The following is a 135,559-nucleotide window of genomic DNA, read 5'->3' as shown; positions in this document are numbered from 1 at the left end:
TTTCCCTATTGTTTTTATTTGTTTGGGTCGTCAGACCAAACAAATAATGGTAGCGAAATTTCAGACTCTAATGCTGTTAATTGCAATTTCAATTCAATTATTTTATTAGCATATAAACATACATGTTCATCGCCATACATTCAATTGGGGCGGTTACATACAACATGAGAAGAGCATGAGTATTAATACATCTATATCATGTGTATATTAGTAGTATTATTATATCAACATATATTAACATTAATATATCAATATCATGTGTATTTATAGTAGGTATCATTATATCGGACATATATTCCCTACACAATGTTATATATAAAACATAAACAGTAACGAAAAAAAAACACAAGACCAAAAAAAGACCAAAAAAATAACATGAAAATTGATTTGATACACTGACCTAAATTAGTCGTTGTTGATTGTTCGAATGGGTGGATACTTTACTGTCATATGCATGATATACGTTACATGTTAGTTGTGATTTTATGCACGTGAATTCAGTGCCTATGAACTGTTGTCATTTTTTTTCTTGTTGATAAAAAGGCCAAATGTATGAGATTCAATTAGTTTTCACCGTGGCTAACATTGTAAAAAGTACAAATACCATGATCATTGAAATATGTAACTAACACATATTTTTCTAAATAAAGTATACCATCCAGTACGTTTATATCTTATTTGCCTATATAAATTGAAATTTTGCAAGTTTACACAGAAGTACTTGTTTTGATTTGAAGCTCACAAATCCTTTAAATTTTTGTAAAGATTGCCAATTACAATAATATTTTGGAAGTGCATTCTTTTTCTTTCATCTCTTATAAAACGGACAGACCCAATACAAAGTGAATATTCATCTTCTACTTACACTTCATATTACAATACACACATTTTCTATTAAAACGTTCTATATTTTCGAAATCTTACCTTCCATCAATAGCTAATTTATGTGCTGAAACAGCGTAATCTTGATAGAGCAATACGATGATTATTATTAACAACACAAGATAAATACTTTCCCTGACATATTTTTGTTTTTAATTTTCTTATATGTACTTGTTTAGGCATATTATCTTAACTTACTATAAAAAATTGATTAATATTGATCATATTAATCTCTCAACAACTTTATCTATTTTGAACTCTAGTGACAGACATATCATTCCATAAATAACTAAAACCTAGCTTCGTCAAGCAGATTTTTCACACCCGAAAGCCCAAGATTCCCAATGTATTAGTATTACATTGATTGATGAACATTTATATATCAATGCTATTTGGAGTTCAAAAATTCTATACCAATATTTCAATATTCTCCCTTTACGAACAACATCTATTGGAACTCTTTTACCCAGTTCACCAAGAACAGCTTATTGTAGTTTTTGGACCTTACACATAATAATTGTTTACAAAATTTAATATTTATACCCTCTTCAATATTTCAAGCGGCCTTATGAAATCCCCGTATTTCGCATCTATTTAAATATGAGTAAAATCATTGAAATCAAATAGTTTAATCTTTCTACGTTTAACACCAAGTGGTACAACATCAAATAAGGAGCTTCAATGTAAAATATTGGCACGAAGTGGCTCTGTTCTGATAAAGCTTTCTGGAGCATTAATAAATTTACCATTTCCTGTCAAAACTTACACCTAAATAAACAAAAATTTTGCTAACAACATTTTAACCTTATATCATCATAATATAAATCAACTTTGCTCAAACTATTTCCTAATTTAAAATCATAGCAACATGTTTTTGTAGTATTTACAGTGACATTCCACTTTAAACAATATGACTTTTTAATTTATTCAATAATATTTGCAAGCCATTAGACGAATACTGAAAAACAACACGAGTATCATCTGGCGAACATTGAGCATAAATATATTTGCAATTCTTCTAAAGTTATTGTATCAGCATATTAATCAGCAAGTATTCCTTTCCATGTCATTCTATAAACAGGTTTATAAAAACAAGGGAGACCAATGTTTCGCCTTGCTTAACGCCCATAATAACTATTCAAAATAATCAGTAACATTACTCGCACCCTTTACACAAGATTTTCACCAGAGTATAATAGACTTTAACATAGTTATAAATTTAGGAAGAAAATTATATCTGCCAATTAGTTATATACCAAATACCATTCCTATTATACCATATCAAAAGCTTTTTTAAAGTCTACAAAGGGCACAGTACAATTTTTACGTTCCTGGTGGATATCTTTTATCAATTAATGTCTCAATACAAAAATACAATACAATTGTGCTTCGTTTTGTCTAAAACCAAATTGACAATCTGTGAATATGTTATTTTCTTCGGCAAATTCGCGGCTCTATTATCTAACAAATATGAAAATATTTTTGAAAAGATTGCTTGTTAACATTATTCCCCTTATAATTTGTCAACATTGCTAGATTCACCTTTCTTTGGAACAGTACTTAAATATTCCCTTTGTCCATTGATCGGGATAAACACCCTTTACTATTAATAAAAGTTAAAAAAGTTTCACTAATATTGCGTGCAATATATGTTTTGCATCAATAAATATTTCATGTAGTAACCAAATCCTCAACCTTGCACTTTTATTCCGTTTTAAATTTTCTAAGATTCATTATATATCTCAGCAATACTAAATTCACAATTCTAGTTTCATTTACAGCAATATTTAAAAGTCAATGGTTAACAATTTGGTTCGGTATCTGGGTTCAGAATAAATGATATCATTTTGAAAAGCCAAACTCTTAAAATGTTCGTAAAAATCATTGCAGTCAGATTTGAATCTTTCTTTACATTTTTTTTTCTGTATTTACGAATCAGTCAAAACCTTTTAGGATTTGCTTCGCAGCATTATGTAACTGCAGACTTTTCTGTTTTAATTCATATGGCGCGTTTAGCAGTTCGTTTAATCTTCTGTTAATACGCCTTTTATTTATACCCAAACAATATTTACTTGTGTTCTAATGTTTCCGCATTACCTTTGTTTGCATGATTTTAATTCAGACTTAGCGCGTTCTACAATCGCACGAAACACGGATTAGAACCTTTTTTTCCCGTGTACTTACAAAATTTGTTTTACACCAAAAATTTTAAATGCACTGTTATACAGTACGTTTCCAAAAGTGTTGATACCATCAAATCAAGCTGTGATATTTGACAGATATTTATATTTGTTCCAATGTTCATTCAATATACCTGTTTCTTTTATTTAAAGAATTTTTTCTTTTTTTTATATTTGGGTTTTCAAAAAACCATGATCATTATTCCCATTTCAAATAGCAATGTGCTATTTAACTTATTTAAAAACTTACTTTAATTTCTATGAGCTGCAATATTGATTTTGAATAGGTAATGTGTAGAAAAATGAAACTATATTCATGTACAATAAGTCACTTATTATAGGAATAAATTCGTAAATGCAATACCCCATAAGTCATATAACACTTTTCCCATTGAATTTGATAAAAAAGTTACTTCGTCCGATATTTTTTTATCGTCGCCCATTACGGACCATTTAATATACTTTAAATCTGAACTTTGCAAAATGTTCTAGAAGTTTTATCCAGAAGTTACATACTGTATCCTCCGCTTCACCCCTTTGTTCATTTTAATATACACTCCTCTTGTTTCAGCATCAATAGTAGATATATTTATCTAAATAAGTCAACTGGGTTCGATAAAATCATCTCTGTACCCGTCTTGCAATTTAGATCTCCCATAAGACAAACTTTTTTGCCAAGTTGAGAATATTTTCTAATACCTATTTCTAACTGTTCATAAAAATCCTATATTTCATGTGACTTAAGTACACCGATTCATTTGGGCGAATATAAGTAAAAACATAGACAAATATTCAAATTCAAGTTTTTAATATTCTTTTCAAGCTTTATCAATAAAACCATTTTGGTCAGTATTCAAAGGATATGTATACCATCTCATAAGTTTCTTTTATAAACAACCACATCACCGTGGCCTCTATAAGATTTTCTACTTGACCGAAACGCTTCAAGTCTAGAACACAGGACCACTTTTGTAACCATTTAGTTGAAATCGTCCGATTATTAACTTGCTGTCTCCTTACAGAAAAATTAATCGAAATTTCTTTGACAAAATTAACAAAATCAGCGTTCCGTTTAAACAATGTTTCAAGCCCTCAACGTTCCAAGCAATTATGGAGTATCACCCTCTCTCGCCAGTCCTAGTTTGAGTTCTGGGGAGTACAAAACATTATTTATGTATAGCTTGTCTCTTACTAAATAAGCTCGGAGACCTTTTGTCCGTGCGTCATGCATGACAGGTTAAGTTCTTTGCGTCGATCTTGTACTTTGGCGCGGAATTGGTCAAAAAACGGGCAACAGATTTAGCTTTAAGATTTACGCTTTTCGATGCATTTTAACAAGCAGTTTTGCGAATTAGTATCTTTAACGTTGACAAACCTGGATTCTTGTTTTACCAGATAATAGACGATTTGGCATTTCGCATGAGCACGGGTCTTTAATAAAATACTTTTTTGATTTTGCATCGAGATACCCAAATTTTACTCAATGAAATGGGGTTACACCCTTGTACCAACACAATCCTTCAGCGTAGCTTGCATTTAGCATATGTACCATGATTTACACTTTGAAGAGAACAGATTCTGCTTTCATTCTGTGATGAAGCTGACGAGTGCAAAATAGCTGTATCATAGGGATCGCCATCAGTGGTAGATAGTGACGCCCGAAGATGTTGTATTCTCAACAATGTATATGGACATAGTAGGAATCCATCATGACCGCAGGTGCTGGTCTTTAGTTGAATTAGTTATGATCTTGGGTGCTCGGAGATGTCCGAGAATTACCACACTTGTCTCTCATTATGAACGACAATTGTAAATCAACAACATCATTATGCAAGTTCCTTGTTTTGCTTGTCAAGCGATTTGTTAACCTGAGATAAAACTTTAACCTCACCTGTAGTTTTTTTGATTATATCACTATTTTTGTTAGAAGAGATTTTTTATTGTGTCAGTTAATTATCACTCTAAGTTGTTGACCTTGTTTCAATCTTAGTTTAATTTTTATGTTAGCATTGCCAATTAAATGAGTGTTTGAGAAATTTGTGTTCAATGGAACTCAAGCCTGGATGATATCTTTTCTTTGTGATTCCTCTTTTTTGTCAAGTTTTGATACCTTGTTGATATTATATATTCAATTTTACGTACACATTTCATTCTGTGGATTACTGTGGTGGATCTATGTACGTGGGGAGTTAGGCTAGCTGGCATTCTGCATAGGATTTATTTTCTGTGGACGCTAAAGCCTGAAATGGAATAGCAGTTGTGGAAATGTATACGACGAACGCTCTTGAGTCACAATAAGAGTATTCAGGAACTATGTCTGAGGCCGAAGTTGACGATTTCGTTGAAGAAGTAAGTGTGTTCATGTTTTCATTTTCACATTGTGTTATATTTAGACTTTTACATTGTTTACCTCGGCGCTGCGCCGGCCAATATTTGTTCTTTGTTCATCAGGTTCACTTGACTTGACCCTTTTGTGCTCTTCCTATGACGCTTTTTCTTGTTACCGTCAGGCATTAGTACTTTGCAACAATTTCACAGATTCATTTACATTCTAAAAAAATTACCCAATATTTGTCTTCCAAAATCACCAAAAAAATATGATTTTTCTTCGTATGTGTTTTAAACGATTACTGTAAACCGCCATGGTCGTGGACGTCTGTTAATTGCAATTGCGAAAGTAGTCCGCATGTTTTGTAGCGGCTTATTTCCCTTTATATGTACACTAGTGCCGAAAAATTCAGGAGAGATTCACTGCGTACAGCTGCGTCAATGACAGCGCCATTAATTTCAAGCAAATAATCCCGAATGCGCGAAGATTTTATATTGTTTTATTCATTTATAGAATATACATGTTATTAGTAAGTCATGATTATTTACATCGTGTTTAAACAAACGTTAGCGTCCGGTATTATCAAAACCTTAATTTAGAGCAATATGGTTTCTTCAGGCCGATTATAAAGATATAATTCACCGTGGCGAGGGTTTTTGCGCGACTCGCTTAGAAGCGAGAGAGTCTGGAGTTCAAATCCAAGTTAAGGCAACTCATTTTTTTTCAACTGTTTAAGTCAAATAAACATTGGATTGAATATCCAGTGGTGAAAAGTAGTCCTTATAGCCATCTACTTATTTAAAACGCGCATGAAAAGCATTGGTGGCACTATACAAAAACAAATTGGTTTATAAGCTCACAACCTGCCCCTTTCTTACATTCTGAGACCCAAACAAATTCAGCGCCTTCTGTGCTTTGATTTTACTTCTAACGAGTTTTATTGGAGTCCAGAATTATGATCTAGATGCGACAGATATACTGTAGCACAAAGAGAGCGAAAATTCACTGTACCGAAACCTAAATAGAATACACATGACTGTATAGATAAAATGGGATTTCATGACAACTACTGAGAATTATTTTTAATTGGCATGCTAGTAGCCTTGGTACATGGAAATTAACATTGAGAAGGAATAATAACTAATTTAGGAATTAAACAAAATAAAATTTTGGAATATGCTCAAAATGTTTTAAAGTCACCTCCCTTGATTTATTGTCGTCTGCATTTATTCAGATCTTCAGAAAGGGAAAAGAAATGGAGACAGTGATATATTCATAAAATAAAAATATCATTATATTTAAGTTAAGCATTTACTGTATCTTTAAATATCTAAATCAAATTTAAATTTCATTCAAACTTGATATGTTTTAATATGTTTGTAGATATAGCTGCTACTTTAATTGCAATTTTTCTCAAGATTGATATATACGGATATAAATGAGCAGCAGAAAAGGAAGGAGCAAAGGTGGAAAATGTTTTTTTGGACAGGGTGTTTGAAAAAGCATTATTGTGGACAGCTTCTTTCGATAGAATAAGGGAGATTCGTAGACATTGATTCCGAACAAGTCACCGTATTGCTTTAACACCAACAACCATCTCATGTATGATATAATATACTATATATTTATGTTCATCATCTTGTACTTGAAGCGAGCATTGTGAATAATTTAAAGAAAAAATATTTTTCTCATTGTTGATGCTATGGTCATTTTGATGCAGAAGAAAATCAGTTACCACATTGCCTAGTGCATTTATTGCAATAGTTTTATTACACTTTACTTGTTATTTTGAAGGAGTTTTATAACTTTTTTTTCAGATATGTGGCCTGTGACGTTGTTGTTATTTTGTCTGTAGTTCAGCTTCTTTCTGCTTACATTGTCCTTTTATTTGTTTTATATTTGACCCCTCTCGTTTCGACCGGCAAATCCTGTCATCATCAGACATTCTGCCATGAATGTGACGGGGCCCATCCTTGCTTTTTATCTCATTTTTTATTTGGAAAACCAAAGCAACATTATTGAGGAACACTACAATACAGAAGTGCCTGCCTCGTCAAGCTGTCCTTATTGTATTCCTCCGTGTACAGGTCTGTTCTTCTAGTAATATGGTTCATTCGCTCCAATTTGGTACGCCTTTCCTGTTCTGTTTTTCTTAAATTGCAGAGTTCTTTGGTAGATTTGATGAAATTGCAGTCTTTTTGAAGCTGATTTCGGATATCTGCAGGCTTTGGTGAAAAAAGTATGACCTGATAGATTGTTGGATTTTTCTATATAAAACCTGTAATGAATTATTTATCTAGAGTGTTTTTAGGTAAGACTGCCTGCAAAGTTTCTTGCCAATTTTATTTCTTTATGCAAGGTAGATAACATTTCTCTGTTGAATCCTGTTTATTTTTTGTTTAGAATATTTCTTGTCATTTGCAGATAAATACCGTGCGTTGATTGATAGGAAAAGTTATACCGAAGGTCGCAGCTTTCCTATGCCGGGGAACTAGCGAGTCATGTGGACAGAACGCACAGCTTTTCACGTAACAGTCTAATGTGTCTGTACAGATTGCGATATCCTTTTAAGATTCCCTTGGAGACTATCTTGTGTTAATCGCAGCTTTTTTATGATAGCAATGCATCTAGATTTGATATCCATTGCCAAAAGCGCCAAAACTTGCTGTCCTGAAATTGTATTTCTAGATAGATTCCCATCTTGAAACAATATTGGGCTCTAATTTCAAGCACCAACCCTTCTTACTTGGCGACCGGACAGGTAAGGGAGAGCTTGACAGGCATCCTTCCGTGCACTTTCTATATTGATGTAGAAATCATATAAGGGACCAAGGCGAAACCATTTGTGTTCCCCAATGATGTTGTCAACGGTATGACCGATATGTTCTCCTTTGCGCGGGGCAAGTGGTCAATATATTATCCATCGGCCCTTATTAGAAGAGAAACGCATGAAAAGGCATTTGTTGCCCTATACAGGTCGAAAGCGGCCTCGGCAGCTGACTTCAAATCCCTTCAAAGCTTATTTTTCACTGCAAGTCCAACAACATGTATATAGCTAAAAACATCATAAGCATGCTAAACAGCTTGTCCAGGCTTGTATGATGAAACTATTCTGCTAGCATTGTAGCGGCCATCAAAGGACAGAGAAGTTCAGATGGTTCGGATGGGGTTTTGATTATTCTCATTATGTTCGATTAAAAGTTTCCTTTGCTCCTCCATATTTTTATTGTAGAGCTGCACAGTATTTAAACTCCTGCTAGGGACTGGTTTATCCATTGTTGTAAATAAGTTTCCTTCATGTTTAAACCAAGTAGCATGTTAAAGGTATATTATGCTCAACTGTGATGTTGGGAAAAAAACACTGATAAATGTTATACAGTCCCTCTTTAGATGTAAAATAATTATTGTTTGAATTCTTTGAGAACGCAACACACTATAGGCAAACACAGTATCAATTCAAAATGTCATAAAAACTGACAGTTTTAAGAAAGAACCACACGAACTTAACCAGTGTTAGTAAATACAGCTTCCAAAAAATAATGTGTGCATTCTCTTATTCAACTTAGAAACACAAAAGAAGAAGAAGAAGACACATAGTTGAGCATAGTGAGACAATACTGTCACAATACAAAGATTTACTTTGTAACTCAAATGTAACACAATCAGACACGTTACTTTTAGAGACTCGTCATTTTATATTTCATAATATAACAAAAAAGATGTTTCAACCACGATTTATCTAATCGGCATCATACGCAATAAAGATTAAACTGTAACACAACAGACAGATGATAACCTTTATAATTAAAACTTCTATTTTCAAGCCAGTGGGTGTTTTAACTGAAGAAAGCAGGAAATTGTCCCTAATAATAGCAAAATAAAAAACAATCGATTCCATCTTGTTTAATTTGGTTTAAACTGTGTGGCTGTCTGTGCAGGAGGCACTATTTTGTATCATCACGGCGCTCTTCATCTTATATGACTACAATTTTGCCTTCCTTTGAAAACCATTTTGATATTAAATGGCCTTTTTTAAACACTTTATTTGACATTGCGGTTGCATTCTTGCTTTGTCAATTCTAATTGGATAGACATATTCTAATAAATCACGAAATCATCCAGGAAATAGAAAATTATTGCTTTACGGTATTATTGCAAAAATTCATATAGTTGGTGACAAATTAGACAAGACATAGAAATACAAGAAAATATCTGACAGAATAATTGTAATCGTAGTTTTCATGTTGGTAACATTTTACGGGTTACTTAACTAAGGACAATTTTTGTTATTGTATGTATTGAATATTAAGCGTTTTTCTTTGTAAATTTAAAAATACTTCTTCATAATTTCTTGTAATGTAGGCGTCAAAGTTGGCGTTTGAAAAGGTATCATTTTAAAGTTATGTCACGAAAACAATCCATATCTACTTGCATTAAATGACAAGAATTTATTAATAAGTAAATATGTTATAATATGCGATTAAAAGTGAGAGATCTTTGTGACCACTTGAGTATTTGACTTCTTTTTATCATGCTCTTTATAAAGTAATTTGTCCGATTCATGTACTGCATTGAAGCAAAAGTAAATTGATCAATTAAGTATGAAAACGCTCGCTGTCTTAAGTCATTTATAGATTAATTCCATGATCTTTATTGACATATTTGTCATTATAAAATATATTATCATCATTAATTTGGAATGTTTGTAATATCTAGTTCCTCTTCTTCACATGTTTAAGTTTCACAAGCCCTACACTTCAAATACCTTAACTAAGGGAACTAAAATATCCTCTCCCCCACCTCCTCTCCCCCACCCTCTTTCCTCGGTATATTGTTTTATATGCTAACCAATAAATTTTAGCATGGGTACTGTCATAAACTCAATAATCCCGATCACGTGAAATTGATAAACAATTGAATGGCTGCTGAACATAGGCCACAAAATTCTGATGGTTGAGAATTTAGTACCAAAGGAATACGGTATGAGAGAATATGAAAAATAACAACATTGTCAGATAATTCAATCTGATTTTAGGAGAATGCTTAAATATAATTCACACATTTCAGTCATTAAGAAAAGGTTTAAGTTTTAAGTTTTTAAGAAAAAGAGATTCAAAGTTCAAGTAATAATTTACATATGTGCATTTAATGACTCATTTTGCAGTATTTATCACCATATTTCTACTGTGTGACAAATGTGTAAAATACTTTCTCTTTTCACTTCAGAATACTTTAATTGTCAATACATTTAGAAATGTTCATGAAAATTAGCATGAATCGGGAGGTATGATGCTTAACGGAGGCAGAGATGTCAGTAAAATATGAGCCGCCTCATGACAAAACCAACATAATGGGTTTGCGACCAGCATGGATCCAGACCAGCCTGCGCATCCGCGCAGTCTGATCAGGATCCATGCTGTTCGCTATCAGTTTCTCTACTTGTTATAGGGTCTGTAAGCGAACCGCATGGATCCTGATTAGACTGCGCGGATGCGCAGGCTGGTCCTGATCCATGCTGGTCGCAAACCCATTATGTTGGTTTTGTCATGGCGCGGCTCATATTACTGTTTCATTACAGCAAAATGTGAACAAAGTATTATTTTGACTTTCAAGCAAAATACTGATTTACTATATCATACAAATTGCCAAAACGCAACAGAAGCAAAAGATGGCTCAACATAATATGGCCGATTACTACCTATTTGATACTGTAACTGGACCAAAAAATAACAGATAAAAAACTTTAAGAAAATAAAGAAAATATAATTTTTTAGATATGTTGTGGTCTTTAGGATTCCGTTTATTTTATTTTCAATCTGTTTGATAAACTAATTGACAAAAGACCGATTCAATAATACAATATTTTATTTTGATTGATAGAAAAAACCCCAGATATATACAGATAGAGTGGTTGTTACTAAACAGCGAAAAAAATAGTTGAATATGAAAGGCGACTTCTGATGCAAAATCTGTTCACTACATCGCAACTTTGATAGTTTTCAACTGATTTTACGAATTGCAATAAAAATCCAATAAAGTCAATTAATTAAATTTCTAAATTAAGTTTTGGGATAGGCCAATTTATATACCTAAGTGCAAACATGCGTTTATGTGTTATAGTTGCATTTTATCAATTAAACAGGTAACGGGAACTTATTAATGATTTCCCGGAAATCATAAATGCAACACTACATATACCATTCTCGTTGTATAGTACTTTTATTTGTATGTTTTTCATTACTTAAACATATATTTCTCAGATATTTTACAGGAACATCATCATTGATCAGTCCTCAATCATCAGTGATTAACAATGTTAACAAAGCAAAAAGACTCTTGTAAATTTTTCTTGCTCGCAAATAATAATAATAATAATTATAATAAAGGTCAGTAAATAGACAAATATTTAAATATATAGAGCTAAATGAAATTAAAAAAAAAGTTAAAAAATATATTATGAGATTTGGTTATAATTTAGGAATTTACGCAATTAAATTTAGATTGAAACATTGAACTTATTTTTTGCAGGAGGAATAAAAAAATATTTGCACATTTATTTTCATTCAATAGTTAAAAGTCACACCTCAGTAATTTCAACATCATGTGCACAATATTTGCTAAATGTATTACCTTTTGTGGTCAATTTTAATGTACCAGAAACCTCAAATCGGTGTTAATACAGCGGCAGAAACGTTATTTTTTCTAAAAATTCAAATAACATTCACATATTTTACAGTTTTATATCTTTGCTCGTACAGTATATTCAAGGGAGATGAACAAAAATATCACGTGACCCTAAATGGGAACAATCAAAGTGACAGCGATTTTATAGGAATGCAATAATCTTAAGCGCTCCGTACACCTCCGTACACGGAACATAACATATCAAAACAATAATTCTATTCATGACTTGTACAATGAGTACATCATGTATATATATATATATATATATGCTCTGTAGGAGCACATTTGTCTCGTAGCACATTTGTCTCACGAAGTGTGACCGATGTGTTCGTAAACATTCATATTTGCGACAAATTGGAAATGAGACAGATGTGTTCGACACACAATAGAAAGGACACTCGAAGCACATTTGTCTCACATATTTCCATAAAATTCTTAAAAGGTAATAATTATGCCCATCTGTATACAAGCTACCAGCCATTGTTCTGTGTTTTGTGTATTTATAATACAGTTTTAGGTCACTTCCGGTCAGTCAAAAACGTCTTGCCTCTGCATAGGAGTCATATATTAAAATTAAGAATATCCCTGTTCTGTATGTTACAATGAAAATTTCTACAAGTGCAGCATCCAGAACCTAAACACATATGCAGCAAGTCTATTCTGATCGTTATATATTGTGATGCGTTTATTTTCAATGCTTAAAGTCTCATAAATGATTTATGGCACTAGAATTTTTTTTAGCAAAAACAAGGTAGTATCTACGATGGCATAAATGGGACATAGAATTTTCTTATTGATTACGTGCGCAAACGATAGCTTTAACGTGGCCACACACGATACTATTACGTGCGCACGCGATAGCTATTACGTGCGCACGCGGATATGTATTCCGCATTTGGACCCTGACCGGGATTCTCGCATGAATAGTTCGATGCCCCGTGTATGTGTCGAACCTACAGCGGTTAGTGGCAAGTGGTTTTTTGAAATAACTCGGCCACGAAGGCCCTTAAATGATCTATGGAAGAAAATAAGAAGACCATTACACACGTATTTTGTTTTCATCAGAAATATAATTATGTATAAAAATTGTCATTTTCCAAGAATTGCGGCAATCAGATCCGCCATTGAAAAAGCACTTACAACATGCATGAGTTCCTAAAATAATCCGGGTAATGCCATAATTATGGAATATCGGGCCACTCAAAATCGGGCGAGACGCAACATTCCGATGAGACACGAAGCGAGGCACGGTATTGTAACACGAGATCTCGCAATGTCGAAGCATCCCGTACCACGAGATTTTGGAAATGAATAAATTTTTACTTCCATAGATAGGGCAAGTATGAATTTATTAATATTCAAATAATGATTTCTGAGGAAGTAGCTTGTAACCCAAAGAAAGTCGCGATACATGTGAAATAATGCGTCATAAAAGTAGCAAAATGTAAACAAATTAGTATTTAGACTTCAATACAAAATTCTAAATCACTTCAACTATAAACTGCAAAAAAGCAGCAGATGAAAAAATGCTTCAGGTAATTAGCCAATGAGTAACTTTTTGGAGTTTTAAAAGTATACCAAAAATAAAAAGTTTTTGAGGAATACAAATAAAAGCACTTCTCAGGCATAATGGGCCTTTAAGTGATTGTATGTAGACTATCAAGGTAATACTATTTAGCGGTATATGACCTGGAATCAATTTCTTGTCTCGCGTCGACGAACGAGATGCGAAGCGAGACGCGAGATTTCGGCGAGATGCGAAACGAGTCACGATATTGTATCATTCAATATCAACCGTTTACGGTGCTCCGTTTGAAATAAGTAACATTTTTGTCTCCCTGAACAGCTATACACAATGGTACAAAGGTGAAATTGAGATGGTACGATGGTGAAATCACAATGATGCGTTGACACGATAGATAAAATAATATCGCGTTTTCATCATCATGCCATTGCAGTTTCACCATATCGTACCATCGTATTTTCACCATAGTACCATCACGTTTTCATAATCGAGCCTTCGTTGTTTCACCATCGTACAAATCGTTGTTTCACCATCGCACAATCGTTGTTTCACGTTCGTACCATTGTGTTTTCGCCATCGCACCATCGCGTTTTCATCAACGTACCATCGTGCCATCGCGCTGTCGCCATTGTACCATCGTGAACGGGATTTAGTATGTTTCAGTGTACGCCTTCAGGTTAAGCCAATCAATTTCTTGAAGAAGAGATATTATGATTAACAGTTCACTTTAGGTTTTCATAAAGAAAGCATAAACAAACCTACTGATGATAACACTTGACATGAGGTAAAACGGCGAACCTCGATTATAAAAAAGAGTTTCTGCCGTGGGGAAATATGTGACAAATAATTCATGAAAAATGACATGAGACAAATGTGCTTTCTTGTCCCTTAAAAACACATGAGACAAATGTGCTTTCTTGTCCCTTAAAAAACTTGATCGGAGCACATTTGTCACACAAATGAGTTTTTTGGGGCAGACATTTGAGATCCCATTTGTCTCATGTGGGACAAATGCGACCGCATCTGTCTTACGTAAGACAAATGTGCTCCGAGACAAATGTGCTCCTACAATGCTCTGCTATATGTCGCAGGGTCATATTGATGTGTTAATGTTATACACCGTAGATTATGTTATGTACATGTGCATGTCATGTCTGTTGTATTTGTTACTGTATATATCTTGTGAAGTCCTATATTTGTGTCCCTTTTCCTATATTCCATCCATTCATCCTTGTATTCATTTACTCATTCATTCATTTCTTCATTCATTTATTAACAAAAATGTACGAACCACTGGTACGGGCCTCAATCCTAAATATTATATTTCCGCACTAAGTACCTTCACGCATGCGCACTCGTACTGAAGATTTTCATGGCGCGAGCCAGACTTCATAATGTTTGATAATAAATATTTTCTGGGGCGTATTTCTGTATTGTTACAGGTAAATATGAATGTCTGTATTGATCCCATACTTGTTATTCTACATTTTGCCATTCATGATTTTGTGTCATTTGTTCTTACTTTGCTTTTGCACTCGTACTGAAGATTTACATGGTGCGAGCCAGACTTCATATTGTTTGATAATAAATATTTTCTGAGAGCGCGTCTCTGTATTTTTACAGTAAACCTCAAGCCCAGAACCCTTAGCAGCACCCTTCCCTTATACTTAGAGTGGACTGCGACATACAATTCACAATGTCAGAAATAATGTCGCACTAATTCATCTTTGAGAGGATGAAAGCCTATTATAGATAAATTTAGTCCTAAGAATTCCATATAAAAAGTTTTTTTCAAAACTAATTTGTTGAATTTGAAATATGTAAAAGCATAGCATTAACAGATAAAATAAAATGATACTCGTCTTCTAAATCATACAAGTTACACTAGATACAATAACGTTTATAGTTCTGACAGTGTGATTAACTAATGTATGAGAGACGTTGTACAAATAAAATCTCTTAAGTTCACAGTTCACATATGAAATTGTTTTTAACATTTGTATAAAAATCTAAAACATTATTATTTTCTTGATCATCATGCCAGGTCTGAATAAAGTTTGAACGAAAGTGCCTATTATCTTCTGCTTAAACAAAGGTATTGATGATTTCACAGTTAACAGATTCTGGAATTTAAAACATGTTTTTAGATATTTTGTTGTTTTCAAGAACATACAAACAAAAATTTGCGGAACTTGGCAACAGTGGAAAATAAATAGTTCTTTAAACGTTTACAATATATTCTGCAAAATTTGAAACTATGTTTATGTAAGATATTCAAGAATACATGTTTAATTAATATGTTTAACGAAAAGAAATAAAAAGATGTTTTTAAGCGAACGAGAACGCTAAGAATAGAAGCGACCGCGAACGTGCACACTTCTCTCTAATCTGTACCACCTACTGTTTAACGTTATATTTGATTGATTAAGTATGCAAAAATACAGTAGACATATGAAATCATCCCTTTGTTTGTTAGTTATAACATACACCACTCTTATAATAATTGAAATTAATTTTTTAGCGTTGGAGGTTACTAGTATAATGCCTTGCAACAACCTACTCATTGGCTGTTAAAAATCAAATTTATAGTCCTAATTTCGGCGTACCTTTTACCTTTTTTTGTAAAGTAATGATATATGAACCGGGAAATATCCCATAAAGAACAAAAAGCAACAATAAACTTTTATGAAAATTTACAAAATCATACAAAGTTATACCCACGCCAAGATGAAGTTCGGCAAAGCTATATCACTCAAGGTTCTCTCAGACTGTGAGTGATCTAGCTGTGAATTTTATTTCACAGATAAAACCAAATATTTCACTTGTAAACATGAAACAGAACCAAGTATTTTACTTATTTTACATCTATGCATAAATGTTCGATTGCTTTATATATTTGATAAATCTCAGAGTGAGCGTACTAGTATATTCTGGTCCTTCAGGACCACTGATTCCACTTGTTGTTATTGTATTAAGACTGAATGCCTTTGGTGCCGATGCTATGGGATGTTAGGGTTGCTATACTTACTACTTACCATTTTCTCTCATGAGCAGACAATAAAATTGTGACCTTCAAATTCATTTGATGCCGTGGCTGAACTGCTCTAGTAAATCCATTGTGGCTTACTGTCGTGACTCGGAGTGAGCGCTACCACCACCACCAACACCACATTTGTTTGTTGTTATTATTTTGCTCCTATTCACAGAAGGTCTTGGCGTTTCAGAATTTTATCCTCATAATTTAAACTCATGGTATGCTGGCCAGATGTAATCATTGCATCAGATCACAGATTTTGACTTAAAGTCAGTTAATGTATTTACTTAAAAGTCCGTATATTACGAAATAATCTTTTCTTTAAAACTGCATTAAATAATTATATAAAAGCCAGTCACAGATTTAAATGTATAAATATATGTTTTATGTTGTGACGTCCTGCTGTGATGGATTGTAGTGTAAGATAACTGTATCATTATTAGCATTCCAGATAATCATTGTGAAGCATTTCATGTTTTATCAGCTTTTTTTCATCGAAATTATAATAAAACATAGATATAATTATAATAAAACATAGATTTAATTATAATATTACTTTGGGGGGCAGTTGAACGTTGTTGAAAATCCCTGGTTACATGTAGGGTGCCATATTTCAAGGTATTTAGCATGAATTATTATGCAATAAAAACAGAATGAGTTGAAAATAACTAAAGACTGATGTTTGATTGTAGAGATATTGTCAATCTGTGGCGGACGTTTAAACTGTAAAAAAAACTTTTTCTAAGGTTGTCAATGTAAATGCAGTCTTATATTAAAATGAAAAGATATATAACATCATTTTGATACAGTTGCTGATTTTATCTTTTTGATAAACTAATTGCAAACATGAATATATACGTTTTTATCATTATAGATGTATCTTTTAGCCGTATTTCAGGACAAAAGCATAATGTTAATCCTGTTTCCATGTTAGAATCTTATTTTTCTTATGGTAATTTGATGTAAAGGGAGAAACTACTTATTTGTTTATCTTTTAAGGGGAGATAGAGAATGGTTTCGCTGGTATAAATACCCTCAGTGATAAGATTTTCTGTGAAACTGAATAGTAGGCAAAGCAAATTGACCCATGCCCCCTGTGCGGTTACCATACGAAGAATAGGTCTGCACTGTATTTATAGACCAGAATGATGATTTCAAAACCAACTATATTTTCAATTAAAAATAAGCGTATGCTGACACGGATGATGTTAAGTGTCGGGAAGGTTGCCTTTGTAACGACAGACTAGACAAATTAGCCGTGTCACGTCAAAACCAACATAATGGGTTTGCGACCAGCATGGATCCAGACCACCCTGCGCATCCGCGCAGTCTGATCAGGATCTATACTGTTCGCTTTTAAACATTTTTACAAGTAGAGAAACTGATAGCGAACAGAATGGATCCTGATCAGACTGCGCGGATGCGCAGGCTGGTCTGGATCCATGCTGGTCGCAAACGCACTATGTTGGTTTTGTCGTGACGCGGCTCAAATATTGTCTTAACGTTATAGCTTTGCGATCTGACGACCACCAACCTAATTTTCTTATGTACATGTATTCTAATGCTTATAATGATACGCGTAAACAGTACATAAAGAAATATTATCATAATAGACATAGTGTTAATGGAAAGGTTATGTCATGCTATATATATTTTTCCATTAGTTCAATTTCTCTGCTTTTTTTCTCTCCTTCTAGTCGTTGTTTGTCTATATATACATGTATTGCTTTGCTGATGATATTGTCTAAAAATGTGTCATGTTGACTAATTACATTGTATATTTGTTTTTATATATTTATCTAACAAGAAACATCATGTTTACGTTAACCCCCTCCCCCCACACAAAAATAGATAAATAAAAAAGTATTTTGAATCTTGAAAAATAATGGTGAGAAAAGATGTTCTTCCTTAACTGTTGAAATTTTTATAATTTGAATTATAGGTGAATTCATAAAGTATCTTTATTCGTGTCTGAAATGAATGACTCCGCATTTATTTCAATTATCACAATTATACCGTGAAATATTATTTAATGGTTGAAATGTGGCGCCATCTAAGCTTTATGCTAGCAATATTCACAAAATGGAAAAGAATATTTATGATCATATACCGAAATGGGAAAATACTTTACTTTCAATCTATAATGTCTCTTGAAAAAAATATTATATTAAATTTTGATACACTTAGCATATGCTAACAAAGCTTTTTATATCAAGGTTGCTAAACTTTAACAAATATTTTCATTGCGAATAAGGAAAGATATAGTGGAATCTCCATTTTTCTAAACTGTACACTGAAAAAAGTGATCTAGGGTGCATCATGCTTATTGAACATGTTTTTGTGTTTTTGTTGATGTTATGTTCCATTGTGCTTGTTAAAATTGCTTTAAACGATACTAGCGTTCATAATGTCTATTAAAACTGCTTACTTACCGGTGCTAGAGTATATCTTGCTTACTTTACTTCCATTGCATCACATTATAAGACAAACTAAATCTGTGATATTTGGACATTTACCTCAATTTTCTTGCTCTCCATGCACTCAAAAGAGATATTTTGGTCTTTGGTGTTATAAACCACCATATATCAAAATAGAGGCAATGTTTCAGGCCACAACGGTAAGCTACATTGGCAAGTTATTTACCTCAATACTGATAATAAATTTAAGTGTCCAGAAATATACAATATATTCTTATATTTCAGATATACAACATTCCGTTTTATTTTCAAAGGTAATTCAGCTTTAAGAAATATGTTTGTATTAAATACTTTAATTGATCTGTTACCTTAAAGCAAGAAAAGAATAAACTTTTCTGTACATTTGTTGATTGGAACAAGTGCTTTTCATCCTGTCTGAGGACCAGGGCTTTGAGGTAAAATGTACATATGTATAATAAATGATCGTTTTTAAAAGAAGTGAAAAGTATTTCTGCTCACGTAGAAGTAATGTATAAAAGTTATTGTTCTCTTGCTCATTTAGTGTTTGTCAAAGCGAAAATTTGTCGCCTCTGCTCTTTAAGCAAAAGTTATTGCATTAGATTTTTAAACGATTGGCTCACAACTGTAAATAATTTTAATTCAAGCAAAGGCTAAGTATATAAATTGTTTAAAAGCGAATACAAGTTTGAAGTTTATCTAATAAAAACACCATCAAAGTTGTTAAACTTCATGATCAATTTTAGAACCAAGAACCACAATATGTCAATTCAAACTCTATGCTGGAATGCAGTCTTTTTCATCAGTTATTCTTTGTTTCAATAAATTCAAATGTGGATTATTTTCGACTAAAGAAGCACCCATGTCTGTCTGTCTAAAACAGCAACATCTGTCAAGATTGTGGCACAAGTGATACCGATGTCAGATGTACCTGTAGGCAAATAGTTAGTTTCGCAGGCACCGTTAGGAGCAGCTAGCGTGATTTGAAAATGAGAAAGAACTGTGCCAGATAAATATCCCATTTGCTGACTGAAGAGCAGAAAGAGGCTTGCGTGCAAAGAGCAAAGTTGTAAACAGGATCCAAATTATAATACACAGCCATTTGCAAATGTTGTCACTAGTGACGAAACATGGGTTCATTTTTATGAGCCAAAACGAACACACTAAAACATGAATTGGGCTATAAGGTCTGGCAAAAGACAATGCATTGCAAAAAGGACCATCAGTATGAAGAAGGTACCGTATGCCATTTTCTCATTTTATTTACAACACAGGGTCCCGCCTTTCAGCTTGCTGTTTCCAAAGGCAAATCTGTTAATACGGAATTTTACAAAACAAAAGTTCTTCAAAAACTAAACAAATACTCTTGAAATACAAGTCCCGCAACAGGTATTGGCAAATAACAGATTTCTGTATGACAGTCTTCGTACAAGGCGTATATAGTGCAAGTCTTTCTGAAACAGAAAAAGTAGTTATGCTCCCCCACCCTTTGTATTCACCTGACCTTGCCACTTGCGTCGTTCTTTTTGTTTCCAAAAACTAGGAAATAGATACTGTTCAGGTAGATAATTTATTCAGTGTGTTCTTGCAATATTCTAGTGTATTCATAGTAAACCTAAAGAGACTATGAAAAGGTTTCAAAGATTTGACCCGGAGTCTGAAACTTTGTATTTCAGTTAGAGAAAACAAAATAAAAATACAAAGTGAACCTATGGAGAATCAAATTTTACGTGATAGATGTATTTATATTCGAGTACTCCTCGTAATCATTTTGTTTGTTTGCCTATTAGTTAAGATACTAGACGTCATTATTTTATGAAAAACGTGATAACAAAATACACTTTTAATTATAGATAATGGTATAATAGTGACATGTCTCTATAAATAAGTATAGTGTTTAAATAACGTAGATAATATATCATATTAAATTTAATAGAACAGACACACATAGTTGATTGAATTGAATATTTTCTAACCTTGTAACCAAACTTTTCAAGAGACGTTTCGCTGATTTGTATCAAAATCAATAGATACTGGATTCCGCAATTTAATTTCTGTGTAAAATGTTAGATGGTTAAATAACGTATAAATGCGAAATTGTCCTTAAAGTATTTCGAAGGCAAACATTTGTTTTTCGTAAACTGTCAGAGTATATAAGTCGACTATTATACCATTACTTCATTTAGAACTTAATAGCCAAGGTAAACAGGGAAAACTCCAAAACTCCCGCAAAAGTTTATAAAGAACTTTGAAGTATTTTCTAAATTTTTTAACGTTTTATTCCTTTCAATGAGCAGATATATACATTATGTTAATCAGCACATATTTCTCTCTACAAAAACTATAATTCAACACTGATAGATGGTATGCTTTTATGAAAACTTGGTATTTTTTTATACCTGCAACATTAAGATATTTCCCTGAAGTATGAAAAGGCCTATGATAATATCAACCTGACTTGGTCAATTTTGTCATATTCCTATTTATATGTTTGTTAGTGGGTTGAAAAAAAAATGTTGCAGTTTGATTGAAGGTAGTGGAAAATGTCTGTCGTCTTACTGAGCACCTTCACACCAGCTTAAGTATTACTCTCTACATTTATATAACAAATTGGAAATTTTGAATAAAGAAACATTCACATATACATTAATACGGCGAGAAGGAACCTTTAATGTGACATTTTTGTGCCTTTCCATAAAAAGCGATGTATTGTTCACAAAAAAAAGACTGCATTGTGTCGATAACTAGTACAAAATACGGTAAATAATGTGTTGCTTTTACTTTTTCATTGTATGTAATTAATAATTCTTACACTATCGGAGATTTCCCTTATGCCGGAAGTGTGATAAATTTCACAGCAGAAACACTTTCTCCCTCCGTATTTGCAAACAGACACACTCGTGATTATATTACTGTGCTTCTGAACTCCACACCGTGCCATATATTATATAACACAGATGTCTCAAAATCAAGATCTATTTCCTAAATAAAGTCATATGAATACAATCATATATATTCATTTATTTATTAATTAATTGATAAATAAGTAAATAAGTAAGTAAATGAGCAATGAAATGTATATCAAACTCCATCAGATGTGACCGAACTACATTGAAAAATACGGAATATTGTTTCACAACTTCTTAACTCTTTAAAAAGAGTAAGAATCATCCATTTTATGCACAGAGTTATCTCATTTAAAAATTAAGACATTAAATACCAGGTAAAGTTGATAATGAATGGTTTGGTAAGGAATTTAACTTTATTAGAGAAATAACCTTATAGTATAATAGTGCAAGTGAGAAAGTACATACATTGACAAACTTAAGGTGTCTTAATTTGAGGAAAAAAGAAAAAAAACCCAGATATATACAGATAGAGTGGTTGTTACTAAACAGCGAAAAAAAGTTGAATATCAAAGGCGACTTCTGATGCAAATCTGTTCACTACATCGCAACTTTGATAGTTTTTTAACTGATTTTACGAATTGCAATAAAAATCCAATAAAGTCAATTAATTAAATTTCTAAATGAAGTTCTGGGATAGGCCAATTTATGTACCTAAGTGCAAACATGCGTTTATGTGTTATAGTTGCATATTATCAATTAAACAGGTAACGGGAACTTATTAATGATTTCCCGGAAATCATAAATGCAACACTACATGTACCATTCTCGTTGTATAGTACTTTTATTTGTATGTTTTTCATTACTTAGACATATATTTCTCAGATATTTTACAGGAACATCATCATTGATCAATCATCAATCACCAGTGATTAACAATGTTAACAAAGCAAAAAGACTCTTGTAAATTTTTCTTGCTCGCAAATAATAATAATAATAATTATAATAAAGGTCAGTAAATAGACAAATATTTAAATATATAGAGCTAAATGAAATTAAAAAAAAAGTTAAAAAATATATTATGAGATTTGGTTATAATTTAGGAATTTACGCAATTAAATTTAGATTGAAACATTGAACTTAATTTTTGCAGGAGGAATAAAAAAATATTTGCACATTTATTTTCATTCAATAGTTAAAAGTCACACCTCAGTAATTTCAACATCATGTGCAAAATATTTGCTAAATGTATAAGCTATTGTGGTCAATTTTAATGTACCAGAAACCTCAAATCGGTGTTAATACAGTGGTAGAAACGTTATTTTTTCTAAAAATTCAAATAACATTCACATATTTTACAGTTTTATATCTTTGCTCGTACAGTATATTCAAGGGAGATGAACAAAAATATCACCTGACCCTAAATGGGAACAATCACAGTGATAGCAATTTTACAGGAAAGAAGTTTTGTATTGCAATAATCTTAAGCGCTCCGTACACCTCCGTACACCTTCGTACACATGCCGAACTATACGGAACATAACATAACAGAACAGAACAATAATTCTATTCATGACTTGTACAATGAGTACATCATGTATATATATATATGCTCTGTTATATGTCGCAGGGTCATAATTATTGATGTGTAAAATGTTATACATCGTAGATTATGTTATTTATTAACAAAATTGTACTAACCACTGGTACGGGCCTAAATCCTAAATATTATATTTCAGCACTAAGTACCTTCACGCATGCGCACTCGACTGAATATTTTCATGGCGCGAGCCAGACTTCATATTGTTTGATAATAAATATTTTCTGAGAGCGCGTCTCTGTATTTTTACAGTAAACCTCAAGCCCAGAACCTTTAGCAGCACCCTTCCCTTATACTTAGAGTGGACTGCGACATACAATTCACAATATCAAAAATAATGTCACACTAATTCATCTTTGAGAGGATGAAATCTTATTATAGATAAATTTAGTCCTAAGAATTCCATTTAAAAAGTTTTTTTTTCAAAACTAATTTGTTTAATTTGAAATATCTAAAAGCAAAGTATTAACAGATAAAATAAAATGATACTCGTCTTCTAAATCAAACAAGTTACAATAGATACAATAATGTTTATAGTTCAATCTGCCAGTGTGATAAACTAATGTATGAGAAGACGTTGTACAAATAAAATCTCTTAAGTTCACAGTTCACATATGAAATTGTTTTTAACATTTGTATAAAAATCTAAAACATTATTATTTTCTTTATCATCATGCCAGGTTTGAACAAAAGTGCCTATTATCTTCTGCTTAAACAAAGGTATTGATGCTTTCACATTTAACAGATTCTGGAATTTAAAACATGTTTTTAGATATTTTGTTGTTTTCAAGAACATACAAATAAAAATTTCGAAGCGGGGAGTGTGCGGAACTTGGCAACAGTGGAAAATAAATAGTTCTTTAAACGTTTACAATATATTCTGCAAAATTTGAAACTATGTATATGTAAGATATTCAAGAATACATGTTTAATTTACATGTTTAACGAAAAGAATGAAAAAGGTGTTTTTAACCGAACGAGAACGCCAAGAATAGAAGCGAACGCGAACGTGCACACTTCTCTCTAATCTGTACCACCTACTGTTTAACGTTATATTTGATTAAGTATGCAAAAATACAGTAGACATATGAAATCATCCCTTTGTTTGTTAGTTATAACATACACCACTCTTATAATCATTAAAATTGATTTTATAGCGTTGGAGGTTACAATGCCTTGCAACAACTATCTCATTGGCTGTTAAAAATCAAATTTATAGTCCTAATTTCGGCGTACCTTTTACCTATTTTTTGTAAAGTAATGATGTATGAACCAGGAAATATCCCATAAAGAACAAAAAGCAACAATAAACTGTTATGAAAATTTACAAAATCATACAAAGTTATACGCACTTCAAGATGAAGTTCGGCAAAGCTATATCACTCAAGGTTTACTCAGACTGTGAGTGATCTAGCTGTGGATTTTATTTCACGGATAAAACCAAATATTTTACTTGTAAACATGAAACAGAACCCAGTATTTTACATGTTAGTATAAAATGAAATACTTATTCTACATCTATGCATAAATGTTCGATTGCTTTATATATTTGATAATTCTCAGAGTGAGCGTATTTTCTGGTCATTCAGGATCACTGATTCCACATTTTGGTGCCGATGCTATGGGATGTTAGGGGTGTTATACTTACTACTTACCATTTTCTCTCATGAGCAGACAATGATTAAAATCGTGACCTTCAAATTCGTTTGATGCCGTGGCTGAACTGCTCTAGTAAATCCATTGTGGCTTACTGTCGTGACTCGGAGTGAGCGCTACCACCACCACCAACACCACATTTGTTTGTTGTTATTATTTTGCTCCTATTCACAAAAGGTCTTGGCGTTTCAGAATTTTATCCTCATAATTTAAACTCATGGTATGCTGGCCAGATGTAATCATTGCATCATATCATCGATTTTGACTTAAAGTCAGTTAATGTATTTACTTAAAAGTCCCTATATTACGAAATAATCTTTTCTTTAAAACTGCAATAAATAATTATATAAAAGCCAGTCACAGATTTAAATGTATAAATATATGTTTTATGTTGTGACGTCCTGCTGTGATGGATTGTAGTGTAAGATAACTGTATCATTATTAGCATTCCAGATAATCATTGTGAAGCATTTCATGTTTTATCAGCTTTTTTTATCGAAATTATAATAAAACATAGATATAATTATAATAAAACATAGATTTAATTATAATATTACTTCGGGGGGCAGTTGAACGTTGTTGAAAATCCCTGGTTACATGTAGGGTGCCATATTTCAAGGTATTTAGCATGAATTATTATGCAATAAAAACAGAATGAGTTGAAAATAACTAAAGACTGATGTTTGATTGTAGAGATATTGTCAATCTGTGGCGGACGTTTAAACTGTAAAAAAAACTTTTTCTAAGGTTGTCAATGTAAATGCAGTCTTATATTAAAATGAAAAGATATATAACATCATTTTGATACAGTTGCTGATTTTATCTTTTTGATAAACTAATTGCAAACATGAATATGTCCGCTTTACCATTATAGATGTATCGTTTAGCCGTATTTCAGGACAAAAGCCTTATGTTAATCCTGTTTTCATGTTAGAAACTTATTTTTCTTATGGTAATTTGATGTAAAGGGAGAAACTACTTATTTGTTTATCTTTTAAGGGGAGATAGAGAATTGTTTCGCTGGTATATATGTCCTCAGTGATAAGATTTTCTGAGAAACTGTAGGCAAAGCAAATTGACCCATGCCCCTGTGCGGTTACCATACGAAGAATAGGTCTGCACAGTATTTATAGACCAGGATGACGATTTCAAAACCAATTATATTTTCAATTATACACACTGTATATCTTTGTCTGGAACTATCAATAAAAGCGTATGCTGACACGGATGATGTTAAGTGTCGGGAAGGTTGCCATTAGACAAATGAGCCGTGTCACGACAAAACCAACATAATGGGTTTGCGACCAGCATGGATCCAGACCACCCTGCGCATCCGCGCAGTCAGATCAGGATCTATACTGTTCGCTTTTAAACATTTTTACAAGTAGAGAAACTGATAGCGAACAGAATGGATCCTGATCAGACTGCGCGGATGCGCAGGCTGGTCTGGATCTATGCTGGTCGCAAACGCACTATGTTGGTTTTGTCGTGACGCGGATCAATTATTGTCTTAACGTTATAGCTTTGCGATCTGACGACCACCAACCTAATTTTCTTATGTACATGTTTTCTAATGATTATAATGATACACGTGAACAGTACATAAAGACATATTATCATAATAGACATAGTGTTAATGGAAAGGTTATGTCATGCAATATTTATTTTTCCATTAGTTTATTTTCTCTGTTTTTTTTTCTCTCCTTCTAGTCGTTGTTTGTCTATATATACATGTATTGCTTTGCTGATGATATTGTCTAAAAATGTGTCATGTTGACTAATTACATTGTATATTTGTTTTTATATATTTATCTAACAAGAAACATCATGTTTACGTTAACCCCCCCCCCACAAAAAATAGATAAATAAAAAAGTATTTTGAATCTTGAAAAATAATGGTGAGAAAAGATGTTCTTCCTTAACTGTTGAAATTGATTTTTATAATTTGATTCATTTTGAATTATCAGTGAATTCATAAAGTATCTTTGTTCGTGTCTGAAATGAATGACTCCGCATTTATTTCAATTATCACAATTATACCGTGAAATATTATTTAATGGTTGAAATGTGGCGCCATCTAAGCTTTATGCTAGCAATATTCACAAAATGGAAAAGAATATTTATGATCATGTACCGAAATGGGAAAATACTTTACTTTCAATCTATAATGTCTCTTGAAAAAAATATTATATTAAATTTTGATACACTTAGTATATGCTAACAAAGCTTTTTATATCAAGGTTGCTGAACTTTAACAAATATTTTCATTGCGAATAAGGAAAGATATAGTGGAATCTCCATTTTTCTAAACTGTACACTGAAAAAAGTGATCAAGGGTGCATTGTGCTTATTGAACATGTTTTTGTGTTTTTGTTGATGTTATGTTCCATTGTGCTTGTTAAAATTGCTTTAAACGATACTAGTGTTCATAATGTCTATTAAAACTGCTTACTTACCGGTGCTAGAGTATATCTTGCTTACTTTACTTCCATTGCATCACATTATAAGACAAACTAAATCTGTGATATTTGGACATTTACCTAAATTTTCTTGCTCTCCATGCACTCAAAAGAGATATTTTGGTCTTTGGTGTTATAAACCACCATATATCAAAATATAGGCAATGTTTCAGGCCACAACGGTAAGCTACATTGGCAAGTTATTTACCTCAATACTGATAATAAATTTAAGTGTTCAGAAATATACAATATATTCTTATATTTCAGATATACAACATTCCGTTTTATTTTCAAAGGTAATTCAATTTAAGAAATATGTTTGTATTAAATACTTTAATTGATCTGTTACCTTAAAGCAAGAAAAGAATAAACTTTTCTGTACATTTGTTGATTGGAACAAGTGCTTTTGATCCTGTCTGAGGAGCAGGGCTTTGAGGTAAAATGTACATATGTATAATAAATGATCGTTTTTAAAAGAAGTGAAAAGTATTTCTGCTCACGTAAAAGTAATGTATAAAAGTTATTGTTCTCTTGCTCATTTAGTGTTTGGCAAAGCAAAAATTTGTCGCCTCTGCTCTTTAAGCAAAAGTTATTGCATTAGATTTTTAAACGATTGGCTCACAATTGTAAATAATTTTAATTCAAGCAAATGCTAAGTATATAAATTGTTTAAAAGCGAATTCAAGTTTGAAGTTTATCTAATAAAAACACCATCAAAGTTGTTAAACTTCATGATCAATTTTAGAACCAAGAACCACAATATGTCAATTCAAACTCTATGCTGGAATGCAGTCTTTTTCATCAGATATTCTTTGTTAAATTCAAATGTGGATTATTTTCGACTAAAGAAGCACCCATGTCTATCTGCCTAAAACAGCAACATCTGTCAAGATTGTAGCACAAGTGATACCGATGTCAGATGTACCTGTAGGCAAATAGTTAGTTTCGCAGGCACCGTTAGGAGCAGCTAGCGTGATTTGAAAATGAGAAAGAACTGTTCCAGATAAATATCCCATTTGCTGACTGAAGAGCAGAAAGAGGCTTGCGTGCAAAGAGCAAAGTTGTTAGGTAAACAGGATTCAAATTATAATACACAGCCATTTGCAAATGTTGTCACTAGTGACGAAACATGGGTTCATTTTTATGAGCCAAAACGAACACACCAAAACATGATTTGGGCTATAAGGTCTGGCAAAAGACAATGCATTGCAAAAAGGACCATCATTATGAAGAAGGTACCGTATGCCATTTTCTCATTTTATTTACAACACAGGGTCCCGCCTTTCAGCTTGCTGTTTCCAAAGGCAAATCTGTTAATACGAAATTTTACAAAACAAAAGTTCTTAAACAACTAAACAAATACTCTTGAAATACAAGTCCCGCAACAGGTATTGGCAAATAACAGATTTCTGTATGACAGTCTTCGTACAAGGCGTATATAGTGCAAGTCTTTCTGAAACAGAAAAAGTAGTTATGCTCCCCCACCCTTTGTATTCACCTGACCTTGCCACTTGCGTCGTTCTTTTTGTTTCCAAAAACTAGGAAATAGATACTGTTCAGGTAGATAATTTGTTCAGTGTGTTCTTGCAATATTCTAGTGTATTAAAGAGACTATGAAAAGGTTTCAAAGAATTGACCCGGAGTCTGAAACTTTGTATTTCAGTTAGAGAAAACAAAATAAAAATACAAAGTGAACCTATGGAGAATCAAATTTTACGTGATAGATGTATTTATATTCGAGCACTCCTCGTAATCATTTTGTTTGTTTGCCTATTAGTTAAGATACTAGACGTCATTATTTTATGAAAAACGTGATAACAAAATACACTTTTAATTATAGATAATGGTATAATAGTGACATGTCTCTATAAATAAGTATAGTGTTTAAATAACGTAGATAATATATCATATTAAATTTAATAGAACAGACACACATAGTTGATTGAATTGAATATTTTCTAACCTTGTAACCAAACTTTTCAAGAGACGTTTCGCTGATTTGTATCAAAATCAATAGATACTGGATTCCGCAATTTAATTTCTGTGTAAAATGTTAGATGGTTAAATAACGTATTTATAAATGCGAAATTGTCCTGAAAGTATTTCGAAGGCAAACATTTGTTTTTCGTAAACTGTCAGATGTATATAAGTCGACTATTATACCATTACTTCCTTTAGAACTTGATAGCCAAGGTAAACAGGGAAAACTCCAAAACTCCCGCAAAAGTTTATAAAGAACTTTGAAGTATTTTCTAAATTTTCAAACGTTTTATTCCGTTCAATGAGCAGATATATACATTATGTTAATCAGCACATATTTCTCTCTACAAAAACTATACTTTAACACTGATAGATGGTATGCTTTTATGAAAATTGGTATTTTTTTATACCTGCAACATTAAGATATGTCCCTGAAGTATGAAAAGGCCTATGATAATATCAACCTGACTTGGTCAATTTTGTCATATTCCTATTTATATGTTTGTTAGTGGGTTGAAAAAAAATGTTGCAGTTTGATTGAAGGTAGTGGAAAATGTCTGTCGTCTTACTGAGCACCTTCCCACCAGCTTAAGTATTACTCTATACATTTATATAACAAATTGGAAATTTTGAATAAAGAAACATTCACATATACATTAATACGGCGAGAAGGAACCTTTAATGTGACATTTTTGTGCCTTTCCATGAAAAGCGATGTATTGTTCACAAAAAAGACTGCATTGTGTCGATAACTAGTACAAAATACGGTAAATAATGTGTTGCTTTTACTTTTTCATTGTATGTAATTAATAATTCTTACACTATCGGAGATTTCCCTTATGCCGGAAGTGTGATACATTTCACAGCAGAAACACTTTCTCCCTCCGTATTTGCAAACAGACACACTCGTGATTATATTACTGTGCTTCTGAACTCCACACCGTGCCATATATTATATAACACAGATGTCTTAAAACCTAAATAAAGTCATATGAATACAATCATATATATTCATTTATTAATTAATTAATTGATAAATAAGTAAATAAGTAAGTAAATGAGCAATGAAATGTATATCAAACTCCATCAGATGTTACCGAACTACATTGAAAAATACGGAATATTGTTTCACAACTTCTTAACTCTTTAAAAAGAGTAAGAATCATCCATTTTATGCACAGAGTAATCTCATTTAAAAATTAAGACATTAAATACCAGGTAAAGTTGATAATGAATTGTTTGGTAAGGAATTTAACTTTATTAGAGAAATTACCTTATAGTATAATAGTGCAAGTGAGAAAGTACATACATTGACAAACTTAAGGTGTCTTAATTTGAGGACAGAAAAAAACTTTACTTATTTTAATATTACTCACACCCTAGATTGTTTTTTCTTTTCTTGTCTTGTACTCAAAAACCCAATGTTTTAAGTAAATTGTTGGACAGGTGTTTGAAACGATGATAACTTAATCAAAGAAAATAGTTGTTTTATTTGTCAGCTTTTTTTCAAAGGTATAAACATCGTAGCTTTATGATAATGCGGTAATTTATTGAAATTTGATTTAGGCATGTTGATATATTCTCTTTCATATACTGTAATAAAACAACCTCTACACATATTTTATACATTCAAATTTTCTTTTATATTTTAGGTCGTTGGCGTTTTTGGTATACATAAGTAAAAATCAACACTGTCCCTATTCAAATGTAAATAGTTTACATTCTTTCCGATAACAAAAAGCATTTGTCGGGGGTTTTGGTCTTTTTTCTTTCTTTAAAAATGAATGAATGAATAAATGAATGAATGAATGAATGAATGAATGAATGAATGAATGAATGAATGAATGAATGAATGAATGAATGAAATAACATATAGAACAAAATGGTAAAAACAGAAAGTGCAATAAAGTACATTTTACTTACATAATTCCAGCATGATGCATTTTAGTAAAAACTTTAATTCAGAATAGGATATTGAACGTTTATGTTCGAAAATAAAACAAGGTAAAAAAGGTCAATGATTTGCTTGTTTTAGTCATGACAAACAAATGATTGTGATAATCTATATGAGCCGTGTCATGACAAAACCAACATAATGGGTTTGCGACCAGCATGGATCCAGACTAGCCTGCGCATCCGCGCAGTCTGATCAGGATCCATGCTGTTCGCTATCAGTTTATCTACTTGTTATACGGTTTGTAAGCGAACAGCATGGATCCTGATCAGACTGCGCGGATGCGCAGGCTGGTCTGGATCCATGCTGGTCGCAAACCCATTATGTTGGTTTTGTCATGACACGGCTCATATTATGTCTTGTGTACTTTTATATTAAATGAGAAAGAACTTTTCTAAATATTAAAGCAGTATCTGCAAATTGTCTATATGAAATGCATTGTTATTTTTTACCGAGCAATTTCGTTTTTCATTTTAATTACAACGTGTATACCAGTGTATATAGTTATCATTGTTAGTCAGTCATTATGAAATGTTATAGTTTCAAGCATTTCATGATGATCATGATTATTTTCTCAGACAAAGTTAATTTCCAGTGATTTATCACCTTGTTATGTCATGTGGGCTATATTTAATAGATGATTTTTTCTATGTCGGAAAAGGAAAGTAATAATTTTTTTCTCTCTTATGTCTAATGTTCTATTATTACAGTTTCTAAAAACATAAATTATGTTGTTGTTTTTGTCGTAAGGCGTGATTTTGAATTTGACTTTTTATTTTGGTTTAGATTAAACAAAATTCCATTAAGAATGAATGAATATCTCTTTAAAATAATGAGAAATCAGGAGTATCTTTATATGTAGGAAGTCTGCTGTAAATAGCATTTAAAACAAAACCTTATCCAATATGTCTTTATAAAATACAATATTTCTCGTTTTTTTTTTAGGAAACGTAAAGCTATATATATATTGCAAACATTATTATCAATTTTTCTTAATTTGCAGAAAAATACTTCTATAATACCTACATGAAATAAATATGTTTGTATATTTCCATTAGAGCTTAAAGCATATGCAAGAAATCATTGCCAAACGGCTTTGTAACACCGCACTTTGGGGTCAAACGCACTTTGGGGTCCAACCCCAAAGTGCGTTACGTACTTTGGGGTCCGACCCCATAGTGCGTTACGCACTTTGGGGTCCAATTTCGACCCCAAAGTGCGTTAAACAGGTACATATGCATTTTTTAACATCAGGCAAACGACCGCACTTTAGGGTCATAGAAAATTAAACTTCATTATGTTTTAAATAATATATTGTAGTCAAAGTCAATGGTAAACAAAAAAATCAAGGCATTAAATAGACACAAACATGTGCCCTGAGTTATAGTAGAATCAATAGGGATTTAAATGATCTTGATTAGTAAGTAAAGAACTTTCACCACATAAATCACCAAATAAAGAATTTGTATCAATTATCAAGCTTAAAATATTTTTTTCTCAAAATTTCTATTTTAAAAGAATGTACACGTTTCATTAACTCCATTGTTTTTAGCTAAATGTATTATTTTCCCGTTTTTTCTTTACACATTTTTAAGAAATATGATAGTCTCAGCATAGACAAATGTATAAATTCTGGGAAATCTAAGTAAGACATTTCAGTAAAAAATGTGCCTGATAATATGTTGAAAGGGCCATTTATTTAGCTAAATGTGACATATAAGAAACTTGACTAGGTGTAGATGCGGCTTTAAGTAGAAGTCAGTACAGGCAGTACTAAAAATATCAACTATTTAAGTAGTCGCACATTAAGAGCGGAGCTTCAGAATAATGTAAAATTCTCTTTGGGGGTATAGAGGGGATTGTGGGGTATTGATCCCACCGAGGGTTAAAAATAACGTTTTAAAGTCACATTATGCTTGTATTTGTTTTTCTAAAAAGCTTTTTATTTTGATGTTCTTCTATATTATCCAAAAAAATACACATTGGCCAATTACCTGAACCATCTTTTTCATCTGTTGCTTTTTGGCAATGATGAGTACAGTTATAGTGAATTAGTATTTTATATGGAAGTCAAATACTACAGTGTTTTGACTTGTTTTATGACGAATAATTTCACATTTATCGTTACTTTATTCAGATAACAAGCATCTAACATTTCTCTGATACCATTATTTTAACATTATAAAATTCATGTTTGCTCTTTCTTAAGAAGTATGTAAGATTTCCCATAAAAAAGCCTCTGGCGAACGGTTGTTACGGAGCTTACAAAAACCCTTAAGTTTGTTGATAAACTTAATAATGTTTTTGTAAAAATCACTATTTATAGTCCGATCGAAAAATTTTCACCAGAACATTGCAATAGAGGATATTTATAGTTCTTTGGAAAAAGGCATTAACTGCATTTTTTTTCATTCCCAACATATTTAAAATGGGGCTCAATATGGCACCAAAAGTAAACAAGTAAATGACCGACAGAACCGGATACTTTTCGCAGCATCCTTTAATTCTAGGAATACACAATTTCTGTACTAGAGTATTTTGAACGGTGGAATAAAAGTGACATTTGTATTTTTTTATACTTTTTTGTTTTTGTTTTTCGTACATATTTTTGTTTGTTTGTCGTAGATATTTTTTTTTACATGTAGTTTTGAATACATATTTTTTTTTAGTTTTGCATACATGTTCTTTTTTAGTTTGCATACATATTTTATTTTAGTTTTGCATACATATTCTTTTTTAGTTTGCATACATATTTTATTTTGTTTTTTTTTGTACATATTTATTTTTGTTTTTTCGTACATATTTTTTACATGACGCCATTTGCAAAGTAGAGGTTTGGATAATTACACCATTTGTTAAACACTAATTTCAGACACTTCGCCATCTGTAAATTACAGTACCCCATTTGCAAATGCCATTTGCAAATACCAACATTTCTATTTTTTAGTATCCGCGGTAACCCAAAGAAATGTTCTGCACATGGTCTCGATGTGATTAACACTTGTCACAAGGTGCCTTAAAATCCTTCCTGGGATTTCGGAGATAAGGAGCGGACACGAAACCCAAGTCTTTATCCTTTGACCTGTAGCTATGACCCCGACCTTGAGCCGGCACACCTGCCATAAAGTTCTGTACATTATCTGGATGTGCTAAGAAATTGACTTAAGTTTCATAATTCTCAATTCTCAGGGGGTGGGGTTGGGTGGTGCCTATTCATGGAATAATAACTGATCACTAATCAACAGCCCTTTCCAAATAGACACTAATAATAAATTATAACAGTATATAATGATAAAAAAAACAATAATTAAATAAAATACATATAATATAAAAAATGGGCCGAAAAGGGTCGGTCGAAACCAGACTTGCCCGGCCGAAAACGACTGGGCCGATTCCAAAAATGGGCCGAAATGTGACCTAACCACTGTGCTAGTTTTATACTCGACGATGGGTTGTTATGAGATTTGAAGGCTGTTTTGATTGGCTAAGATATGTATGGAAAACAAACAAAAAATATGTACGAAAAACAAAAATAAAATATGAATACAAAACTGAAAATAATATATGCATGCAAAACTAAAATAAAATATGTATACAAAACTAAAAACAAAAAATGCAATTGTCTCTTTTATGCCACCGTAATTTTGTTACATGAACACAATTTTTAGATATTATAAGTGGTAAAATTAATGAAACTTTTATCACTTAAGCATCAGAAAGTATTGACCGCCATTTTGAACTCCAACTCAAATATTCCAATGTCGCAGATAGAAAATAAGTCAGTAATCAGTATTTAAGCAGAACTCAGATGACACCTTCAGACCTCTTGAACCCAAAGTGCGTTGATATGTAGCATATTAACGCACTTTGGGGTCAATTTCTCGATTTTAACCCCAAAGTGCGTTTGACCCCAAAGTGTGGTGCGAAGTTTAACGCACTTTGGGGTCGGACCCCAAAGTGCGTTCGACCCCAAAGTGCGGTGTTACACGGCTTAAACCATTCTTGAAAAAGCTGCGTAATACATGTATTTTGTTCCGGAATGTTTTATTCAACTAAGATAGCCATTCTATGTGACAGCTCTTTCGCGAATCTACCATAATATCATGGGGACAACATAATTAAACTGTTTATAAATTTTATAAAAGATATTTCATAAGCTTTAGATTTATACCCGTTAAGAATGCACTTGAAGATCAATATTTTATGTCGCGAAGGGAGGCATATTAAAATCGCATCGTCCGTCTGTCGCCCCATCCGTCTGTCTGAGTTTGATAATATATCGTACAGAAATGTACAAATTTCGAAAGAACCAAGAACCAGGTCTGCAGGAGAAGATTGCAAAGTAAGTTTGATTGGGTATAATCATGAAATGATAGACAATATTATTTGTCAATCCTGCCCCCACCGTCACGATACTAACATTGACTGCTCACAATCACGGGTAACGTAATAATAAACAAAATGGTGAATTTATATACCTAAAATACTTCGAATAAGACAAGAATTTGATATCTTTGATTTCTAATGATACCACACATATAGATATAGATACCTGCTGTTGTTACATTGGGTGTGCGCTTTCTTGGGGCCTCTTATTAAACCTTTCATGCTCAATATCTTTTTATTACTGATCTTGTTTTATAAAGGACCGCAAAATTAATAAAAAAGTCATGTAACTTTCGATTTATGTGCTTATTCGACTTGGGAGGTCTCTGTTAAATCATGAAGCCACAAGTTTAATGGCATTTTATTATAATACTGTCTATGGTTATGGGCCTTAAATAAGCTTAATAGTGACTTAATAGGGACCGCATATCTCTTCATCAGAAGCAATATAACAGAAAATTAAGCATTGGTGTTTTAGGAATTCGGACAACTATTTGATCGACGTAATTTCATTCAAATTATGAGAAAGTAAATACTAGAGTAAATATTCATGCTATCATCTGAGAGATTGAAAGAAGATGTCACAAAAACATCAATATTATATAAAGTAAAAGCATTTATCTAAAATGTTTATCTCACGAAGAAAATCAATTACGCCGCTATATCAAAATTTCACATTTTTGTTCATTTGTTTCTGTTACTTACTATTCATAGATCTCTCTCATGCAAAATAACAACAAAATCTTCCTGTTCCTTTCATGAATCCTTTACGATTACCCAGTCAATCTACCGGATTATTATATTTGTCTGCTCATATCAGAATATATGATTCCAATAGTCTGACTGAAGAATAGATATGTGTGTCAATAACTCACTTAAATAGTCTCACGATTCACTTCTTATGATTGTTTTGATTTCAATGTTTTCTTCAATTTTCTCTCTTTTACGAATGTGCTGTAACTTATTATCAGAAATGGGGAGAATCTTAGTTTTGATTTTGTGTATTCTTTTGTTTTAACAAAATCACACTGTTTTCAAATTTTCTAATAAAAATAGCTTTTCTGATGTACAACATGTCACTGAGCTTTAAGGAATTAAAATTAACGTTTAACTAAAATGATAGTGCCTTGTTTGAATACCATATTCTTTTTTTGATCATCTAATTATATTTACTTAATAAATAACATGTCAATGAGCATTCTTTGATGTGCAGCATTAAGATTTGACTTGTCTGTTATTTAATTGAAGTATGCAAAGATTCAGTAGTCATTTAATACCAAGTAACAACGTAAATGACTTTAAATTTCCAAAATTGTACCGGAAATAAATAACCGTTCAAAGAAAACAAAAATATTGATAAAATTATGAATATATCAAATCATAATATACAACTACTATAACATATTTATTTAGAAAAAAGAAGCTTATTCTATTGTTTCAGACAGCTTAGATGGGGTTAAACGGCACATTGAACTAGCCATACCGCGCCAAACACTATAATTGTTAACATAAGAAAAAAGTTCAACGTTATAGAATGAGTTGTTTGATCCTAGAATGTATGTTTATTTTTTTATTTTTAGTAGTATATCAATGTTTTAGAAGGAATTGAGTCAAAAGTTCTGGAAGTGAATTTTCTCTGTAATATTTATCACGAACCTATGCACGATAGATCATGGCTTTCAAGGAGAAAATGCTTGGCACTGAAATATTCATTGCAACCTATACAAAAAGGAGCATTATCGCCTGTTGAAAGATGTGAATGTGTAACTTTAGCGTGTCGTATTCGACATCTTAGAAGAACCACCTGATCATGATGGTCTACAAGAGATAGAGATGGCGACACTTTTACATCGTGAAGTTTGTTAAATGTGGCTTTGGTGTGTCGTGTGAACTGTTAACGTTACCTTGCCTTGTTGATCTTTATTCTCCTTCTTTTTGTCCCAATTTCCAGTCAGATGATAAAAGTGTATTTAAGGAAGATTTTAAGCTTATATAATTATTTTTGTATCCAATTATAAAATTATAAAAATTTAAAGAAAAAAACACCACGGAATATTCTAGGACATCAAGATTTATTTACATTTAATATATATTATTTAACATAATTGCTCTGTAACGAGGTCACATTGTATTCCAGCTTTTGTTTTAAAAAAGAATAATTACAGCTGTACATCTCGTCTAAGTTAATTTGTTAATGGTTGTTTTCCTTCCAGCTTCGAATCTAGAACTTCCTTTGTCAGTCTAGAAGGGTGAAATATTTAATTACTAAAACCTAATATCGAACGTTTAAAACTTTGGTATCAGGGCTTGGCTGTAATATACAATAATCTGTTCGTCATTGAAAAATTCAGCAAGGTACATTAAAACAAGCTATTACAAATTTTGAGTAAATTACAGTTACAAAAACATAAAAAAAAAAAAAAAAAAAAAAATGGATTGAAAATACAGTTGTCATCAGTAATCGGTAGTTAGTATAGTTTGCATAGTTTTTTTTAATAACATGTTTTATCATTCTATTTCAAAGACTGTTTTATCTTACATGCCATAACATTATAACAAGATGATTCATTTAACATTTATTGGTACATTTATATGTTAACTATTTTCATATGCTCTAGATTATGTATTTGTTATAATGTTATATATGGTCGTTCCATTTATTATACTCTACCAATATTTTTATATAAACATTTACATTATATTATTTTCACATGTTACAGTACTAATAAGTTCTTTCTTCGAAATTGTACAAATGTTTAAATGTTTTGAAGGAATAAAATCTGAAAATATGTTAATGTGTATCACCTTTGAACAGGTAAAGATAACAGGTTCCAAAGCTCTATTCGTTAACAGCTTTTACGGCATTCGGCAGACAGCGTGAAAAAAAGGTTATCGAAATTTGCAATAAAAGCGATAGCGGCATTTAGCCTATATACAAATTTAGAAAAGAATTTAATATAAACTGCTAATGATGCACCTTCATCTAATTAAATGAAGCTAAAACTAGATGTGTTGTTAATTAACTCACTATGTTTTAATAGTCTTGAGCCCTCTTTCTAATGAAATGAAATAGCAGTGATTAAGATTTTGGATTGGAATACAAATCTGGAAGATAAGAAATTACTAAAATACAAAACAATAAACATCTATCTTTAGACAGTATGAATCTGATTTCATTATCAATTTATGAATTCCAGACTTCAATCAGTTAACTCGTTTTGAATATCACATCGTTCACCATAATTCTGCATGTTGTTATCAATTAACGGCCTAAATTATTGTAAGATGCATTGAGAAACTCAATTTAAGTTAACACATTACCTACCTACAAAGAAGAGAATTTATTGACGCACTATTGCACTATTTTCAAATCATAATTTATTCACCTCAAAACTATTCCAATGTCATAACTTGTTTTTTTTTAAATAAATACAATACTGCTGATTTTAACTGGCCTCTTATTTATTTATGTTTGTATTTCTGCAGGCAGCAACCGACTCTACTCTTGCAACCATATAGATTAAGGTCAACCGACACATTCGTGTCATCTTTTCATAGTCTCCACTGTTCTCTATACAGTCACATCATATTTTGAAAATTTCCATAACATTGATTCATAGTTATGTGCAGATTAATAGATGGACAAGTCTATTTTATTTTAAGATATTTAGCGTTTTGTTATTTTTATCTTTGTGTGTGTTTATTTTTGATTATTTGGCTTTACGTCGTACCAACACAGTGCAGGTCATATGGCGACTTTTCAGCTTTTAGTGGTGTTGTAATACCTCAGGAGTCCCTCTCTGCATTATTTTAGACACGGACGGGCAACAGTGTCCTCACTTATAACTTGTTGTTTTACAGTATAGACTTCAATACTACCACAATTTCGTCGAAAATGACGCGTTTTCAAATATACCTTTGAAATAGAATTTAAAAAGGAAATCTTTATATTCAGCATAACATGCATTTATTTTATTCTGTTATTTTTACATTGTTCCCATGTGTACACGTTTAGATAAAAATGATTAGCAATATCAACAATAAATAAAAGTTATTATCATGTTAAATTTGAAATGCCTCAGTTTTGACAAAATCGGTATCAAATACATGCAATATGTGAAATAAAGATAATGACCATTTCAAAATTTAAAGTATTTACAAATATTAGAAGACAAGCAGCATAACCTTTTGAATCCTGATCCAAAAGATACTTGAATTGCAAAAAATACAATAGAAAAAAGAGCAAAGCAAACCATGATTAACTTGCACAATTTTAATTGAAATAACTTTGTCGTAAATACTGTTTTGTTCTATTAAAAAACAACAAATATTTTATTTATAGGAAGTAACCTCTATTACTACGAACATTTCATTATGTTGGATCTCAGTAAATTATGTAACGTTTAGTTTAATTTGATGATGTCTTAAGGTGTATTTCAAAGGAGTGAGTAAATAAGATATTTTACCACAAATACGCCAGCAAAAATGATTTATTGTAAAGTCAAAGCCGTTTTAAGTTCATTTTGAAAAGTCGAATAACCCATTAATTTCATAACTTATAGTGCATTCAACATAATAACTTGCACTTTGTACTTTGGTTACTCAACAAATATGTATTAATAATAAATAAATTATTTCGGTGCATTTTAAATGCACTTTTCTAGCTGACTTTCAAATTACGTTGTTATGCTGATTCTTATCACAGGATAGATGGGGAAAATATTTGAATTATTTATGGCACAATATACTTGTTTCACTGATGTGTATATGATATTTTGAAAATATCAAATTAATCATGTCTAATTGTTGGCATTGCATCATTCTATGTTCTGTCGAGGTTCTTGACAGCTAGTAGTCCGATGAAAGAGCTAATTGTAACAGACACTCTTTTGGTGTCATGATATTGTTATGTTTCTCATAAAAAGTCCCAAAATTAATTCTATGCAAATAACTTTACAATTGACATTTAATTTGAACTTAAACTGCAGTTGTGTCCATAACTGTACACCAAACACCAAATATTTGTTTACATGCGCGTCTTAGTGACGTCACACGACAAGTTACATGGCGGCCTTTCATTTAAAATCCTACATAATTTATTTTTAACATAAGACGGTATTTATGTTATTTTATCATTTATCATAACAACTTTTATAGTTTGCAGTATAAGTATTAACGTAAATAATATTTTTTTCGACTTAATGTTTGTCTTTTACTCTGTCAAAAGCATCTTAAATATAGTCTTGTTCTTATTTGAAGTCTGAAGTGTTTGGACAGTAGTGTGGAAGATTCTTTGAATGTTGTTTTATTTTAGTGCATTAGAGACAATGCTCTCTTTTCATGTTGCCTTATTTGTGTGCCCAACTCTTCTTACAATTTTACAGGAAATCGTATTACATTTATCATATTTTTCTATAACATTTTCTTTATAGCTGTTGTCATTTTCTTTTGTTTATTTAGAAAAACACGATAAACGACAATAGCAAAATTAGCTTTTAAAATTAACAAAATGATTAATAATATACGAAGTATTAAAATATCGCTACGGATATCTATGTTTTTTCTGTATTATTCATCGGTTAATATACCGGTAGGTTACTTAAAATAAACAATAGAAATCTTCATACATACGGAGTACTTATTATGTTTTCAAGACAATACTCATTTGCTCTTTTTACAATACAATATAATACAAAACAATACAATATAATACAAATCACTTTTTTTCAAATGTCAAAGATTGCATAGTACACATTTAACATGGATCCGGCAATAACATGTGAACCAAAAGCAACATAGATATTAAGTGTTGATAACAAAATGATCGTAACTAATCTAATTAATTATATTTTAGAGACTAGTGTTTCTGTATATAATATATTTTGATGTTTTTGAATATTCTTTAAGTGTGTCTATCACAATATTTTCATTGAAATAACTAGATTCTCCAGCCAGATTTGATAGTATCAAAATAAAATCGGATAGCTGTAACAAATGAATACTGTTTAAGCCGGTGCTAGGGGCCTGTGAGATGCTGCACTTTTCAACATCACTCATGGACAATCAAACAGAGTCTATATTTTTGCATTAAATTTTGGTCCCATTGCTGTCGAGTAAGCTCCCCTTTTACAGATTTTTATACTCAAATTTCTAAGAAATTGCCACGTACTTCATTTTAGTGTTGTCATAATATTTGTGGTTATTCAGTGTCATTGATTCCAGCAGGATTGTATACATCTTCAGTTAGAGTTAGGGACGTGAGAAATGTGCGCATTACCCGTGATGAACAACACCATGGATCTTCGCTTTTCCAGATTTTTTTTTATGTAAGAATTAATATGATTGTGATTTATAACATTTACGAAAATCTATCGTTATTACTACTAACACGTAGACTGTAACATTTTGTATGTTCATTAAATTATATAACCAGAATGACTTGTCACATCAAAACCATACAATACATTACTTTCTAGTGATTCATATGATTTATTTAATTATATCTATATATTTAGCAAGAACTTGTTTATTGTTGTATTACATCGGATAGATATAAAATGTTAATTGAAAAAAGGTAACGCAGTGTAAAAAGACATGACTTTAAATATACTAAATATGCCCACCTGTTAACATTAGAATAAAATGCAGATTTGTAATAAAGATTACCGCAATTGAACAGTTTCTGAAAATTTGAAGCTCAATTAAATTACATTAATTCTAGTTTAAGTCATTAATTTTCCTCTTTCATCAACCAAACTACTTTTTTTGCAAAAAAATAAACTGTCAGGTGCACGGAAGTTACTCATGTGACAAGTTGACAATAAATTAACTGAGCTTAAAATTGATAAAAAAATTGAATTATTTTGCTGCATTTTACCTCAAATTGATGTCTGCTATATAAACGGCATTTTTCTACGTTAAAAATCAAGTAAATAGAACATGTTCTGGTCTTACGATTCTGTCTTTTTTAAATGCTACTCTCGTAACAGAGAGTGGCAATATCTATACATGTATTTCCGCTTTATAAATGTCAATTCCAAAGTTGTTTTTTAGCTTTGTTATCTTGTCACAAATCACATATGGAATCACAAATATCAATACTTTTAGTGCCAATTCAATAAAATGGTACTGCTTAAGCAAGTTATTAACCTCTTATGCCACTACTCTGGAAAAAAACAGAATACCTAAAGAAAGCCAAAAAACGGCAAAACTGAAAATGTTGTAGGCTCATTTGAGCCGGTTTGTGGACGGTAGTAGTAATTGCAAGCTATCGTCCCCGCCCCCAGCACCGACATAAGCAAAATTCAACATTGAACATGAACTGGTAAAATTTTGAATTTTGAAACATCCAAAGTTTAGTTTAAAGTAACAAGCTATTTATTTCAATTTCTTTATAACGTTTGACCTGCAAGAACCTGACCGTGATAGATTATTGCCTAATTAACCTGTTCAATCGGTGCAGTCTCGTACTTTACTTAAACCTTAAAATAAAATGTTCTTAATTTAAAACAGGGCAGATTCATTTCACAAATCAAGCAGGTTGATAGTTAATAAATAGCTTTATGAATAGAAGAACAATAGGAAGAAGAGGGAGAAGAAGAAGCAAATAAAAATATAATAAGATTTTACGAAAAGTAAAACTATTCAAGTAATAATTTACATGTCATATACATTTTATGTCTGCTTTTGCTGTATTTATTATCATATTTCTACTGTGTTACTAACGCAGTTAGGGCTATTTTTACATTTTGACCAGTTTTGAGGGTAACTTAGGTGAATTATAGTGCAGTTTGCAATGTGTAAATTTCTTTCTCTGTTCACATCACAATATTTTACTTTAAAAAACCAATTTCAAAGTTTTCGTGAAAATTAGTACGCACGCTGCTTTAATATACGTACATTTTGTTTGTTGTATTAAATAATCTTGCAATTCAAATTGTTCAAATAATTGTAAAGAACTTTTGATTTTGGAGAAAAAAAACTATATATAAATGGCCTGACTGTTAGCATCATACTAGACTGGAAAGAGGTAAATCAACACAAAGTTCATTACAAAGCTCTTATTTCAAGCCTTAAATAGAAACAGCAACATAATCAACATCAGTTATAATTGATATAAAACCATATAACTTCCTTGACATACCTTAACTAACAGACATTATAAAAGCATTGACCTTTGTGTGAAGCCAGAAATGCAATTTCATCATTTTTCTCTACCAGTACTTAATTGATGTCTTGAACTTCCCATTTCACAAGTTTCGTAGCATTCATTTTAAAGGAATCTTGAATATCTAACATTTAAAATATTTAAGGAGCTTTTAGCTCCTTTTATGAAAATTGAGATAGTGTGTTGATAGCCTACACAGATCTTATATTAAATTTAATAAACTATTAAAATCGTCAAACTATTTTTAAAATTTTTCTCTATACTAAATTCAGGTGCTGGTTTAAAATATTTGTTCAAATAGATTCTGAAATTTAGAAAGCAAAGGATTTGACAGTAAACTAATTAGGGCATCAGTATGAATATTTTAGAAAACATGTTTTTCTTGAAAGCGATCGACAGTATCTGTAGAATGTTCACGTGCTTAAACAGTGTGATGAACATTTTAATGCCCCCCCCCCCCAAAAAAAAAAAAAAACAACAAAAAACAACAACAACAAAAAAACAAACAAAAAAAACCCCAAACAAATCTAAACATATAAACCAAAAACATAAAATAAAAAAAAATTAATAAATAAAAACAACAACAACAACATCATCAAGAAACAAATATGCACGTGCGTTTATCTGAAAGATCAAAATGTATACTGTTAAGGAAGGGCAGTCTTATATACAGTATATGACTATACGGTAATAAATGATTTATTGGAGAAATAGTAAAACGGAAATTGTTTACTCATCCACTTTTAGATAAATTCAATTCGTCAAACGTAAGAAAAAAAACGTCATGATAAATCAAATTTGAAATATTCTTGCCATTTCAAACCATTTTTCTTTGAAATAAAACTTCAAACTATATTAATAAAGGAAAGATCCACTACCCTAGCATTGATATAAGCCTAGAACCAACTCCTAACTGCACGAAAAAGCAGGTTGATAACAAAAACCCTGTTTATTGTCCAGGAATTAAATTTTATATGCAAATTGAACCCCATGAGTAACTTCATAAAGTTCTTTTAATTATGATAAATAAGTAAATTAGTTTGATGAGATACTTTCCATTTTTTTTCTACAGGTATAACATTGAAAGATGAAACATACATAAAAAGGTTGTTGTAAGTATGAATGAAACCTGTGCAACAAATTTATTACTCTGGTAAAACAGTATGAGTTCATTGTGAATGAAATAATTTATTTCAGAATTACATACAAATCTTGAAAAAAAGAACAACATTTTTTGCAGGAGCAATGAAAATATTAAGAAATAATTGGAAACTGCAGACTTGATATAGATGAACGTGTTCCTGAGATACAATGAAAATGAATTATCACTCACAACCCAAGCTAGTTTAAAAAGAACAGTTCTAAATCATTAACACTATCACTATGGCAATGCTTTCGGAATTTTTATTTTAATGTATTATCTGTTTGTAAATGCATTTTGAATCGCTTTGTTTAGAATGACGTTTACATATCATGCATGTGTTTATCTTTTAAAAGTGTAAAAGACAAAGAACCCAGTTTAATAACATTATAATTACTAGATATGCAAACACAAAGTAATTTTTTGTGCGCCATGTCGCTACTCCAAATATATGTAAAAAATTCTGGAAAGGGCCAATCTCTCGAGAGAGTAATGAAAATTAAAAGATACAATTAAAAATCGCAGACTTGGTTTAAATTGTCTTTTCATAAGGTCCTTGGCGTTCTCATGAGGGCCTTTGTAGTTTTGTGTTGCGCTATCCTATACTGTTTTAGGCAGATCATCTATGAGATTGTAAATTTGTAAAAGGGTAACTTTTTCCAGATATTCCTACATTTTCGTTTTGTGGTTGGGAGGACATCAAGTACTTTGTTTTGAGTTTTTTGAACCAATATATTTTTTATGTTTTATAGTAGCTATTTTACAAAATATTTTTTACTTTTACAAATTTGCATTATGTTTGTTAAATATCGCTTAATTATATATGTCTTAAAATATATCGTTGTTTTATGAAATTGTATTGAATTGCTGTTGAAATTACTTTAAATGACTGCTTAAAACGAGTATATTTATAAACCTAGGTGTTTAATCAAATAAACAAGTCGCAAGTTTTAAGCGCAACACATCTCACGTCCCTAGCACGGACTTAAAGTGGTATTCAGTCTTCAACCCTAAAAAAAATTTGTATCAATTATTCCAAAAGATAAAGATACATAACTACAGTGAATGTTCGCAACACCTTATTACAGCTGACATACAACACTTTCCGCATGATGATTTGAAAGGGTGTATCACGAAATATGACAAGCAAGATCAACAAAGAAGGGTGGCGTGCAATGAACGCAACTCCCTCACGACCTTGCAGAACAGGACCGCAGTTAAGGAGCCCATCAGGACCACAAATAAAAAAAGACAGTGTACAAGCAAAGCACGGACGGGGTGATTTCTTTGATACATAATAGGAAGTAATATAAACCGACAAGGGAATTAAATTAAAGAGACGATTAATTAATAGGCCAAAAGCCTTTAAACCTTTTGTTTTGCATTTTAGATCTTTGATTTCGTATGTGTGTTTACAGTTATGTTAATACCCCATCTGGTGTAAAGGTGCTGTGTCAAAATCACATGTCATATCTTAAAAGATGCTGTGTATAATCTCATGATAATTTCGCACAAATATACAATCACCTTGGTCTTGGTGAATCATATTGCTCCCACATTTTCTTAGAATTTTTGCTATATTTATAATAAACGTAAGATGTATCAAAATATATCACAATAATGTGAGTATCGAGTGGCATCAAAGTTGAAATACTTAATTTCTCTTTATCAATAACTCTGTTACACTTTCGTATATCACGTTTAAGCAAATGTTTTTTTATCAGATACATAAATAGATCTATATTATGATCCTATATATCAAGGTAAACGATATTCTTTCATTTCGTCAGGGCTACATTTGTAACAACAGACATTAAAATAATCTCTTAAATTAGAATCATATGTGGCTAAAATTAATTTATTTATAGTAAAGGCTAGAAAAGACTAGATAAAAAATAAACGTGTAAAATTTGGTATACAGACAACTATTTATAACTGTGTGATTTATAGACAATGCGAATAGACAAAAATTATTAGCATGAAGTTTCAACTTTGAAGAATTTCTAAATATTTAAGGACATTTGTATGTCTTTGAAAATAATTAAGAACGACATTCTTTCTGTAATCGTAAAAACCCATTTCATAATGTAATTAATCACCTAGGTCAGTTTGACATGTGGACACTGTTTGTTTTCTTTTGAAATATTTGATTTATCTTGCCGTTCCTAATTTGAGGATAGGTTATTAAAACTGTTTTGGCAATGATGTCTTCGCGTTTACCTGTTTAGAGTGTTGCATAATATAGTATATCTACCTTTTTCTGTATAACACTGGACGGATATGTCAGTTGCCCATATAGATTGACAGGTTCCGACTTGAATTCATTAGCCTGGGTGAGGTCATATGGACATCTGTTGAGAGAGTTCCGCTATATTCTGTTTTCTAGGTTCCTCAAAGTTAAAATATGAAAAAGAAAGATGAAGTAGGACACGCGACAGTTAAAAATCGTATCATCCATAACGTCAAGAAACACAGGACCACATACAACGGTCCCAGCAGGGCACCGAAGACAATCAAGCGAGAGAATCAATAGTTAGATGAACTCCTCAGAGAAGAACAGGCAGGATTTAAAGCAGGAAGGTATTAGCAGACTAAATTGAGGTCGGAAAGAAATGAGAACAAAGATCAACGAGGCAAAAAGCAACGCTCACAGGACGACGCAGAACTTTAATAACTTCTTGAAAGCATTCGATATGAACACCATCTAGAAGAGAAGATAATGAGGCAATCTCTGGCATTTTCTTCGAGCTTGTAAATCAACCACTACTATCATATTATCTATGACAGGGACCTTTCTGACCTATTTACAGAGTGCGATGGAGTCAGACATAATAGTTTTCTCTCCCGAATGATCTCAAATTTTATTGACTTTATTATTAAAAACATTGGATAAATTAAGTGGGATACAGTGGACCCGAACGACTATAAGACCTCGATCATTCAGATGACATGGGCATCCTGTGTCATATATACACTCAGATGTAGCTGAAAACCTCTTTGAGATGACAAACGAAATTTAGAAGAATAATTAATTAATTTACCTCATTTGTTAGTCATCATTAATATATTTTATCAAAAGTTTTCACTGTATTAAATTGTTTGGCCATAGCGTAAAGATATTCAACAGCAAAAGGGTAAAACCTCTGAATTCTGGGCATATTTGAAGTGAGAGATTAAATAATAATTTAGCAAAATTCATTTTTATAAAGAACGCTGATGTATTATTTTGTGTAATGATAAGTTTTACTTTCTACGTGTTCATAAAAGTCAGACAAATTTCATGTTTTTCAGCCAATGATTTATTGAAAATGAAATGCATTTATTATGGAAATGTAAACATTTAATACAATACACTTGAAATGATTAAAACATCACATGGCATCATTTTATTCTGTTTTTCATTTCAATTGATAATCCGATATTGAATGCGACATTGTTATAAAGCATACCTTTTTTATTTGTTCTAATCACAATATTTATTTTATCAGAATAAAAAATGTAGCCAACATCATTAGTGAGAACACACCATTTTGTACAAGTCAGTATAGTTAGAAATAATATTTGTTAATATATCTGTGGCTTTCAGTTTGCAAAGATGCGTGGGAAATTCTCAAAAAGGTAATTTTTAACAATAGAAAGTTGTATACCAAAGAATGTGGGTAAACCATATTTTTGTTGAAAACGTAAAGCCGCAACAGTAATGCCGGGTCATGTCCAAGTATGCAAGTCATTAACTTCTTTACATGGACTCTTATTTATCTATAAACAGGTGGGTGTTATAAAATTATATATAGAACTTTTATTTAAGTACAGGTGCAAAAATGCATTGAAAGAAAGATACATTAAAAGTTTATAAAGATATTTTTCTGTTATTGTACATGAGAACAGAATGTTAATTAGTACAAGATGTTTTAATGAAAAAATATACGACAAATGTAGGGACAAGTTCACATACCCATAAAATATATGATACGATTGAAACATTTGATTTGGTATAAAAATAAAATATTTTATTTTACATGAAGTGGAAAACAATCACATGTGAAAGTTCAATATGTGTAATTATACCAAACAACAATGCAGAATTAGCCCCCCTTTTCTTCTTTGCTTATATCAGTCAATCATTAAAAAATAGAGCACACTGCTTCCCTGGCAGCTCTTGTGAATCTACTGTCATATTTTTTAGAAATTCTTTTTCTCTCTTTTTTGCTTATATCCAATATGAAAATACCTATTATATATAAAGGATATTGTTATTTTCATTGTTATTTTACAGTAATAAAAGGAAACACCTTGAACTAGTGAATACATCTTAATTATACAACTGACTTTTGTTCTGTATAGAGAAACATATTTAATTTCTTGAAAGCATTCAGAATAATTATTATCATTGTTTATACCAAATTACTCTTTTATAACATTTCGTAGGCGTCATCTTGGTCAAATGTCACACATTTTAACTATCACGTTATAATAATTGTTACTATAGATGTAGACAATCTCAATAAATCTAAAATAAAAACGCAATATAGCCGACTAATTATCAATGATCGTTAAGTGCAATGTTTTCTTAACGACGGATGTCCTTAACTGTAGAACCAACACTGGAAGTGTCATAATGTGACTTTTCGGAACAAAACATCCCGTTTGCTCCTTCGTGCATTTCAGGCAGGTTATATTTAGGATATTGCCCGTTATTTGAATCAATCTAATTGACATAAAATCCATAAACAATAAGGAAACCCCTCGATATCTAGATTTGAAGACCCATTGTGCCCCTGGAATTCTTCTAATTATATTCCTCAGAATATTTTTTTTATTTTGCGTGTACTTTAATAATTTTCAAAAACTCACTCATTGGCCAATTAACAGAACGTTCGGTTTCTTCTTTTGTTCTTTGGCAATTAGTACAGTTATAGTGACTTAATATTTTTTTTTGTGGAAGTCAAAATACTACTTTGTTTACATTTTGTTACATTTAAGACAATTTATTTCACATTTATGCAATTTCTTCAGGCAACAAGCATCTAAAATGCTTTAAAACCATTTGTTACTTATTATAAAATTTACTAAATAAGTATATTTTTAGGCATAATGTGTCAATTCGTTTCCCGATCTTCTATTTTTAGAAACGAACGTAACTAAAGCGTTATAAACAGCTCTCGGAAGGCTGTTTTGAAGAAGGCTTAATTAACAGTGATGCACTTTTCCAAGATATAATTACTGAAATACTTAGTTTGAAATAACACAGAATTATTTTTCCAAACAGAAAATAAAAGCTGAAGGCCGCTTTAAGAATACATGGCCGGATTATCATTAGCAAAATGATTACATTAATTCTGATGAAAAAAGAAGCGCAATTACATTTTGTGTCATGTCATAGTTTCAGAAATATATATTATTAAAAAGATTTTTATTTAGCTTGATTAAGACAAAGCATACTAAACTGAATAAATAAATAAATACATGTAGCACAAAGTAAAAATAAAATCTTAAAGTATATTGACATCACAGTCTGCGCAGCTTCTGATTCAATCAATCTATCGGTAGGTAAAATGGTTCTATTTTCATTTCCATTTTGTTTTCAATAACAATATATCAATGACATATAATGGACGCGTTATATTTCAGGTTGTCATATTTCCTTTAACAGAATGGAACTGAATGGAACAAAACAAAACAGATCAAAACAGCACTGTTCTTTTCTTTATTTACAAAACTCGTGCTATGTTTATATATATCATATAATAATTATATATATACCATCACAACATTTTACAATGATATCATTGACCTTCATGAATGGTTTGTTGTCATCTATGTCTATAAATATATACCAAAATATCTCAATATCTCACTAAAATAATAAAAATGTAAATTTCTATTTCAAAAGATTTTTGTCGAAAGCACTGGTTGTCAGCCATTTGCTTTTATCTTTTTGGAAAAGGATGCAGTGAAGTATAAAATATTTAATACGTATCGTATCAAATCTGTCTGTGGATACGTCACGCTTATTATTTTTAGGGCGGGAAACTCTTGGTTGCGCGTCTTAGACGATCAGATAAATAGTGGTTTATGAGAAAACAGAAAATATAAAAAGAATTAATAGAAAGTGTTTTACTGTTTTCGCAAGTTTTAGTTCATTATCAAAGCGAAAATATAACATTATAACGACAGAATATATTAGAAACTGATTGCTTTATATGTGTTTTAAATGTATATTTAGCCATAGTTTGTCGTGTCTCAATTTTCTTTATGATTAAAAATGTTTAAACTAACTCTGTAAACGCGTTTTACTCATATACTGTAAAACCTGTTTTGAATAAAGCAACACAACTTAAGAAAACTGTCACTTGAATTCTTATACTGAAACCATGATTCTACAAACTCAGAAACCCCGCCAATTAACAAATTAATTTTCTTATATATCCCCTAGACATTTCATAAACAAGTTTTACAGCGTATTTTTTTTAATATCTTTCATTAGAAATTCTATTTCTGTAAAATTTCATAAAAGCTTATCTACAATTGTCATTATGGCAAATAAACGTATACTTTATTGGTATGTACAGTACACAAAATGGACTCATATAATTATCTTAAAACATGCGTGGGCGTATTCACTTTGTAAATCCTGAGCGCTCTATGGAAAATATTATTTAACTAAAACCAAAAAATCACGCAACACATCTGTTGTTTAATGGTACAAACATCGAGTTAAATAATATCAAACAATGCAAGGAAGGTATGACCATCAATTACAAAAGTGGGGCTCAAAGTTCAGCAGTTTCAAATGTATATATAGTATCAATTTATTTAAAATTGAGTTTATCCAAGTGTCAAAGGGTGAGACAAATGTGCAACTGACCGGGATTCACACCCGGGTTCCTCGGAATATTGTTTCTTAGGGTTACAGAGCAATATGGATTAAACTCTTAGGTATATGCGGTCACGGGTCTACGTTGCCCGCCAAATGCCACAGGGTGACCTGGACTCAGACCCAGGACCCTCGAAATACTATTCCGCGGCTCTGCCAACTGAGCTGGCCGGCCGCTTAAACATTTTTAGGTGGTGTATATAGTCAAGCTTTATAAAATATGATTAACAAGATCAACAAGGAAAGGCGGCGTTCAATGAACGCAACCCCAACACGATCCAGCAAGGTTTAGATGTTCATCACATCGGTTATTGAGAAAGAAAGATATAGACGTGTCGATAAGAACACACAAATAAGTTCTAAATGCAACATGAATCGAATAGAAAATGAATATCATTTTTTATCAGTTTGTCCATTTTATAGTGAACTGAGAGCTCAATGTTTGCCTGGATATTTAAAACGGAATTCAGCTCAGTAAAAAGATTATTTCAAGACATGCCTTGTGGTTTATTATCATCACAGTCAAAATGAAAGAAATTAAAGGTATTCCAAGACAATTTAAAGCATAGTTAGTATGGTTAATTTTTATACCTTCAAACTGTTTTTGGACTTTTGTAATATTGTACAAGAAACTCTATGAAGTATTTATAGAAGTTAAATTTATACCTTGTCCTAATGACTTTGTCGAGGGAACATATTCCTTAGTCTTTCTTTGTCCCTTGAGAACGTGCATGGCTTATTCATTTCTATTTAAACTATTTATGAACCGTTGTTGAATGTAACCTTTTTTCTATAACTATAACTGTCCTGAAATGAAGACACTCATTTTGCAGTAACATAATAACTCACTGAATGCTCTGTCAACTTAAGTTAAAATATTCATTTTAATAGTTTATTGATTTTCGTTTCATCATAAACTTTTGTTTTCCTATCAAATTCAATTTTTTCTATCCTGTATTGAATTATTTATACCTTGCACCCTCCTTGCTTTTGTTTGTTGTCCTGCTCGGCTACTTTCCGGCGGTCCTGCTGGGCTTCTAGCCGGTGGTCCTGCTGTTGTTTTGTTTTGTTTATAGTGTAACAAGAAGGAATTATACATCATTTTGTATCTAGAAATAAAAAATCGTTGCGATTGTAGTGTCACTTTGTATGATCTTTGTGTCCCCACGAAGGGCATTAGTTGTGGTATACATTCTATCAACATTCAGACACAGTGAAAAAGTTTAGTTGAGAGTAAAAAAATTGTAGCAAAAAGTACACGCGTTTTTTACAATAAACTAAGCAATTTTCATTATCTTTAACGCAATATCATATCTAGCTATTGATTTCAAATCGTTTTGTGGTTATGGTAACATCGGCTCTGACCGTTTACTTATTAGAAAATTATTTCAGGTCATTTACTGATAATCTCTCTACCAAATTTAAGAAAGGTAGACCAAAGCATGCTCCAGTAATTGGTGTGGTCAAGGTCACAATGACCATGACATTTAATCAACTGACAAAAAGCGATGCTAGTCATGATAAACTTCCGTGTCAAGTCTGAGCAATCGTGTTTCTACTCTGACTCACAGCACAAAAAGTTTGATAAAGTGTTTATATGCAACCAGGACAGATAATATTATTGTCCATAAGAAAGTTTAATTTGTTCGAGAATCACGAGAAGTTATGTTATTTCTGTAGCCAGTGACAGAGATTGCAAACTTTTCCTGTAAGTTATTCGTTTTTATTATTTATTCATACTATAAGTTTTTATTAATTACCTGTAAAATATTGATCAGACCTTGATTTTATGGCTATACATAATATGTGTAAAATGGTAAAAAATGGAAACCTTTAAAGAACACCTAAACCAGCTCAGTTTAATTGAGTCTGTTCATGAACAGTAGTCGTAAATGCACGCCCCTAGCACACTCTGCATTATGCAGAAAACAGATTTAGACATATTTTGTACTTTATTGCTCACTGGATTACTATACAAGTAATAGAAAGAGCATCGAAACACGAGGCTATCTGATTTGTACGAGGGGGCGTAGCGTTTTGATGATCTTTCTCTTTTGTATCATAGTCAAACATAAAAACACGTTCCCTGTTGTCACAATATGAAACCCCGGCAAAAAGGAACCAATGAACGAACATCTGAATATGATATTTCTGTCGCTTTCCTTTTCTCTGCCGTCACAATATGTAAACCCCAGCAAAAATGAGCCAATCAATGGGCATGCTCTGGAGTACGGGTAACTAATATCTGTACTCCAGTTAACGCACTGTGCATGTATATGTCTACGATTAACTCTGACACATTTTCAACAGAAAGTTCCTCAAACTATGATACAAACCAAACATATTATACTTGAATGTCATATTTTTTTCTGTTTTTATTTCTAACTTTATGAAAATAAGTGTGTATTGTATTTGTTGATTTAAATAACTAAAAGAAAATAGGATAGACTCTTAAATAAGTATAAGAAGCAGGAAACGAAGCTCTTAAAGTTCAGATGGAATTCAGAAAGGATGTTTTACATAAAAAAGTTACATTTCTCTAAAAACAGACAGGATGAAGTAAAACAAAGAATTTGTACTCTTTTGGTCAATAGTAATATCTATTTTAGTTCTAACCAATGCAAGTTTTTTCATACTTTATCACGAATTAAAATATATTGGAAAACATTTTCTTCATAAGGGTACCAAATAGTACGAGACCTTTAAAAGATTCCTTTTCAGTATCAGGTGCTTAGTGTCTAAATAGTGGTTCAATTTAGTGTATGATGAAGACAGTAAATTAAAAAATGTTACTTAATATGGCTTAAGCAAAATGCTTTTTGAAATATCTTACATTTGTATCTTTCACCCATAAAAGGAAGGCAAAAACAACATCAGGTATAATATAAAGAAAGTAATAGGAATTTCAAATTTTCGTAGGCAAATAAAACTAGGAGCATGGTATTATTTATTTTTGTATTTGCCTGACTGGTCCTTATGAAAGATGTGTTACAGACACAATTATTTACCGATCTTGATAGCATTATTTGATATTTTTTTAAATTCAAAGGACGATTAATTAAGAACCTATTATCTGATTTTTCTAACCTTTACTTGCTTTGTGTTTCACTCGTAATATACAAATTAGAGAAGTTAAAATATCTAGGTACATGTTGAAACAAAACCAACTCAAGTACCTTACATTAAAATACATAAAGATTCATCATTCAGAGACCGGTCACAAAGTGAGGACAACGCGTGGTGAATAGGTCTCCTTAGTAAAAATTTAAAGTGATAAATACGAATACGTAATATTGTAATGTTTTATATGGGTTGTATCGCTAGCGTTGAGTTGCAAAATTGTATTGACACGAGTGCACAATAATAGTGATACAATTCCCTTATGTTATTATCATTTCATTGTATACTATGTATTGCATAAAAGCTTTGAACATAACGCAAAAAAGAAAAGATTTTTAAGAATATCTGCAAGTGATAAATGAAAATATACTGGAATCTGATGGACAAGTCACTGAAACCACTTTCCAATAAATGTTAGCATTACTTTACACTTTAGAACTCTCTTGACGTTTGTCTTTTTAACAATACTCATATTGGAAGCTTGGGAATCTTGGTCTGAAGATTGTTCAGCACGACATTATTGTTGTGTGTAAATGTGTGTGGTATCCTAAGTTTCTTCTATTGTTTTTTGGTGGTACCGATATTCCTGCTAGAAAACTGTTGTCTCTTTTTAAATTTATCATTTGACGTTATGTCTGTGATATGCAAGCTTCATAAGTTCTGATTCCTTTTCAAAATTCAATTTTATTTAGTTGCGCTCATTGTTTTCTTGTTTAGGGTACACACATTATTATCTGGGACACTGCTTTTCATGGAATGGCACGAACATGTCACATTGAATATTCCGTGTAAACATCCGAATGAACACAGCTGCGAATGTTAAAAAATTCAAAATTTCACCATTTGTACATTATAGTGTTGGATTTTGCTTAAGGTGGGGACTGTATCTTGCACTTTTATGAACAGGCTCAATCAAACCGAGTCTGCAACATTTTCAATTCGTTAGCCATGAAAAGGACAATATGATATAAAAAATTGCAGACTCAGTTTAAATAAATAGAGAAAACAAAAATCCCTAAAAAACGCTAAATAAAATGGATTTTTAAAAAAGGAGAAGAGTTTATTCAAGGTGATTATACTGTAGTTAAGTAGGAATACTTGCACCACCCAACTAGTCAAAAGCGAGATAGAAAGAGCTAAAAGTACCACAAAAAACGTTATGCTGAACGAGGCTGTTTATTAGAGATAGTGCTAAAACACAACATCTTTCACACCCTCTAAGCAATGGTTGAGACTGTGCAAAGACTATTTTGGTTCATGAATCTTCGTTCAAATCTCTTGTCAAATTCTACTTTAGCCCGTATTCAGGGGCATGATCAGTGCCCCTTGGTAATGGTTTAAGTAGAATTCAACAGTAAAAAGAGAACATGTTGCAATTTATTCCAACAGTGGTCTAACGTCGGTGACGGCTATGTATATATTTATACACATGAATCATTTGGACCTCATCGCCTGTGTTTTGTAAGGGAGCTTTAGTGATACTTTATGCATGAATACACGTATCTTTGTTAGTTACTAGAAGTAATAGCTAAAACTAATATTATGAATGATTATCTTAACCACGTAGTTAGTCTAGTTACCTTTTTTTGAAAATATTTTTGCACTATAGAAATTCCGAATCTGATTTGTTGAAATCTCTTCATACCTAGGCTATTTCGACCATTAAGTAGCTTTGACATACCTGTAATGTATTTCAACATAGTTAACGTTGTTTTTGCATTAGAAACAAACATTTGTACAAAATACCTCGTGGAATACTGTCATATTTCGTCAACAATATTTCTTTAATACTACATAGATTGTCTGCTTCTTTTTCCATCCGACTAGGTCGATTTATCCGTATTCTTTGTTCAAACATTTTCATCGATTTTAAGGGAAAAAAATTCAAACAAAGAATATAACAACCGTTGATAGTAATTCCCATGTAGGATTTTATACATTTATTTCTTAAATATAAATTCAAAGACAACATATCGATTGTGAATTTTGGCATATATATGGCACTCAAGCGAGGTTTTACGCATGCATAAAATGGCTGTGAAGGAATGGTCAACTGTGCACTGCGTACATTGAGACGAGCTGAATAAATACTATTTAAACGAATGTCTGTTTAGATGAAAACTAAATTAAAGTGGAAGCGTTACCACACTGAAATTCAATTACAAATGTACTTCCATACTTGTTCTTGTATTATACTGTCATGTAAGTGAATGCCATAGGGAAAGCTTAACAATAATTGTGGTAGGAATCTGAGATCACGAGTCATACCAATATTTAGACAGTGCTGAAACGCTCTTAATGGTTCATCGTTATGATTTGGGCATAAGTTAATTATATCCCGATTAAACGATATATAAACTCATAATAAGCAAAGGATCAACAATGAAGCATAGCGTTTGAACATAAACATAGTTGATTAGGCATTAAAGGCATCAGACCCGTTACCAAATCTAAACAAAATAAAAAAAGCTTACGTTTGACTTCACTTTACTATATTAAAGGCGCTTTTTAAATTTTGTTTTTGAAACCACAACAAGGTCCGCAAAAAACATTATCCCAATCACCTCAAAAGAAAAATATAAAGCTTTATATATTTTTTTTTTCAAAACAAGCTAAACAAAAGGATAGATTGAAAAATCGGAAACATATTAGAAATTAAAAATCACGGATCGCAGCCCAGACTCAACCCAGCCACTCCAGCACACTAAACCAAAAACGGGAGAGGACCAAAAATTAGCTTCCCCACATGAAACAACACAAAGTTCCAGACGGGATTTTAAACAAAATGTAAGGTTAAAATAACTTCTGTTTTTGTGCATGCGCACAAACAAACATCATTGTCGTGTTCACTTCACTTCAGTGTTTTTTATATTTTTCTGGGCCTTCAGGATTATTGAGTCAAGCACTTGTACATATTGAGAATTGAGTACCATTCAAGCCGGTGTACATACTCAATCAAATCAAGTCTGCAACCTATATGTAATTTTGCTGTTTTCAATACTTCCGAGGGATCACTTTTTTTTCAGATATTTATCCGAGGGATCTGTCATTTTCTTTCTGAAAACAACTTGAAAATCTTGATAAAGTGTGATCCCTAGAAAGCAAAAATTAAAACAAAATTATATGAATATTGCAGACTCGGTTTGATTTATTGATGTATCTCATACATGCATGATACGAGTATATACTCGATTTAATTAAAGTGATACTAGGAAAAAACCTAGATGAACTGTAGTATGCAACATTGATAATCGCCAGTGTCAATAAAGTAAATCTATACTAATGAACCTTTCAAGGGTTACAAATGTTCTATTGAGTTCTTACGTTTTCAACTACTAATTAATCAATTTGCAGCGACGTCTTTATTACACTGCCGGTTCCCCGTTTTTGCCCCATTTCTGTTCGATGCTCTGATGGGTCTCTTCCCAGTGGGATGAGGGTAGGGGCACGTAATGTATTGTGTCCCTCAAGCCATATTGCACCGGCTTAATCAGAACACGTCATATAATAATTATTTGTGATAGTTATTATCAAGGTTTTCAGGTGTTTATAAAATTGAGTGATTTTTATTTTTTAAATGTAATACTATGTTTATTTTGTTTAATTTGATAAAGTATATCATTTTTTCTATTTCTTGATACTTCATTGAATGTCTTAACGAATTAATCGTATACTAAAATGTCACTACAACCTATATTCTTTAAGCGTTAAATTGTTTATGTTTTAACCATTGTTTTCTCAAATTGTCTCAAAATGTTATTGGCGAAGATAGGGAATGTATTTTCCTCGGTCACACGACTAACCGAAATACCGAAACACTACCGAAATACCGGAATACACCGGAATACCCGATACTAGATATAAGAAAGATATAAGAAAGATATAAGAAATATATTGTTTTCCTTATAAAAAAAAAATACGGACTACCTGAAGCAAACCCAAAACGACAAAATTGAAAATATTGCAGGCTCGGATTGATAGAGCCTGTTGATGGACGATACGAAAGTGCAAGCTACCTGTCACGCCCCTAGAACAGTATTAAACAGAATTCAACATTTAAAAACGAAAAATGATGACATTTTGAATTTTGAAACGTCTGCAGATGTGTTCATATGGCGGTTATAAATGGAAACTTCATTGTGACTCTCTCATGCCATTTCATGAAAACCCATATAATAGCAAAATAATTTTGTAATGTCACTTCGAACTTAAATTTCTAGAAATATAACATTGAAGATATTTATGTAAACTTATATAAATTGCCTAGAAAACTGCAGAGGCGGGCTTTAATTTAGACTGAGACAGACTTTTTAAGTAACAATCGTATAAATGTATCTTTATTGCCGTGTTCTTAGTGCATATTATGCTGAATGGGGTAATGAAAAATGTGCTTGCTTTATGTGCATCAAATATTTTAAAGTATATGTTCTGTTTCATTTAACTCCTGTTTTGCGTGTAAATTAATTTTAGTTAACTATTACAGACAATAAATAGTATTAGTCTTACTGTCTTAAATGCATTATTGGTAAATTATATTTCTTTGACATGAAAATAAAAAGTAAAACATGAACATGTATAACACAGATTAAGGAAGAGTTATTTTATTGAAGTCATTGTGAAATGAAAATAAATTTGGTAAGTGCAGATTTTGATTTAGTTATTTTTTTCATGAAAAATAACTCGCTAGCTTCTATACACCTGGTAAAGCATTCTTCAGTCATTAAATATTAAAATAATTTGTCATGGCGTGATAAGTTAATATAATGGACAAACATTTTTTCTATCATATACGACTGATAAGCCAATGTTGTCTTTATATAATTATATTGAAATTACATGATGACAAATGCCGAGAAAATAATGTTGCATTTATGAATTATTGCATAAGGGACACACCTCTGATTAATATGAATTTCTCAATTGTAATAATAACTCTGTCTCATTGTAATTGTTTAAAAATATGAGAAACTTAAATATCATTAAAATAAAGGGCAATCCGTAGAAATTTATTTGATTTCTATTTTAAGTGTTATAATTGTCCTTGATCAACGCAATGTTTATTCATCTTAAGTGTTGATCAAATCTTTATTTGGCGAATATGTTTTAAGGTACATTGTATAATTAAAATCTTAAAACAGCTCTTCTATAAGTTCAACATTAATATGTTATATATCGTCGGATAATGGAAGTTTTAGATAGACTATTTTCTCCTTATTGCTCGTATAAAATAAAGAAAGCGACCATTACAATTTTAATTGTGAATCAGTCATCATACAAAGTAAGACGTATAAAGGGGCATTCATCTCATAATCGCAAGGAAAATGTAGGTGTTTTAATGCGTATGTAATAAAAGGCCCTAAAATGAAATGGATTATGTCGCAAACACTGTTCTATGAAGAAAATTATTAATGTGGTAAAATTTGTTATTATAGTAATTAATTGCTTTGGAAGGTTCAGTTTGGGACAAGGACCGCGTACTTTGACTGGCGATTTCTCATTTGTTTTACTGCTGTCCAGCGGTCCAGCGTTTGTTAGCTGTGACGAGCAATTATTCATTACAGCGTGGTTTAACATTATTTTATCAAAAATATATTTTATTAATGGCAAAGCCTTTTCATGCTGTGAAAAACTCACCGTGAATAATAACTAAGATGAATATATGAAATGCCTAGTGTTCATCCAGTCAGAACGAGCAATCTTTTGGAAAATTATAAACAAATTGTCAACTACATTCATTCAATTAAAATAATGGTATCTTAAGATCCTGTTCTATTCAAAAAGTCTATCTTTGCGATGCAGTAAGTAAATTTATATCGTAGTTTCTGTATACAATGTCATTCGGTATATATAATTGTCCTACAATCATCCAAACAGAGGTCTCACTGTTTCTTCTTGATGAAGCATGTTTACATTCATTTCCCATTTGATAACTGATTTCTTTTTGAAAGGAAAGTCACGATATCTCGTGTATTTGATTATACTTCAATTTTTTAAATATATAAATAAACATTTGTAATATATAAATGTTTATCTATATACATTTGTATGCTAACCGCTGGTTTTTATATTTTCAGATTGTCAACTATAATCTAACTGCATGTATTATAAAAACGGAACATTCATCTTACTATGTGTATCAAATCTGAAATCATGACTAGCGCTAATTCTTAGAGATATCCTGCAAACTTGAAAAATACATAGAAAGGGGTTTCAGTTATTTGTTCCCGGTATGTTTTAATAATTCATTTTTTTCTGAATTCCATAAAGATAATAATGCATATATAGCAGAGAAAACTCTACGTGTGATAGCCAGTATCTTTTGTCTTTAGCTGATTATAGTCTAGTCAGGTGAACCTATTTAGGTTTTATCTGATCGTTGATCATTGGTGTCATGAACTTATACAGATGAAAAACTGTTAAAATCTGCTTCTTAAAGACATGAACATATAAAATAATTTTTTATGTTGTTTTAAGAAAAGACAATTAATTTTCAGCAATAAATTTCCCGTATTCCTTACCATATTTAAATATTGTGATCTGCCAAAGCCGGTGCTGGGGGGGGGGGTACGGTAGCTTGAATATACCACTGTCATCCATTATCAGGAGCAATTTACCCGAGTTCAGCACAATTTTAATTTGGCTGTGTTGGCTATTTGTTTAAGGTACTTCGACTATTTTTCATATTCTGTTGATTAAGTTTTGTCATTCCCCATATTGTATTATGGCAATAGTAATATTTATCGAAATTACAACAGTACCCTGTAAGTATGGTATTTTTCAGATGTGTTGTAACACACAAATCAGGCCATCATTGTCAAGAACTTTAATGCAATCCCAGTTGTCATTTGTCTTAATTCAATCTTCTATGACCATATATATATAAACACTTTATCTTAAATGTGTCGAAAAAATAAGTAGAAATTGAATTATAACCATTAGCGCTAAGCGTGTTTGTTTTTTGTCTTCATTTATTTGTCTTTTAATGGCTGTCTCTTATACCAGAAACTATATCCTTCGATTCGGTTTTTTCCCGGTCCCGTGTACAGGACATGTATTCTATCTGCTAAAGTCATGCCGTCAGTTTTGGCACAACAGGATGGTTCTGCAAACGTGTTGTCACCTCTGAACTTGTTTAAAAATCTTATTGCATGAATTGAATGTTTCTATTTCATCTTTTTTCAGTATTTAGAATCAGCTCAAAGAAATTGTAGATGGTTATATTAACAAACATTGCCAGTCTATTTAAAAAAAAAAAAAAAGAATTTGTTATTATTCGGCCTTAGGACGTTTACTTTCACCCCGGCTTCCGTTGTATTCACAAGCTTTTTGCCATCATTTTTCCGGCATTTGTTAAGTTAAAAGGGTAGGCTTTTCCCCGTGTATTCCTCGCTAAAATGCAATATTTTAAACTTATAGAGTAAATTGGTGAATTTGTAAGTAAATATATAATGTCCATCACCAAATGAGGAACTTGGCAGGTCATATGTGTGATGTCATAGCAAGTTATTGATCATATGTCTTCAATACTAGAACATTTAGAATTTCGTCAGCAACGGCTCAACCATGTTTACCATGGCCGGATATCTTTTAATGACACTATGTTTTCAACGACAACAAGTATTCTATTATAGGTTGCCACATTTACCTCCGAGTATTATATATTTTAAAAGTAAGTCATCGTCGACACAGGAGAAAAAATATTAATTTAGCATGCTAAAAAATTGTTTGAAAATGCAATAGAACAAAAACAATATATTTTCACTCTGTTTTAAATTAACACTAATTTAATTAATCAGATTTGGCAGAAATACAGCACGTGCTGAATTGTAATTTTTAGGCTGGCGTTGGCATAAATTGGAAGTTGTAAACAGGATAGCCATTTTGGAGGCTACTCTACAGGTAATTAAATCGGAATTAAATGACAACATAACTGTAAGTTATAAATATTAAAGTAACAATTTATTTCATTTAGGCGACCAGAGCGCATTTTTCGTGCTTAAATAAGTACACTTTGGGGACAATTAATATATACATCTTAATTCAATAAATATTATCTTTGGCATACAAGATGACAATGTACAATACAATATGTATATACCTTTTGAACTGTTCGATCGAAAAACATATTGTCTAATTACATACATGCAAACAGGCAATGTATTTTTGTTCGAACTTTTAAACAAAAGACGATGAAAAATTGTATGTCGAACTATGTACATATATGAATGGAAAGTTGATGATATTGCAATGTACTGAACAGAAAAAAAACAAGACAAATAAACGAAAATAATAACGTATCAACAATAACAATGTTACATCATCAAAATATAACCCTTTACACTATATGTAGCTGCATATGTTAGTGTAATGTCTGTAAAATGTGTAAATGTAATCATTTAAACTTAAAAGGTAAATAGAACGTTTTCATCGCTGTTTCTATCTCCCGTGAACTGAATAAATAAATATCCATATATCTTTTATACAAAAGAAATTGTAAAAAATCACGAAATAATCTTTGCCATTAAAAGTAAAATAAAATTTCAATTTACGTCATAATTATATCCTTGAGTTTTAGTGATACTAAAAGCCTTCCATTAAATAATGTTAAGTCATACAGTCAAAAGATAGAAATGTATGCTATGGTTATTCTTATGAATATCAAAGCCATTTGTTGCCTAACATTATGAATGAAATAAGAGACTTATATTTTCATAACTTTATAAATCTATCTAATACAAATATCTGACGTTACAGTTTTACTGGTTGTTATTCAAATGATTACAAGACTTACGAGGGATGTGACTACATTTATGTTACACCTTATGATGGAGATGTGTATCGGTGTAAGTTATAAAACTTATAAATTTTGAATTCTTTAGTTGAATGTTTTATAGTGAATATAGTTGAAACATGATCCAATATCTAAACAGTTGCAGTTTGAATGACAGTTTTCTAAAATCTAGGATGTGCATGCACCATGTTATGTTATGAATGGGTGACAGAGTGATTTAATAACAATGTTGCACCAAAACTAACAGAGAATAACAACAGATTGTATACATATAACGTATGAAAATGACCTTGATAAACAGGAAGCAAAGAAACATACAATGGCAATGATAGGAATGCAAGAACAATTTTATTTTGTTTAACTTTGTGAAATAATGTTTTTCCAAGAAAGCAGCTTCCAAAACTTAAAGACTTCTTATACTCTATTGCTTATAACTCAATTATAAATTATTATATAATATATTAATATATGATTTATAATTTAGTTATAAGCAATAGAGTATTAGAAGTCAAAGATCAAGTTTTAGTTTTTGAAGCTGCATTCATATTAATATACATATTATTATATGTAAGGCTGTCTTCTTCCTTTCAAGAAAGGTTTGTTCTCGTAGACTGTGCTGCGACATGTCTCATCTATTGGCTTTGGTAAAGAAAAGTTTGTAAAAGGCTATTTTTTTCTGTTATGGTAGAATATATTACGTATCCTAAAAACTGACATGAAATTTATAAAAAAAAAAATATATGATTGTTAAATGATAGTAAATTAGAACGCAATGAAATGATATGAATTGAGATTCGAAAAAGACATATTTCACTTATCATCACTTATGCTCTACATTTTAATTTCATCAATTAATATTGAAATATAGCCAGAACTTTGAAAGTCATATGGAATTTGTTAATTCGTAGAGCAAAGTAAATGAAATCGCTGTATCTAACCACGTGACAATGTGATCATGGAGAATGTATAATTACTTAAATTGTTCATATATTATTTTCGCCGCAGACTATAATTTAATTTTAAATAAAAGATAATTACCACTGGTATGTCTAGATATGGTTTGATTTTACTTTCTGTTCATGACTATAAAAACGTGTTAGGAGTGTACAAAATTATAAATAAATATTTGATTCACTATTTCTTTAGTAACATATACTATAAACAAAGACATTCAGATGAAGCAGTGGCAAAAACGACAATAGCGTGTCTGTTTATGAGAATGGAGGTTCTGTATATGACATAAAAACACATGAACAATATTCTAATTTTGAAATTATATAAAATGTCATAACGTGATCTGAAACAGAGGCGTGAAGTTGGAGAGATTTCTAAAGATTTATTGAAATTGTGCAAGAAAACAGTTCAGACATTTTCCCGAAGGTTAACGCTATTTCGCCAAGGTTAACGCTTATTTGAAACATAAAATGTATATGAAGATTTACCTTTATGAACGTATTACCAAAGCGAAAAAGAAGATATGTACTTATTTCTAGCCTGGACACTCAAAATAAAAAGACAATGTTGTTATCATCCTAAAACTTATCGTTGATATACTATTTATAGAACATTGTGTGAGACGATGGTAGCAGTCAATTCACAGAATAAGTATATATATGTTCGTTTGGTTGTTTTTTTATTTCATCTAACATTGTTCAACTACGCATTTTAATGAAAAATAAAAATAACCGAAATAAAGTTTCTAGTCAAATTCCAATAGAAGGAAAACGTTTATTTGAAGTGGTTACTTGTATTGAAATTCAGTTACAAGAAGATTAGTTTGAAGACAATTCTGAACCACTGTCTGACTTTGATTCTGCGAAATGAATATATAAATAGATTGTAAAACGTCTATTAGAAGACAATAAAACAAGTAAAGTAATTATAACGAACGAAATGTAATTGGGTATTTCTTAACAAAGAAATTTGGCATCAAAATATCAACCGAAGTAACATAAATTGTGCTGATAAATCCTGTTCAATTTCCGGTTATTATGACTTCAGAATTTATCTAATCCCTCTTCCGTTCAGGAAATATTGATGCATCGCTTTTTAATAAATGATACAGTGTTTTTAAATATTTCACACCTGTTGTTAATCTATGCTATTTAGAAGTCTGGCGGCACCTATAAAATATAGTAACAAAACGTTTCCTTTTTTGTTTGCTATCATATTCAAACAACTGAACTGCTCTGTACCTTAAAATCAGTTCTATAATGAAACTTAACAAAGAAATGACTGTTGTGGAAAAGCTACTGGCCTAATTACAACTTCAAATTTGTAGAAATGTACATATATAATTAAGTATTATAATATATAATAATATATTTATATATGGTGGATGCTTTATAATACATTCATATTAAATTACACACAACATAATACACATAATATCGACTAACAACTCATCGAAAATGCTCTTTATAACATTTAATGTTCAGCACCACTTCAAAACAATCTTTTGTAACAATGACCCATTCTCTGGGATCAGACGTCTGTCGTTTCAAAGGAATTCCGTTAAGACGAAATACTGTTTCTCGTAAGTGAATGTAAATCGCGAGTACCTGATTCCATACATAGTTTATCAGTGTACAAGTACTTACTACCTATGTATTACTGACCAAGAACTGACGTATTGTCTTTGTTGAACACTGCGGTGATAAAATTTGATCACGTGACTTCGAATAAACACTTCGCGTCGAGCTTGCTGACATCATTTAGTGACGTCAACGATGACGTTAACAAATACTTGGCATTCGGTGCTTATACCACCAATAATTCATTAAATTTCCACTACATAATTCACATTATGTTCATCCTTTCCCTCGCCGTTTATGATGTTTATTGTCATGGCGAACTCGGTTATTAGCCGGTGTTTGTGTTTCTGGTTTAATCAAGTCCAAAATATGGTTACCACAGAAATTTACACTCTTCGGTCCATCTCCATTACCAGGAGGACAAATTGTTTCCTCAGAAGTTCGTGTTGGATGCAACTTTTGAAATTTAAAACAATCTTGATTTCTTACATTAAATGAGTTAATGTCTGTACCCTTCAGAGGTTTGCCATTTTTCTTAAAACCTAAATACCAGTCTTTGGTTGCGTCTGCTGTTTTATAATGTGTGTATTTATCATCCGAATATTCCTCTTTAAATTGACACCGCTTTGACTTGCCTTTTGTCTGAAAAATAAAAACATACATGTGATTATCCTTTAGCCTGCTGAATTTCATATATAGACTTGTCCAGCCCATATATCTTAAACTGTTATCTAATTTTAATTTTTTGATATTGAGATGACGACTTAAAATAGGTCAGTCAACAGTATAAAGTGTGCAGGAGTGTGTAGACTAGTCTACACTGGTGGCAAATACTGGTCATCTTTGGGCTTAGTAGGGTAAGGGCTAATGACGTGTAGTTTTTCAAGAGCAGAGCCGAGGTCTTTAACTTTAGTGTATGTGACCTTCGGATTTCAAGGACACACATGAAAATATGTTGTGCAGTGAAATGTAAATAACGCATGCTGATTGGCTAATTTACATAATGACATGGGTTTAAATGTCTTATTTGTAAGTAGATTGTTTACGAAATTCCAATATAGACAAAACACAAGAGTATTTAAACGAAATGAAAACTTTGAAGCGGAAAGCGATGGCTTTTTTGTGCAAAATATTTAGCGACAAAAAGGACGGCGAAACAGAAATATTCCGGATTCATGTCAACAAATATTTTATGCGTATCCTGTTTCATCGCAATGAATTCAAATGTAAATTTTGTCTGCACTTCCCAAATCAGCAACCTCATTCAAAACACACAGAGTGTATGTTTTGCTGAAATATGTTCATGATGCGTGCAATGTAGAGTAACTATATACAACTACAAGTTTCGGGTATAACACGCGGAATGTGTTTGCGTGATATCAACCATTTTCTTTGATACTGAGTATAATTTAGAAGTTGGTAAAGCCTTTTATAAACACATTTTGCATGGTTGAAACTTTTAAATTATTCAACCTTGCTCCTGTCCATAACCAGTGTGTAAAATAACTGTTATTTAACGACCACACGCTTCGAAATTGAAACGCACAAATAAGAAGAAGAAATGAAGAAAGAAATTCCCCCAATAACTGAAAATATAGTATATTATTATATACTAAGGGATAGATTTTCGCAACGTTTGGATACGAGCATATCTTCGTGTCAGGATGTTATAAAAGGGTAGATAATTTATGTCGAAAGAAAAGGGGTTAGTATCATATTTAGAAAATATGTTCCCGCACGAGAATTGATGTAATTGTTTGATTGCAGCCAAGTTATGTCAATAGAAAATAAAATTCTTGAAATAACGTAATAGAAAGAGTTTATATACTTAATATTATCATTGATTTATGTATGTTTATATTATCTTTTCATATATTTCTTATCTTCAATGCTTTTTTTAAATTCTGAATGGGATTTTCTCCATAACTGGGAAATGAAAATCATATAACCAAGCCACACCATCAACAACCTTTAAGCAAAAAAAAAAAAAAAAAAAAAAAAAAAAAAAAGCTAAAACATGAAAGGTAGATGAAAAGCCGTAAATCTTTATTACATGTTTATTGCATTTTTGTACGAAAGGTATATGTTCTAAGATCTTGATAAAATGTTAAAATTTATTCGTTCACAACTTTGTGTATTCATTGATGAAATAAGATCCGACTGGCCAAAGTTTTAATAATACCATAAACGTTTTTGCGACAATTTGTAATCGGACAATCAAATCTGATAAAGGTATTTAAAATGTATTTAACATCTCTGAAAACATGTTACATATTAGTACCAAAGCTATTAAAGGTATGACCATAAAATTTGCTATTTAAGTTGCAGCCAACCTGTTTCAACTTCGTAGATGTGTTTTTTATTTTTTAAAATTATAATTACAAAAAAAAGTACGAAAATTCTAATTCCGAAAATAGAATGTACAAAAGGTGTGTTGAACGTTGTGCATTCACATGATTGTCAATGTTCTTGCTGTTGTTGTTGAAGAATTAAACGCTTGTAAAGAATTATAGTACAGCCAGCTATATTATAACCAGATATATACCCGAGATGAACTGTAAACCTCTTGATATTCACCTTATACACTAAAAACCAACGCAAACTTTGTATGAAACTGTTAAAATCTTTGTGGGAGGGTTTATTATCATTTAACTGACTTTTAACTGTCTTTAAACAAAGGTAGTTTTTACTCTCTTTATTTATTTAATCTTATACTTTTCAAAATCGTTCCGGTTAAATTTCAACTGTAAAAACCTAGGCATAATTCTGTTCAAACAAGAATCTGTCTTTAGATAAGGGACAGATGATAGATATGGGTTTTTTGACAGGTGTTTGTACTGACAAATTAACAAAACACATGTTTTGACGGCACGGTAAATGTTTTCTTTGTAACAGTTAAATGAGGCGACTTCCCTATTTAAAATGAGATAGTCTTTCGCTTCTTTGTTTTATAGAACCAAGACCTGTGTAATATAAAGGTGCACCGTCAAAGATTAATCTGACAGCTCGACTTTTACATTGTGATCAATCAATTAATGGTAAAATGAAGAAAATGTTTGTCAAAGAAAGATATGCCTGGCTTTTATATAAAAGGTTGTTTTTCAGACATGTTTTATATTTCATGGGCTTGTATTAAGTTTAGAAAGTTGTAAATAGCTGTGCATTTAAACATCGTGTGTCTATAAAATAGAACTTTAACAAAGCTGTTTATGAGACAGGGCAGACCAAAGAGAAATATTGACTTACTGAAAGTGAGATTGTTGCACCGAAGTTACACATATAGAAGTTATTGCATAACACAAAAATAAAGTCTGATATATCATTTACTTTCTAATTTCCATTCTTAAAATAAACCATTAACTAGATATGTTAAACTGAAAATGATATAGCATGATTTTTACGTAACGATGTATGCCCACATATGATAGAGATGACAGTATGCAAAACAGCTTGTAGGTACTATAAGGATAGTTGGTGAACAAGAAAAAAATCCCACAAAAATAACAAATTTGACAGATAAAAAATGAAGATATTAAAGTCACAAGTTGATGGGTGGGCTATTGCTTAAATTCTCAAAATATATAAAATTCTATGAATCTCAACCCCACTTGCCGATCCAATTTATATCAAAAACTTAATCATTCACCCTAACTTCCTATTTGTTTATGAACAGACATGAAATATAAACTTCAAATTTGAAAATAAATACATTTTGTTTTTTTAACAAGAAACCGCACATTCCATTTTCTGGCGAAATTGTGTTTATAGTGAATCAACATAAATCAATCAACACAAATCTATCAGCATTTTAGCCTTTATCAGACCGTAGTCAGTAATTATGTTTCTTTTGACTCGCAATAATCATTTGTTTATTTAAAGGTTCCGAAGACAAAGTTCCTGTAATATTGTTATAACTCTCTGATGTTTAGATACAGACCGACTTAATAAGTATAAAACAAACCTTAAGGAGTGACAATACACGCCAGACGCAAGTTTTTAAAGAACACTACAATTTTTCTGTATACAGCTGTTGAAATTTGTATCACAAATCCGCTAAATGACGTTAAAAGTTCATTAAAGAACCTAAAAAAAGTAAACCGAACAATTTCACGGTGTCGTAAGAAAATGCTTTACAAAATGTCATTAAGAGTCATTCAATACTATGATTATCGGGTAATTAACATACTGTCCACAACAATTTCACCTTTTAACAAACTCCGTGAACCCATAAGTTAAAAATATCAGATACAGAAGAGATATACTATTTGTACTGAAGTACACACTTTTAAATTTAATTGTTTTGTTTAGAAAACATATAATTTTGTTAAAATATCTACAGCTGTTCATTTGGGACAAAAGATTGCCTAGTCCTTGACATGCGATCGATTTGTAGCCATTAACATTTTTGTTAAGAAAACAGATTATTTTAATATAAGTATCGGAGTTAAGATAAATTGCTTTAAATCGCTCATTTTGACGGTACGTTTTTGTCTGTTAATTTCATCTCCAAACACACTGTACATATCGATTTTAACACTGTCTTTAGTTTTAGATAGTTTAAAATGTAAACATATTCATTTTTTTCATATAAAGGATTATATGTCATCGGATGAAATGTCGTAGTTTAATAATTCGATTTTTATTGTTGTAAAATTATTACTAATTGTGAAAGACAATAAATAGTTCTATCTTAAAACATAGTCTGATATGTGAAAACAATATTTCATCCAATCATTGACTTATAGGCAATTAAATGAAATTTGTTTAAGTTGTCTTCTCTTTAATGCAGTTTCTTGTAAACGGCCAAACAGAACAATGCCTACAAGAAAGTGTTCAGTTTTATTTACAGGACAATCGTCTGTCACTTTAAATGAGACTACTCTCTCAAATATCCATAGATCAACGCTAAATCATCAGAAGGAATGTGAAATGTTGTAGGCTTTAACAGATGTTCAAGTTTAAAACACAGTTATATTTGTATATAATGATATACCTTATATTTGCATATCACCTCCTACCTAAAATGATGCTATAGTTAAACTGAATAAAAACTAAAATTCAATATTGCTGGAAAATTTGCATTTTTAAAATATCAATTTTGACACTGACACATTAGGCTCACACGTGTACAGTATTTATTTCAAATCTCTTTAACAAAGCGATTATATTTCTTAAAACATGGCCACTGTAAGTACATAGGGATATAGGAAAAATAAATTTCACAAAAGACATAGTTAATCCTGTATCGCATCTTTACAGTTTATGCACGAAGGTGTTAAAGCATAACACCAAAGAATGCTTGATTGAAAATGATAAGTTGCCGCTATCTGTGACCCCCTGCTACGCTTTAATTTGAGACCAAGTCCAACGAACAATTACATGACAAAAGTAAAAATCGCGTACCACATATAATTAAAATTTGTCCTGTTGTCAAGTGTTATCGCGAATCTGTAAGATAAAACCCTCTTTTATTATTTGATAAGTTTAAAAAAACAAATTTTAAATTGTGCATCATTTTTCAGTTTATTCTATAGTACAATAGCCAAAATAGCCAAACCAAACACCTTCAGAGTGAAAAGTTCGAATCCTTTCGTTAGTCTATATATATGTATTGAAATGAATTCATAGCATGGTTCTAGTAAGGTGTCTTGTTACGCTCAGGTTAATGCCCAAACAGATTTCAACCCCATCACAAGCATTTCGATATCTTTTTCACGATTTAACGAAAACAAACGAAAAGTACACACACCTTTATAAGATTCAAAATGGCTTGACAAATGTCAAAATAGCTGAATGTGTACACATGGCCAAAGTGACCTTATGCCATTCATTGGTCCAAAATGTGAGATTAGGTAAAAACGGCTTAACGGATTTTAGACGCTCTTGGAATTAGACACTAATTTTCTTATATCACATTATAATAAATTGTGCGTTGAAGTGCCTTAGAACATGTCGATTATAATCATTAATAACTCTCCAACGATAAAGTTAAAGCCCAAGAGTGGCTATTGAGGTCTTATAAATGACGCTTAATTCGAAAGGATTTACAAAAGGATATTAAATATTTGCTCACGCGTGTGATTAAAGATTAAAATTGTTTTAAGTTGAAAAGAGAAATGAAATTTATTTAGTACTTGCATTAAATCAGATTTGATTTAGCACACAATATGTGAATTTTGAAATCAGTCATTAAGGGTCAGAACATGCGTTGACAGTTTTCCTTTATTCTGTTGACCAGTATAAAGTTGCTTGACCACCTCTTGTCATGTCTTTTTTACATGACCTCATTCACATTGTAGGACAAAAACATAATTATAATATAAACTGTGACAGTACAAAGGAGGCTGTTATGATAATAAACATAATATTGAATAAACAGATAGCTTGAATATTTGAAGCCAACCAACAACTTTATTTGAAAAGTATGATGTAGCAGAAACACGTGTCCTTGAAGATATATTTAATACATCTTTATAATATAATACCTAATTGAGGGATTAATTACATATAAATTCAAGTCACTATGCTATAAGAATTAATTACTGATGGAATGCTATTTTATTTGATCGTGCAAATACATTATTAATTTATCCATCAATGAAATGCCACAGTCTTGCTGTTTTTTGTTTCTATTTTAGTACGCATTGGAGAGCAGCAAGAATTGCCTGGAGGTATTTTAAACGTTTCTGCCGTTACTGCTGTTATTGCTAGAGTAATCATTCCGCTGCTTATCTACTAATTTTAAATATAGAAAAATCATCAGTCTCAAATATCTGTTTTATCTAACAGTCTATTATGATAATTTTCGGCATATTCATTTAAAAAATATCACTATCGTAATGTAAACGTATGTAAAAAGTTCGGTTAATGTTGATTTGGTGTATATATACGTCAGACTTAAAATGCAATATTCTTCTTTTCTGAGTTGATCTATACATGGGAACAAAACACATAACACTACGACAGCGAGCATAAAAAGTCTGTATAAACAATTAAATCAAATATCATATATTTAAATCATGATTTATGTCCTACAAGAGTGTCCTTCTATTACGATTAGATAATATTTTGTCTCAATAAAGATAAGGGTTAGAATTCGTTACGTCTTTTCTTTTAGCTATTGAATTAAACAAGAATTAAGTGCTAGTTATAATGGTTATTTGATACATTAAAACGTACTGGTTTTGTAAAACTCTAGAATTAATAAGTTCTAAAGTGTTTACACACGACCAACGCTTATTAGCAACTTGCATAATTTCTGTTTCTGGGGCCTAGTTAGCGTCTAAACTTTGATAGAGTATGCAGAAAATCAAGGATCACGTTTTGAATATGCAAACTAGGAAGAATTGAGTAATAAATTATTAACTCATAAAAGTGTTTTTATTATATAATTTCAAAGAGTTTTTGGAGGGTAAAATAAAGGAAGCTTAGGTTGCACGTACTTTGTGCAAAAATATGACAACATTATAAACCTTTAATATATCTATGTGAGTGAATGTTTTTATATAAATTAAGAAAACAAAACTTAAACTACAAAACAATCGTGATTTAGAAAACAACATTATGTTAATAAGATACAAAATGTCAGTAAGACTGGGGAATGATTTAAGAATACCTTAAACTATTAAAATTAACATCGGGGTTCTTGAGTTTATTATGTCACTGTAATAGTAAAAAATGTCCAACTCTTGTTTCATAGGAACAGATTTTTTTATTACCATATTACATTTTTAACATACAGCTTTCTGTTTGTTGTTGTTGTTTTATTTTATTTTGTATAATGAAGTAGAAAATAATCTAACAATAACTTTATATACTTAAATTAATATAAATGATATTTTTTCAACCTTTCTGCATAGAAATAAAACGTATTAAATCGAAATCGTCTGTTAAAGCAAAGCGTGAAGCAAGTATCTCGTGTGAACAGTCATTCCTTACTGTTAAATCAAACATTAGTGCGCGTTTGAACTTTCGTTCCTACAAATAAGATCAACCATTGCGCTCACGTGAGCCTTCATATCAAACATTTACGTTTGTTTAAACCTTCGTTTCGCGCGAACCTTCATTACTTTCTATTAAAGCTAACATTCTCACGCGCGTCCTTGCAGTTGAACCGAACATCAGCGTGCGCTTGAACCACCATTTCATACTGTTAAAACAAACATTTACGCGCAAGTGAACTTTCAAAGCAAACATTAGCGCGCGTGTGAACCTTCATTCCTTACTGTTAAATTGATTGCAATGTTGCAAATAAAAAAGCAATAAAACATTTTCCCCATCTTCACATCAAACACACATTTGTCAAAATATTCAACATGTGAAAGCTTATTAAATAAATTCATTGATTTACAGTGACACATTAATGGCTGACCAATTTCGTTCCCTATACACATTCGTACATTATTTTTCAATTTTAGAAAGCGAAACTTTTCACTTATGATTTATAGTTATTTTTCGTATCAAACAGTTTTTCCTCTTCAATAACTGATTATATATACATATTATTTTTAAATAGTTTGCTTTTCTAGCCAAACCATTATACGTGTAATTGTCATTTCGTCAGATATTTAAAATATTTATGTGTTGTTGTATTAATAAACATTAACTTGTATAAATTGATAGTTTAAATGGGAGACGTGTATAGAAAATATGAATAAAAAGGGCATTTATGAGTTTTTTTGTGTTTATCTATGAAAGTGGTAGACACTATATATTTCGCCGGAGTCTAATATCTATACGTGATGATTGTAAATTATACACTGTGTATATCTAGATAAGATAAACTACTCTTTGATCTTGTACAGATGATATACGACACCTAATTTAGCATAAATAAAAACAATGATAAACAAAAATTAACAGGACAGCGTTTAGTTTCGTTAGTATAGATGACTGTAGGAGGAGATTTGTTTATCAGGTATCGCGTTCTCTACATGTAATTTTGCACATTTTTTTATTTATAGATGACAGAAGATTCACTTATTATATATGAAGCCAAAGTTTATACAGTTTGATATATAGGTCAAAATTGTCGAAGCGACATTTCCCAAGTTTTCTTGCGTTCGATGTGTCATCTGTCATGTATGCGAGGCGCTTATCACTGCCCACTTTGCGAGCACTTAAAAACCCGAGCCTCAATTAGGACGAAATATTATTGTTATCATTGTTATATGAGCAGATTATATAGGGTGGGACACGCTAGGTCAGCTCAGGTTACATTAGAAGAAGTAGGTCATTACCACCATTGTAAATCCTCCTCCTAATTGAAGAGTATTCACAGTAATAATAGAGACAATGTTTGCATACAGATGCTCAAAATTTCACCTCAGTTCAAGAAATTCTATTTTAAGAAAGTCTCTGTTAAAAGTTTACCGGGTTCATAAGACAGGAATTGTTTCATCTGCTGTATTTATGCATTATCATTAAATCATATTAAAACTTTAAACTTGACAGAGCCAGCAAATAGCTTTATGGTATATAATGACCATAGATTACTCTATGGAAAATAAACCCAACTATATCTCTCGTATGTCAAGTGACCCTTAAAACTCCGGTGAAGACGGAACTCATGCGATAATCTTATAAGCAACAGAATGCTTTTTTTCTTGAATATATAAAATTAGAAAAACAATTCTCACATTTACACAGGTAGAATCACTGACCTTATTAATGCTTTAGTAGCGAGTCCTGGAAGAAATATTTACGGCAATGACAATATACCAGGAAAGTGTTATTTACAATGATATAATAACTCATAATAGTGAAACATTATCTTACCTGAGCTCTTAATTTCCCTTTTCTACTGAAGCAAATATGTAGGCCTGTATGTTCCCCGTATATTTTTATGGTCCCGCTGGGAGTGGATTCAAATATTAGTCTACCTGCAAATAAAAGAATACTTTTTAAATTGGTCTTCGAAAGACTTTATTTTCATTTTGATGACTTTCTGCCCCTAACTCTCAGCATGTTTTTAAACTATTTAAGCATTTAAAATAACTTTTAAGGATGTTTCAGAAATAGTAAATGTAGACAATACACGGTATTGGTATGTTATAAAATCTGAGACATGAACTGTCATTTTGTGTGCCATTATATCATTATAGACATTTTATCTTCTTTGTGTACTGATCTATTAAAATTTATGGGAAAACAACCAAAAGCCGTTTGTAATGTAATGATGTGTAAAATATAAAACATCCCCGTTGCTTGGATAACCATATCTATCTTGTTTCAGGTGACAGATGAAAATATATATCTTTAACATTTCATACAATTACACAGCAGAAATTTTAGATAAATAACCAAACAAGTTTTTAGCCATTTTTTAAAACCACTGATCTTTAACCTAGAAAGTTTTTTGGGGCGGCGTTTTTCTATTAACCCTATGTGCCCGTAATACTTATTAAACCATTTGCAACTTTTCGTTGTTTAAGCCTGTCAGCACATTCAAGATTATATAACAGAGGCGTAGATAATAAAGAATGGATGTAAGATGATTCTAGATCCATGCTTTAAGCATAGACCTTTGAAGTCGACAACTCTTTGAACAAAAACCAATTTTGCAATTACTGCACGAAATTTACGAGTATTATCCTCAGCGTTGGTAGGGAACTAATTATGTACGTAATAAATATTTCAGCAGAAAATATTTGATAGATTTGTAAATTTCTTTTTCTTTTTCTCCAGAAAAGGAAACAATTACACTAAATAACACGCAGTATAAACAAATTTTAATAAATCTACTATTGATATATATAAGTAGAAGAAATTTACTCGATGCGAAATACACGTGCAAATTATACCATTTTAAAATGTAAAAGTGTAAAGTATATCCAACATAAAAACATTACATTAATCAAGATTGTATGGGTGTTTTATCAATACTTAATACAAAGAAATGTATTTATATATATGTATATATATATTTGTTTTTATTTCATACAATTATATTTTGTTTTTACTTCATCTAAAAGATCTGAATATTGGTATTACTTGAACTATCACTCGGTTCTTTAAATATGACTTAATGCTTCAACTTTGATTAGTTTTAAGATATACCTTCAAATAGAGAATAGATTCTCTAAAATTTTGTTAACTATAAATCTATTGTCATCACATGAATATTTGTTGCGGCGTCATGATATGATCCAGTTAAAGTGTACGAACACAGTTGCATATGTTTTATATTTGTTGTTTTAGATATATTAACGCAATTTCATATATTTTTCTTCACGGTGTCATTGCTCAATCGATGAAGGCAAGCGTGAACTGAAAAATCGCTTTGTAATAATACAATAAGTTTTAGACCCTCCATTAGATAGGGATAAGATATATATATTTATGCCATTTTATAAAGCGTAAAAAAAATTTGCATAAAAATGAAAGAATCACGAATTGGAAAGTTTCACTCAGTACTTTACAAAGATGCTTAAAGTTATTTTGGGATACATATAATAAATACATGATTTCGTGCAGAAATTGTTTTACAGATGCCACAACCAAAATCAATGTATCGTACGTTTTTTACCCTATCAAAGATCGATTAATTTTCCCTTAACCTAGATTGTCATTGACCTGGTACTAGCAAATGCAATTGTCTGATTACACGATTTTCCTAAGCCTATTAAATATTTATTAAAGTGATTTTCGTGAGGTTTTAAACGTGTTTTAGTAAGTAACGCTAGCCCATTACTCGTCGTTATTTTTAATGAAACGAAATAGGTCCTTGATAGAGTTTAAACAGACTATAAAGACTTTATTTGTTTGATCTATATATTTGTGTTTGGATGGTAAACAATGGTATAATATAGATTGAAGAGGGTAAATGATTAGAATAAAGATATCTCTAGCAGATCAGGTATCCAGTTTGGTGTAGTATGTCCATCCATGTTTGTTTTTCTCACCCTTTGTAATGGTCAGCAAAATAATCATTAAACAAACGTTAAAAAGCATTTCAACAGATAATAATCTTAAGTCGGACATTAAATACATCTAAAATGATGTACTCTTTCAATGTTTAGCATAGGTCTGCCCTGGGATTAAGGACAATGAAAATTTGGAGCCATCGATAAGCGTATTGCAAGTCGACATGAGGTCAGTACATCGGTGACTGCATTGAAAATTGAGGTGTTTTTAAACAACTCTAAAGGCATGTTTAAGAGGCCGTCTGTTTGTTTGAAAAAGTCAAACGTGCGAATTAATTCTACAGCTGTCCATTCTAAACCCGCCAAGTTAATTATAGTACAGTAAGGTTTCAAATTATAGTCACAGATTTTGTGCTCCTTTTACATCGATTGTATTCGAATATTAAAGGAGGTTTAAGTAGTTGAAAAGAACAAGACCCGACTGCATGATGTCTTAAGAAAACACCCAATTAACTTTCAAGACCAATTTGAATCGCCCCTGATGTGGATTTAACATCATTATCTGACGTATGCCAAGTTGAATTGGGATAATCATCAAGGTGTCAACAAAACTACGAAAAAAATAGATACCTCTTGAATTAATACAGTGTATTTTGCAATACATCAGTAAGCAGGGGAATTTAATGACATCATAGTCAATAAAATGTCGCTATATCCTAATTTTCTTTAAAATACGAGGCATCTTTAAATGAAACGGATACATAAGCCAAATTTTACACATTCCGGCAATAAAACGTCGTTCAGATATTTTTGTATGTTAACATCCCTTATATCTACAAAGCGTTCATGCTTTGAGCTATTTTTAAAAAAATAAAATTTACTTATTTGCGCGTTGTTGTGACATTACAGACATTTTTTCATAGCGATGTTTTGTTTGAATCAAGGATGTACAAAAGTAACACCCTTCTCTTAGCACTGGTTTATTTCCAAATATCGTACATGTGTATCACCAGATAAAATGAAAGCATGTAATAGTAATTAAAATTTATAATGATAATGTGGACGAATGTGGAAAAGATGTTGACAATTAAGACAACACAATAATAGGAACAGAAACTTGATCAGAGGCATTGTTAAAATCATTAAAATAGACATAAAATATGCTTACTAAATTTCATATTTTTCCCTTTTCTCTTCCCTCTAGCGTTAATTCCTTTTCGACTCTTTCGAATTATTTTAACTAATCGTTCACTACATAGATTATATAACAAATGTTTTCTTATTTGCGTCCCAGTCTCTTCAATGCCGTCACTAACGTTCATAAAGAAATGTTCAAAAAAGTCCACCTTCGCGTCTTTTAGAGGATTATTTCTAAGGCTTGCACCATCGACCTGAAAGTAAAATAAAACAATTTGAATATGGAGCCAACAACTTCGAAAAAATGACATCATTTTCTGTTCAAATATATTTGTGGATTTTTATTAGACGTAGTCTCCCTGTCTCACACCAACCCCCTTTCATTATATTAAGGTGCTTGTATACCTGACCGTGTATGATATTATTTCGTTATTTGACAATAACAAGCTGTTTATTTTTCTGCTGTGCATCGACTTTGGGCCCCACTTATTACACAACTACAATGTAACAGTGTTTCACTTAATATTTTTTTGAATGACAATAAAGCTTATTTTTGGTAGGTCACTTAATACATTAGATCTGTGCCATGGCTATCTTTATGTATTCGTCATCAAAAGTACGTATCATGTGATTGCACGCATTTCTTCTAATCGAGAATTCGAATCTACGTATTTAAGATGATGGATAAATAAGAAATACCTATTCATAAATTTATTCCAACTGCGCACCTTGTTACTTTACAAACCACGTGACAACTTTGCAGTATGGTTAACTACATACTTATCAACTGATAATGATATGTAATGACTTTAATACAATGGAATGCGAGATGAAAAATGTAAAATGTATTAATAGATAGGTTGGAAAATGAACAAAACGTTCAACATTCAATCATCATAATATTACATTAACTTTACATTAACAATTTTATATTGCTTTCATTCATTTGATTTTATTACTTTTTCCAATGTTTATTACATTTTTTTAATCAAAAAGGACGTTAGTGGAAATTAATTTAAAAATTTAAATAAACACGAGAGGGAGTTTACTCGCATATTGCTTATCTTTAATTGAACAGACAACAAAAATATATAAAAAAAAATCAGAAAAAGTATGTTAAACGAATTAAGCACAAAAATAGCTATCAAAGAGGAATTTAATGGAAATTCTTTCAAAGTCGGTATCGGTGATATCAATAGAATCTTCTGAAACCAATTCAAAATCGATTTTTATTAGGCAATACTTTTTAATTGATTCCGAAAAAGAGGTAAAGCTTTCGCTTCCAAGACTATATGAGTATTAAGTAAGCATTAAAATTTAGATATGTGAAGGTAAATCAACCGTAATTAGTTTGCGTACGTTCGATCAGCTTCGTCTCTCTCCATTTAACTGCTCATAGTCTATTGAGCGTTCGTTTGACTCATAGTCTTTTGAGAGTTTGTTTAACAGGAAAATGATAGAACTTGTGTAGGTTTCATGAACTTATACCGTGTACATTACTGTTATAATAAAACGCTTTTAAACAGGTCAAATTTTTGGCACTTGCAAAAGCTAGCTTTAAAAGGTTTTGTATTGTATTTTAAATTTATATATAATGCGTCTGTGTATATTTAAAATAAGTTGAATGAAACAAATACACCGCTGGGTGTCAGTTTAATTCATTGAAGTCATTATGCTGTTATCAATGTGAAACGGACTACGGTCACTGTACCTCAAAAACTATGATTCCACATTCAAAATATACGTAGAATTTGAATCATATTTATACCTGTTAACCGGTTATTTGTACTGACTTAGCCTTAATGACTAAATAGGTACAACATTCATTTACAAATCACCAAAATTGTTAAGTACTTAACAAAGGCTTGTTTACCTAATTTATAACCATTATATATCATGAATTATACTATACAGATAATATGATTTATATCAAAATTTCCCTGACATTGTTATAAACAGTTAAAAGTCATAACATCGCTTACGTTTTTGTATTTATATTAGTAGCACACACATTTACTGACCTTGCTTGATTAAACAAAAGGGGGAGAAGACACGATAGCTCCAGTTTCTCCCAGCGTAAAAAACATTTTATAAACAGTAACATATCATTAACTTCTTATCTGAAGATAAATTTGACTACAGGTTATTTGGACAAGGATTCTTATCTAAGTTAAATAGTGTGCAACCTAATTACTTGCCGGTGATGCACAGCTACCTCAGTTATGCAATAAGGTCGCTGTCTAAACTGCTCAACAATTAGATAAAAAAAATGTTCATAGAATTAATCTTCCTGGTAAAGTAAACGATATAAGTGTATTTATCATAATTTAAAGATTTTCCTTGTAAATATAAAGAGATTAATGCGGCATATTTGTTCATAGCGACTTTAGAGTGGTATGTTATATGATAAAAATATAATTTGATGATGTTAAAACGATAGCTTTAGAAATAACGTTCGAGAATAGCGTGCAAGTCATTGTATAAGCTGAAAGAAAATGCGCTGACATTTGGTTACTGTAATATAAAAGGTAAACACATCTTCCATCCTGGTCTCGGAAGGGAATTATTTGATACCGTCGAACTTCAACATGATCTAATATGGACATGTGTTAATTCATGATGTAATATAAAGTTTAAACAGTCTATTTATGGATTTTCATGTCTATATTTGATGATAACTATAAATTGACTTCCTGTTTTGCCGGAATATAACCAGGTCAGTCGTGCTTTTAGTTGCTTAATTATCCCCCTTCACCAGTCACTAGAATTAACCCTTAAATTGATGGAAACAAAGTGATTAGAGTTTGCCTTCCGTGAACTCTGACTAGGTTCTATACTGCTTGTAATTTTGAAATTGAAATCCCTGATAATTTTAACGGACTGTTTGAAATTAAAAACAGGCCAAATCAATTAAACAAATTCAGCAGGATTATCAAGACACAGTTCCGGATCCAAAAGACAAGGTAAGCCATATACATATATCCAGTGAGATAAACAATGCTAAAATGACTCAAACCACCTCTCAATATCTTGCCTACAACACAATTATAACCGCAAAATGAATGAATGATCGAACAGAGAACTTCATATAAACTTGTACCACAGTAACAGACATAACAATTTGATACAATTTTGAAAGAAGTTTCTTTGTTTATTTGTAGTTCGTTCATAGATTTTTGCTGTTTTTGACAAGCTTTGTTCGAGCATGGACTGATATGTAAGGTGTCAAAAAGGCTATCAAAGGCTTTGTTCCCCTCCACATCAACACTGAACCAATCTAGAAGGATATCAGGGGCTATCTACAAATAATTAGCACCTTATCGACTTGCCAAGTTGATTTGGATTCAAACCAAATTCACACCACTATCGAATCGTTAAGGGCTTATCAAAAACTTAAGTCGTTATTTCTACAGTCAATGCATTTAGGAAATTGTGCAATAAATGAGTGTTAAACAATGATAAGATAAGCAGAGAAACAAGCAGGTGGGAAACAGAAACAGATCATGACTGTGGCAAAAACTACAACCATGATAACGACCGTGAGTTTGTAGATCAATCTAGTATAATCACAAACAGAGCTGATAGTAACCTAGAGAAATTAAGAACAAATCTTTCTGTCCACCCGTCGGAAACATAGCACTGTAATTCTTATCTTGACTAAAAAGTGCAACATATGCTTGGACATTCTCGGGCTGAATGTAAAACGATCAACAATATTTTACGTAGTAAACAAAACTTTTGACTTCATAGAAAAATTACGCATACTTAACAACTTTTTAATTTTTTTTAGATGCTATGATATTGCATGTGTACACAATTGTAACATTTATAAAAATGTTGAGTGTGCAAATCTAGTTGTTTCGACTAGTTGCTATATAAATTTAGCCTAGAAATAATGACAGGGAAGTGTTAGAGACGTTTTTTAAGGATGATGTAGGTTGACTGTTTGTTCTAACGTCGGTTTTGTACCCTCTGCAATGTAAATTAGCTATTGGGTGGTTCACAAAGCGTGCCAAATGGCGGAAACAAACTTGGTAAACATGGTAAAATCATTACGTAATTAATATGTTTCACGACGGATGGACCTCCCAAATGCTTACAACATGCCGAAAAAGACTTTCTAATGGAATTTAAGGTAACAAAAATATAGGTAAAAACTGTACCACAAAAATCTGCGCAAATGCACAGAAATGCAGATGTTTTGTCGTAAAATATAAACAATTTTGTACATCTTTTGAACTCCCATTGAGAAAAAAGAGAGTACATAGCAGAGAAAGGTTTGCAAATTAATCTAAATAAACCTTTACATATTAGCGTTACAGTGCAAACGAAATTGGCCGGCATGTAATAAAAGTGAAAGAATCGTTTGAATAAAGCCACGAGAAATGTGTTTGTGTGCATTTTTTAAACCTATAATCAAAGATTGAATAAATGCAGATAGTGACATAGCAAAATGCTAATCAGAAATTCATTAAAATGAGTATGTTGAGCATAGATGAAATCAAAACTAATTGGATAGGTTAACAGCATGCATTTCTCCTTGTAGGGAATAAAAAATGCGCAATTGCTTTAATTGATACAGATTAGATAAACTTCTGTTAATGTTGTATTTAATTAAAATTTAATAAAAACTCAAAGAAATGAAAAATAGCAAAAGACTTTAATTCATCAAGAAGCAATCATTTCTGTGAGTCACTTCTATATAATCAATGATAAAATGGGGAAAAGGAGGAAAAAAGGTAGAAAAAACCGTTTGATAACAAGATGGATCTATTAAAATGAAATAACTTCTGTTTTATTGAAAGGGAATCACCTGCACACATGAATTTAAACGCAAGCGTTCAAATCTATGAGTGTGCTATACACTTTGTACGAGCGTTCTTTTCGTTGTTATGAAAGGTTATTATAGTTGTTTCAACAAACACTGAAAACTTTGGCATCATGCTTAGGTATCTATTACTGCACGTTAATGATTGTGTTGATGTACAAATGGGAGATTTCATTCACACAACAGTCGCGATTCAGACGTTCTAATGTTATTTTACTCCATTCAACAATCTATATAACAGAACAGCCTCGTGCGGAACTTACGTATTTTTCCCCGAGTCTCTATTTTAACCCCCACGCACGATTGAAAAAATGTATTTTTACAGGTGATCTTTCAAACAATTGATAATAATAAACAATAAAAAACGATTCCAGACAGAGATGAAAAATATTTATGGAATTATTTATTTTAACTCTTACTTAAAGGAGTTGAGACCCACGTCAGGTGCCCCCAAAGTTTCGTCTGCCACTGTACACAGACTTGAGCAATTAACATGGCATTCGTCAGTTAGCAACACCAAACACATGTACATTTATTTAGTCATCTTCCAAAAAAATACCTCTTTCACAAAATGGTAATGTTAATAACCTTAATAACCTTAGTTAATATTCAGAATTTTCTCAGTCTGGTTTGAATTTTTGTTACATATTTATTTCTAAATCAGTTTTCTTCTTGACATTTTTGCGTTAAAATTTTACATAAGTTAGGACAGAGTTATATATTAGTTTGTTTGTTATGATTATACGAAATGCTGGTTTTTTCAAGTGAATATTTCTTACATTTTTGCATTCAATCAAATCTTTCCAATACTTTTATAAAATGTTTAAAACATATAGAAGGCGAATAGGATAGCAGAAATATTTTAGACGACACCAAAATTTTGCTTATTTCAAGGACAGATAACTTATACCCTACTCTGAAAAAACAACCTATTTTGTTGTATTGTTTGATTTTTCCTTCTTATCTTTGTGACTAATTAGATTATTTCCATTCTTACAGTTTAGGAAAAGAAACTAAAAATATTTTCGAGGAAACTGCTAATTATACTAAATTGATAAAGGTTAAAGTAAAGAGCCAAGTAACTTCATTTTTTTCTTTTTCACCTAAAATGTTTCTGGTATCAAAGTGTACGATTTTATGCAAAATTTAAATATATGTTATTATAGTATATATTCTGCCTATACATGTAACTATAGCAACAAATTTAAGGCAATTCCTCAAACCCTTGAATCTTAAAATGCCCTGGAACTTTACATGGCATTGACATAATTCACCGTAAAATGTTTGATGAATTAATAAGTGGAACTGAAACAGGTATTATGAATTAATTATAACAGTTAAACAAAATATCAACATCCGTGAATAAATGATATTGAAATACAATTATTTGAACTGAAGCTATTTACTTGGACAAACATGTAGGCTGTTACAATTTTGTGGGATGTTATCACACAGTCCATGATGTTTTAAACAGCAGTTCATTACAGAAAATGGAACATTGTTTTGCCTACGCGACGCATTATCAAACTGGAAATAATGATAACATGGCTAATTTTTTCCGTCTATCAGCGATTTTTTTGCTGATTGTATATAAAGTTAGAGTTGAGACACCGGAATGTGGTTATCATTTGTACACTCGGACTTGTGTATAGTCTATTCGACTAATTACAACGACATAATGTCTCTAAAAGAGTTTAAACATTTTACAATGGCTGTTTATTTTACCATTGACAATGCAAAGTTCAAACACTTGAGATGAGTTCAAACGGTTAACTGAGGGTCCTAAGGTAATTACAGTAGTCTATGATAGATTCACATGCATACATATTTAAGTTTAATCAGTTTTCGCCGTAATTTTCAAACAATGGACCTTTCTGGCTTGTTACTTTGAAACTTTATTTAGGGCCTTTAGCCACATACATCCTGAATTAGCACGACACCTTTGCTTAACACTTTTTTCTACTCTTGTCCGGCTTAACCTTACTTTCCGATTAATCTAGGTTTAATCTATGCTATGACTTTCCGATTAATCTATGCGATATGGCCCGGTTGTGCTTTGGATTTGAAGCATCAATTTAAACCCCATTGGCTTATTAAGCGTTGTAAGAATGTCCCTATTCCAATATAAACAAAGAAGCGTTGAGTTTCAAGAGTAAGTCTGTTAAACAGGATGCTGGAATTGTCGTCTGCCACAGAAAGTAATCGAGATTGAAATATCTTACTTGATGTCGAATAATCTCATTTATATCTGTATTTGAATATTTCATGTCTACCAAAAGTTCTTTTTAACATCTTGTCGTCCAATTAGAATCAAATCAAAGCGTTCAACTATTAGAAAATGTTATTAATTTATTTTCGTGTATTATTACAATTATTTACAATCATTTCGAGCATGTGAGAGTGTTTTGAAATAGTTTTTCAAAGTGTTCATGTGGCTATGTGGTTTACGCATAACAATGGAATGAAATGTCAATTTTGACATATTCTATTTATGGTATTTCAAACAATAGGTCAACGACTTTGTTACAGATCTAATTTCAAAAGGAATGAAAACAAAACAGGTGTATAGACTAAAACATAAATATATAAACATATAAACAGAATTCATTTCCTTGTTTAACTGAATCTCTCTATTACATTAATATATACGTTTATTTTTTCTTATTTTGCGGCCGCCTTTTTATCGTGAAATCTTTTTAGACACATACTTACAGTTAACGTATTTGCTATACCAGCTCGTTTTTTGAAATTAGATATTGTGTTTAGCAAAGCTATTTAATCGTTTTATACACAAATGTAAGGGTACAATTAATCAAAGCTATAATAGAGGTATCGTATATGTCTCTAGTTTCGGAGAGAGGTATGTTGCCTCGAGTTACCAGTCAAGTATGACTTAATCCAGCACACTATCAAACTAGTTATTCTTCTTTTTTGATGTTACTATGATAATAATAATCGTCACATCCTTGTGCTTTATGTTGTGTTATAAGTGATTTCGTTTTTATAATATATTAAAATTGTTATAATCTAAAGACTGGTAGCCATTATTTAAGAAACTGATGGTTTTTATATTTATATATGTAATATTTTAAAGAAACTAACCACATTTTTATCTAGAATTTGGCGAGGCAACTAAATTAAAATTAAGCAAGTATATTATTAAAACTAGAATAAAAGGTGTATGCTTTAAAAGTATAAAGTTAAGAGATGTTAATCTCTTAACGACCTGCCTGTATAATTAATTATATGATATAAATTTAAACTTTTTTAAAGAAGTTAAACCAATTTAATTCACAATATTAGAAAGTATATAAACTAGTATCAAAGAGTTAAGTGGCCAGTATAGAGAATAGTATAAAACAGTCGTTTGTGAACGCGGGCGGTGAAATATTGCGAGGTCTATAAATCAGTCTTCTACCCGCACTGTTAATGACACAGTCCGTATGCTAGCAACGCATTTTGTAAAGAATATTGGCATTTTAGGGTCGTGCCCTGCAACTATATTTACCAAATGATGTTTATAAACCCCTCAGGTATTAGACACTCAATATCGTCCGTGTTCATAATTTAAACTGAATTTTAACTAAAGATTGCCGAATTTGCATTTTAATGAAGACGCATGGGAAACTCAATCTGAAGGTCTAAACAGTGAAAAGACTCGCTCTTCTTTGATCTCAAGTACTTTGCTGACATACGCCACAATTTAGCTCTTGATTTGCGGCCATTCCCGGCGAGTATTTGGTATCTGGAGACGGTTTATGGTTTCCTTAAAGTGTATTTGTGTATTCCTAAAGTAAGTATGTTGATGTTAGGTAAAGACAACGTCTTGGGACAGAAGATACAGCATAACAAGTAGAATGACTGGAATAAACCCCGAGTACCGACAATTCGAGCTAAAGGATATGACGATGTACAATGGCTAGTTCGAACTATTTGTACATATAAGAACTAAGTAATCAAATCTTTCATTGTGGATGTTGTTAAATAACTCCGAAATTATTTAAAATTGATTACTTAAGGTAATATGCATTGATAGAAATAGCGCGATGACGTTCTACTTTTTTGACAATTCATGGCCATAACTTGTGTATATTTTATTCCTGTAATATATTCTTAAGCGTGTATGAAACATGATAAATCACTTACAGAAAGAAGTATATTAACACAATATTTATTTACAGGGAACATGTTTTATAGCTTAGATCGAAATTAATCTTTGTTCTTCCTGGCGAAATCAATAGCTGTTATTAAATACTTGAGAGGTGTCTCCTTAAAGTGTAAATGATGGTAACTTTGCAAGGCACCATATGTTTTATTGTCACTAAAACTGAAAACTTTGCTAATTTAGATTTCACAGCTTATATTTTGTGGGCCAAAGACGACGTACCTCTTAAACAAATAGAAATCGAATTTCTTTTTATGGATACGAATGACATTAAATCAGTTAAAATACATTCTGACAAAAGTGAGGAATTAAACTTTTTGATAAATGATCTGTATACTTATTGAAATCAGAAATTACCATTCACCTAGATAGATTGATAACCTCTTTAAAAACAATAAAGTATTGGGAGATATATAATATCCGTGATAGATACACTCAACTTGTGATCTACCCTTATCTGTCAATTTTAAGAAAAAAACCCAAAAGGAGGCCATTAGCGAGATGTGTGATTTAGAGACATAATGGGATATCCTTTTAAATGTATGAGAGCAACAATTTCTAGGTGAAAATCGCAATTTAGTTTGACTGAGTATGACTAAGAGATACATTGAAAAATGCAACTTCTCTTATGACACCCTCCCCCCGCACCGGCTAAAACAGTGCCAAAGCGAAATTTCGTGATAGTGGCTAAAGTGCGTAGAACATGAACTAGAAAAATAGTCTCTATAACGTCTAAACAATCATAAATTTGGCAGCATATGCAGGTTTGAAAGGGCGAAGTTCTTCAAAGCAATATATGTAAATATATAAAATATCGTCTGCTTTTACGGAAGTGCAAAACTGAAAAAAAAAAAAATTCCTTCGAATGAAAGTTTGAACATCTGGATATAACTAGTCACTGTTGTTATTTAACCACGAGTGAATGGGGATCTTAATTGTTAAATCTTTTTACCTTGAACTGCGCATGACAAACTTCTTTTTGCAATTAATAATCAGATTACGCTTATTAAGTGTGTATCAACTGAGGCATATACTGCATTCATAAAATATTGCAAAAACTATATTACCATGGCAAGTCTTGTATTTTATCATAATATCATATTACGTATGTTATGTATGAAGATAGAAGGCTAAGCTTATACAAACTAGGGATTATAATTCATAAAGCTAAATTGCTTACTAAGATTTACCATATCTACGTAATGATGTGTGCTGGTGTTTTTATATATATCTCATTAATTATCATTTCACCTGATCATTCAATTATGACAGAATATCACAGTTTTTTATTTCTATTTTTTATTATTGAATGTTCATTTTGATATAAATGAATTAGATTTTTTTAGTATTATGACGTCAGATATTTATAGGTCATAATTATGTATTTATTTTAGTCGAAGAAATGTTCAAGTTGGCATCGGCGTTACATTTACGGTTTTATTTCTCATTAACTACTTTATGTATTCACTTGAAACTTCACAAATGTCTGGAATGTAATACTTTCATGTTACAAACTAAGGACCATAACTTTAGCGTACATTCATACGAACTTATTCCCCATTTAACCTGTATCTTGCATGCCAATTTTATCTCTACAAACACTCAAAACATTCTCTCAAAATGTTACACATGTCTTCTTTTTCCTGATCGTAAGAAAACTGTCCGAGGTCCTTTACTCGAGCAAGGATTTCTTCTACAGAATTAGACTTTTACTTGCTTTTTATAAATAATTTTATTTAGAAGGAAAATGCAAATAGTGATATAAAACGAAATATATGTTGTTTTAAAAAGACTCGATTTTTTTTATTTACATACAAGTTTTGATATAAAACAGTACTGTTCCTTGCACGATTCAAACTTATGAATAACGTAGTTTTGGAACCAGCACACTGTAAGGGTGTTGCGAAAAGCCCTGCTTACGCAAAAACGTCACCATAACAAAATATTTCTAGCTGCTTGTTCGACCTAATACAGCTGATGCATGAAAATATTTGTTATCAGCACGCCAGAATTAATATCCCAAAGCAGTGTCCGCTTTGTCGATTTTGTATAAAGGGTACATTTTCACATTTCATAAAAAAGAGAATGCAATGTTATAAATGTTCACGTAAATCACGTATGAATGCAAAAGAAACATCTTTGCGTTTACATCAAGCCGCTTATATATGTTTATAGCCACTCTTAAAAGTTTCATACTATATTATATAACTTCATGACGGGTCGCTTTTGTTGGTAGTTTATATATACAGTTTAATATATAAATCAACAGTTTGATAAAGTACTGCATACATTTTGCTGAATTCCTTGCTCGCAATGCATGTCAATCATTAGAACATTATGCTCACATTTATTCTTTATGTTCGCCATACTGACTCTCTAACGCTCACCATTTTTGTTGAAATGTCATGTCCATGCCACCAGTTAAGAGCAAGGCATGCCTCCCAGTCTGGAGCTGTAAATGGTTCGTTTCAAGGCAAGCCAAGCTCTGTAGACATATAAGCTATGAAATACTAAAAGGCTTAACACATTGCTACAATCTTACCAAACAAAAGGTCCCAACTCAAAAACGTTTTACTCTCTTTTGTTTTCTTAAGCATTAAGCAATTATTACACGTAACATTAACTTGTTTAATCATAAATAATCAAGGAACGCTCAGAACAATATCATTCATTTATATGTTTTTTTACATGGGCACGCAATGGTAACGTGTAGCATGTTACCACATACCGTAATACACAGAATAACTCAAGTCTCTGTGAATTGGTTAAATAAGTATTTCTTTTTGAGACACTTATTTAATTACAACACAAAGATAATGTTTAATATACTACTGACTTGCATAGTTTACCCGTAAACTTTGAAAACGTTTGATTATTTTCGAATGTTATCAGGAAGTGAAAAAAGAGTGCTTTTTGTACGGTTTTATAAAGATGTAATAATTATTCTCCTTATAAATGGCACAATCTCTTTTTTTTTCGATTTTGTGTTTGCTTTATGTCATAACTTATATTTGTTAAAACAATAGAAACGACGGATGTTCGTTAAAATTTGAGCACAATTATAATTATGAATCAAAATTGTCTCATCAAAATTATACTAATTTATTTACACTATGAACACCTAGAGCTCAAGACCTTTAGCGGTCGTATGGTATTTGCATATTTCCGATGATAGCCGCGTTTTTAATGTTTTTAAATAACATTCCATTATGGTAGTGTTTTATATGGACATGACAAGTTTAAGTGCGAATATATGATTACCACAAAACTGTTTTACCATAAAACACAAAACCAGAACATTCAACGTTGCGTAAATATGTACTAGGTGCCTTAAACGCCATTGTCATTTCTGCCACATACTTATAATAATATGTTAATAAGACATAAAATAGAGCAAAGTCAAGATAAAGTGTATTAGTTCATTCACTTAGGTGAGAAGATTTTTTTTGAAAAGAAGAAAGCAAAAAAACGAGAAATAAATATTTATGTTTAAACAAAATTTACAATCGACAAGTGTTAAGTTGTTCGGAAAGGCGTGGTAAGATATGATGATTCGAACACAATATAGTGCCATCAGATGTCTTAAAATGTAAAAATTTGACGAAGCAATAAAATTCAATAGATACATCGCTACCCAAGTAAATCATACCTAACTTTAGAAAACCCGTATTTCATTCGTATTATGTATACATTTTTTTTAAATATAAAATTGCACAGTAGTTTTCTTTGATTAAATCAGAAAACATTTCTCAAATCTGCAGCAGCCTTGAAAACAAAACGTTTTGATTGAGTAGTCCAAAACAATCGTGCAATATTATAAACTCAAAAAAAGATGTACATGTGTATTTACCATGCTATGATTACATTTGAGATTGGCTAGTATTGGTATCACAATATCAAAGAAAATTATCGCAATATTTTATCAAAAATTAATCTGCATTTAAAAAGATAGGGAAAAAAGCATGAAGTAAAGAAAAAAAAAACACTGGTAACATTCGTATGAAACATTCATTACCGTAGTATAATATATTTGGGACAATGCCTTTATTGCATTTAGCAAATATTTTAAGAATTTCATATCGTTCCGACACAGTTGAAATCGCATCGAAACAAATTTGGATCGCATTTAATTAAACCGAGTTCAAACATATAATTTCATGAAAAGACTGGTGCGTGAATGGGGGCTCGACTATTTGAATTTTTGATTAAATCAAACATAGATATCTATATAATTATTGTATGAAGTAGGTGGGAAAAGAACTTGATAGGTGCGAGTCTGTTATATATCTACAAATGATCACTGTGTCTTTTTATAAAGCTAATCATAGTGCCCTTTATTGAAATCTTACTTTTTTCTATGAAAAAGAACGCAAAGTCATGAAAGGAAAAAAATATCAAAAAGGCGTAGTAACGTCAAATGTGTCCCTTGTTCAATGACAGACAAATTCAAGGTATCAAACCACGAAGTATTTATATCATATTAACGCACAAAAAAGCTTTAAAAGTAACAGACAAACGCAAATGCCTTCTAAAGAAAAAAAACAATTTGACAATTTGAAAGACGAAAGAAGTAAAGATGACCACAAAACAGATGCGTCCAAATATCAGCTGATATCAAGTTAATTCAGTTTTGTCATCAGTTGTGAACAATTATTAAAATGGAAATGTCATGTATAGAAAGTTGTAACAATTAATAAATGAAAAAATGATGAAAGTACCTGATTAGCAGCGCTTCCCACTCCAACAAGCACTATAAACAGCAGCGGCAACAACCTGAAGACAAAACAAAATATGTGAACAATTAGTTACCAATGTAAGTAAACAATATCATAGAAAATGTCACTATTTTACCGTTAGTAAAGTTTTTGAAAACTATAGCGCAGTCAATTGTAACTCCATGGCGCAATTCGTTACCAATCGCAAAAAAGTAGAAAAAAAAATTATACAGAAGCACTTTTACGGTTCACTATGAATGAGTACAAATGAGTACAAAAAAATAAATGTGTTGGACCGTTCAGAACTGGTAAAATGATCTCAATTTATGAATATTTATGTTAAAAAAAGCCAATCGGTGTATCATTAAAGATGTGTCAATACCACTGTTCACAGTCATTTAAAAGCATAGTTACCAATCAAGTGCAATTTTACAGTTAATTAATACATTTTCCAATCAATAAATTACATATAATTCGTAGCTGAAACATAAATTATTAAAGTATAAACCTTATAGCAGCACCGTTTTCTTGTAACATTATAAAACATGGCACAACAATTAAAAAAAATTCGCTGTTAACGAATGAAACCTTTGAATTTATTCGTTGCCTATTGTAATATTTACAATAACATAATCTGAAAATCATACTAATAATTAATAAAAAACAAACAGTGGTCAGATATACAGTGGTGTCCACTCTTGTAGGTGGCAAAAGAATACAAAATGTGATCTTAGGCTACGTGAATTCGTGGGAAATATACAATCGCAAACAAAACCAACGTACCATTTTAACAAGTCTTGTATAATATATTAAACGTTACGATTTAAGTTAACCGTATACAACAAAATTGATTTAACATGATGCATGACCAAAACGTTACAAGTGTGTGCTGAACAAAACACCATTTACACGTCTCTGCTTTGGAAATATTGGTATATACCACGATTTTCAATGCGCCTTAAAGTGTGCAAATTATGCAGAGATTAACAACCATTTTAATAACTACAGAGCGAAATGCACATTCCTTAACGTGGCTTTTATGACTCGGGGTTTTCAAACATTTTTGTGGTTGTAATTATGATTTTCATTCTAGTCGTGTGCATCTAAAAATACTTTAACTTGAAAAAGGAAATAATGGCCCAAAAAGAGCACTGAGTACTTTTAATTTAATTTCACAAAGACGTTTGATTTGACAGAGTTATATATATGTTTGCGACGTATACAAAATAATGTTTGTATTTGATAAAGATGATGAAACAACTTCGTTAGAAAACAAGAATAAAATTTACTGTTAAAACACATATTTTAAAATGATTCGCACATTTGTGTCTTTTTTTAATTACTAAGTCATTTTAAGTTAAACGCGTCAAGTTAGTTAATTTATGTATTTAGTGACTTTAGCGAGAATATAAAAAACAACAAGTATTTGCTTCATTTTTAAACCAAACCATGTGAAAAATAAACATATACATATTAATGTTTATGTCAGACGGTGTAACGATAAAATCCATGTAAATGTCACTTGTCTATGCTGTTTGTTGCAGATGGGACTGTTTTACTACTAAACATGCTTGACAATTTCTTAAGTCGGTGAAAAATATACGAGGTTTCTTGTTGATCTAAAACCTTACATGCCTGTTAACACAGATTACAGACAGTGTGGATTAAATGATTCCGTATCCAGCCAAACTTTTTTCAGAATCCTGCAAAACTTTAACCAAATAAAGCAACAAAAACATTTAATGCGTATATTTTTTATCATTTAAAATGGTGAGGAAAAATGGCGTCCGGGAAATACCTTTCTGTAGATACAACAAATGCATTATAGGTATGCATTTGATTCTTTCATTTTACTGCCTTCAAACATGTTAAAATTACTATTACAGTATTTTTTATTTTTAGAATGGACCTCTATTTCTATTTTTTTTCAGCATGTTTCACATTTTATTGAAATGTAAATTGTGCGTTCTTATTAAGTAAATTGAACAAACAATCACTGCAAGTAATAAGACAATTATATATACATACTAGTTACACTTGTTTAATGACATGTTACACGAGGTGGGTGGGTCCAGACTTTGACAATTTTGCGATTTCTATTAAAATGAGGGAACAAAGATATCGTCGGTCGTTTTAAAATGATGAGTAAGGTATGGCGTGTTTAAGTATGCACCATTCAACATACAAGAATGTCTCTGTTGTCAGTAACCTCTCAAATAACCGAAAAAGCATGCCCCATTTTACTATACACAATGGCAGTGTCACAATAATAAATACAGAGTTGAAACTCAATATATTTCTATTAGTATTTGTATGTTCACTTAATTTTTCAATCGTTTTAATATTTAATCATTGAGATGTGAAAAAATTGCAACAAAAATTTCCTTTATTTATTTGAGGTCGATCTGTGTGTTGTAATGAACAGTAAAGTTTGAAAGTAAAATAAACTGACACGTTGAATAATAGACGTGGAATCTTATAATGATTTCAATCATCTATAGGATATAGTATGTAAGATCAAATAAAACCATTGCATATTAAAGTATAAATGTTACATCGAATTGAATTACAGTTTTTGAATTTCCAGAAATTACGTATATTACAACGTATTTTGGAAAGATATAAAAGTTGTAATTCATATGAAATGGAAAAATGAAAGTAAGCGTTTAAATATCAACATTTAAAGCTTATTTCATGATAATTAAATATGGACATGCTGCGGTTTATCCAGGGCCTAGGGTATAATAATGATTCACTTTCTATGCTAGATGGACACTTGTCAACTATTTACTTCTATAAACGTTTAAAGGCAGACCTTAAGGGTTTTAACGAAGGAAAACATGAGGTTAAGCCTTAGTTAGAAAATACACACTATTAATAAATAAAACAAATATTTACACTTTTTATGTGATATTTCAGTACCTCTTTGAATGGGATGTTTAAAAAACAACAGTTACTTTCTTTTGAAGTTCTAGCTCCATGAAGAGGGTAAATAAAGAGAAAGTTTTTCAACTGGAATTTATAAGATGAAAAGACCAATAGGGAGCGAGGTACCGAGAATGTTTGATCTTTTGATTAGGCGTATCATTTACACATTTAACTTGTAAACATGGATGTCAAACCATTTGAAAAATGTCACATTTTATAAAATACTATGGGAGGACTACTTTCATCGCGCTAAATTAAGCAGACGAATAGTGTTATAAACATTGAAAATTACAATATTTTGAATTATTTAGTAGTACAGGTTTAATTTAAATTGTTCATTGTGGTAAACCACAATTTCATTTACCGTATTAACAGTTAACTGAATCAATCATTTTATTATATAAAAGTCCATGTCTGCGCTATGAAAGGAAATTTCAATCAAAGACACCAGACGCGGCAACTAGTCTGTCCCATCCTAAATGGAAATGAACTTTTGCCTGGTATGAAATAACAAAACCAGGCTGAATGGTTAAAAAACATGTTAGTAAACTAAAAACGAACTCTTGAAATACATTTTTTTTATTTTCTAGTTTTCTTGTAAAGGCAGTTTTTTTATTTCTCTATGGCGAATCACTGTAGCCATTGTCGAAGTACTATTCATTTGAAGATGAACGTACATGAGGTTCTCGAGGTAGTTTCGTGATAATTTTATATAGTTGGATCTACTACATGCAAAATTTAGTTACGTTCCGTGGTGCAAAACTGACAAATGATACGAAACCAGGAATATCAAGTAAAATTGCACTTAGTTACTTCTACCCAGATTAAGTGAAATACTTTAGATGTTTCAAATGTCACGACAAATTTACAAACGGAAGATTCCCCTATTGCCAATTTCTATCTAATTCCATGCTCACTACTTTAGAACCTCATCAACAAGGATCCGGATTATTTCTATGAATTTATATGAGCCGCGTCACGACAAAACCAACATAGTGGGTTTGCGACCAGCAAATCATTCTTCTTTAAAAGATATGAGCCGTGTCATGACATAACCAACATAATGGGTTTGCGACCAGCATGGATCCAGACCAGCCTGCGCATCCGCGCAGTCTGATCAGGATCCATGCTGTTCGCTTACCAACTCTATTACAAGTAGAGAAACTGATAGCGAACAGCATGGATCCTGATCAGACTGCGCGGAGGCGCAGGCTGGTCTGGATCCATGCTGGTCGCAAACCCATTATGTTGGTTATGTCATGACACGGCTCATATCTTTTAAAGAAGAATGATTTGGTGGTTAAAGTTATAGGCCTAATAGCGTTCCCGGTCCCGGTTCCCGTTGATCAGTAAGTAAATAAAGATCATCAAAACCTTATTACTATTACTAAAACATTTGATTGCATGCTCATTGTAATGCGAAACATAATTGGCGTTCGTATGAGCGCCGCCATTTTGAAACGGACGTCACTTCAAAAGTATGATGCTAGTCAATGCGTTATTATACAATTTTACCACTTTGATCAATTATTGACTTTTTGAGAGAAAATATAATAAACATGCTATCAGAATTAGGTAAAAAAATAAAGGGGTAAAATTTAGTGGGACAAATTAAAGTCTTATTTTCTACAAGCATCAGACTTACATACATTTAGAATTGATGTTCTACTTCTTTACTTTATAAAATATGACTTTCTTTATTCACTAACAATGCCCGTCGCTCTTTTAAACTTTTTGCAAAAAAGGAAAAGAAGAAAGAACGAGATTTGTATGGATGCTTCGTAGAAAAATATGCACATCTCAATCAACTATTTTAATAGATTAAATGTTTTAAAATGTTGTCATTGGAACAAGCCGTAAAGAAAGGAAGATGATATAACTATTATAATTGAACATTACAAAACACGTGTTTTCTTTGGCCTGCGGATCGGAATTATAAATTCGCATATTTATTATATGAAAAGAAACTTTTCACCTTTTAGCGAACTATTATCGTAATTTATTCATTTAATTATGAAAAAAATATCCAAAACCTTATAAAGGAATGTGTGTAAAAGTGAGAAGAATAAAAACAGTTAATGCTATGGAACATTCAAATTAATAAGTAGTTTTACATACGATTCGAATTAAGCGTTCACAAGGCCTTAAGTGCAGAAATAAGTTAATTATACACCTGCTTTAAACGGTCTCACATAACATTCCGCGTATTAAATAGTCTGCATTTTTGTTTATTACGTCCGTTGCGCTTATGTGTTGTAAAAACGCGTAGGACGAAATGATGAAAAACCCGAAAAGTGCATTAAGCCCGGAATGTTGAAAAGAAATAAATTCAAAATTAAAACCTTTCCGCGGTTTGCTAATATTAAAAGAGAATCTGGCTGTATATGAACTATAAAACGTTTTATGATGCATTTAACAGACGATTTGGGGGACTTTTAAGTTCGAAATTTAAGAAATAAAACATCAATAACTTAGCCATACATTCACATTGTTTCTGAATGACGGATCGTAGTTCTACATAGTAAATATTTTTTGATGTATATATTTAGAGTAATTTTCATATGAACTTTTGTAAATAGATACGTTGAAAAAAGACTTTAAAAGAATGTCTTTAAAAAATACTTTAAAAGAATGTTTTTTCCTAACAATAGATCTGTGCTATACCGTACGTAAATTTTGCTGTACATACGTATGTGAAAGCTTTCAGTCACTTTGGTCTGTCAAATATATATATTTATCTTACTGTATGTACTATTAAAACAAATAAAATGTAACACAGAAGAATCGAGTATCACACTAAAGTATCAAAGTATAATTTAGTATAGAATGTTTATATAAGTCTTACGTTACATATGTATCTTTATTATGTTTAACGGCCGGCTAGACCAAGTGTTAAAATAGTCAATATATAGAGATCAAAATAATCTAATCGTAGCACTAATTAAATGGATGATGAGAAAAGAGAATGCCTTATACACGGAAAGAGAAAGGTTACGTCAATGTGTGATCGTTCCGTGATCAATTCCTGTCAATTTCGGCAGTTCTGTCCGAGCAGCGAACGATTTTCTGTCTCAAAAGTCTGGGATCCTAGACAGATCAAACACCAAATTGAGCCCAGCAAGATTAGAAAATCCGATTGAGATGGTACGATTTAATGAATTTATTTCGAGTGTAGGTAATTTGGTGGACGAAAACGATCTCTTCCATAGCAGGGAATCAATTAGACCATCTCTTTAACGTCACTTATGCTGTGTCAAGAGTACTTATTTCAGGGCAAGTTATTTGACATGAAATTTGACACATCTGGGATATACACTTTTCGGACAATACTGAGGTGAAAAAAACCTTAACGGCCATTAGGTTATTATGTCATTTTGGTGAATGAGGTTACACTTTTTTGTTAGATGTACTGATGTTTTTCCAAGTTCCGTTTTGTCTAAAACGACGTTGCCAAAAAGAATGAGAAAGCATGAGTTAACATAATTTCTTTAATCATATTTTTGTAAATTATTTACATTTATTTTCAGAATAAAATATGTTTGTTGTAGCTTAAAAAGAGTTTCAAAAATTGCGATCCTGGTCATTGAAACGATTGCAATCCATTAATAACTATGTAAATTAAGCGTTTTTGTTTCGTTGTTTTTTTAAGATCGTTGTATAAAATTTATATGTATCATTCATCACGCAATTAACATAATGACAAATCTGCTGCACTGTGTATTCCACTATTTAGTGAATATCATATTAGTTAGGTATGCAAGTGCTTGTTAGATGTCAAGTTTTTGATCGATCATGATCAGCATTAAATTTTAACAATCTGTTATTTTTACAACCGAGCTTTCCTATATGATATGTTTTCGCCAACAGGAGGAATGTCTACTATATAACATAAACAATACATATCAAACTCGTTTGGATTTTTTGTTAGTTTTAAGTGACATTTAACAAAACAGCTAGACGTCAAATGTGTTTCCCTGCTTGGATTTAGTGAAACATGTTCCACTATGAGATTTTATTTGCACAAGTTTTGCATGCATCTATTCATTACAGTTACTGGAGCATTATTGTTTAACTATGTATAACTAATGTCTAATTAATTAAAAAGCCACAAATGTACAACATATGCATGATTCCATAATGTCGTTTAGACAAAATATGGCATTTTCTTAATTACAAAGCAAGGAGTTGCAATAAAAGTCTCATAAATTGTTTTTGATAGTAAACACCACTTAACATGATACGAGGGAGGCTATAAATACAAAAATGAAGAATAAGAAAGGAAAAAATGCCCTGCCACTGCAATCGTTAATCACAAAAACACATACAATAATTATTTTCATTATTAAGTTACCAATTTGCATTTAAAGGTCTCGGTTTAAGAAACATGACAGATTGTGGGCTGCAACCTTGCAAAAGAAGTTTTTTTCCTTCTTCAAATTCAACTTAAGCAAAAATAAGACTGCATAATGTTTAATATCATTTTAGTTTATCAAGGGTTGAATTGTAAACCAGAGAGAGGAATTTTGATTTGTAATCATGAATATGAACTCAGATGTACATTGTAACATATAAACACAATTCAAATACGTCCAACTTCATAAACAAAACAATGTTCTAAAGCCAAGAGCACATTTGGTGGCGGCCGTAACTATGAGTTCGGGCCTCAGCATAAAAGAAAACCAAGTTCATATCTTTATAACATTTCAAAAGTCGATCTACTTTTTTTCCCATGATACGTTTAAGCCGGAGTGATGGTGAGTCCATAAAAATTTTAAGCTTTTCTTCGTATTCCATCTTAAATAGATTACTATGAACGATAGCTAACAACATATAATATATAACCATTTAAGAGTATATAAAGGTCCGTATCTATGTTCTACATCTTGCTTATCACAAACCAGTTTGTCTACTGTCTCTACTGTCTCATTATAACGTGTTTATGCAGTTTTTTTTATTTCTAAATAAATAATATAGTCTTTGTAACCTAAGAACACTATTGAAGAAAAAATCTGGTAATATACCGTATATAGGTAGTGGGCATTTAGTTAGTGGCATAGTACAATGCATTAATATAACTGCTCAGCGAAACGAAATGATGTTTTAAGTCAATAGTAAGTTAATTTTCAAAGACCAAACAGATGTGCAAGAATCAGGACGTCGAGATTTTCTATTCTGAAGCCGGAAAATAAAAATACATCTATACATAAAACAAATCACATATTCGTTCTCTTTTTTAAACAGAAAATTCAGATAGCAGACGACGACAACTGTTGCAGAAGACACACTGAACACTGTTGAAACACTTATCGTCGTATCCCTTACCCTGATGGCTATTCAGTCAGAGCTTATCTGTAAAGTTTCCCTACAAATGAATGGTTTTGTCTAGATTAAAAGATGGACAACTCGAGTTTAGGTACTTAGTGTGCTTAAAGTAAACTTGCCACTTTTAAGTCTACGACTTCCACAGTGTCGTAGTGGGAAACATACTTCATCCTTTAAGTAGTACCACAGTATACGATGTTTTGCATATCGAATAACTGTGAAGAAACATTAAAATTTTATCAACAAAATCGACATTTTAGAAATTTCTCAAATTTTACTGAGATATCATTTTACATAAAGTTTTGCCATAAAGAAAAGTAAGCGGACTTATTATAAATAGTGGATACAGTATACAATAGAAAAACGGACCCATTGTCGAAGATGTTTGAGTCAGCGCCCGATATGGTGTTCATTTTCCTTTAGCGATGTTGAATAAATTTGATACGAAATATGATAATCAGATTTAATATGGCTGAATTATAATCAGTGCTGTCGTTTGGTGTATCATTTTGTATATAGTAGAAAATTATAGCTATTCTCATATTAGTTTGCCGCTGCATTTTTACAAAGTGATAGACAAAAATTTGAAGATTTCTTGTATAATTCACAAGCCTTATGCATGAGATGACATAGTTTCTCTAAACAAATATTTTTAAGAGATGCTTTATAATTCAGTAAAAAAAATAATAAATATGATATGTGTGGAATTATTGAAGAAAGATTAAAGATGTGTTACATCTGTTTTTATCGAATTTATAAAGATAATATAGATATTTGAAATACTTTATTAAGTTTTTGGATGTATGTTTTTACCCATGCATCAATTGCCAATGCTTGAAATATTGCTCGCATCAGATATCCCTCACGGGGTGTTCAATATTTGAAATAGAATGTGTGAGGTCAATTATTAAGGGTCATCTAAAACTGTCAACTTATGACTCGAGACATCACCTCAAAGTTGTAAAAACCACCCGGTATCAGCCGTTTTCACCACGTGACTCCCATTTACCCATAATGCGTGTGGTAAAATGAACTCCCGTGTCGTCTGCTTTCGTTTATATTAAAGAGAACGTATGGTAGAGCAATTTAGAGAAGAGTATCAAGATTTAAAATGATTGTGCGATAGAGGTGTACAATCAAAGTTTCTTTGAGGTATGGTGAAGGTGTCACAATTTCAATGTTATCGATGGAAACTATGTGTTAAATGTGAAAGCGACTGTCAGTCATTCTGAAAGGTACATTTAATGAAATGTGCCAACTTTTCGTATACTTTCTGCATTCTTACTTGACAAGAGGTTCACTGAAAGAATGTGACTTTCTAAACAAGAAAGTTGCCGTTTAATACCTCACCCAGCATGCGAAATTCTTCGTCCTGATTCTCAACATTGTTGAGACCTTCAGATCTTTGTTTATTTTTGAATAAGTTACATCAAGTTCAATACACATTTAACCGGAAGTTGTTTTGTGTTGTTGTTGTTTTTTGTACGCTTTTATTTGAAAACAAGCTTCGTTATCTTAAAAGACGAAGATAAAAATGTACTTTTTCCCCCTTTGGTCTCATAATATCTTTCAAAACTTCCTACGTTATCTCGCTTGAAAATATTTCAGTTAACGTCCCGTTTTTCGTTAAAGTGAACACTTCGGTAAGAAAGGCAGTTAAATGACAATGAGGAGACAGCAAAATGATATAAACTACGACAATAAACGTTATAAAAGTGGGCATATATGAAAGCATACCTTGTTTTATCCAATGGTGTATCCAGCCCCCTATCCTTACTAATCTTTCTCTCCATACATAGACATCAGATTAAATATTAATTTCTCTATTTCCTTCAAACCCACACTTTTATACTATATCACGTCAGAATCATTATTTATATTATATATACGTTTTCACGCCGTATACGACAGATTGTAAGCTTTATAAATCCTTTAAACACCTGTTATTCTTGATCCAGACCATATGAAGTAATAATCCTCAGCGTTAATTATTTTAAAAAAAAATCCAAGAAAAAAAATCACTCATATTTTAGTCGTATTTTATAACTTTTGAGTTATAAGTTTAAACGTATAGTCAGTAGAGCGTCAGTACGAACAATGCCCGTGTATTTATATTGTCTTTATGTATATATATATCAGTTTTTGGCCTATCTTTCTGACATCAGATAATAAATTGGCAAGTGTGTCCGAAATATGCGATCCCGTTTCATATTTTAATCCTTGTTAAAATAATTTGTAAAGTACAAAAAACTGTACTTGAATTTTAATAAAAGCTCTCGCTGACAACGCTAATCTTTTTGAGACGAGCCACAAAATGTTTTAAACTTATCCGCAAACACCATCAAGTAAATGGACAGGATCGGAATTTATACCCTAAATACCTAGGGTGCATAAACTGATCGCAGTCACCCATCCTTGCATCAATATAAATTATTCTTCAGTCGCAACCGCTAATTTCGAAATTTGGAAATGCAGTTAACATTAATCATCGTCGTAACCCAGTCATTTCCATGTTTATAAAACTATGAGCCAAAACGCTTTTTGATGTGTTCATTATCTTCTTCAAAAATATGTTTTATTAAAAAAAAACAATATGCATTTAAACAGTTTGAAATGCACGTATGATTCATACGAATAAGATTAAAAGAATATTTTAACCGAAGTTCGACAAAGTTTTAATTACTTATCACGGCGCGAGCTCTGGACGACTTCCATCAGATATTACACATGTAATTGGTTACCTGTTACAAATGGTAATTATCATTCATTAGAAACAAATGTTTTTCCTGGTAAAACATAATTATATTCTAACAGGTACGTTGTGGTTAAAGTCAGAACATATTCTGCATCATCATCAACAGACTCATCCGTATAAAGGTAATCAAGTACCCCTTGTGACCTTTATTTTGAAGAGCGTACACTTAACGTGCACTGCACCAATGGTCGTAACAACACTTATCAGCAACATGAAATGAGCCGCGTCACGACAAAACCAACATAGTGGGTTTGCGACCAGCATGGATCCAGACCATCCTGCGCATCCGTGCAGTCTGATCAGAATCCATGCTGTTCGCTATCAGTTTCTCTACTTGTTATAGGGTTTGTAAGCGAACAGCATGGATCCTGATCAGACTGCGCGGATGCGCAGGCTGGTCTGGATCCATGCTGGTCGCAAACCCATTATGTTGGTTTTGTCATGGCGCGGCTCATATTAACAATTAAAATTCAAAGTAAAGGAATTTATTCATTAATTGAATTATTCTCAAGAGATTTTCATTGATCTAAGCTCGAATTAGGTAATCAATTTTATCCCCCCCCCGTCTTTTCATAGCATAATAGTATTAAAATTCTTTAACGAACGCATCACGCATAACTAATGCATTCCGGCGCAATAATCTGTTAATATATCCCTACAATTTTTACATGATATGTTTATTTAAATACATAAATGATTTAATACATCAAGTTAAAACTTTGTAAATGTGTCATGAAAAGTTTTGATGGAAATTTGACAAAATGCAAGAGATAAAAAACTGTCTTTTCTTGGGGGTCTCTGTGAACTTTTGTCAGGAATACAGCATCGAAATGAACACTGCTGACAGCCGGTTTGTTGTTCTGATTTTAAAAGTGTCAACATAAAGCTGGTAATATCATAGGTGAAATGCAAGGGATTATCATCCAGTTCTTTATTATTTATCACATGTCATTTTACTGTTATTAATCTTAACAAGAATTATAGAATAAATCCAAATAAACACCTTTAAGTGATTTATCTAAAATACAAAGGCATCGATATGTAGATAATGTTATGTTGTTAAGTTAAATGTGTCATATATATAATAAACTTGAGGTAGAGAAAAACGACATGTCTACAACGGTATTGATATGCAAGGAAGGTAATTTTATGCTTAGTCAGCCATTTTCTTCGAGATATTGCGTGAACACAAAGATTTAACACGAAACATTATGTTGACAGATAAAAAAGAATGTGACCAAAGAATGTGACACGTATTTTTTTAGAAACAAATACCATTCATAATTATTGATGCAATAATGAGCATGTTTATTTTCATTCACTGATTGCGTGGATTTTTTATGCCGATTCATTAAGAGTACGAAGCGTAACTATGAAAGCATTTACAGACTTATGCTTATTAATGATTCGATAGACAACAAACGGAAGGACCAATTCATTAATGTTATTAAAACTTGTGGTCCAACCTTTATGCTTTTTATTAACGACTATGTAGAAATATTAAACTTTTATTAATTATTTGACTAATATATGCGTGTGAAAGTGTACCTGTTTGGTATAGAAAGGACAAAAAAGCAATAAAATGTTATTACGCTAAATAGGCAACAATGATGATATCAGTGGAGGATAGGACTTAAAAGGAATTCTTATCGCCGAATTGTTATCAGTATGACCTTCAGGTCAAGGTCGTATACTGAAGGTCACTTTATTGAATGTGAAGGTCAAATTCATAAAACAGGACAAAACAAATAGCATGTATCGTATGATGCAATACTGTTCAATGGTTATATAATCCAATGGGTATTTTTAAGAACATACTGGCATTTTGTCTATCATTGCCCTATCGTATCGTATGCTGTAAAAACAGACGGATAAAAGCCAGAGTACGTCATTCTAAAATCTTTTTGAGACATTATAAAAATGAAAACTTATGTTGTTTTTTTCCCTCTCATTTCCTTTACACCAACGATTTATGTACGGATCAATGAAGGCCCCACACCGTGTATACATGCCAAAACTGGTGGTGACCTCCGTCAAATAAGATATGAATTACCAAAAAATTAATGAAAACTTTCTTTTCAGCGCAAAAAGGGAGGGAATATGCATGGCAAGTTTTTTTTATTAATCAAAAGATCTTTAAAAGGCATGACACATTTTATGCAAGTAAATGACACTTAAAACCTGCCAAAGCATTTCGTTTCAGTAAGGCAACACAAAAGAAATATTCTTTACATCAAAAATGAGCGGTATCGTATTAAAACAAATCTGTGTGTAGCAAAAGGAAGGTTTGTGAAGTCATATTGTAGTGAATACACTGTAAAGAGTGCTCGGGTTGCAAGTATATCTTAACATGATCTTTATATATTATAAAAAAAATCGAAATAAAGAAACCGGGTATACAGTTTGCTTTTCTTTTCATCCTCTTTTTACGAACTTTTTTTCATATCTGAAGTGCTAGCATTATAAGGGTATTAATTTCTGTTATTACTTTTTACCATCATAATTTATGTCATTTACGTACAAAAATATTTAATCTGAAGCAATTATGATGACTAACTGTGGACAGGAAAAAAACACGAGTGAACTATCTATGTCATCACAATGAAGACATTGAAACAGCTATCTTATACAAGTAGATTAACATTTCATAATAAAATTAGTGTGCATAATTTTGAATCCATTAGGATTAAACTTTTGATTTGATTACATATAGGTCATAAACTTACTTACATATCAAGAAATTCAACTTATGTCATCATACAATAAATATGAGCCGTGTCACGACAAAACCAACATGTGCGTTTGCGACCAGCATGTATTCAGACCAGCTTGCGCATCCGCGCATTTTGATCAGGATCCATGCTGTTCGCTATCAGTTTCTCTATAGGGTTTGTGGGCGAACAGCATGGATCCTGATCAGACTGCGCGGATGCACAGGCTGGTCTGGATCCATGCTGGGCAAACGCATTATGTTGGTTTTGTCATGACGCGGCTCAAATATTGTAATATATGTGACAACATAAAAGTTTGCGAAACATTCTTTTATATTAACAATACTGACTTTACAGTAAGAATCACCTCTTCGTAAAATCTGTGAACTTTTAGCATCGTCTAAATTTCCTTTGAAAACTATCTCACTAATCACTTTATCATTTATGAATCAATGTTTTATTGGCAACAAAACTAAAATATACTGTGAGTTTACAAGTACAGTTATATGAACAAAAATACAAATCAAACCGTTTATATTACCTGTGAAATGGACGGTTTTATGACGGCCTTACTCAAGTATTACGGGAACTAGAAAGCGTAAGAATTACACCGCGTAACCCTTACATTACAAAGTAGAAATAACTGAGAATAATTAGAGAAATATATTCATAATAATGATTCAGTAAACGCTTGAATGGGCTTTTCGTCGGGATTGATGAATATGATATATGACGTCATTTTTATCCGAAAAAAATATGTGACTTAATATTCCGAGGTTACAATATTCAACACCGTTTTTTATTTCAATAACAAAACTACCGACAGCTTGAGATGTAAGTACAAACCGCAATCGTTATCTGCCGACCCTATGTGAATAAAATCCTAGCGGGTTAACCATTTATAACTTATGATTGATAGGCATAAAATGCAAAACTTTAAAATTCTAATTTTTCAAGTAGACCTCGTTTGCTTTTCAAAAAACCCACAAAAACATACTGCACTTTGAATAGTACACATCTCACCGCCGTATTATGCAAATTCTAAAGATAAAAAATGAGTGCACAATTAATTTTTGCTTGATATTTAATATTCATACTTTGTACTGACACAAAATATTCCACTCAATGTCTAGATGATTGTAGGTTTTTGATAATCTGACGGTGTTAGATCATTAGACTATAACAGAACAAAATATGCTTGTTCTTTTATAAAAAAACTAAATTTAACAAATACATGATACCTTCACAGTAACGAGAAAGATGACATTTGAAAATAAGAAAAGAAATAAGTAAAACGAACTAACTTCTGACTTGAATATAAAATAATAAAATACATTAAAAAAAAACGAAACAAAAAAAACCCCAACAGGATATGTTGTAAATTTGGAGTATTTACCTAACAATAATCAAGCTTTTAAAGAATCCACTTCTTTAGCTTCTGTGACCCCTTAAAAGGCTAGTCAAGTTTAAAGTACATTCCAAGAAAACCTGCTTGTTACAGCTTCCGGTTATAGGGTATTTAAAAATCTATTTTTAGTTCCAGTGACCAATAAAATGAATCAGTCTTTTTTATATAGTAAGTAAATTGAAGTTATTTTATAACTAAATTTAAATTAAATCTGGCAAATAGACAATTATTGACAGCCGTTGGACGAGGGAGCACCAACCGTCCAATCAGCATGTCTCATTCCGAGCCCTTGATTCTGACCAGTTAATATCTTTGGCTGCTTCCATTTTTTCTCTTTCAAACTGTGTGCAACAGGTGGCGGTTATATTAGATACTAGATCAGTTAAATTTATTTTTTTCTAAAACGATCGTATTAATTGAACACATAATAAGATTGTAGAGCTTTATATTATACCAGTTTTGTCATGACGGGATCAATTAAGGTAAAAAATACAGTCTTCATATCGTTTAAAATGATTTTTATTGTTGTAAACTTCACATTAATCACGGGAAAAATTGTTATGCGACATGTGAACAATATTACAAAGGTATTATATTCATGTTCTACCCATGAATGTTAAAATAATTCTACAGTCGTAAATTATATGACATTGTTAAAGTTCGATCAAGGTCATGGATCGAATGATTATATCAACTTACTGAATTAAGTATATTAAAATTGAAGACGTGTTCAAAAGAGCAGTGATTGTTACATGGTGGTCTATATAGTTATGTATCAATTCCCAGTGTAAGCAGTTTTTAATTTGATTTGTTCAATCGGATCTTGAAATATTTAGCCATATAAATCTGTGTTCAATATTTATGATAGGTCTATTGCCGAACAAGATTAAATAAAAAAAGCTATCGTAATGGCCCTTAACTTTATCAATAAAACTGTTTTATATTAAGTAAATAAATACGCTGAGGCTCTTGCAAAGTCAGGCTGATTTTTTCATCGGGAACAAGTTATATAATCAAAACAATATTAGGTTCTTTTTTCTACTTTGCTTGTTGCCAAAGAAAAAAATCCATTTCTTAATTTTATATATTTCGCCCCCAAAAAAATCGATATGTTTGTATTGGGTGAGCCATCTCTCAATATCAATGACGTAACGAAATAATTTGAATGACGTCATAAAATAATTTCAGTAACAAAACTGAATGGTTCAAATAATATTAACAAACATTCTTCTTTGATAACATACTTCAAGCATATATATTTTATACCAATACACTGTCATCTTCAGCTCAACCATATGTACATTTGTCAAACACTGTCAAACAACATCAAACAACGTCACTTAATGCAAAATCGCGTCATGGCTTAGGTTTTTATAAGGTAAATCATCATATACTGCAATCATTTATTACTGGCATCGCAGTCTTTAATCAAGTAGTACTGCGAAACATTGCAATAATAGGTTTCAAGCTAGTTTCATATAAAGTCATAAAAGGATGCCAATGTTATGTATGACGTCATTACAAAAGCTCATAGTTTTGACATTTTAATCTATTCGACATTTCTCGAGGAGCTAGTTTTACTGCGGAATTATCTAAAGTCATTTCAAAACATATTTCATAAAACCTTCAAATATCCCCGGTATGAAAACAGTACTTGTCTCTAAACATTCTTAAAATGCGGACATATTTTCACCAGATATCAATATCTACCCAGACTTGAATATTAGGCGTCAGACCTACCAGCAGGTGGTTCTAAACCTTCAAAAAGACAAAAATATCACGAGTTACCACGTGATGCCCACAATGTCATTTTTATAGCCGACATAAAAGAGTTTATATCTGGAGATGCTGTATTGATTTGCATTGTGGTCTGTAATATATTCTTTGGGTATGTTACTAATCAAATATAGCCTATTTAGACAAAATACATGTTTTGGCTATCAGAGCAAATTGAAAACAATTGAAATGTCTTGAGCGGCGTGGGGTAGCAAACACTTCATCACGACGTTCCGGGGATGTTCTCCTGCCACGCGATATGTCTGTCAACACTGTGGTTCACTCTGGTATAGTCGTGCGGCGGATTAGCCTTGTGTGATGTGGTTGTCATTAAATAAATATGCCGCAAAAATTTAAACATGCAGAAAGGAATTTAAACGACTTGGCTTTAATACAAGGAGACTGATAACAAAACTAAAATGTCCGAAGGCTTGTGACTTTGGTGTTTGTTTTAAATGATGGACATTATTATACTCTTGCCAAGTTGGTCAAATAGATCTAGACGGTAACAGCTAGCTATGTTACAATTAAGTTTATGGTTTTGTAATTTATATTTCAAATATTTCAAATAATCAACAAGTCAAAGTCACTTATATCTCTCTGATTTATAGAAATACAAATGTATTATTGACAATGCAAGAAATTACCATCTTAAATGAAGATTAAAACGATACAATTAAATGTCATTTCTTTTTGTTAATTTACTTTCTTGAAATGAATAACGGCCGTTTATAAGATTTTTAATATTTTGTTGTATCAAATCGCGAAAACCAATCAAAATAAAAACGTATATTCATCGCTGCCCTCATCAAAATAAAGTAATTTACTGCTATCTTCACAATACAATCATCTGTTGATAAACTTCCCTCATTATTTAACGGTTCTATTTTCATTTTGATTTCGTTTTATAGTACACCGAACCGCCGTATCTTATCTGTTAACATGAATGAAACATCCGTATCATTTCAAAGAAACACCAGGGCAATTATGAATGAAAATGTGCATATGAAAAAAAAGTTGTACAAAGTAATCAAACTATAAAAAAGATATGAATTATGATAGAAACACAAATCTACATTTGAATACAGTTACTTTTCACGTTTAGAAAATCAGATTACAGATAAAATTATATCTGAAAAGTATCAGAACATGTTCAGCTAGTCACGCTTTTTTTATACAGGAGAGCTGAACAGCCGAAGATATCCGATAACGTTACCTATACAAAACCTAATATTTTAATTCTCGTTGTACGAGGTCTGCTGAGACACCTGTTTGTGATTGTTGATCAGATTTATTACAATCGCATTTCATATTTATATGACACATTCCGAATAAATTACATAACACTTAACTAATTGATTCTGTAGATTGATTTATTGATTAAGATTGTTTGATTGACTGATGAATTGACGAATAAGAAAACAGTATACAATGTATGATTTACAGTTGATTAATAAGATAAGACAATAAGAAGACAAGTGTTAAGATAATTAATAATGAAACATATATTTGTTACCCCTATCGTCCATATATATATTAAGAAGAAATGCTTGTTATATATATTATATGTTTCCTGCAGATATTTACATGTATCTATATCGAAATAAGTATAAGTGACGATATATCGATAATAATAATGATGGGAAAATATCGATATAAGTAATGATAACGATATAACGATAAATGTATATACCTTTAATAGACTGTCCATATGGATGCAAGTAACACGGACGATATATCGTTAGTATACTAGTGACGATATATCAATTACAGATATCGTATCTATATATTCCGCCCGACGATATAATCGCTAAAACCAATACATCTGATAATAAGTTTATTGAATATTCGAAAGTCAGATTAATTTTTGTACTAAGATGTGACTATAAAGGTGATATTAACATCGCCATGTATACATTGAAAACAAGTTATAAATATCGTAGCTTAGCCTACAAAATGATTATCTTAAATATTATCGTACCAAGCTCTGTAAAAACATATGGCAATTTTACATCGTAATAATTTTAATATTTAGCATAAACTGTAAGAAAGGCCTACTTAGAAATTGCTGGGTAAATTATAAATCTTCATGAAAAGTGAAAAAGAAAAAAACTTTTGCATATTTTATAATGATAAAGATACATACATAACAACTGTTGCATATAAGGACGTTGCTTGCTTATTTATTGCTGTATTTTCGTATAAATTTTATCTCTCCATTATGATTAAAGTCATATACTCTGTACAAAACACTCTCCAAGCGAAACATCAAACAAATATTCAACTTAGCAATTTATGATACGTCATTTAATAAGCATAACACAAGACTTTAAACTTTTTTTCAAACCCCGCCAAAAATATGTATGCTTATATGAAAGAGAAAATTTAAGTTTTTTGAAAAATGAAGTAATGTCATACAAGATTTGAATATATACGATTTTTCCGCTACATACCCTCTTGCCTGATCTATTTGACAAGAGATTATATGATGATATAGATTTATTTAAATTGTTAAGGAGTTTTACCAAACCTGATCAATAACATTAGTGAGCTATCCGCATTCCGCTATTATATTTAATTTCATTTTTTTTCTTTCCCCGCAAAAGAAGCATATACTTCAAAACGAACATATCTTAATTTTCCGTTTTCGTTTAAAAGGCAACGTGTCACCTTGCGATATTATTGGGGATTTAAACAATTTAGCAATATTTGTCAGTTTTACAGATCAATATTTACATTTTAACATCCATCTCGAGTGTTATACTCTTCACATATTGAAGGGACTCATTACGCGCCGCTTTTTGTACTTGAAACAAGCAGGTTGTGCAGTTATAACAGTGAAGTAAATTATTTCCGCGGCTTTTTTCACACACCCGTGTCCTATTGATAGATAAATGCATTCTTCCGTTCGCTATATTACAGGGTTATTACAAGGGGGTTCTATTGAACGAATCGATCCCAGAAGACGAAATAAATAACTAGGAACTATTTTTTTTCTGATTAGAAAGAGAAAACGCAGCACCTTCTGTACACTGTTTAGAGATTGCCTTTTGTTTAGATAAGTATGCTAAGTATACTAGTATCAATTTATAAATAAAACAACGCTGGTAAGAGCGTTATCGCGAAACATAATTCATTTGCGATTAGAAAGAAATTACGCGAATAATTTGCATATTTCTATGATAAAATCCTTAAAACTCGACAATTTCAGATGAAGCTAAAGACATTGTTTGCATTTTTACAATATGTAAAGACTACGTAACAAATGAAAAACAATAATCTGACATATGGTTATCATCCTTTAAAGTTGTGTATATCGGTGACACAAAAACTGTTATCTGTTCATTTATCACCTATAATGTACACTGTAAGATAGCATGGACTATATGGAAGTTAGAGACTAAGGTTAAATGATATCATTCCTCGTGTAATGCTCTAAATCTACGTTTTTAGTTGTTCATGTTTTTGTCACTCGATAAGGAAAAATGTTAATATTGATATGTTTAGCGATCAAGTGTAAATAATATATCATTAAAAGACAGGAGCGTGTAAACAGACGATCACTTTTTCTTCGACGTCGTGATAGACGGGGTAATAATGTAAAATGTAAATATTACATCAATAAAAGACAACGGGTCAATTATTGGCCTTTAATGTTTATTAATGACACGGATATTGACACGATAGAATGTAAATATTATTTCAGTTAAAGACAGACAAACGATACGAAGATTTTTAACGTCTGACCATGGCCTCTATCTTGAGATTAAAACGTATAAAAAGAACAAGCTTTTGGACGTTTAAAGAGTTTTTTAACTTAAAAAAGAATGGAAATGCTAAAAATAACAACCTAATTATAAATAATACAAATACCTATAACCAATAACCATACATTTTCACGATATTCTGATATTTTTCGAGTTCCTATTTTCGGTTCAAACGACTTCGGGTATTAATCGAAACGAACCAGTCTCCGGGAGGGCATGTAATTACGGATAACTTTGCAATAAAATTTGGAATTAGCACAACTTTTGCGTGTGTATCAAACTGCATCAAAAGCAGATGCGGATTACCCATTTAAGCTAATACAGTTCTCATAATGCCATTCTGTCACGGAATTTCAAAGAGCGTGAATTCTCTTAAACCTTGTGTTGCAAATAATTACCCCTCTGATTAATTAAGTGATAGAGTGATGCTATTTTTGATCCAGAATGTTATACTATGTTCCACGACGCAATGAATAAATAGATGGTTTTTTCATTAATTTATTATATATTTTTTTGCTATAGCACCCTCTTTTGATATCAATGTACTATGTATAGTCAACATATTTAAAGGCGTATAAAATGAATCTTAACAAAGAAATGTCTCATTTATGACTGCTATAATTTGTGTATAAATTGTACTTTCACGTGGTCAATACTTAACCTTTATTGTGCGTTTCGTGTAAGTCTTTTGTGAAATATTTCACGTGAAACTGGGTACCTCATAATTATCAAATACCACTTGTTTATGTTGTAAAAATATTCTTAGTTAGGTGAACTTTGCTATTTGATATTGTTTCTGTTAGTGTGATTAAAATGTTTTAAGGTTGTCGTCTGTTATTTGATGTTGTCGTCTGCTAATGAGGGTGGTTTATAAACAGCGTAGGAGGAATGGACGAAAAAAATATTTCAATTAATTGTAAGATAATTGACATTCTATAATCATAAATTTCTTGCCATTGTGATAGTGAAGACACTTTGTTAAAGACAAAACAAAAAGATGAAGGTTACAATAATTACGTGTTTCATGTATTATATTAATTTGAATGTCTTTTTTCTGGGGATTTGTACTATTGTTGACTTACTGATTTTTTAATATACCATTAGTAATACTTTGATCTGCAAAACAGAACTAGTAACTAGTTATGACATTAGGTCATTATAACATATGTTCTTTTTATCTGTTTAACTCATCAAAAAGTGTATGTGCCAAAGAAAATCCATATCATTTTTCAAAATAATCCAGAAGTTAAATATAGCACCAACATGTTTGTATTCTGTATCAGAAAAAAGAAAAACATGAGGGGGTAAATCACATAGAAAACAATATTTTTTCGGGAAACAAAATAACGTTTGATGGGTCACTTGACTGTCAGTCAAATATTACTCCGCCTTAAAATTCAGCACGTGAAATTAGTATATAATTGCCAATGATTTTTGTTCAAAGAATCACAAAGCAGATTCTCATGTAGGCCATATATCAATCATATAAATTAAAGCACTTTGTTATGATATAACAATGATTAAATAAGAAAGAAAGGTAACTAGAAAAAGAAGAAATAATACCTATAAATTACCTGCATATGGTAGATCTTCTAGACTCACTCTTCTTCATACTGCATCGGGAGCCAAGAGATGTGTGCTATTGGCCATTCTAAAAAATGTCCAATATACAGCACACTTTGTGATTCCCGCCCGAGAGAATAAGTAACTTGATTTCTCTCAGCGCTTGATTTTTTATAACAAGACAAGCTTTGAGAGGTAGCCTTCGCTTAAAATCCAATAAAAATCACTTCAGTTAATATAAAACGATAATTTCATAAAGATCTCCTTTTTATGTCTTATCTAAATATGTCAGGTCTGCTATTTTACGATCTTATGTCTCAAACACACTTAAATAAATATACACCTCTCCCCTTAAAACTGCAAAAGCCTTTAAATTATACACAAAAACTTAAAATACTTTCACGTCAATCCATGAAATACTAATAATAGTCAATTTTCACAGATTTTTTTACATATTATATAATTTTATTCAAAGAATTAAATTCATTAACGAAGTTGAACAAACGCTTTTCTTTTTTATTTATGAAAAGTCAATCTGTCAAAATTGAAAAAAAAATACATTCTTTAATTATATTGATAAACTGTCACACTATTCAATGTTTAAAACAATGATTATTAATTTTTGTTAAATATCTGTTTTTACAAAGAATCTATCAAGTTTCAGAGAGAGACACCACGTGTTAACTAGTGTCTCCGATCAGACAACATTTTGAAAATCATTTTTATTCTACCGATATATTAAGATATAGCAGAATTTTGACATATCTTGCATCCATCGAGATATCATCACACTACTTGAGTTAAATTCCCGATTTCCTTAAATAATAACGTTTCCGAGACAGAAAACCGCAAATTCGAAGACTACACTTGGAAAACCAGGAAAATCCAATTCGAATCTTTGCAGAAAAATCGGGTGTAAGGTGTTCACACAAAAAAAGGTTTTTTACGCTAGGTAGATTTGTATATTTTATTTTAAACCTGCCTTGTAAATTGCATTAGCGCTTATCAAAAACCTTGTATATCCAATTTTTACACTTAATCAGGTAGTTTAAATTTAGTAAACAAAACGCTGGTTTAAATTGTCAAATCAGATATTCCATTTAATTAATTCCCTCGTTCTAATAATCCTCTATCTTTTTTATCACTTTATTTATATATATTCCTTTTTGGGAGTTGTTTTTTACAGTGATAGAGAACACACTCGTTTTTGTAATGAAACAGTTATCCAAGCGTCCCGGTACGTTTTGTAAAATGACAAGCCATTCGGTGATACGGATCACCGATGGAAAGATTCGCCTTCGTGATTGGTCAATGAGAAGCGATTGTCAACATTTTGGGCCGAAGATAATACGGTGGTGTTAGACTCTTGTAACTTTAACATTAAACCTTCAATTATTGAACGATTTTAGTTCAAATGAGGTTGCGACTGTCAGTTATTTATAATGTTAATACTTTAATCCTGTAAACCTTAAACTTTAAGTACGGGAGAATACACATAAGTAAAATACAATGGTTTAATTAGTAATAATTACTTCCCCTGGTTCAGAGTACAACTAAAACCAAAATAATTTAGGAGGATAGGCAAGAGTTCTATGGGCTCACACTAATTTGTAGACAAAGTACTGTAAATTATCCAATGAAAATATTTACATGTATATCAAATTAAAAAATCAAGTCTCTACGATGTAAACTATAAAAGAATTAGAACGAGACAAAATAAACATAAGATATATAGCTCAAAGCGAACCCGTCAATGACATTTCAAAATCTGGAGTACCCGTGCGACAAAAAGGATAGGTATTCAGTATTCAATCTAAACTTATATTCGTCCATAGTACTTGATAAGATTAAATACAGGATCTACAATAAATATAATATCATCATTGTTTACATAATTGTAATTGTTTAAATTCCTTCTCTTAAAATTTACGATTTTTAACCAACCGAGCAGCGTTCTTAAATCAAATTTATTTCTTTATTATTGTCTAAGTTGTGTTATAAGTCATGTAAAAATAACTGCGAGAGAAACAATGAGAAATTCCATTGGGCAATTAAACATAAATGAGTCCAATCGAACATCTTGTGACGTCTGTTAAATTTGTTTCACCTGTATCATAAGTAAATACCTCTGTAGCATAAGTAAAGACCTATGTGTAACTGTGACGTTATAAGCAAAAAAAAAAACATTATTATTTTACAACATGTTTTATTGAATGAAAGGCATTTTGAATTTAATTTTAAAAAGAGCAATATGTGAACATTTTATTGTCACTTGACTTTTTGTCTTTGAATCGCTCATGTTGTAAGAACCTATATCTTCGTCAAGATCCTTTTTCTAAAACAGCAACAACAAAAAACATAAGCAAACACAACACACGGTCCTTTTGTAAAGAATGTCATTTAAAAGTCAAGATGCTTTTTTCCAGATTATTTTAAAAAAGGTTATATGAAATTAAACAATATTTTCAATATCGCCATGCTAAAAACATAGAAGAAAGCAAACTTACCACCTATTAAACATTTGCACACCTAATATTTTGCAATTCCTTATTTCGCTAGGTTTACACTATACCTGGTAATGATGAATTATAAAAGAAAGACAAGGCGTAGTACAGCTCTGGCAACATTTCCACCTATAAAGGTCGTCAATTATTTTGAGTAATCTTTTCTAGGAAATTATTCCTTTTCTCTTAACTCAAGCCGTCGCACAGTTATTTTCTTTTGGATAAAATGGAGACAAACGCGAAAGTTAGCCAGACGATAACATGATTAATTCAGAAAACTATTACAACGTGGTTTTCTTTGAAAAATGAGGGAGTTTTTCACTAATTAAATCAGTTACAGTAAACAATATAATCTTATATTTTATAATCTTAATAAAAGATGTAAAATAACCCTTTCATATCAACAGCCATTGTCGTTATGAACAAAACACAAATATTAAAAAAATATAACAATTAATTAATGAAAAAGCAATTAAGTGTGGATTACCTTTACAGCAATTTAGAGTCAAGTGATAAAGATTACAAGCTATTAAGCCTCGGTCTCACTTACTCCCGGCAGAGCCCAGGATCATCCCGGTAACTTACCGGGATGATCCTGGGTGAAATTATTGTTGCGGTCACACTTACCCCGGCAGCACTACGGTAGTTCTCAACTAACCACCCAGGATGCGCTCCGGATCATCCAGGCAGAGCCCAGGTGCAGCTACGGTTCATGCCGGTGCTTCCCCGGATGACGCCGGAAGAGCCCCGGTTGACCCAGGCAGAGCCCCGGTTGACCCAGGCAGAGCCCCGGTCGATCCAGGCAGATCCCCGGCAGAGCCCAGGACGATCCAGGCAGAGCCCCGGTAGAACCCCGGTGGATTGAAAACGCCCGAAAATGATAACATTGATACATAATTTTTATTTAATATGGTATCTATTGTTCCAGAATAGTAATTCATGATGATTTTCTGAAAAATCCTTATGCCATACTGGATAGAAGGGATAGGTTTTAATACCAGCAAGTGCAATCCTCGCCAATTGTCGTTATTCTTTTGAAATGATCCGGGCTTTGCCGGGCCCTACCGGGATCAACCGTAGCTCTACCTTTATCATCCGGGGCTCTGCCTGTAGTTGCCGGGGCTCTGCCGGCATTTTCCGGGGCTCTACTGGAGCTCTACCGTAGCTCTACCGGCTATATCATACCCCGGATCATCCCCGGTTTGTGCCGGCAGAGCTACGGTGCTTCCCCGGTATAACCCCGGTCGTTCCCGGCAGAGCTAATAATAAAGCCGGAAAAGCTATACCTTCCCGGATCATCCCGGACCACCCCGGTGATATTAAATATTTTATTCCATCCGGGATCGAATGCCGGATGTTCCCGGATCATCCCGGATCATCCAGGACGTTGCTGGCAGAGTTACGGATGTACTCCGGTCGTGCCCCGGTCGTTCCCGGATCACCCCCGGACGTCTACCGGGGCTCTGCCGGGATGTAAGTGAGACTAGCTTTAGCTCCAACGACAACAATGTTTTTTCGGATGAGGCATTAAACCTTTGGCGCGTGGCTTAGTCACTTTACATGTATGTGCACTATAGGAACCACCTTATACTTCTGGAATGTCATGCAGCATCATCCTTGAACAAAAGATAAACAGCACTCTTCTGAAGTTGTAGATGCGACAATTGCAATAAATAATAAATATCAATTTCAACTTTCGTGATCCGATGTATTTGTTTGTTTGGTTTCACGGCGTACGAACACAGTAGAGGTCGAAACAGAAAAGATGATTTTGGCTATGCTTTGTGGCTGAAATTCTTATAACTCAAACATAAAAGCAACCCATCAGCCACAACAGATCATGTAAAAATGAACATTCCTTATACAGTCTAGTGCTAAAAACGCAATACTATAAGTAATAGATATTGTAAGAATTTGTATTACTATTTCATCGGTCACACATAACACGTTTTCGCAGACAGGAAGTGAAAATTGTAGACTCGTTTTAAATTTGGACAGGTTTTAAAAACTGTAGATTTCTTCAATAAGGTATTGTAAATTATTAACAGGCAAATGCGAATCCATAACATTATGTCAAAGTAAAGTGGGATGAAATATTAAGATGTTTACAATCAACAAAGGAAAGAAGCGTTTACGGCATGCACCCTTGTAATATTCAGCCAAACATGACCACTTGAAAGAAACATGTCTTGCATAGAAAATGCATAGAAAACTACAACAGAGTATGTCCAGTAATTAATTTTTAAGGATGTTTAATTTTATCAGCATTTTGAGCCTGTACAATTACCACTGCTTATTTAGTTTTCGTAAACATATGTATTTATTAACCTTATCATGATGAACAAAGATTTTTTAACCATGGCAGAGAGTCAACAAAAAATATGTTCATTATCTTTATAATTCAAAATAATTTATGTTCAACTTAGTTCAAGAAACATTATGAGTTGACTGGAGAGCAAACATGCAAACACTTATGGAAAGAACAACTTTCTCTTACATAAAACTCATGCAGAAAATATATCAAGAATGGAAATTGTTATGTTAAAACTAAAGAAAAATCGGGAGTATTCATTAACGGCATACAGTGGTTTAAAACATAATTTTTTTAAGCACACATTGTATCAGCCATAATACATCAAGTGGTGTAATTGTTTATCTCCACTTATAATCTCTTTATTGTGACAGTTATCGTTCGACCGTCCGTGCAGATCAAAATCAGTAGGTAATGTAAATATTTGCGTTGGCCAATTTAGGTCACATTTAGTTACATCGTGTCTAAAATTAAATGCTGTTCATGCAAAGCTAGTTTCATCTCGAAAGATATCATATCAACCACTAAACAATAGGAAGTCGCCTGTAATAAACACAAAACCCCAAAAAACCCGTCAATCCGAGGTTGAAACGAACTTCCTAGAAAAAAATTATTAGAACAAAATTATTATCAATGATACTGAATAAATTTATTTGAAAATCATGAAAACTAATATAAATGAACTGATTTCGACGGGGAAAAAAGAGATAAAATGGAAGCAATTTTCCCAGCCTGACCTTTACCAGAGATAGATTATCTCTTGTTTCTGTAATAACGCAAGAGGCACATTAAAATAGAGAAATACGGAATACCTATAGAACGTCCAAAACGACAAAATTGAAAATCTTGCAGGCTTGTTTGATTATGCCTGATCATGAACGGCACTGGAAAGTGCAAGTTACCGTCCAAGCCCCCCCCCCCCCAGCACCGGCTTGAGCAGAATTCAACATTTAAACATGAAAAGGTGAAATTTTGAATTCAGAAACATCAGCAGATATGTTTATACGGCGGTTATCAAAGACTTTCAATGAGACTTTTTCGTGCCATTACATGAAAAGCGGCGTATGTTCCCAAAGTAAAAGAATACATGTGCCCTAAACGAGAAAACAATGGAAGAACTAAACAAAATGGAATTTTAAAAGGGGATAAGAAGTTATAATTATCTGGAAAAAGTCATCATTAGGAATCATTAAAAACAGCAAGCTTACATGAAAATTGCAGACTCGGTTTGATTGAGTCTGCACATAAAGCCTGCATATCACAGACAAGACGTCAAACGATAAATTTAAAGAGCAGGCAGTCTTCCTCCAGCAGTAAAGTTGATGAGTCCGAAATGACCTTTGTTCCTTACCACTGGTTATTGTTGCTTGGTCGTGTGGGGGTTTGCATTCATTGAACGCCGCCTTTCCTTGTTGATCTTGTTTATCATAGTTTACTATAGTGGCATGTAAAAAAATGCCAACACAGCAAATCACTTCTTAAATCGTAATCTATAATCTACGTGTCCGTTTTCAAATTATGGACAATGCTATACAGTAATTAACAGCTTACACGAAAAACTAAACGTAGAACCAACAGTTAAATAGCTTTGACCACAAGTCCTTGAAATATACTCAATATTATCATATTCAAACGAATAACAAACAGGTGGGAAGTATCTCAGCTTTATTATTTAAAACATGACAAAAGGAGATTTTCCTGGAGCAATGAAAAAAAAGAGAGGATAAATTGGTAAAAACCGCAGACAGTTGATTAAGTCTGTTAAGGAGTGAAGATGGTATGAGCAACATTTCTCCTCCGGGAACAGGCTTGCACTACACAGAGTATACAATATCTTTAACACTAAAATATCAGATGCATTGATCCCGAAGGACATCACTACTAATCACACATCATACTAATAAGTTGCAAAGAAAATGTTCACATTAGGTCATTCAACATGCGAGAGATATTACAAGTAAATGTTGCTATATAAAATCTAATTTAAGAAAAAATTAAATGGTGCAATGGAAATCTCAAAGATTGCGAAACTTGGTAAAACGGCCTGTATTTGGAACTTTACATGGTCCTTAAATTAGTGCTGTAAAATTTGCTATGGTACATGTAACGTCCGATTTAATTAATAAATAAAACAAATATTTGGCAGAAATAAACGGTTATTGTTTATTAATGTAAAATATAATGATGTTTACACATGTAATGAAACATTGACTGTTATTATACTTTTAATATTTCAGTAAATAATGTAAATAAGAAAATGTCAATAGAACAATTTTTGATCATTTAACTCAATGTTTTAAAAAAGATTTTGAATGATGGACAACGAACAAGTAACCATATCTGTTAAGAGATTTATCGCTTTAGTAAATAAATAAAGGGTTGTTTTGATAAAACAAATGTACAAATCAGCTCTCGGTCAAGGCTAAAGTCTTATGTAAGACAGTTTGTTGAATGTTCATTCAAATATTTGTAACCGGTCATCGTTTTATCTAGCTTTCGTTTCGCCGTTTGTATTTTTTTTGCATATTTATATAATTATAAAAGTAAACAAATATGTACATTTAGATATCATTATGTCGGTGGCTTATATACATGCTGTCATTTTTATTATAACGAAGTATAACGGAGTGTGCCGCTTTTAAAGTTTCTTTTATCATAGCATCTAATCCAGTTACTACTATATAATAATATACTAGTATCTGTAGTTTTGTAATGTATACATTTTCTATATATGAAAGGAGATTAAAAAGATAATTAAAATTTCCCATTATATGTGAGAAACAGAAAAATTCTCAGTCGGTCAATAACATAAGACTAGGTTTAATTCGGTTGAGTCTCGATTTCAGAAGACACAGGTTAATATTAAAGCATTACTTTAAGGGACAATTAAGACGTTATGATGGTTATCAAATAACTTTATATGATTGTTTTCTAGCATGAATATATACTGAGTTGCGAAAGTAAGTGTGCACTTTGTTACAGGATTATTTTGTATTTTGTATTTAAAAGCCAATTATGCCTCAGAAAAACTTTTATATTTAGTTCTCCAAAGGCTTTTTAATGTTGGTGGAATTTTATAGTATCAAATAAATAACTCATGAACCATCCTTTCCGTCTGTTGTTTTTGGCAATAAATACAGTTATAGCGAATTAGTATTTCGTATGGAAGTCAAAATACAACTTTGTCTACATTCTGCTCCTTTCATGACAAATTAGTTCTCGCTACATTGTCAGGTAACAAGCATCTTACATTTCTCTTAAGCTATTATTTAAACATTATGGAAGTCATAGTTGCCCTTTCTTAAGAAGTAAAAATGTATTTGTTTCAGATGCATAATGTACTTACAAGAAAAATATTGGCATATTTGCAGAAATATATTGATAACACGACGATTTACATTTAATTAAAATTTAAACATCATCAGAACTTTGCTTTCGTGTAAACAGCTGAAGGATGAAAAATAAAAGTTGCAGAATTGTGACTTTTCTGAATGCATTTTGCCTTTGAAAAGTTGATTTTTTTACTTGAATATCATTCAAAACCAAGTCTACGTTACGTCAGGTCCATGCAGTCTCAAATACTTTCTTTATTCCATAGATCAGATAAACGCAACAGATACTGATTAATGGTCATGAAACGAGTCAAAAAGCGTCAAAAAAATCACTATTTCAACTTTTAATATTCATCTTCCCGCTCTTTTCACAGAACCAAACTTCTAATAAATTTCAATACAAAATAAAACATTGTATGGTGAATACATTTCCTGCAAATGTTGATACCAAATTTGCCACTATTTAATCTTGTGTACATAATTTCCTAGTACCCAAGTACCGGGTGGGTAAGTATTGTCACATCAATGAAGAAAATATGTATTTAATTAAGATTAATAACCATTTTTTCTTTTCGCGTAAAGTAGCCGTTAAGTTAAGTGTTTTGCTTGAAGTCTAAGCGATTCTATATAATTGGAATAATACAAATACAGTATTAAACATTTTATTCTTACTATTTAATATAGACAGCTAAATGGATACAACTTGATACAAGTAGTATCTAAAATAAGAACAAAATGAAAACCTTACAGAACTCCAAAAATCTCTAGATAATATTGCTGGAAATTTTCAATCAATCTATCTATAGTTTGAATCAGACGATTTACAGACATATGAGCCGCGTCACGACAAAACCAACATAGTGGGTTTGCGACCAGCATAAATCCAGACCAGCCTGCGCATCCGCGCAGTCTGACCAGGATCCATGTTGTTCGCTATCAGTTTCTCTACTTGTAATAGAGTTGGTACGCGAACAGCATGGATCCTGATCAGACTGCGCGGATGCGCAGGCTGGTCTGGATCCATGCTGGTCGCAAACCCATCACGTTGGTTTTGTCGTGACGCGGCTCATATGAATATTACATAACTAAACGTATTGTATAATAGTAAATGATGTACATTTGTCAATATCCTGTATTCCATTAAATAAGTATCAAATCCGTTGACATTAAATCGTTATGTCAAGTAAATATCTTTACAGGTGACGACATTTTAGCAGATTAAACACATCCGGAATGTTTTTTCCCGTTTTGTTGCTAATAGGAATATATCGGCTTTGTTACAAGTGTTTATTACAACCCGACAAAAAAAACGAATCATTGTCCCTTCGTTATCAGAAAGTATGACTTAACTAAAAGAGTTCTTTACTAGTGCTTTCAGTGCTTTGATTCATGAGCAAAGAATACACCTATCTTCCGCTACAAGATTAATTTGGTAACTTTCATTTGGATTAAAAAAGGACTAGTACAATAGGACAATTACAAGACCGGTCACGTGGAACGTGGTTGCACGGTTTAACTTAAACCAAAGGGTCTCGGTTTTGGTCTCCATAACTTCAACTACTTCGAGGTCTTTCAGATGCGATTCGAGATACTAATTTTGGTGATTTTCACCAAAGCGCACTGAAGAAGCTAGTGTTCCTTCTAGAACCAAAAAAAAACAAACAAAAAAAAAACTCGCTGTATATTGCTGCAATGCCTTTTAATTAAGCGAACAAATATCACGCAACAGAAATAGATATCGTTATTTAACATCATATTATTGCAAACCATTAAATCATATTGCTACCATATCGCTTTGTTAATAAAAATGTGTAGAACTCATTCATTTTCAAAATAAATACAACATTGAATAGATTGCTTACAGTGCATTTTTTTTGTAATTGCAATATCTCTTACCTTGAACTTTACATACACGGTGGTGGCATAAATATAGAATTTAATGAAAAATATCTTGGTTACAAACTGCAATTTAAATTACAATGAACAATGTCAATCTATATTTTCATTGATAAAATTAAAGAAATTTCTCAATGGGACACGGCGAGAGTGAAAGCCGCATGTAATTCACAGCACGTGCTTGAGGGCTGTTTTCAAAACATGCATTATTCATTCAAAATATTTTGAAAAGAGCGCTGTCAAAATACTTAGTGATACACCCCAGTTTCGGTATTTTGCCCCCTATAGCGCACTAGCAGTCGAGACGTAATGAAATGACATTTAAATTTTTAAAACATAATTTTTATTTGAGTTGATAAATCGTGAAGATTAAGATTGTCGAAAAAAAAGAAGATAAAAATACTGTTTTTTCTATCTGGGTCACATGATTTTAAATATACCATTAAGCTTACAATCTGTTTTTTTTTCCAATAACATTACATAAAAATATCTGCACAATGTTATCAGTTTATTTGACTTGCATAGCCTACATGTTGCCTTTGTACATTTTTCCGGTCCTTGTTTTGTGGATGGGGTAACGTAGCTATTTCAACATTAAATTGTATTAAACTGCCTAGCCTATGTTGATAATAGTGATGAGACTATTTCTAGAAATTTGACAAAATAATTCTACTTTTTCTAACCTTTATCATTAATCAATTTCTTTCTGTGAAAAAAAAAACGCTTACTAGTTAAACAGAAGGATTGTCCTGCACTGTATCATAATGTACGACCTATTATCTCCTTTGCAAACATTGGCTGAGGAATATCTGATGTCAACAATACAAATTATTTGGTTTAATGTTTTAGATTGTGATTTATGTTAGTATTTCCTTTCTTACCTCAGGGCGAGTACAAACTGACAAAATACTGCATATTTTGATAAACTCTTAGGCAACTAGGAAGAAGTTACTTCCCAAAGGGAATTTTTGTTTTACATTCTTCAATCTACGTTCCGGATACGATTTAAATGCACAATGTAAACATGGTGCACTTTACGTATAAACAATGTCAATGATTTTCGTATTCAGTGTAGTTTAGAAATGTGAAAGTTAAACAAAAGTTTGTTTGCAAATTTGCCATTTCTTAAAACCCCCTTGCAAACAGTACATATGGAATTCGAAAACAAGAAGGTTGGTATAAACATATACAACATTATCATGAATTGAACTCTATTGCCTGCCGACAATTAAATGTGCAATTGCCATAACAACTTTTATCCCAAACAGAGTAGTGTTACTTAAACTATTACGAGATCAAATAATTCATTTCTATGAAATGTCAGTAGATCCTCAACAAACAGTTTTCGCATCACAGTCTTTCCGGAGGTCAATGATTTCAAAACACCGCTAGAGTACGATATTACTTCAAATAGGACATTGAACATTTTAAAGGCACTGGATATCAACCTACAATTTTACAAAACAACATAAATTGCTTCAACAAAACAGCAAAGTCTTTCGGTTTCATGTATTTAAGTGCTCTAACACTGGAAGTATCGATACAGAAAGTAAGAAAAATGGATTCTAAAGACACCAGAATCAAAGGAAAGCATTTTTTTCTAGCATTGTCGGGCATATACTTTGTTATACATGTCACTTTGCCCAATGTTTTTGCTGAGCAGGAAATGTTAAAATGTTCTTAAACACAAAGAAACAATGTGTTTCCATTTAAATACTCCGAACGCAACTTTTATTTCATCTTACAGTGATAGTCCGCATTTAAATCTATGCCCTTTATTATTATTACTTACTATTGTGGGGTTTCTGCTTAAGACGGTGCTAGTGGGCGTCGTAGGTAGCTTGCAATTTCCACTACCGTCCATGAAAATGCTAACAAAGTATCATTTTTGCCGTCTTGGGACCTTCTTTTGGGATTCCGGTTTTTCTTTATTTTAAATGTTTTCTGTGTTCACAGATGTCAATGTCATGTTTAATCCTCCTTCAATTATAAATGCTTAATAATTTATCTGATTTCTATAACGTATGTTAACTATTTTCCGCGACCTTTAATTAATTGTGTAATAGTAATAAACATTTTTTATCCCTTCCGAATGCAAATATGCTTTGCGCCAATAAACAATCCAGCAATTAATTAAATCAACATCATAAACTGCACTTTATTGACAGCTAATAAAATTATAGAAAACAAGGCTACCCACACTGCACTTTATTGACAGCTAATAAAATTATAGAAAACAAGGCTACCCACAGAGCGTTGAAAAAGAAAACACCCGGGTAGCATTTAAGAGTTCTAGTGACACGGATGTTTGGCATAATCTCGTCTGCTAGTTATTGAAACTCGCTGTCAACAATGCAGACTATGCTATTACATTAAAATGCTATCACATTTAACCAGTTTGGTTCTATATTATCCGTCTCAACGTTAATCTACTCAAAGGTAAATTCAAAACTTATTTAGGTATATAAATATTAATTCTTGCATAAAAGCTGCGTAAACAGTTTTATATTAACGAGGAATAAAACAAGGCATATGGACTCGGGCTATGAATGCGTCAGATATGAATGCACTATCAAAGGTGCATTAACCCACTATTAGTCGGTTTCAGTTTATTACGACGACTCGAACTCGCGTTACCGGTGTTTGTTTCAGGATGTGGATTTACCGTTTCAGTCTTATGATGGATCCGTCTTAAACTCGTTATTGTTTGAACTTTATGTATTTAACAGATCTAGCCAAATTTTAAAATTACCCTTTAAGTACAAAGCTATCTAACAACACCAGTCCGTACTCTTGACTTTATAACATGAAAGGAAAATTACGTAAAATAATACTTCCGAGCTAAATGTCGTACCAATGTCCCAGTTACACCTATCCAGGATAGTGCTCATACCTTTGCTCTAAAATGATCACCACATTTTATGCTGATGAATAAAACCACAAATATCAAAAACAATATTTGCAAAATTTGAATTCACCAATCGTTATAAATTTTACATATTCAAATATTGTAGAAGTGTCGTCAAGAGCGGAACACCTGTGGTACTATAATATGATCAACTAAGCCTTTAGCACTTCAAATGACAGTTTATCCTATCTCATATCAATAAGGGGATTATAGTTGGTCAGTTTTCTTCCGGTTAAACTTTAAAATAAAATTCATAAAATGAATATCCGTCTGACTAGCTGTTTAAAAAATATTTAAGTATGTTTTTCCCCCTCCTTTTACATTTAGTTGCAATTCTCTTGCATTTTTTTCCTTTGATATGAATTTATTGCTCTTTACTTTCATTTTTATTTTAATATTAATATTCAATAAATAATAATAATAAAATAATAATAATAATAATGATAACATAATAATAATAATAATAATAATAATAATAATAATAATAATAATAATAATAATAATAATAATAATAATAATAATAATAATAATAATAATAATAATAATAATAATAATAATAATAATAATAATATAATAATAATAATAATAATAATAATAAATAATAATAATAACAATAATAATAATAATAATATAATATATAATAATATGATATAAAATAATAAATAATAATAATAATAATATAATAATAATAAATAATAATAATAAAATAATAAATAAAATAATAATAATAATAATAATAATAATAATAATAATATAATAATATAATAATAAATAATAATAATAATAATATATATAATAACGAAAATGATGATAATAATAAATAATAATAAATAATAATAATAATAAATAATAATAATAATATCATCATCATCATCTAACAAACCTCCTCACCTCCAAAAAAAAAAAAAAAAAAAAAAAAAAGAATATGAAGAGGATGTGATTATTTACAATCAGATCTCTATATCAAATTTACCCTTCAGTCATTCAACTCCTCTAAGCCTAGGTGATTTATAAAATAAACAATTTGGGTTCTTTGTTTAGACTTGGGTATTAATGTCATCCTGTAATTACATTGTTATTTTCCTTTTTGTTAAATTCACTGATATTTTATTACCTGGTAACTTCGAAAAGCGTTTGACTTCAAAACTTTTACAATAATTTCGCCTGAAGTATTTCGTAAGCCTATGTCCCGAGTCAAGATCAATTTCTTTTGTGAAGTTTTTTTTAATATATCATTTTATGGTAAGGTACGCAACTTCCCCTATATACCATTTGTCTTGATTAAATAAATGGTTTATGTAAATTTTAAAATCAAATCCGCTCCCGTTTTATTTTTTATGTTTTCTCTAAGACAATTTGTTTCACTACGACCGCTGTTAGGAAAAATTAAAATGAACCAATGATATAATGTTTAGTGATCTAAATAAAAAGAAAAAAACTGAATCCCGGAAAAATCATACCAAACAGAAAGCAAGAAAACTTAAAATCAAAGTATAGAATGGCGAGTGTATGCATATATTACTTTTACTTTAAGTCAGAGATTTCTTTAGCCAGCAGCTTTAGGAAACTTGATATTATATCTAATGTGAAAAAATTAATCGTTATTATAGTTTAAAATAAATAGCTTGGCATATATTGCTATTTATCAAGTATTATTTCTTGGTCATAAGACAATGTTATAATACAACGCACTTTCATTAAAAAAAAAACAAAAAAAACTTATATCATGTTTATGGACTATAGGTACATTATTATTAAAAACGCTTATCAAAATTCAAAACAAGCTTAACACCACTCGAATGATATGACTTATGGGTCAACTGTAACGTTTACTATAATTGAACAATTGAAACAACCCTTAAAATCATTTTACAAATGACGTTAAAAGAAGTTGACATTGCTAATGACGTTCAAAATAAAAAAAGTGAATTACTCTTGAAATGTTTCAAATACATATGAATAAGTTACAACTTTCAGATGTTTTATATTTAGTTCAAGAGCTAAAGATTTGATTCTCCTAAAGAATTCAAAATGTCAATTAAAAAAATAGTGAATGGTGTTAAGTGTTATTTTCAAATGCCGGCGGTCACATGATATATGTTTTATTCTTACCTGCAATTGGTTTCCATTATATCTAATTTTCAGCAAAATCTTCATCTCCAAAAGAAGAACAAAAATATTTTTCAAGGAATCACTTTGTAAAGAATAACACAATGAAGCAAAAAGAGGAGAGTCATTTGAAAACAGAACGTTAATGCTAATGTTTTCTTTCTAATGACCAAAAGGTTTCTTCCTCCATCACTTATGTCAATATTCAACAAATAGTCTATTACCACATCAAATGCATCATCGTCTCCGCTTGATATTAATTTATTAGTTTATAGACGACACATGTTTATTCAGATTAAGGTAATTTTTTCACTATTTCCTTTAAAAAATAATTAATTTTTTAAAACAATCAATATTTTACTTTAAATTTTCAAATATTATCAATATCAATATGCTTGTCCGTTCTTGGTGCCACTTACATCCATTTATACATACTACGATGTTCAAATAATTACCAACATTATAAAAGAAATTGCATAAGTTTCATCATTCCTCATGCGACAGATTTTACGGAAATGCCAGGATGAATTTCAAGTTTTATAAACGACCTAGATATATCAATGTCCTGAAAGTCGGTGCTTCCCGCCTTTCTATCTCACTCTCCCCTTATCTGGGACAATTAGTTTTTATCAACAATCGCCGTTTGTCAAGGTTACTCTAGCTGCTACTACAAGAAAACTAGATGAACCCTGAATCTAAACTTTCCAGACGTTTGTATTGATTGGCATCTACCTTAGATTCAAGTATTTGCATTGTTTGTTCTCTATAATTCTTTTATATCGGCCTTGATGAGAGCTCTCAAAACTGTTTGGTTTTTATTTTTCCTTTAGTGATGCAGATTGTGTTGTTTTGTCACCCAGTTTGCGATATGAGGAGATGACAGAAATGCCGGCAATCAGTCGATGTGGGGGTATATTGTCAATAAACGAGTACGCGATGAAGTGCGCTAGATTTGATAATCGCCTGTCCGAATACCCCACGGACTCGCGACCTTAATCGACCTAGTTGATAAAAGAAAAATCTAATTTCCGTATCAGAAAATGTCTGGCGCTGATAGGAAATGTTTGTTTCATGGGCTGAATTAAACAATGGTTTTATTGAATTTATAAATGTACTACAAGAAGACAAATTAATGAGAAATGTATGAAATTTCGTTATTAACTTAAGGGTGGCTAGAAAACATTTGTAAAAAAAAATTTACTTTTTCACTTAAATACACATCAAAAAAGGGGAAAAAAAGGGATTTACCGTTCTTTTTTAAATTAAGGGTACGTATTAGATTTTTAAATATTTAATTTTTTTGCGCACTTATTATAGATGGAGGATTTCGCATTAGATTTAATTAACTTGTGTTGCATCAATTTATTACGTCACGTCATTTGGCGGCAAAATAAAACTTAACGTTATGTGTCATGCACGTTTTACAGAAACATGTTGCGCAAATTCATGTATTAGTTTTTAGTTAAAATTTGTGACCTTAAGTTGTAATCATTTAAATCAAATTACAAGCTTAAAAATAGCAATATAAGAACGGCGAATGATATAATAAGTTTTGAGAATTTACAGCTTGATTACCTGATGAAATCTGGGAAATGAGTGTACTTTAATAAAGATAAGCTAGCATTGTGTGACAAGAATCTCCAAAGGAGCACAATAGATACAGAGACAAGAGAGCATTCTGATTATTAATAATTAGACATGGAACAAGATAATATTACATTGAATATGTTAGCCGTTAACATGCTTTAACCTGTGACAAGCCTTTGCCACCAGTATAGAGCCACACGAGCCTGCATGTCCATGCACCCTAACGACATTTTTATCTCGACATCTTCAAAACGTAATAATTGACAGTTTTTAAAAATTGGAAGCTAGACAAGTCCAATTAAGAAATTTTGTAGGTTTATGGTCAAATAAATTCATTTGTTTACTTGTTGTTGACTATCATAATTTCAATGTTGACGATGGGGCAAAGGGTCATAATGTTGTACTTAAATGTCAAAGATTGGATTGATTAAACGGGTCTGTGAGGATATTTTATATGGATCTTGTTAATCACAATTAATAACATACCTTATATCATCATCCCTGAGGACCTCCTTTTCATTATAGTATAGATTGTAATGAGCTTTGGAAGATTTATTATACAATGATAGTTAATAGCATTTTGATCTGCAAATGATCGTATGTGGTGATTTAAATGCACGTACAAGTAATCTTGAGGACTTTCTTCAGAAAAATAAAATTGTGTCAGTTTTAGATAATGTAAACACCTCATTTAATAATGTTGTTTATCGTTTTTGCTTTGTATATGAAACGGATAAGGATTTAGGGAAATTAATATATCATCGCAAAACTTGATCGAGTTGATAATTTTATATGCAGCTAATGCTTGTATTATTATATGACGTTAACGCTGCACGTGACCAAACGCTGGTAGTACTGAAGCTTAGATGTCCAACTTTAGGGATATAAATGACAATGTTAGAAAGACATATTTAAATAATAAAAACTTTGTACAATATCAGGAACTTTATGTAACAGTGTAGTACTGGTGTAGTACTGGTGAGTTTAATGTTGCTGATGAAATGATGAACATAGAAATTGCTAACATTGAAACATTAGTTAGACAAATTTAAGTGTTTCTAATATTTTGTTAGAATATAGAAAATATACAAATACTATTAGTCCCATATCTTATTGGGCCGAAAGTGATAGTATAAAATTAAGAATCTTTTAACTTTAAGAATTTACATACAGACTAAATCGGTATATGATTTAGCTACCAACAAGAATGCCATATTAAATTACAAAAATGTTTGTAGAAGTAAATATCTTCAAAGCCAAAATATCTCCCTCAGGCTTCAGTCAAATATATCTGTATTCCAAAATTGTTTTGGAAACTATAAAGGAATATGCATACATATCAAGGAATGATCCATTTATCGGAATGTAGGCGTGTGTCAATCATTTTATGCAGCATTTTAACCTCAGGGATGTCTTGATGATGAGGAAGTGAAGCCGAACTTGACTTTTGATTCTGAGAGTAATTCATTTAGTTTTCAATCTTTATACCAAACATGAAGACATGGAAGAAACTAATGCTGTTAAAGTATCAATATTTAACAGATCTGTTGCAGATGCATTGACAGGGGTGTAGCTAGGGCAATTTTAAATATACGCACAAATGTACGCGCAGGAGGTCAAGGACAGAGCCCCGGTGGGGGTTTAGGGGGCGAGGACCCCGAAAGCTCCACGGATATAGTCATTTAAGTATGATTCGATTATACAATTTCACGTTCATTTAATATCACATAAATGTGGTTAAAATCCTAAAAATAGAAATTGTTATTAAAGACTTATTACACCCGGGGAGATACTAAACGCTGGCGTTTCTTATTTAAATGAGAGTCTTCGATACTTCTGTAGTAGAGCCTCGGCAAAAACAAAGCTGAAAAGGGTAATAAAAGTTTTTAAACTATCCGATTTAGAAACTTGTTAGAATGTTTTGCTTTGGCAACATCTTTGTTGAACATCTTTCTTGTTGTTTTGGATTTTTCTTTCACTATAAATTTCGCCCAAGCAATGCTACGCGATTTTACAGTTTAATGTTCAAATCAAAACGTAAGAATAGGAAGAATACGTATCCAGTGACCAAAAGCAAATCAAATAATCCAGATTAAAAACACTCTTTATGAAAAACATTTTACCTCTAGGAAACATTTTAAAATAACATGCACGAATATTATTCGGCATAATTCCACAATTTTGAAACTTATTGAACGGTTCTGTTGGCTCCATCACATTTGCCTATGACACCAGCACCGTGTCAATTGCTCGCATTTGAATAAATAATATTTTTTTAATCAAGCTCTGTGAAATACGTTTTGTATTCAGCCAAAAGGGATGTTAGGATCATGTTTCATCCACGATAAAATTGGCAGATATTTACAGAAAGAAAGCACACAAGTTAATATTTGGTAAACGTACTAGCAACGTAGTTTTTTGGGTATTACATGAACCATTTTTACTATTTTCGGTGTGTGTTTTTTCATTTTGTTAAAAAATGAGTCATTTCACTTCAATGATGTTTGCAAGATTATATAATCCTTCAAAAATTCATTGTTGAAACAATTTACACAGACTGAATTTCAGACGCTCACTTGATGCGACATATCGAACTCGTACATTTCATATCCATAACTGTCGGAACTTGCACACATATTTTTGTTATATTAATTTGATACCAGCACTTGTGAAGTTTGGAATTTTCTACCTTTTTGCTTTATATTTTGTATATTTGCAACAAGGTCTTTATGACTGGTCCCTTCCCTTCGACATGGTCTATGTCAATTATTATACCAGTTAATGAAAATTTGGAAATAATAACAATTGGCACATACCTTTTTTTAACATTAACATGCAAACATTTTATCAGTGTTTTAAATAAAAGACATTTCAAACAGAAGTATAAAGTACCATCTGAGAGTCCTTTAAATAGCTGGTTTAAGAGATGGATATAACGCCCTTGAAATGTTTCTTAGTTGTGAAGGAAAAATATTGCCTTTGTAAATTACATAGTACTTTGTTATGTAAATAGAGATAATTTATAAGAAGTTAGGTACACTATTATTGTAATGCTATTAAAGGAACTTGTTATGGTGTAAGAATGTGCATTCGTTGAGATAATGGTTAAAGTTAATCATTGAGTGTCTTTTGGCATTCGCCATCCATTTTGAACAGCCAACATCATCTTTTGTAGAAGTATTTCTTTTCATGTTTTTCAGACGATGTTACATTGCTGCAGATTAATTCTCTTAAAGATTTCTGAGACTGGTTGTTAACACAAACAAATCTAACATTTATCTTTAAATACAAGGTTTGCAATGCATATTTAATAATTAATCAGATATTGTAAGACACATTATTCTCTATAGATTTTAATTTTATATTAATTGCAAATGTGTTCTTCATTTAAGC

General features: G+C 31.5%; 1 protein-coding gene across 3 annotated transcripts; it reads right to left on the bottom strand.

The window, feature by feature from the left end:
* Nucleotides 1–63,192: 63,192 nt before the first annotated feature.
* Nucleotides 63,193–130,614, bottom strand: LOC132755479 (fibroblast growth factor 18-like). Of its 3 annotated transcripts, none has more exons than XM_060746355.1 (5): nucleotides 130,583–130,614; nucleotides 93,293–93,347; nucleotides 79,613–79,835; nucleotides 76,358–76,461; nucleotides 63,193–67,222 (listed from the first exon to the last, which is right to left on the bottom strand). In XM_060746355.1, the coding sequence occupies exons 1-5, from the start codon at nucleotides 130,597–130,599 to the stop codon at nucleotides 66,857–66,859; spliced, it is 765 nt and encodes a 254-aa protein (XP_060602338.1). In that variant the 5' UTR covers nucleotides 130,600–130,614; the 3' UTR covers nucleotides 63,193–66,856. The 3 variants fall into 3 exon arrangements, with proteins under 3 accessions (XP_060602338.1, XP_060602337.1, XP_060602336.1); XM_060746354.1 differs by lacking the exon at nucleotides 130,583–130,614 and adding an exon at nucleotides 115,531–116,783; XM_060746353.1 differs by lacking the exon at nucleotides 130,583–130,614 and adding an exon at nucleotides 103,277–103,897.
* Nucleotides 130,615–135,559: the final 4,945 nt, after the last annotated feature.

This window comes from Ruditapes philippinarum, unplaced genomic scaffold, assembly GCF_026571515.1.
Source record: "Ruditapes philippinarum isolate M1 unplaced genomic scaffold, ASM2657151v2 ctg219_1_1_1_1, whole genome shotgun sequence".
Taxonomy (NCBI): domain Eukaryota; kingdom Metazoa; phylum Mollusca; class Bivalvia; order Venerida; family Veneridae; genus Ruditapes; species Ruditapes philippinarum.
This window is presented reverse-complemented; position numbering and strand designations above follow the sequence as displayed.

Bases quoted from the DNA above. Each gene is read 5' to 3' on its own strand.
- LOC132755479 (XM_060746353.1), bottom strand. From the start codon at position 103,332: ATGGAGAGAAAGATTAGTAAGGATAGGGGGCTGGATACACCATTGGAT. The intron at 79,836-93,292 runs GTACTTTCATCA...TTTTACTTTCAG, and splicing joins TGGGAAGCGCTGCTAATCAG to GTCGATGGTGCAAGCCTTAG. The intron at 76,462-79,612 runs GTAAGCATATTT...TTTTATTTGCAG, and splicing joins AGGGAAAAATATGAAATTTA to GTAGACTAATATTTGAATCC.